Source organism: Sorex araneus, chromosome 4, assembly GCF_027595985.1.
Source record: "Sorex araneus isolate mSorAra2 chromosome 4, mSorAra2.pri, whole genome shotgun sequence".
Classification (NCBI taxonomy): Eukaryota; Metazoa; Chordata; class Mammalia; order Eulipotyphla; family Soricidae; genus Sorex; species Sorex araneus.
In genome coordinates, this window is record NC_073305.1 from 185,349,078 (window position 1) to 185,492,858 (window position 143,781).

General features: G+C 49.0%; 1 protein-coding gene across 1 annotated transcript; it reads left to right on the top strand.

Moving 5' to 3' along the window:
* The first annotated feature begins 20,278 nt into the window (after positions 1-20,278).
* On the top strand, positions 20,279-83,842 carry FNDC1 (fibronectin type III domain containing 1). Its single transcript, XM_055136752.1, has 23 exons — positions 20,279-20,361; positions 30,572-30,790; positions 32,761-32,847; positions 33,260-33,328; positions 42,109-42,315; positions 44,023-44,121; positions 45,616-45,733; positions 48,216-48,403; positions 49,433-49,540; positions 52,733-52,921; positions 54,883-56,967; positions 58,538-58,638; positions 61,193-61,304; positions 62,004-62,549; positions 63,870-63,932; positions 66,680-66,826; positions 71,196-71,426; positions 73,868-73,976; positions 77,644-77,723; positions 80,062-80,091; positions 80,854-81,015; positions 82,279-82,401; positions 83,106-83,842. Exons 2-23 carry the CDS (start codon positions 30,643-30,645, stop codon positions 83,219-83,221), a joined length of 5,118 nt encoding a protein of 1,705 aa, XP_054992727.1. The 5' UTR covers positions 20,279-20,361; positions 30,572-30,642; the 3' UTR covers positions 83,222-83,842.
* The last annotated feature ends 59,939 nt before the right edge of the window (positions 83,843-143,781 follow it).

A 143,781-nucleotide genomic window follows, 5' to 3' on the forward strand; every position in this document is an offset into this window, starting at 1 on the left:
GGTTTGTATTAACTCGCCAGAGGCGAGGTTGATGACATGGCTCCATGTCAGATTAATTTTATTTATAAGTGGAGTGATTCATGGGAATATGAGCTACAGAGTTGGACTCTAAGGGTCACCAAACAGAGTATTCTAACACCATCACCTTAGCAACAATAAATAATGATTTAACTGCCAAATACCAGCCCAGAGAATGGTCAAGTAATTCACAGGAAGGTCCTTTAACGAGCCTCAAGTTTGCTATTTACTTCATTCTCTGTGTCAGGACAATCAACTATAGAGAGAGACAATTCAAGGGCAGACTTGAAGCCATGGTGAAAAGAAGTCCAATTCTCTGGGCAAATGGCAAACCTCCATTTATGGACAGATGGTAGGAGTCCTGCTAAAGATGAGGGCAATCTTACTAAGTCATGTGCGCTGGAAACATACGGATCTCACCCACCACCTATCTCTGGAAACAGTCCCTCAGGCATCGGGAAAAGCAATGTGGACGTTTGAAGTCGATCTCTTCTTGCTCTTTCCACTTTGGTTGAGACTTAGAGAAAAAATGAAAGTGAAGGGGTTGGAGTGATAGCAAAGCAGGTAGGGTGCTTGCCTTGCACGCGGCCGACCCAAGTTCGATTCCTAACACCCCATATGGTCCCCTGAGCACCACCAGGAGTAATTCCTGAGTGCATGAGCTAGGAGTTATCCCTGAGCAAAGCTGGGTGTGACCCCCCCAAAAAAAAAGCAAAACAAAAAATGAAAGTGAAGAGGGGAGAGAATCATAATGCTGGAACGGGGCTTTGCGTTGGAAAGGAACGTCTTTCCAGACACTTGACCCCCAGTGTGGTGCTGTGGATTCACAGACTGGGAACAATGGAATCAGTGACCGCCCTGTGCTGAGTGGGACCTTAGAAAGGAGGGTTACTGGCATCAACAAAGCTGTGTTGTCCTGTTACTAAGAGACATGGAGAAGATTGTCTCTGATGTGCCAGGCAGTGCACACGAGGGGAGGAGAAGTTGCCAAGTGCCTGAAGTAAAGGCTGTGTGCCAAGCCCTCCTGTCCAGGGAGCTGACCAGAGTGGACAACCCATTCTTCTCGAATTCCACAGTAAGATAGATGCAATCTGGGGATATTCCTTTGAGACACGGTTCTGCAGAATGACATAGGCTCTTCCTTGTGCCTTGAGTTTCTCAAGAATGTCTGTTTTTTAACAAAAAGGGTTTTGAACAGTTCTTTATTATTATTATTATTATTATTATTATTTATTATTATTATTATTATTATTATTATTATTATTGCTTTTGGGTCACACCCGGAGATGCACAAGGGTTCCTCCTGGCTCTGCACTCAGGAATTACTCCTGGTGGTGCTCAGGGGACCATATAGGATGCTGGGAATCAACCAGGGCCAGCTGTGTGCAAGGCAAACGCCCTACCCGCTATGCTATTACTCCAGCCCATGAACAATTCTTTCTTAAGCTTAGGCACTGTGATTGGCAATAGTGTTAATAGAAATGTTTCAGGAATGCACTGTATCTATACCACACCACCAGGCAGAGTATCTAGTTCTGATCTTATCCACCCCACTCCCGCTCCCCCCTCCCCTAACTTAGAGATTTCAGCTCTCCTTTCTCTCTCTCTCTCTGTCTCTCTCTCTCATGACCAATTCCTCTGATTTGTTTTGCTTCATTTGGGCCCCACCCAGTGGTGCTCGGGGGTTACTCCTGGCAGTGCTTGGGGGACATGCAGTGTTGGCAATGGGACCCAGTCTCAAGCCCGTCACGCCTTCTCCCTGGCCCAGAGGTACTGATTTTCTCTATGCTCTCCTCTGAGCCACAGGAGAAGTGCACCTGTTTGTGTTTCCCCCTCTAATCTATTAAGATGGCAGTCACCGTTATCCTAATGTAAAAGCTCCCTGAATCCCTGGCACAGAGAGAGTTTGGATGAGCGATGGTTTCATCTTGGGCTGCCTGACCAGCAGGGCTGAGAGGGGCTGTGAGTGTTTCCTGCTTGCTCATCAAGTTCCTGGAAAACCGGGGATGCTTCTTGGGGCATCAGTCCTCATTTTTCATCCCCCAGAATGTTCTTTGAAAGTTTAGTAGGATTTGCCTGTGTGACTGCTGGAACTCCATTTCCTTTATAGGAAGAGTTTGTTTTCTTTGGGGGCTACCCACACCTGCTGGACCAGGATCAATCCTAGTGGGGCTCAGAGACCACATTGGGTTCCAGGGACTGAATGAAGCCAGACCAGCCACACGCAAGGCAAACGCTCTATCCCTGTACAACCTCTCCAGTCCCGAACCTTTATGGGAAGATTTCTTAATTTGAATTGTTTACATTTCTTTATGATTGTATGACCATTCAGAATTCTCTACCTCAGTCATTAGTTCGTTGTAATTTTTTTTTTTTTTTTTTGCTTTTTGGGTCACACCCGGCGATGCACAGGGGTTGCTCCTGGCTCTGCACTCCGGAATTACCCCTGGCGGTGCTCAGGGGACCATGTGGGATGCTGGGAATCGAACCCGGGTCGGCCGCGTGCAAGGCAAACGCCCTACCCGCTGTGCTATTGCTCCAGCCCCAGTTCGTTGTAATTTTTTAGGAATTTATATAATATTAATTTTCAAATTAATTACCTTTATTTGTGAACAAGTGAAAAATTACAATGAGTGGGTAAGATCAAATGATATTAATTTATAAAATTCTTTTTGCTTTAATATCTGTCGTTTCTGGGGCTGGAGTGAAAGCACAGTGGGTAGGGTGTTTTCCTTGCATGCAGCCGACCCAGTTAGATTCCCAGCATCCTATGTGGTCCCCCGAGCATCACCAGGAGTAATTCCTAAGTGCATGAGCCAGGAGTAACCCCTGTGCAAAGCCGGGTGTGACTCAAAAAGAAAAAAAAATCTGTTGTTTCTGTAGTTGTGTCTCTTTTTCTCCCTATTACTCTTTATTTATACCTTCTTTTCCTTTTCCCAAATCTCACTAAGGCTTTGGTTATTGTACTAGTCGTTTCTAAGGAAAAATTTTTTTCTTTATTTTTTTTAAAGACACCACAATTTACAAAGCTATTCATAGTTGAATTGTTCCAGGTATCCAATGTTGCAACACCAATCCCACCACCAGTGTTGTCCCCAGGGTCCTTGCCATCCTCCAACCCCCAGGGTAAAAACAATACACCAAAAACATAACACCAGGAAATCCTCAGTGTCATTAGTGACACTATGATGAGGATGTTTGGTGAGTTCAAAGAAGCAATAGCAAGGGTAATCAGACAAGCACAAGAAAGTCTGAGAGCCAAAATGAAAAAGCTATTACAGTCAGAAATGACAGAGATGAAGAACATGGTAGGTGATAGGAAAAAAGTCAGTAGAAGCTCTGAACAGCAGAATAACAGAAACTGAGCAAAATATTGAGGAGTTCCAAGATGAGAAGGAGAAAACTGAGAGAAAACAGCAGAAGGTGGAAAACAGTCTAAAAAGAAATGAAGAGCATCCCAGAGAACTATTGGATGAGTCAAGAGGAGCAATATAAGGATCAGTGGAGTCCCTGAAGAACAGAAAGGCAAATGTGGGGGAAAAACCATCGGTTAGTTAAAGAAACCAATGGTAAGAACTTTCCAGGGTTGAGAATTACAGGCATCAAGATCCAAGAGGTCCGAAGGGTCCCAGTGAAAATAGACCCAATTAGGAAAACTGCAAGACACATTATTCTCAAAATGACAACATCCAAAGATACAGAATATTGAAAGTAGCAAAATTTATATATAAAAAAAGAACTTACATACAAAGGAAAACCCATAAGATGTACAGCTGATCTATCAAATGAGACTCTACAAGCCAGGAGAATATGGAAGGACATAATATAAAAACTCAATGAAATAAACACCTCACCAAGAACACTCTATTCTGCTAGAGTGTCGCTCAGATTTAAAGCAACTATAAAAAACTCGGGGCAGGTGAGAGCCTTCCCCACCCCGAGGGATCCGCCCCGGCAGCCGACCTCCACTACCCCATCGCCACGCTCTTGGCTGCTTTCCACACACTCGGGCTGAGCCTCACACATGAGTGAACATATTCCTGTACTGCACAGCTGCGAATCATCATAAAGGGAAATATATATATATGTGTATACACACACACACACACACACACACACACACACACACACACACACCCCTCCCGGAGAGCCCGGCAAGCTACCGAGAGTATCTTGCCCACACGGAAGAGCCTGGCAAGCTCCCCATGGCATATTCAATATGCCAACTACAGTAACATAAACAGGTCTCATTCCCCTGACCCTGAAAGAGCCTCCAACTGTTGGGAAAGACGAGTAAGGAGAGGCTGCTAAAATCTCAGGGCTGGGATGAATGGAGATGTTACTGGCACCCGCTCGAGTAAATTGATGAACAACGGGATGACAGTGATACAGTGATATAGTGATAGAGAACTCCATGGACAGGCAATAGCTCAGGGAATTCATAGTCTTTAAACCAGATTTGCAAGAAGAACTAAAAAAGCTTCTTTAAAGGACAAGACAAATTTCCCATTACGTGGTATTGAATATGGCACGCACTCATGTTGTATCTGGTTGTTCTCTAGGGAACATTTTTTTAAAAAAACATTATACTTTGTCATTCTCTTCAATAATGTTGCTGATTTCTATATTTCTTTTTCCTTTTTCATTAAAGAGCTTTTGTAGAATAAATTCTTCAAATTTATTGGACAGTTAGCTTGTTTTCAGTGTTAGATTTTCTTATTTGATTTCTTTTGTGCCACACCCAGCTGTAGAGAGGGCTTACTCCTAACTGTGTTCTCTTTATGTAAGATATAACCGATGACTTTCCACATTTGCCTTCCTATTCTTCGAGACTCCACTGATTCTTACATTGCTCCTCTTGAACTCATAGTTCTCAGGGCCCACGTGCAGTGCTGGGGATCAAATAGAGGTTGACATTTACAAGGCAAACATCTTAACCCCTATATTCTCTCTCTGGCCCCCCGTGTTTGAATTTTAAAAACAAGTGCCTAAAGCTGTATATTTTCTTTACATATGTAAAGAGTTAAGACTATAAATTTTCTAATTTTTTAACTTTACAACATGTTATGATATTATAAGATTTATTATAAACATTTCTTATAATTTAAAATTTTTGCTATGATTTGATCTGTATATATATATTTTTTCAAAAATATAGTGAAGACTTATTTGGAAACTTATTTGTGATAGAGCACATGCTTTATAAAATGAGGCACTCAATTTGATTCCTGGTAACCCCATAGGTTATTTATTTATTTTTACTTTATTGCAATGTGAAAAGAGAACACAATTTGTAGATACCTATCTTTTGAAATTTGATATGGATTCCTTATGGCTCAATTTGTGGCCAATAAATATAAATGACAGTCTCTTGCCTCCATGCCTGGCTGTCTTCCCCGGGGCCCCTCAGAGGGGTTGGGCTCCAGCTTCCCTCCCCACCCCGAGCAGAGCTCCTGGCGGCCGAAGACCACCGGAACCTAGCTACAGCCATGCTGGAGGCCCCTCTCCACACGTTAGAACAGGCCTCATGCATGAAGGTACCGGCAGAGGAATCCAGGTGTGTGTAATCCCATCAATGGCCAACATCCAGAGAAAGACTTAAAAGCAAGCTCCCAGAAGCGATATCTTTAGTTTACTTCTCCCTCTCCCTCTGGGAGAAACTAGCAATCTTCTGAGAGTTTCCTGCCCACATGGGACAGCCTTGCAAGCTTCCCATGGTGTATTCATATGCAAAATCCAGTAACAAGCTGGATCTCATTCCCCTGACCCTGAAGAGCCCCCAGTGCAACATCCTTAGGAGGGCCGAGTCGAGATAGACTTCTAAGATCTCAGGGAAAGGACGAAATGAGATGTTACTGAGCCCGCCCGAAGAAATCGGTGAGTAATGGGATTTCGTGATTCATGATTCGTGTGAAATATAAATGCTACCTACATGTTTGAGGATTATATGCATTCTGGAGGTGATTATTTAATTCAGTTTGGTCATTCTGTGCCTCACTTTTCCCCCATTAACTTCCTGTTTTATCTGATTTTCAAACTCATTGCAAAGAAAACAACGTTGAAATCATTTTTCCTTTTTCTAATTTATGAAACCTATTATTAGCAGTATTGTAAATCACGATGCTTTCAATAAAAAACTATTTTTTAAAAAATTATACGCTTTACAGTTTTTAGTTATTACTCTTAACATTCATACTAAAAAAAAAACAAAATAAATTTTCCTACCCTCTTTCTAACAATGCAAGTTCATTTAATCACTCTCCGTAATGATGATCCTAACCTCATTTCATCCTTCATGAAGTTAGAAGTGATCTGTAGATAGCAAATGTCCTCAATTTAATTTACCTGAAAAGGACTGGAGCGATAGCACAGTGGGTAGGGTGTTTGCCTTGCACGAGGCTGACCCTTCCCTCAGAGAGCCCAGCAAGTTACCAAGAGTAACCTGTCCGCACGGCAGACCCTGGCAAGCTACCTGTGGCGTATTCGATATGCCAAAAACAGTAACACAATGGAGACGTTAGTGGTGCCCACTTGAGCACCAGGAACGGGAAAACAGTGCTACAGTGCTACAGTGTCTTTCCTTTACCTAATCCTTTGAAGACAGTTTCACTAGGTATAAAATTCTGGATTTGCAGCTGATATCTCTCAGTCTGAAGAGATTGTGCCACCCATCGTTAAGAAGACTGTCCTGAGGTTTTGCCCTCTTGTGGCTCTTCTCTCTCACTTGTGAAGCCTCTAGTGATTCTGTGTTTGCAGCATCATTGAAGTGTATTGAGATATGGGTTTCTTTGTATTTATCCAGCGTGGTATTGCTGTGCTTTTAATATCTATAGATATTTTCCCTTTATCAATCTCAGTCATAATTTCTTTATTGCTTCTTAATACAGTATTTTAGGATTGCTGCTTCAAGCTATATTAGATCATCCTATAAATCATGGTCACATTTTCTTCTGTTTCTAACGAGTCAAATATTCCCTGTTTTATTCATTACTCTGCATGTTTCCCTAAACATAATGTCAACTTCCATTAAAAATTTGGAAAGAAAGGTAGAGATATAACTATTTACATGAAACTTTCATGTGGGCGTATAATCTAAATGTAATCTCAGGGGCCTCTATTTTTACTTATTTATTTGTTTATTATTTATTATTTGTTTATTTTCCCTTTTATTTTTTTTTTCTTTTTGGACTTTGACCAGGTGCATGTTATACCTTTAAATTTTTTTTTTAAACAAGTAAATGTTTTATTTTGTATTTTTTTTTAAATTTAAATTTTATTGAATCACCATGTGGAGGGTTACATAGTTCTCAGGATTATGTCAGTTATACAATACTCAAACACCCTTCCCTTCACCCGTGCCCATATTCCATCACCAACCACCCCATTATACCTCCCGCCCCCTCCCGCCCCCCCAGTCCCCGCCCTTGTAAGTGATAAGTTTCACTTCGTTTATGCTTTATCTTGGTTACAGTCCATGTTTCAACACATAACTCACTATTGTTGCTAGGGTTTCCCCCCAAAAAAGAAAAGACAGTCCCATTGTCAAGGAAGCATTTGATGGCTCTCCATTGCTGAGAATGTAGAGATATTAAGTCCCGCTGTTTGTTACATAACTTTTCTATTTTTTTCCCCCCTTGTCCCGCGCCACCGAGATCACGCCTGTTTAGTAATCACCACGCTGCCTGACAAAGGGAAAACAAACCAAAAAAGATGGTTATTTCCCGTCATCAGCCGGCGTGGGGCTCTGGCTTAGTTGATAGTCTAGTAGAATGTCTGCAAGCAGTTTCTGGAACCAAAAGTAATACACTGGTATCGGCCCCGGCTCGAGATTCCACCAGCGTCCCGCTGTTCCAAGTACATAATAATTTATTCCCTTGTATCCCATTCCCACGCCACCAGGTCCGTGTCAGCTTAATGGACATCATACTATGGTTAACGCCACGCCGCGTTTCTTCCCAAGAAAGAAGGATATTTCTTCTCAGTCGGCATGGGGATATGGCTTAGTTCAGTCTATAGAGATGGCTACCACTTTGGTAGCCTTCAATATTTCAGCAAAAGATTTACTATTCTTGTTAGGATTTCCCCCCAAAGTCCAACCCATTACAAAGGAACCATTTCATATTGCTGATGATTAGATGACATTAGGCTGCTGCGGCCGCGCGTTTTTGGGTTTCTATATAAAGTCCAGGGAAAATTCTGCCTAAAATTCTATCGCTACAATCTTTTACCCTTCAACAAAAAACTCAGTACTATTGTTTGGTGTTTCCCCCCATGGTAAGCCCTGCCAAAAAGGAACATTTACACGTTGCTGATAATCGAGAGATATTAGGTCGTGCGGCTTTGGATTTCTATATGAAGTCGAGGGAAAATTCTTTTGGTAATTGCATCACTCGCTGGCAGCGCCTGGGCCAGAAGCTCCGAGCACACAGTTTGGAGGCATTTTGGGTGCACCGCTCGTGTCCAAAGTGGTTCAGTTGCCTCCGGGGTCGATCTCACGCAGGACCGGAAAGGAGCGTCCCCACATGGCTCTGCGCTTAAATGTCGGCCGGCTCAGGGCGGATCCGGAAGTCCCGCCCCATCGGCTTTCCCGGGCTTCCTGCATAGTCTAAAAACCGGCTATTGCCTCGCTGCGTTCAAAAAGAAAGAGTTGAGAGAGAAAAGACCATACCCCGCCGGCAGCGCCTGGGCCAGAAGCTCCGAGCACACAGTTTGGAGACATTTTGGGGGCGCCACTTGTGTCCAAAGTGGTTCAGTTGCCTCCGGGGTCGATCTCGCGCGGGGCCGAAAAAGCTATACCTTTAAATTTTTAAAAAAATTATTCATTTTAATACAGACCAGAAAAGCCACAACTGTTGATACAATCCTAGAGTTGAAACTGATTCGATAACAAAATCTCAAATCCCATTTGGAATTTTGGGACAACAGCGACATCAGTCAGGCAAAACCTTTGATTGAATATGATGTGGTCATGTGGTCAAATTCATTGTGGAACTGTCCACTGGAAGACGCCCATGTCCAACGTTTAGATTCGGCCTTCTGGAACTGTGAGTTACCATGGGTGGTCTTGGTCGACATGATGAACTCAGACAGACTCTCACCTTGTTTGTTCCATTCTAGGCCATGCTCCCAATGTGGAGTTCTTTGGGTGACCTTCTCTGTCCTATCTTGGCATTAGAATCACCGACAATGATCTTGTAGAAGGAGTGGTCTTCTTTATATAACTTCTCCAGTTCCATGTAGGACTTCTCAATTTCTTCTTCATCGTAGTTGGATGTTGGTGCGTAGGCGACGAAGACAGAAACTGCCAGCAGTAAGCCACATCTATTCAAGCATAATTGTTCAATTCGGGTTGTTAGGCATTCAAATGAATCAATGCTCATGGCCAAGTTCATGTTGACAAGGACACCGATGCCACTGACACCTCTGTTGTCGCATGTTCTGAGGAACAGTTCTTCTCCAGTGTCGAAAATGGCGTGATGTGATTGATACCTTCTTGTTTCGGTCAGGCCAATAATGTCATACTTGATCTTCTGTGCTTGCATCATCAGGTCTTCGATGGATCTTCTGATGCCAGCATATGTCCATTGAAAGTACAGACAGTCATTTAGTCCTTCTTCGTTGTGGCAGTCTAGTTCGTCCCTGAGATTTTATCAGCGTCTCCTTGCTCATCCTTCTTAATGCTGCCATATTGGGGGCTCTTTCGGTGTCAGGTGAATGAGGCCCATTGTTGTTACTGTTTATATATATATATATATATATATATATATATATATATATATATATAGAGAGAGAGAGAGAGAGAGAGAGAGAGAGAGATGGAGATTTAATGGGATGGAGAGCCCAGGAGGCCCTCGGGAACAGATGAGAGCTGAGGCCAGTGGTCATGAGCAGAGGTCACCCACTTTTCCTGCCCTGTGAGGTTTGTGCCGGAAGGCCTTGGAAAGCTGCTTCTGCTGGTCCACACGGAGCTCAGAGGACCTCTCTAATCTCACCTCTTAGGATGCCTGTGACAAGGTGTGGAGAGCTGAGTAACTCTCTGACTCTGATTACGAAAAATAAAGTTAGTCACAGAGATAGTGATGTGGACTACAGTGATTTGTGGAAAGCTGGACACAAGCCCGAGTGTCAAAGGCAGGTCGGCCACATGTCACACTTGTGAGTTTACAAAGTGTGGTGCTGCGACCTGTGTGTTCTGTGGTTGAGAGCCACCTCCCATCTTCTCCAGGCCTCCCCAGCAGAGAGACAAGACAGAGACAGGGACCACAGATTGATGGTGAAAATGGCCCATTTAATGCAGAGCTGCTAGCATACTTACAGCACATCCGAAGGGCTTCGAGGCACAGGCCTGCATGTAGGTGTGACTGATCATTTACAGAGGTGAAACATTTTCCACAGAGTCGATTCTCTTGGGGGGAATTAACTCAAGGAGACACTTTGTCTCCCAGGGACCCCTGTATTGCTTTTCTCTCTCCCTTCAGTTGTACATATTAAACAATTAAGTTTACTTCTTCTTAAAACTTGCAGTTATTTGGATAAACACAGTGAGAGATATAGATTCCAAAACTTAGTTCTCTGGGCTCTGAGAGCAAGCAAGTCTTTTACCGTAAATCCCAGATTATGTACTCAGGCCAGTTCAGCTTGTCCTTCCCCGTGGGAGTCCTGCTTCTTAAGTCATAACAACTTGCATGAAGACCGTGTATTTGTGTTTTCTAGACTGTCCCATTTCAATGCTGGGATAGCTTTGCCACTCTCCTTGGGTCCATCCCAGTACCACTGTGGGACCTCCCTTTTGGGGTGTTAGGAACTACAGCAACCGAAGCCTGACTCAGGTAATTATGAAAGACGCCCAGGAATAGATAAATTTAAGTCAATCAACTCCCAAGTATTAGGAGCATAGCATTAATGGTCGTGTTTAAGCAAAGAACATTGCTCGATAGTAAAATAGGAAACACTATAGGGGAAATAGAAAAGCAAGTAATTCACTACAAGTACAAAATCCATAATTACCAGAAAGTTTTGGCTTATAAGTAACCAAGACTTGGGGCTGGAGCAATAGCACAGCAGGTAAGGATTTTGTCTTGCACGCGGCCAATCCGGTTCGATTCCCAGTATTCCATATGGTCCCCTGAGCACTGCCAGGAGTGATTCCTGAGTGCAGAGCCAGGAGTAACCCCTGAGCATCACCAGGTGTGACCTAAAAAAGAAAAAAAAGTAACCAAGACTGACTTGGAGAACTGTGACAATGAGAGGTAAAACACAAAGGAGAGGTTAAAGAAAAATTCAGGGAGTTAGGGTGCTCATAAGAGCACAGTAACTTCTCTCAGAGGAGAAAAAGGGGCAATTCACCGACGAAGCCTCAAACACTCAGGGTTAATATCCAACAACACTGAAAGGACTGGCAGTCACATAGCCGAGGGGCAGCCACTGGGTATTATTCTGAGGATAAAAGAGACGCAGGAACCTCAGGAATATGTTCACAGACACCGAAACCCAAAGGACGGTTACAGCCTCAAGAGGAAGATGGATTAAAGGCTTCAATCACGAGACAAGCACATCTGGGTCTTTATCCTTTAGGTAAAGAACTTGGATCTTTGAAGTTTCTCTGAGGATTTGTGAAATTAAACACACTCAGCACTGTGACCAGGTTTGAGTCAAGGCTGGTATCTGTGAGCAATCTTATTTACTACCCAGCCACCCATGTCTGTTGTCAGAACAGGAGAGCTGGAAAGGACTAGATTTGGGGCCTCACTCTGACATGTGTGAGTACAAAAGTCCCTCAAATAAGCCACAGGCTGAGAACGGGAGAGAAGCCCCCCGCCCCCCACTCCTGGCACAGGAAGGAGAGGCTGGTGAGTTTTGCCTGTGGGTCTGCAGACTGTTGTGAGGTGGTTTTTATCCAACCGGAAGTGGAGAGGGAGGTCCTGGCGTTGCAGAAGTCCGAGGAGAGAGTCAGCCAGCGCTCAGGGTAAGAGAATGACTGTTCAAGACCAGTTCCCTTTCTCTTCCCCTCTGCATCCAACCAGCAGGACCTCACCCTACCCGTACTGTGGAGCCCCGCTGAGCCCTGTTAGACCCTAGCCCTGTCCTGCCGGTCTTCTGTGCCAAGCGCCACCTTCTCTCCCTGGAGGGGAGGCCGGTGAGCTGGCCAGCTTCATCGGGGCAGCGTGTGGGTGCCAGGAAGGGACGAGGTGAGGAGGAAGAAGAGCTGTTGGCCTCAACCCTACTCAGGAAGTCCTGACTCCCCAGGGGCCACTGCAGGTTTATGAGCTATGGGGGTGGGTGAAAGGGGGTTTGTGGGGGGGGGGTTGACCACACCAGGGTTGGGGAGAGGCCTGCTGTTATGGAAGAGGAGCAGGATGGGGAGCCCCAGGTCGGCCCCTTAAAGCAGGCGGAGAAGAGTCTCATCCTTGGATATGTCATCGGTGTACGGTGACATTAACCCGCTGGTCAGCCACACACCAGACTCAGAGCTCACGGAGCCGGCAGGTGAGTGACGGACATGGCCCCTTTCCCAGCGCCCAGAGGTGGTCTGCTGCCTCCGGGGGCACTAGGCGTGTGCCCGCGAGGGGCCCCGGGGTGCCCACAGCTCGGCGGACTGCCTGTCATGTGGCCGTTCTGTTTCAGGAGACAGACACGGGGTTCTCTTTCTCCCGGAGGGGCTGGGATTCATTTAATAATCTTTTTCTCTCTGCCAACGGTCCGGTGGAGTCTGGGATTGTCACGATGAAGATAGACCCCCGGCTGTGAGTCTGTCCCGAGATCGGCCTAGTCGAGGGCCTGGTGGTCTCGGAGCCCACGGCTGGGGGAGGCCACACAGGTGGGAGCCTGCAAGAGGGAGAAGACCCCCTGGCCGGGCTGACGTCAGGGCGACGGGTGGAAGCGAGGCAGGGCAAGAGGTCGGCGGGACGCAGGAGCCTGAGCGCGCGCGTGTCGCGTGTCCGGCCGGGCAGCGCCTCCGGGGCCGGAGGGGAAGCACCGGCCGCCGTGCCCTTGGAGGTGAAGGGGCCTTGGCTCCGTGCCCGGCGCGGAGTTGGGCGGGGTCTGCGGGAGAGGACAAAGGGCAGGCGTGAGCTTGGAGGCGGCCTTGCCCGCCGGGCGCTTTCCCGTGCCAGGAATCTGGAGGGGTGAAACCCCGGGAGGAACTTCCCGGGCCACCTCGCCCCGCACAGCCGTCAGCCCGCCGGCAGAGTCGTCAGAGCGAGCCCGGGGTTCCCGGACACCCAGACCAGACCCCACCCGAGCCCTCCACCCGAGCCCCACGCCTAGGGGACACCCCGAGCTCCCCAGGGTCCCCTGGGCCCCGCCCGCCCCGCCCCTCGCGGCCGGCAGGGGGCGCCCGCGCGCGGCTAAAAGGCGCGGCCGGCGGCGGGCGGGCTCAGTGCGGGGCGCGGGCCGGGAGCGATCGGCGCGGGGCCGGGAGGTCGCGGCACCCCACTCGCGCGCACCCCACCCCCACAGACGGCCGGCACCCGACGGCGGCGCCCCGCGAGCCGCGCACCCCGAGTCCTGATGGCGCCCGAGGCGCGGGGTCCGCTGCCCTGGGCCGCGCTGCTGCTCCTGGCCGCGCTCCTGCCCGTCGCCTCCTCGGCGGGGGCTCCAGGTACGCGCCGCCGGGGGCTCGGCCGCCCCTGCGCCGTGTGTCCGTCCCTCTCCTCCCCGCCCTGCTTGGGGACCCGCCGGGACCCGCTCTGTGCCGGCTGCGCGCGGGGTGCGGAGGGGCAGGCAGGGGCTCGGGGCTGGGCGTTCCGGCGCTCGGCACGCGGGCGCTGGCGCGGGGTCGCGGACGTGCGCCCGGGGACCTCCGCGCTCGGGGGCTCGGGCTGGCCATCCAGCACCGGGGACTCCCGCTCGAACCGTCTAACTTCTGGCCAGACTGGAGCTTTTTCAAAGTTTTAGGGTTTTTTTTAATTAATTAATTTTTTTTTAAAGCGGGGGGAAGCAAAACGGCTTCTTGGTTTTGCAGGAGTTGGGGTACCCTCTTATCCGGAGTTGTTGGGCGCGTCGGAGGGCACCCCGCATCCTTCTTCAGGCAGTTCTCCCGCACCGAAGCCGCCGGGGGTCCCCGCTGGAGGGCTACCCACGGGGTCCCGGGGAGGGATGCTGAGAGGCAGGACTGTTCCAGCGGGGGGACAGCAGGCGGAGGAGAAAGTTGGGAGCTGTGGTGGGGCGCGGGCCACCTGGCGTCCCCGGGAGGAGTGGGCGCGCGCATCCAGGCGCCAACTTGGGGGCCGCAGAAACTTTTGCCTCCCGAGGAGGGAGAAGCTAGGGGTGTGCGTGCGCGTGTGTGCGCTCGCGCGCGCGTGTGTTGGGGGCGAGAGGGCGTTGGTTCTGCTCCCTCCAGGACAGAAGCTGGCTTTGGAGGTAAACGTGGCATTGTCCGAAAAACAAGCCGTGCGCGCCGTTTGTGGGCAGATTTCGTCTCCTTCCCCCCAAGGGAGGATGCGCTTCTGGTGGGTTTTCATCCCTCAGCCTTTGGTCGAGGTGTTGGCATCCCAGACGCGATAGCATTTGTTGGTACTGGAAAACTCTCTCGGTTTGTGGGGAGACGGTTTACCCCAGCCTAGGGGTAGAGATCCAGATGTGATGCCAATGTTGGCTTTGGGGTTTGCTCCGAGTTTCCCTGGCGCTCTTCTTACCAGTGGCCGGTGAAAGTGAGAATCCGGGCCCGCGATTCTTTTGGGATGGGTGAAACATGCATAGGGCTTGCTTTAGGTACATGTCAGTGTCCAAATGGGGGTAAAAAGCTGCATCCAGGGGGTTGTCTTTGGGCCACACCCAGCAGTGCTCAGGGCTTGCTCCTCACTGCGCTTGGGGATCACTCCTTGACGGCTTGGGGGTCCATGTGGGGTGCCAAGACTTGAATCCCGGTCTGCTGCCTGTAAGGCAAAGGCCACACCATCTGTCTCTGCAGGCCCCGCAAGCAGCACTACGGTAGGATTTACCTTCCTCCCCCTGGGCGACCTCTAGGAAACCGCCAATGGGGTATTTTGTCCGGTCGTTGACAGGGATGAAGCTATTTCACTTTGCGCAAACCTTGCCGCTTCCCCCTGCTATCCACGGTCCCCCCTCCCCTTCCCTCTCTGAATGAAGAGTGAGTGTTGAAAGCGTTTCTGAAAACTGAACTGAACGTGGAACCGAGGCTAAGCCCGAGTCCGGGGGTGGGGGCGCGCTCCTCTGCGTTAGAGGGCGGGGAAGGGGGCTTGGGTGTGTCCGCGCTCAGAATCAGTTGCGCGGGGCTCCTGGCCACCGCACGCCCGCCAGGCGCTGTTCCTCCTGCTCTTGCCTTCTGCTCTGTAAATCACAGCGCTGTGGAATGTTGGAGCTGGAAGAGGTGCTGGCCCCTCTTCTGTGTTGACGTGGGATTTGCAGTAAAATGATTACCAGACTAGCGGCGGGCAGGGGAAGGAAGACAAGCACGCTTGGAACAGCGCGGCGGCTGCACTGAAATGAGACGGAGGCGCAGGGCAGGGCAGAGCCTGCAACCTGGGCTGCACCCCGCGCTCTGGAGTCGGCATGGGCCTTAGTTGATTTCATCTGCTGGTCTGGACCGACCGCCGTCTGTCTGTCTGTCTTGCCCCACACAGCCCAGCCCCGGCTCCAGAACTGGATCCTGGGTCTGAACTCAAGAGCAGGAGCGGATGAATGCCGCAGCCCTGCCAGGCGGAGTGAATGCATGAATCCCCAGCCCGCACATCTTTGGGGCCAGGGTCCCTAGAAGGAGATCATTGAGGGTCTTTATTAGAGAGAGGCCGCCGCGGCTCCCAGCAGCCAGGCTCACAACTGTTTGCCCGCTGAGAGAAGGATCTGAACACATTTCTGAGCTTGGTGGTCAGTTAAAATACAAACTAAAAGGGGTCAGAGAGATAGGACAGGGATTAAGGGGGTTGCCACGCCAGCCCCAGTCTGATTCCCAGCACTGCGTGTGGTCCCCAAGCACCGCCAGGAATAGAGATATCCCCGAGAACAGAGTAGAAGTAGCCCCTGAGCACTGTTGGGCTTCCACCCTCTCCTGCCCCCCCCCAAATAAAGTAAAACACAAACTCTAGGGCCAGTGAGACAGCTAGGGTTCAGGGAAATGTGTCTGGCAAGCAAGTCCTCGAGTTCTATCTCCAGGACCACAGGTCCCTCCCCCTTCTTGGTTCCAGTGGGCAGCCGGGTTCTGCTGACCACCCTCCGTGAGCGGTCACACAGCCCTGGCATCACGCCGTCTGGCTCAGCCAAGCATGTTGGCTTCCTGAGCACTGCTTGGGAGACCCCCAAATAAACAGAGTACAAAATAAAATAAGCAAGTGATTCCCCCTACACCACACACACACACACACACACACACACACACACACACACACACGCACACACACGTGCTGCCTGCAACCTACACCATATGGCTGTTAAAGCGGTGCTTGCCAGCCTGATAAAATAGGTTTCTGAGCACTCATGTAGGCACACAAACTCACACATGCACACACATGTGCACACACACATGCACACTCAAACATTGCTAGTTGTTATTTACAGATGGTTTTAATTATTTTTTCTGTAACACTTTAAGACCCTTTCCAGAAATTGCTGAGGTCAAAACCACTTTAAGCTCATGTTGAGATGCTGGTCAGTTGTCCCCTCTTTCTCTGGGTGAGGGTGCAAGTGCCTCCGAGTGAGTGAGGGTGCTGTAGCATGAATCACAGCCAGGGCAGCAGGATGAGCTACTGGTTATCGTTCAGGTCTTTGAGGTTAAGAAAAGATACATCACGTTCAATTAAGAATCTTCTTTGTGTAACAATAAAAATGATCAATTCTCCTCCCACCACCCATGTTATTTATTATTTATTTAGTTTTTTATTTTAAAGGGGAATGTGAAGGGCTGGGGAATGTGACTTAAAGGTAGGGAACTTACCTTGCACGTGTGATGCTCTAGGTTCTACCTACAGCAACAAATTGTCCCCCAAGCAGTGTGGGGAGAAACCCCCACCTAGCAAGCCCAGGAACCCTCCCTGAGCTCTGCTGGGTGGGTCTCTCTTGTTAGAGAGAGGGGCGGGGGACAAAAACAGGGAGGTTCAATGCCAGGTTCCACGCCAAGCTGAGGAAATACACTTGTGTGATTTGTTTGCATTGAGTTGGATGAGCTGCTTTTTCTAGTGAAGATTGTTTACTAGAAAAAACATCACAAACTTTAGCTGGTCTGGCCTGGGTATTTGGCAAATATTTTCTTGAAAATGAATGGAGGTAGCCAGCCAGTAGCAGTAAAATACTGGCCAGTGATACAATCAGAAATTCCAAGTGAAATACATATATATGCATATATTTTTATATATACATACATATATTTCTATATATACATATGTATTTCTACATATATGCCTCACCCAACTGTGCTCAGGGCTTCCCTCTGGCTCTGTGTTCAGGGGTCACTTCTGGCAGGGTTCACGGTCAGTATGTGGTGCCTGGGATTGAACCAAGGTCACCTGTGAACAAGCCTAGTACCTTACCTGCCATACTATTTCTCTGGCCCAAAGGTCATATTTTGCCTCTGATATCAAAATCTTGAAAGCTTTTCACATGTTCAAAGACTTTCCTCACCAGGTGTAGAGGGATATGAGTGAGTGTGACTTTCACCGTTTGGTTGGTGTCCATAACAAAGAACCACTCAAACCAAGAAACCAGTGCATGACAAGCTGTGCCATACTTTGCCTATATATTAAGACCTTTAGTTTAAAAGGTTAAAAAGTTAATTTAGGGGCTGGAGCGATAGCACAGCGGCTGACCCGGGTTCAAATCCCAGCATCCCATATGGTCCCCTGAGCACCGCCAGGGGTGATTCCTGAGTGCATGAGCCAGGAGTGACCCCTGTGCATTGCTGGGTGTAACCCAAAAAGCAAAAAAAAAATTAATTTAAATGAAATGTCAAGTTTCTGGGCCAGAGAGATAAGTTTCCACACACAGAGAGGCGGTGAGGCTCGTAAGGTGCTTGCCTTGAGTCTGGCTGACCCAGATTTGATCTCCTCCATGACAGAGGGTTCTCTGAGCACCGCTGGGAGTGATCCCTGAGTTAAGAGTCAAGAGTAACCCCTGAGCACTGCCAGAGTTTAAAGGAAATCTTACATTGATGTTGAAAACACAAGATTGTCCAATGGACTTTTCATGAAACAGAACATGAAAATATCTTTATATGGTTTCAGGGGAACTTTGCTTTAATAAGCTCTGGTGTAGTAGCAAAGGTTTTCCAAAATTACCCCCAAAGGCCATTAAAATACTTCTTTGATTACATACTTCCCAGATGCAGGACTCCCCGCCCCACCCCCACCCCTAACCAGGCACTTTCACCCAGACAGTGTACAGTGACTGACTGAAGGCACGGTGGACCGGAGACCGAGCTGTCCTTCCTTCCAGAGGCTTGTCCAAACGTCAGACATCAGCCGTCCATTTCCTTCTCAATAGCAACTTACCAACAACATGTCAACAAATAATGGTTACTCTGGCTATTTTGAGGTGAATGGTTAGACTCGCCTAAGCCCTTCTTAGCTTGGATTTCTGGGACCATGATTCCAGTCGGTCAGTCCTTTCCTTCGACCCTGTGGCTTGCAGCCTACCCAGAAGGACACGTTCCCTTCATCAGTGGCACTCGCGGCTTGCTACTGTGGAATCGAGGTTGTGCAGTGCAGAACGGCATTTCTATCCCTTCTCAGTGAGTCCCACCAAGACGAATCATCTCTCAGTGAAGTCCTTCCCGCAGGGGTGAGGCTGCAGCTGGGTGGCTTCCTGCTGCTATTAGAACCCCTTTACCCCCAGGCAATGGCTTAGAACAATGCGCTCGCATTGGAGTTCTGGGGGTCTAAGGTGGGCCACCCTGGGCTAGACTCAAGGGCTGTGCCCTCTCTCTAGGCTCTGGAGGGAGACCTGGCTCTCTCTAGTGTTATCCCCCTCTTTAGCATTAGCGGTGCTTAGCGTTAGATCCTTCCCGCCATCATCTCCCTGGGCTGTGGTCGGCCAAGACCGGGTCTTAACTCTGCCTCTCATGTGATTATATCGCCCCCTGCAGGAGATTTGGAGCACCCCACGTCCTTCTGGAACCTTAATCACAATCACCCTTAGTGCTGCAGGTCACTCTGTCAGGACCCCGCCGGTCAGAACAGGGCCATCAGGACATCTTTGGACCATTATGCTGTGAACATATCAGGCCTCTTTCCATTGTTCCCTGCACAGGATTTAGGGGGACTTGTGACCAAACCTCTTTACCAGGATCTCCACTGTGTGTGTATGTGCGTGTGCGTGTGCGTGTGCGTGTGCGTGTGCGTGTGTGTGTGTGTGTGTGTGTGTTTTCCCAAGGGGCCAGAGCTGCCATAGTAGACGGTAGGGCACTTGTCTTGCATGAAGCCCACCCAAGTGTGATTTCCCAACACCCCATATGGTTCCCCAGGCCCTGCCAGGTGTGATCCCTGAGCACAGAGCCAGGAGTAAGCCCTGAGCATTGTCGGATGTGACCTCCAAGCCAGAACGGAAAAGAAAGAAATATCCATTCAATAAGATGTATTTATGTATTTAAAGGTATAAAAAATAAGGGTATGTAGGTCAGTGATAGAGTGTATATAAGACCCTGTGAACACTGGCACCAAAAAAAAAAAAAAGATAAATGAAAATTAAGGAGGAAAAAATAATATATGAGAATATGTGTACTTGTGGTGCCACTGACTATGTCAGGATTTACCAGAAACGGACACCCTGTGTGTTGTTCAGGGGAACAGGCTACCTTGGTGGGGGGCAGGAAGGGGGAAGTGCAGTTTGGACCAAATTTGGACGAAATTTAATAGACATATATTCAGGAATAGAGAATCCAAAAAGTATTTTTATATACACATGAGCAAACAACCTCATTTTCTTCCTCTTAACAGTTATGGTAGTTACAAAGAATAAAATTTAATTCCATTTGGGGAATATTATTATTATTATTATTATTATTATTAATCATTAAGAGAAATTCTCCAATGTGGACCATATGACTGAACCTGGAAACCTTACTTTCAACCTTAGAAATCTTGAATAAGGGATTTTTGTGCCACCGGGTTGGAGGTGACGTCATGTGGAAGATTTTTTTTTTTTCCAGTTTCTTTCCCAGTGAGGCCCCTGCCCAGCTGGAGCCGCGCTTGCACCCGGTGGCCCTTAGGGGGCGCTCCTGGCCTTGCGGAGGCGTCTCTGCCGCCCGCTGCAGGGCGGTGCCTTCCCGCCCCGGGCGCTGGGACAGGAGATAAAGAAAGACCTGGGGTCACGCTCTGGGGTCCCCCAGTGCTTGTCTGTCTGCGAGCTCGCGACTGCTTGGCGCAGCCTTCGGAGGCCGAGTGGAAGTGCCGGCAAGTTCGTTCTCGCAGACGAGTGGGGGAAGGATGTGACGCCGAGGGTTCCGCTGGGCCCTGCTTCCCTGCAGCTGCAGAGGCTGCAGGACTGGGCTCGCGACCCCCACGGGGGGACACCTCCCAGGAACCCGCGATCCCCACATCTCTCTCTAGAGCTTCCCGCCACCGTCTCTGGGTCTCCCGGGCGCGGAGGGCGCGCAGTCCCGGCGGGGTTGGAGGAGTTGGAAAGCAACTCCCTGGCTCTGCCATTCCCAGGGTGGGTCCTCCGCGTGGAGACCCTCCTAACGCCCACGGAGCCAGGGACACGATTGCAGCTCCATCCTCACCAGGGCTCTCAGGCACCTGTCTGTCTCCTTCCAGCAGTGACAGGTTCCAGGGAGCCGACCATTTCTCCCCAAGGCCCTTCATTGTTCCCCCTCCCCGACCATCCCTCCCCAAGTCCCTTCACTGTTCCCCCCTACACCATCCCTCCCCAAGTCCCTTCACTGCTCCCCCCGACCATCCCTCCCCAAGTCCCCTCACTGTTCCCCCCTCACCATCCCTCCCCAAGTCCCTTCACTGTTCCCCCCCACCATCCCTCCCCAAGTCCCTTCACTGCTCCCCCCCCACCATCCCTCCCCAAGTCCCTTCACTGCTCCCCCCGGACCATCCTTCCCCAATTCCCCTCACTGTTCCCCCCCACCATCCCTCCCCAAGTCCCCTCACTGCTCCCCCTGACCATCCCTCCCCAAGTCCCTTCACTGTTCCCCCCCACACCATCCCTCCCTAAGTCCCTTCACTGCTCTCCCCCCGACCATCCCTCCCCAAGTCCCCTCACTGCTCCCCCCCCACCATCCCTCCCCAAGTCCCTTCACTGTTCCCCCCCACACCATCCCTCCCCAAGTCCCTTCACTGCTCTCCCCCCGACCATCCCTCCCCAAGTCCCTTCACTGCTCCCCCCTGACCATCCCTCCCCAAGTCCCTTCACTGCTCCCCCCTGACCATCCCTCCCCAAGTCCCTTCACTGTTCCCCCCTGACCATCCCTCCCCAAGTCCCTTCACTGTTCCCCCCCACCATCCCTCCCCAAGTCCCCTCACTGCTCCCCCCCACCATCCCTCCCCAAGTCCCTTCACTGCTCCCCCCTGACCATCCCTCCCCAAGTCCCTTCACTGTTCCCCCCCCACCATCCCTCCCCAAGTCCCCTCACTGCTCCCCCCCCACCATCCCTCCCCAAGTCCCTTCACTGCTCCCCCCTTACCATCCCTCCCCATGTCCCCTCACTGTTCCCCCATGACTGTTCCCTAGAAAGCCCTTTCCCTGGTCCCCTGCCACTCAGGAGTTGGTAACACCAGGAGGGACCTGGTTTCCCAGGCAGCGCTGTCCTACACGGGCCCCGGGTCTTCCAGATCCCTGCTTCCCTGATTTGGGTGTTGTGTGGGGTGTCCAGCTTGTGGAGGCAGTGACCTCATTTCTGATGAGCTTAAGAAGGTGCATCCATGAAACTCTGGGGGTGTCTGAGGGACCACATCGCAGCCTCACTAATCTCTCCCCAGCCAGTGCTCCTGTGTGCTCGTGAGCTGGGGTAGGTGGCCACTCCTCACACCTGTTTCCTCATCTGTTCAGTGACCTCTGGACATGACCTCATGGCCTCTCCACATTCCCCCCTCCCTCTTTCCCCCTCCCTCCCTCCCTGCCTTCCTCCCTCCCTCCTTTTTTCCTTCCTTCCTTCCTTCCTTCCTTCCTTCCTTCCTTCCTTCCTTCCTTCCTTCCTTCCTTCCTTCCTTCCTTCCTTCCTTCCTTCCTTCCTCCGTTCCTCCCTCCCTTCCTCCCTCCCTCCCTTCTTCCCTTCCTCCCTTCCTCCTTCCCTTCCTCCCTCCCTCCCTCCCTCCCTCCCTCCCTCCCTTCCTCCCTTCCTTCCTTCCTTCCTTCCTTCCTTCCTCCCTCCCTCCCTTCCTCCCTTCCTTCCTTCCTTCCTTCCTTCCTCCCTCCCTCCCTCCCTCCCTCCTTCCTTCCTTCCTTCCTTCCTCCCTCCCTTCTTCCTTTCCTCCCTTCCTTCCTCCCTCCCTTCCTTCCTCCCTCCCTTCCTTCCTTCCTTCCTTCCTTCCTTCCTTCCTTCCTTCCTTCCTTCCTTCCTTCCTTCCTTCTTTCCTTCCTTCTTCCCTCCCTCCCTCCCTCCCTCCCTCCCTCCCTCCCTCCTTCCTTCCTCCCTCCCTCCCTCCCTCCCTCCCTCCCTCCCTTCCTTCCTTCCTTCCTTCCTTCCTTCCTTCCTTCCTTCCTTCCTTCTTTCCTTCCTTCCTTCTTTCCTTCCTTCCTTCCTTCCTTCCTTCCTCCCTTCCTTCCTTCCTCCCTTCCTTCCTTCTTTCCTTCCTTCCTTCCTCCCTTCCTCCCTTCCTTCCTTCCTCCCTTCCTTCCTTCCTTCCTTCCTTCCTTCCTTCCTTCCTTCCTTCCTTCCTTCCTTCCTTCCTTCCTTCCTCCCTCCCTTCCTCCCTCCCTCTCTTCCTCCTTCCCTTTCTTCCTCCATCCCTTCTTCCTTCCTTCCACCTGACCTGTCTCGCTCTCTTCCTCCTCCCTTCCCTCCTTCCTTCCCCGCCCTCCTTGCCTGTCTCTCTCCCTCCTTCTTAGCGGTGCCTGGGGACTGTATGCATGCCAGGAATCTATCTGGGACTGGTCACGTACAAGGCAAGAGTCTGACTCTTATATTATGTTTTAAGTGACACCAAGCCCTGTGACTCTTTCTAGCTCGGACTTACACTGGTCTCGGGCTTTGTTCTTGCCTTTGAGTCTCAAAACAGCCCTTTGTGGAGTGCTGTAGAAAGGAGCGATGTTCTGGGAAGGGGAGGGGCTGGCAGAGAGCAGAGGGGTGGGTGAGACCCCAGGGAGCATGGGACCGGGACCAGGAGCTCTGTGGACCAGAAGACTGGAGGAGAGGTGCTCCTGGAGAATCGGCAGTGCGGTGGGAAGGAGGGGGTAGCGGCGAGACAAGGGTTCAGTGGGGGAGGCTTCAGGGACTCCTTCCGGGACCTCTACCAAGCTCCGAACACGGTGGGGCTGGGAATTTGGCTGCCAGTAATGGGTTTTGTGTGTTCCGTCTTTTATTCCGAAGTCTCTCCAGACCACACCCACCACTTTCCTTTCTCTTACTGAGCAGCCGCAGAATATGGCAGAAAGAACAAGGGTGACAATTTGGGATGGGTCTGGGTGGGCCTCGGGACTGTCCTGGCCAACCACTTCCCCCTTTACGACCAAGTTTCTGCATCCGTCTAACTGGAGCTGCCCAAGTGCCGTTCACCAAACCCCTAGGAGAGCTGAGAGATGCGGGATAATGAGCGACTCCGTGGAGCACCGCGGACTCGCTCTGTCGCTCACAGACACATGGGAGCTCGTCAGAAAGTGCTTGCTGGGGAAGTGGCAGTTGTGTGAAGTAGATTTTCCACCAACGTTCATTTCCTTCCTTCTTTTTTTCTTTTTGGGTCACACCCAGCGATGCTCAGGGGTTACTCCTGGTTTTGCACTCAGGAATTACTCCTGGCAGTGCTTGGGGGACCATATGGGATGCCGGGGATCGAACCTGGGTCGGCCGAGTGCAAGGCAAACGCCCTACCCGCTGTGCTATCGCTCCGGCCCCCATTTCCTTCCTTCTTGGCTTCCCTCTTCTCACGCTCTATCACAAACAGACCCCCTGGACCACTGACCCAGGTGGACGGTTTGCTTTTCGCACGATGTGTGCTGCATTCTTTTCTCCTTGTTGGTAGGTGATTTGCCTGTACCCATTCATAGCCCATACACAATCATCTGAAATCTTTTGAAATGTTTTTGATATTCAAATATTTTATAACATGATCGTCAGTTAGCAAACAATTTCTATTATTGAGAACATTTGATGACTTGGTTGTCAGCAGCAATCAGGTCTGATCGGGGCCCGGTGGCAGTTGGCTTCTGGCTACTTCCGGCCAGTGACTGTTTCCTACCCACTTCTGTAATGTGCGTTTGGCCCATCTTCTGAGGGTGTTTTCGGGACCTTTCTGAGTTGGGTGAGTGGTGACTTCGCGGCCAGTCATGCCTGAGTGCTTCACATAGTCAGACAATGACTTTCCCGTTGGGGGAAAGAATGGGTTTTCAGGGAGTTTTCTTTGGCTGGCATCTCCAGCAGCTGATGTAGGTTGAGTTTAAGCTGGCCCGGCAGACAATGGTAATGCTTCAAGAGACTGTTTCTCAGTTACCAAGTGAATTTGAAGAATGTGCAAAAGACCCACAAGCCCTTGGAAAGAACCGGCTTCTAGTAGACTCTCTGAGGCCGGTCATGGCAGGGCTGAGTCCCGGGTTCCTTTTCTCTGCGGGGCTCCTGGTTTCCTTTTATTGTATTTTGGGTGATACCCAGCTGTGCTCAGGGACTGCTTCTGGCTCTGTGCTCAGGGAACACTTGTGTGTGTGGGGGAAGGGATTTGAATTCAGTGGGCCGGGTGGTGGAACCCGGGTTGGTTGCCTGCAGGGTAAGTGCCTTAACCACTATGCTATTTCTCTGGCCCCGGTGCCCCTGTTCTTCTTACCATCACTCGGAATAAATTTCTCCGTGGAATCCCTCCAAGTCCATTTCTCCATTTCCTTAAAATATGCTGGAAAAAGGTGGTTTTGATGGGAGAGCCTTAATGATCCAGTTTTGCAAGCTCTGCTTCTTCCGTCCACTCTGTCTGCCTGGTTTCTGCACAGACAGACTTACCCAGGTTCATAACATACAGACCAAACCAAACCCAAAACCCAAAACCAAAAACCAAAAACCAACACTGACTTGGTCAAAACTTAATCGCCAGAGTAGATCCCTTGAAAACAGTACACATAAAGAAATGAAAGTTAAAGCAGATCAGCCCAAACAAAAACACTGTATGACTGAAACCCAACAGGAACAACTTTGTAATTGTGTATCTCAGGGTAATGAAATTTAAAAACTAATAATAATCAGCTCTCATTTGGCAATCGGGAGGAAACGTGAGTTGATTGCTTGGATCCAGCCTGAGTGATAACATACAACCGTGAGCATCACTCTCTGATGAACGGGACTATTAAATTTACCTCATTCAGCAGAGGGACAGGGAGCTCGGTCTTACCCGTTTTCCTGTGCTACTATCCCTGCCTGTGTCATCATACTCAGGATGGTCGCCGTATACTCCCAGATCTCCGTCTCTTGGGATCGTGTGGACATCCCAGGAAGGTGCAGGGTCAGAGGGAAGAGATGAAAAGCCAGACCTCCCCCCCCTGCCCCCCAGAAGTGACAACAATAACCAGGTGACCACTGAGCTGCAAGGGAGTCTGCTTAGCACCCCCATGTCGTCTGCAAGAGAGCTAGAGGGTGGGCAGGAGCCTGGCTCTTGGGGGTCTCCCACTGCAGCTTCTGAACCAGCTCAGCAGCTGGATCGCGCAGTCAGCTGGGAGGCAGGACAGGACTATGGCAATGATTTCATTTAGGAAACCGGAGGGAGAGGGAAGATCCACTAGGCGCCTTCCCCAGCCCCAACAGTTTGCTTTTCGACCTGCCTCTTGCTGCTGGCTTAGAAGCAGAGTGTCTGCTGCTCCTCCGATTGCTTTTTCTGTGTGTTCAGCAAGAATTTTTTTGGTTTCCCTCAGCCCTCCACCCCCAGTACAGAAATAAGCAACCTGGAGCCTAGAACATTCTAGGTGTTGGCCCGTGTTCGCCAGCAAGAGGGCGGGCAGGCCTGCTTTGGGGTGCAGGTGACCTTGGTGAGGGAGCCACAGAGAGGAGGTGCCATATCCTCAGATGACTTTGACCAGCCCCGCCCTCGGGGAGCCCCAGAGCAGCCCTGGCAGCCAGGGGTGTCCGTCACCTCCTTGCCCGTCACGGTCACCTGGCACAGATGGGCGGGCGGTGCCTTCTCCTTACCAGCACCCGCGGCCGTGTCTGGCAGTCGGGAGCTTCTTCGACGGAGGAAAACTGTGGTTCACAATTGTATTCGGTGACTGCCCAGCGCCCTTACGGGCACGTTGGCATGAATGCTGCAGAGTTGGCCTTTTCTGCTGGGTACAGTGACGCTTTGTTCTCAAAAAACTAGATCAAGAATGTGGGAGGCAGCTGGGTGCAGTCTGTGGAAGCTCATGTGTCGCTGAGGCCACAGGCAAGGTAGCCAGCTGCCCCCGATCAGGAAACACCACAGGCTGTGAGTGCTAGGGCACTGCACTCCCCTAGACACACACACACACACACACACACACACACATGCACACACACAGACATGCACACACGCACAAAAACACTATACAGGTACACTCACCTCCACACTCATTACATACACACTCACACACTCACACTCAAGCCCACACACCCACCCATGCTCACACACACACACTCACATCTACTCCCTGCACCACACACGTATACATACTCTCACAACACATATATACTCACACACACTCTCTTACTCTCACACCCACCCCCCACAAATACAAATACTCACACTCACATTCCAGGCCACACACTCACACCCACTCCCGGTGCACACACACACTCACAGCACCTCACACCCACACTCAGACAATGACACATACACTCACCCCACCTACATACTCACCCTACCCCACACAGTCACACTCACACATTCTCACACCTTCACACGTACACTCACACTCGCCCCCACCTCCACACTGTCCCCCCCACACTCACACACTCACGCCTCACTCAGGGCTTCTCCCTCTCTCTGTGTCTGGAGTGCGACAGACCCCACTGTGGGAGCAGAGCAGTGTCCGAGAGCAGCCGTGGGTGGGCTCTGAGGAGAGCCGGGGAGGAGGCCCGGGATGCTCGGCCGCCAGTGCTCCTCTCTGCTGCGTGGAGCCGCGTCCTGCGCTACAGGACACGAGGTCAGCTGGCAAAGCCCTTTCAGCTCCTTGGGATGTGTTTGAAGTTTGAGGGTCCCGGAGATTTCAGCTGGGATCCACAGAGATTTCAGCTGGGATCCATTTTTACAGCGTCTCCCTGAGCGGCCAGACCAGTGTGGCGGCCACTTCCCTGGGGCCCGTGTGGCGCGGGAAGGGGCCGGGTGGCGTCTGCAGGTGAACCCCCCCAGCTTGTGCTCGGCCGGCCTGGGGCCTCTCCCCGCAAGGCCTGGCAACGGGCTGGTGGCTGACTGTGAGGGCTCAAGGATGTCTTGCTGCGTGGACCCGGCAAGGTCGGGGACCCCCAGAGCAGCCCAGCAGTGCTGGGGGTGGGCCGTGTGCGAGGCCAGAGATTGAACTGGGGTCACCCCCAATCTCTGCCCTACATCTCAGGCCCAGGGCCTGCCCGGCTCAGTCTGCAGTGCCCCTGTGTCCCTCTCTCTTTTTCTGGAGGGACGGGGGCCTGATTATTTGTCAGACGTAATTCCTGCATCATGTGGACATTCCTTTAAGCTGTGGCCCCTCAGGCGTCTGTGCATCGTGGCGGCCATCCGGTGACTCGGCGTTTTCCAGTATTCCCGTGGCATGTGCTGGCTGCTGCCAGGCCTCATTTTCCACCTTCCCGTGGGGCGGAGGCCTGAGCCATGCCCAGCCGCCTTCCGCCTCCGCCCGGGGCCTTGCGGGTATCAGTCTGGGGAGGGCTGGGTGGTTTCCAGCGGAAAACGCAGCTTGAATTCAAACAGAGCCGGAGGGAGGCACAGGACGGGGCAGGTTTTGTTTTATTAGAGAGCCGCATTGGATCTGGGGCAAGGGTTGCCTGGGACTCGCCAGGGCGGTCCTCCCCTCCCCCTGCTCCCAGCCTCTGCCCTCTGACTGTCTCTGCCCCGAAGCCTTGGGGCCCCGGGGGGGCCGGGGGCTGGGGCGCTGTGCAAAGCATTTTTGACACTTGGGCATTTTGATGGAGGGTCTCAGTAGCCTCCAGACTCTGCCTGCAAGTGCAAGAGCCCGGGTGGGAGGGATTTCTACCTGAATCCTTCCTTGGATACTTACGGGAAGGGGGATGTGGCCTTATGGACGAGTCTAGGCTCCAGAGTCTAGGCCAGGGAGCTGATGTTCATTAGGATCTGGGGACCCATATTGGCATCCCTTTTGGTACAGCCATCATTGGAGTGGCGTTTGTCTCCTTGGCGGTAGGGCATTAAGCATGTGTGTTGTTGAAAACTTTATTGAGAGGTTGGACCGGGATGGGAGGAGCATGGGGGAAAAAAAAACCCCTTTATTGACTCTTGGTTGGATTCATCATACTAAATGTGGACTCTCCTAGAGTTGGAAATGACTGGGTCCCACGGGAGAGTGAGGGGAAAGATGGCAGGGCAGGACAGAGGGACGGTGGACACATAGCTCTTCCTTCCAGGTCGCAGGAATGAGTGTGATCACCTCCGGGCTCGTGAGTCAGCGGCCTGGTCACAGTCAGGAGTGTCCAGCCACAGGGGGTGCTTGGCCTTCACGCTCCAGGTGGTGTCTGTCTGCCGGGGTCCAACACCTCTTGGGGGAGCTTAGAATTGAGCGGTAGAGAAAGTGTCCCTCAAATATTCACCCATTCATTCATGGACTCATCCACTCATTCTCTCCCTGAAATAATCACCCGTTTGCCAGGGGCTTGGGGGGTCTCCCTAAACTTCGGCATGCTCTTGGGATACAGGGCACTGTGGGGCGGGAACCTCAGTCCTCTGCAAAGAAAACCCTGACCAGGGTCCTGCAGGTGAGGAAGAATAAAGGAGGATGATGGGAAAGGAGCCAAAATTGGGATTTTGACGCCCCCTAGAGTCATGTTCTGTCTTTCTGGTCTACCCAGCCCCTGGGAGCCTCCCGAGAAACGCCCGGCCCCTAGCCACAGCTCCGCGCAAGGCCCGTCTGCCCAACCTCAACCTCGCCTCTGACCCAGGGAGGGAATGCTCTGTGGGCTTGGTGCCTGCCCAGAATCTAACAGAGCTTTTGTCTCCGAAACAGACATCCTTTCTCAAATGCTGGAAAACTCGCTGCTTCATTCCTTCTGGCTCATTCCTGGAATTTCTCAGAGCAGTTGCTGGAGTCGTCTCCTCTGCTCTTCATTTCCTTCCAGAGGCGGCGGCAGCGTCTGGGGGCAGGGGGTGGGGTCAGCAGTGTTGAACTGTCCACCCTTACCCTGTCCTAAAACTTGGTTCAGTTGTGGGTCACGGACTGACCTCTTCATGTGTCACTGCCAAACACTCTTCTGTGAGAGTCTAATTTTTTTTTAAGTCAAAGATTCCCAGATTGAGTTTTTTAAACACTTTAAATATTTTTTTAAATTTGGGGCCACATCTGGTGATTCCCAGGGGTACCTCCTGGCTCTGCACTTGGGAAATACTCCTGGCAGTGCTCAAAGGACCATATGGGATGTCGGGGATCAATGACATGCATGCAAGGCAAACGCCCTGCCCACTATGCTATCTCTCCAGCCTCTCCCAGATTGTTTTAAATGATGTTTTCCCCAGAGACTGCCTTACATAATTGAATAATCAGTTTCAGGTCCAAATCTGCCCTTAATGTTGTCTGAATATTTAACATATTTATATATTATATAAATGTATACATCGTGTGTATGTGTATATATACATCTCATGTATGTATACACATACATCTTGTGTATATATACACATGTTGTAATATCAATTACATTTTTAGTTGAAGGGTTTTGTTGTGACAGAACGTTCTTTTTCCTTCTGGTTATATTGGAATCTTCCAGAATGCTTTTATGGAATGTCATAACTGAAAACTACAGTGTAACTGTGTTTTTCACCACTTCTCTTCTTCCGAGGAAAAACATGGAACCATTAAAATTAGCTCTATGCAGACTAACCCGCAGTTTACCTTCCCCTTTAGACCATTGAAACTGTTTTCTTTGTGGAGACGAAAGTTTGTTTTCTTGCTTTGGATCTCATGAGTATTCTTTCCAGTAGTGAGAATTTCATGTGATTCCCCTCTGAGATGTTTTAAAACCCACCTAACAGTACACAGAAAACACTGCACATTTACTTAAGATGGGCATCAAGAGGCTAATTAGTTTTTCTTGCTCCTCTGGGTCACGGTAATCACGTGGGATGAGGCTGGGGCTCTCGGCATTTGTCCCCCTCTGGATTTCAGTGAGCTGCCCACTGCTACCCAAACGACACGATGGCATGTGGGTTGGGGATGTTTGCTTCGCTGTCCTACTGTCCAGACTCACCCAGACAGTCCTTAGGGTCAGATGGAAGGTCCTTTGCTCTGTGCTAACACTATCAGAGAACATCGGGCAGAAAGATTCGCTTTCCCCCTCTGCCTTTGCCCTAAGTTGATAGCTGCGCTGTTTGCATAGCTGACCACCCACTGAAGCCAAGACACGTGAAACTACTGTCCACTAAAATGGGCCTGAAAGTCACGTGGGACCCACCCAAAGAGGCTACCAGTAGACCTGTGGACCATTACAACATAGCCTATGGGAAGTCCCTGAAAAGCCTCCAATACATCAAGGTGAATGCGGACACCCTCTCCTTCCTCATTGAGGATGTGGGTAAGTGACGTCCCGGACTCGTCCCCATTCGGAACTCTTCCCTTCTATTCTCACCTCTCCCCCCGATCCCCTTAGGATGACTGCTAGTGGCCTGAGTCACGCATGGGCTCTAGGGACCTAATGGCCCTTGGGGTGTAGGTGATCAGGGCCGTGGGGCTGTCCCCTTGTTCCCTAGCTTGCATGCGAACTCCACAACCTCCAACTCTCTCTAAACTCCAGTGTTAACTAAAACCATCTTAACGGAAACAGTTTTAACAAAAGTGTCCTTTCAGAAAAAAGCACTGTTCCCTTTCTGATCTCATATGAACAACTTAGTAGCTTCATCTTGAAGTTGCTCATTCATGAAAATGAGACCAGGCGAAGTTGAAGGTATGGTCTGGCCCTGTCAGCATCCCTGGGAGCCAGGCGCCTGCCAGATTTGTTAGCATCCCACTGCTCCCTTCCGTGGAGCCTAACCCACTCGTGACTTCCCAGACTCCTGGCCCACCTGCCACACCGCTCCTAATCTTCCTCCTGCACCCTGTTAGTAGGGTTCATGGGGGTCAGTGTGAAGAAAGCAGATACACAAGCGACTGTGGGGGCCCAGACTCCCTTCTCCTGGTTCCAGCCAGACCCCCATTTCTCTACCCCATCTCCCCATCCTATGCCTCCTCCTGAGTTATCTGTGGAGTGAATTGCAGATTCTGTCGACAGAAGGATTTTGCAGGGTCAGGTTTTCCTGTTCCAACCTTGGGGATGTAATGACTAGAAACAAATAAACAAACTGAAAACTCCCTGCAGAAGGAGAGCCACAGAACTCACCCCGATGCAAACAGAGTTTCCCAAGCAGGGTGCTGGTGGGTTTCCCCAAGGGGAACTGGAGACACGTGACCACATTGCTGTTGCGCAGGCGCTGCAGCCAGACGAGAGAACGTGCTCAGCTAAGCACGATTTGCATCGGCAAGAACCGAACACGCTTCCCCGTTAGTTGGCTGGTGGTGCCAAGCCCTGAACGCCACCAGACTCTGCCATCCTCAGATAGGCATTGTCCAGGCTGGAGCACCATGAGCATCCTGGGTACAGCTCAGATCTGAAGTGTTGTTAAAGGAAACCTTCTCCCTTTGAGGAGTTCAGTGGGAGTTATTACTGCCTCCTAACCCTTCCTCCGTTGGCATGTCCACAAACCCACCTCCTCAAGGCGCTGCCTGCTTCCCTTCCCTTTCACCAGGGAATAAATAAGCTCTTCCAAGATGGCTTAGCAGTGGAGGGGTGTGGCGTTGTGAAGCCACAGGTTCGAGAGATGCCCAGGTCCACACCCAGCTACCCAGGAGCCCCACCAAAGAGACAGCCCCTCTGATCTTGACCCCTCAGGCCAAGTCAAAAAGGGAAGCACCCTTATTTCAAGGTGTTTCCAACATTCCAAGAAAGACTTTTGTAGATTGTTCTAGATTTCCCTGGAACGTTCCTCCAGTCAAAGATAACGTGAGAGACTCGCCACGGAGAGCAGAGGAAATTTTGACAAGTACAGTGAAGAGTCCCAGGTGCTACACTGGATGAGTGGACTGACATTTCCTTGGTCTTTTTGGGGAAATGTTTCACTTGGAGCTTTTGTGGGGAAAGAGAATTTGTAGTTACTGACCCTCTGGATAGAATACCGGTTTACTTAGCGGACAGTCGTTTCTATTTCTTATATTGATTTTACATTTCAAAGCTTGAAAGCAGTTTGGCAGCTACTTAGAGGCCCAGGTTCCTCACACCCACCACGTACTTTGCACTAAACAAACATTCTGTTCTTTGGACCCACGTTCTTTCAGTGGCACAAGAGTCTGTTAGTGATTTTGATTAAAAGAGAGAGAAAGCTATGGTTAGACTGGTTGTTGAAGTCAGATGTTTCTATTTGGTGTTGAGTGGCATCAGGAAGACAGGGAGTGAGTCAGTCTGTCATTCCTGAAGATTTGACATGGTGGCGTGATATAAACCGTATGTTTCAGAGCCGGGGGTAGTGTACTTTGTGCTGGTTACTGCAGAAAACCACAGAGGAGTGAGCCGTCCTGTGTACAGAGCTGAAAGCCTGCCGGGTAAGTGTCACCGAGAATTGGAGGCCATGCCCTTGTCACTTAGGGGAGATAATTCCCTCCTCATGGTTAGCCAATCCAAACCTCAGATTATGAAAGAATTCCCAAAGAAGAATTTGGAGACCTATAGAGCATTGTTTCTTAAAGAAGAGAGTTTGCTTAAAAGAGTTGCAATGTAGGGCATTTATTTGCATTTTGTCTAAAACTTTTGGATCACTTGCTAGAGTTACCCTTGGGGGAAAAAGATGGAGCACCTGCATTGCACTCAATCTTAGGTCCCGAGTCGCTCCCCCGGTCAAGAGCAAGTTGCCCGGAGACGGTGGAAAAGTCCATTTTAGTCTGCATTAGGGGTGCTCTGAGATGTGGCAAAGCAAGTCCTCCTTTCTAATCATCAAGTTGCATTTTCCTAATTTAGGAGGTGATTGGATCAAGCCTGATGGTTTTCCCATTCAGGGTCCAGGACTGTTTAATGAAATCGTCACAGGTACTACTTGCTCACTCGGTGTGTGTCTCTGCTGAAGCAGAAGGGTCGTGCCTCTGCCACACACGTGCTCACAGCCCTGCATTTAGCTCCCATCGCTACACTAACACACCCGCCACAGGGATTGCGTCAATGTGTCTGGAGCAGACCGCAGCCATTGTTGCTCATTTCTCTGCGTTCTCTCATCTTTTGGTGTGGGGATGTGTCTGTGTCTGCATCTGGCAGTGCTCTTGTGCTACTGTTCATGGGCAAATATGGTGATGGAGATGGCAGTCCCGGCCCGGGGAGGGCCTTTGCACCTCTCTTACCTCTGTTTGGCTTCCTTCGATGGGATCCACCAAGCAGAGTTGGTTTTTGTTTTTTTCCAATTAGCTGATTGGTTGTCTTACAGTGACAGGGCACACTGTGAGACGCTGAGAGCCCCCTCCCATCTTCGCCCCATATTTGTAGATGTACCTGTTCTATCATTTGGATGTTGGTGTTGTCTGGTCATACTGTTTTACATAGTGAGAGAAATGTTGACATTTCTTGGGTTGTCAACAGAAATGTTGACATTCTTAAATACGTTCACTTAAATGGTGGAAACAAATATTGTAAAATGAGTGCGCTTATTTCAGTGTGGAGGGTATACCCTAATATCATTATGGCAAGGGGTTGTGTTTGATTTTCATGAAACATGTTTTTAACCTGACAACCTGGCATGATTATTGGGAGAAAGGTGAGTATGTTGTAATCCATGACTGATCTGCTCCTCCTCAACATTTGATATGTAGAAGTAGTTTTCAAAGACCTCTTTATATGAAAGGGGGTAGAAGAATTAAATAATCAAAAAGGAAATTGTGTTTTCTTTGGGGGGTGGGGTGGGGAATGAATAGTATACTTGCAGTAAAATATGTGGAACCTGACTGAGGGGACCATCAGGTATCATTATGGACATGCTTTATAGGTGATTGGAAAAAAGGAAATGGAATTGGAAGAGAGAAATAAGAATTATACAGGGATGTAGAGATGAGCACTGAAATAGAGAAAGAACATGAGTGGGCAAAAAGTAGGAGATACTAAAGCAGAAGCCAAGCATGGGGCCTGGGAAGGCAGTGCCAGTGAGACCGTGGAGAAGGCGCACAGCAGAGGGTGTGCCACGTGGGATAGACGGGGGTTGTGGGTGCTCACTTCTGTAGACACACACACACACAACACACACACACACGCAGAGGTGTGTGTGACCTCTTCCCCCTGTCTTGTATTGGATCCTCTGTTTTATATTGGAAATGAGGATGTCACTTTAGTAATCGTCCTGATAGTGTTTTTTGAATGACAGTCATTTTAGAATGAGTGATTTTCTTGCTTTTTCTTAAATGATTCATTTGTATGAATGAATGTGTGTGCATTCAATTTTTTCGCCAGTCTGGGAAGCACGGATTGTTAGAAATCCTAGGAACCTAGAAACACAGACCATCAGGCTCCAACTCAGTATTGATTTTATTTTCCATGAGATTTTTTTTTTAACCTTAGTGGCTTTGGTTGCTGATGTGTACTCTGCTGTAATAGGTGATACTTAATGTGTCATATAGTATGGTAAAGAAAATACTGGAATTTCTAGCTGAAACCATTTTCAGCATATAATATAAAACAAAACCTAAAACTCAGGGGCTAAACCAATAGTTTAGCAGGTAGGTATTCCAGTGAAAGCCTCTGGCCAAGGAGGAACCAAGAATGTGGTGCTGTAGGTTCGGGAGTGTTCTCAGCAAGCATGAGTGGTTGCTGGGTATTTTCTTTTTCTTTTTTCAAGCACAACATGTTCAGAGCAAACGTTGTGGCCCGGGGGTGAGCTCCTCCAAGGTGGATGCGCTGGGTTCCTTGTCTGTCAGTGCCCAGCAAATGTGTGAGATACGGCGGGGTGACTGTGTGTGTCCAGGGGAGAGCACGAGCGTTGGTGGGGCGGGCTGTGTGTCTGAGGTCTGGGGCACCTCTGTCAAGTGCAGCCTCCCATTCGGGGACAGTCCTGGGCAGACTCTCCTGGCCTGAGGGGTGCCGCTGTGCACACCCCAGACTCCAGTTGCCGTCATTGTCCCTCGAAGCACTTGGGTAGGCATGTGCATGCATCTGTGGACTGGAAATGCTCCGGTCCGAGGGCTGAGTCACTCATGACACGGTGCTAGTGTCTGACCTGTCTGTCAGGGGTGTTTGCCCTTTGTCAGAGCTCCACCTGGAACAGGCAGCCTAAAGGTAGAGGTGGGTGGGGCTCAGATTTTTGTGGGGTGACCTGTTTCGGCACCTCCTCTCCCATTGGACTGGAGAATGCAACTGAGATGGGGTGTCCCTGGCCTTGCTCAGCGTGCTCAGGGGCCGAGCTTGTGTCTTTGCTGGGATGAGGCAGAGGAGCACTGTAAAATGATCACGACCCATCGATCACTTCTGTGAAACCCACTAACAGGCAAAGGAAATCAAAACAGATGAGGCTCCGGGGGATGTGAGGTTTCGGGACAGTCCCGCTGGGTGCTGAGAGGCACACTGGGGGCTGGCTGTGGGGGTGGCCCTGTGGTTGCTGCCTCCCTCTGGTGACAGGTCATGCTTGTCTCTGTGTGACCAGGGGGAGCAGGCTGCAGAGTCCAGAGCTGGCCGGGGCAGCGGGTGGCAGGCCCGAGAACTGCGGGCTGAGCCGGGTCTCCTTGGATGCCAGCTGTCAGCGAGTATCGGGCACTTCCGCCCCCACCCCACGGCGTTGTCAGGAACTGGCATTGATCTGCTGTCACCACATTCTTTCTTTTTCTTTTCTTTCTGTTTTTGCTCCTCAGGATTTCCCTCCCCCTACTCTAAGCAACCGGAACATGCCAACCCCAGGCTCTGGCTTGGCTTCCAAGCGTGTGTCTGAAGGGTGATGAGAGGTGGGGGTGGGGGTCACACTCCCGCTCCACAGAGGGTCCGACCCTAGGCTGCCAGCCAGGACCAGGTCTTTCATGAGACGGTCTTTCCTCAGAGCCCCAGAAACATCTAGAATGTGAGGGCCTGAGTGGACCGGTGGCTCTGAAGAACACCTGGCTGATCTACACACAAAGAGGGCAGAACCTTCAACTTGGCACTCAGATCTGCCCATGTGTGGCAAGTGCCTGGGGGTGGTGTCTCCCCCAGACGAGGGGCCATGTGGATGCCCCAGGGAGACTGTTGGTGGCACCTTCTCAGCCACTCCTGGAGAGGAGAGTGCCAGGACTCAGCCCCAACAGACCGATGCCCTCTGGCCCTCTCTGCCCCCATTCTTGGCTGCCCACAGGACGTGTCATGAATGTTGCTGGTGCCTCCGTCCGAGGGTGCCGGTCAGTCAGAAGGACGAAGACACTTTACAGACACTATCCAAAGTCAAGAAGCGAGATTCCCATTCTTAGGGTACGTTGGGAGCCTGTCCAAAGATTCCCGCCTGGATCTCATGCAGGGAACAGAATTGCAGGGCCGAAGATGAGGCCAAGGAAAGGGGTCCCCAGCAGCGGTGGCCAGGTGCTCGGTCCCAGGAGCAGGAGGGACGCCCGCAGAGCCGATGTGGTGCTCAGTGCTAGGACAGGCATGAAGAGCGGCACGTGGAGAGGTCTCAGAGGAGGCTTCCGGGGCACGAGCCCCCCACGGTGAGCCCACCTCCATGGACCTCGGAAAGATGCTAGTCTAGTGCCCCTGGTGGTGGGGGGGGGCATGGCAGTTCTGCCCGTTCTGCTGGGGCCACCCACTGCCCCAGGGGACCTGAGCAGGGAGTGTCCTGTCATCATGATGACCTAAGCAAGCGTCAGGGTGATGGTACAGGCTGGGATTAGAGTGGGATTGAATACTCTAGGTGGGGGCGTTACTCCTCCTGAGATGCTCTTCAACGCTCACTGAGGACTCTCAGGCCCACTTAACAGTGGATGAAAGAGTGCTCAGACCCTAACTTCAGAGCCCATAAGCGCCCAGTTCAGAAGCTGCCGTGTTTCACTAGTGTTGAATCGATGAGCAAATTGTCGGCAGATCAATGAATAACTTGTAGAGGAACTGAATGGGCAAAGCATGCTATTGATTTGGAGACAGGTTTTCTTTGTGAAAAGAACAGATTTTGACTCCAAATCATCTTAATTTATTTACCAATTTGTGTAACTGGCACACAGCAGAGGAAGGGCCAGCACCCCGAGTTTGTGGAGGTGTGCACTTCTGGAGGGTCGTCGTTTAACCCAGAGGCGTGGGGCAATGTGGGGTGAATCACTCTGGCTGGCTCCCCACCTGTCCTATGCTTGGGGATTTCTTTTTTCTTTTTGGTGTTTGGGTCACACCCAGTGGTGCTCAGGGCCTTCTCCTGGCTCTGTGGTCAGAGATCACTCCCGGAGGGCTCAGGGGACCCTGTGGGATCTTGAGGGTAGTACCTGGATTGACCACATGCAACCCAACTGCCCTGGCCACTCTCTCCTCCCCCCCCACACTCTCGACCTTCTGAGCTGCATTCACCTGGGTGTGCTGCGTGGGTCCCTGGCGGGAACGGTCTGATCTTGAGACACTCTGATGGGTGTGAACCTGGTTACGCCCGGCCGTTCCCTGTTTTCAAGATAAAAGCCTTAAAGAGATTTATGAGAGAATTTCAGAAGGCTTCTGTGAAGCTACCCCATGAGGCTTAGAAAACGCTTTAGTAATTTATTTCAACCATATGGAGAGTTTTTCTGAACATGCCCGTCAGCTTAAAGAGGATTAGCACATGCTCTAGGAGAGGCCTATAAAAGATAGAGGAAGAAGATTTTCAAGATACTTAGAGTGGGGGGGAAGGGGCTTCCAAACCCAAAGCTCGGACCCTTGGGACTGTTGCTAGGAGGGGTGCTGTTCCCCACTTGTTCTCTGGTTTTCGGCGTTGGGGACCCTTAGCCAAGACATCTCTCTCTGCCTCTGTCTCTCTCTGTCTCCCCCACTGTCTCTCTCTGTATCTGTCTCTCTGTCTCTGTCTCTCTCTCACACACACACAGAGTGCAGGCGTTCTGCTCACTCCCCGATTGGCCCGTCCAGGCTGGGGTCACCCAGGCTTCCTTACATTGGTTAGCAGGAGAGGTTTGCGGAGGTGGGGGCGGGCATCAGGCGTGCACAGGGAGGAATGGGCTGGGCTCGGAACCACTGGATTCAGTCCCTGCTTGGCACTCACAGCTGTGGCCCTTGGGTCACTCCCGTGACCTCTCAGAGCCTCCATGCTCCTGCTCGCTGGGAAGGTCGTCAGAAGGAGGAAAATAACTGCCAGGGCCTGGCCGCTTCTGAGGACTCCGCTCTGGGGTCTACAGCTGCCTCGGCCTCCCCAGTCCCTGTGGGGGAGCCCTGGCGTGGCATCAGCTGCGGGAGTTGGCTGAGAGCCAGTCTTGGGGCTGCCCTTGCTCTGAGGCTGGACGGGGCTCAGGACCCGCCCTGCCGAGCACTAGGCAGTGAGCCTGCCCGCACCCACCCCACAAGCAGCCAGCCCCTTTTCCTGCCCAGACTCCCCTGGCTTTCCCACCACTTTGGGAGATCCCAATCGCCCTTTTCTCCGATTTTCCAGTGTTTCATTGCTGAGCATCAGGGCTGACTGTCCTGGGGCCCCCAGCGCTGCTGGGGCCAGTGGGAGAGAGCGCTGCCCAACGGCCCCTTTCCATGGGGCTTCAGGACCACAGGGATGTGACTGCAGCTGGGGGTAGCAGGTTCACAGAGGCCTGGCCAGGGGGGCATCACCACACAGGTAGAGGGCACCATCCTGGGGCCCCGGGGGCAGCCATAGAGCTGCAGGGCTCTGGCTGCAAGACCAAAGGCAGCTGATATTAAGATTGGGGGTCGGGCTTCAGACACAGGGACAAGAGCACACTTCTGGTGCCATCCCTGCTAGCTCACAGACATGTCTTCAGTAATTGGCTCAGTTTTGCTAGAAGCCACCCCAATGCTCTGCTATTGAAGCTTTGTTTTCTGCATTGGAAAGGGGTGTGTGTGTGTGTGTGTGTGTGTGTGTGTGTGTGTGTGTGTGTGTGTCTATATGTGTCTCTGTGAGTATGAGTGTCTGTGTGTGTCTATGTGTGTGTCTTTGTGTATATCTGTGTGTCTGTGTATGTGTCTGTATCTGTGTTTGTGTGTATGTCTGTGTGTCTGTGTGTGTCTGTGTGTATATCTGTGTATATGTCTGTGTGTCTGTGTGTCTGTGTATGTGTATGTGTACGTGTCTGTGTCTATGTCTGTGTGTGTGTCTGTGTGTCTATGTGCATGTCTCTGTGTGTCTATGTGTATCTGTGCCTATGTGTTTGTGTGTGTCTGTGTATGTGTATGTGTACGTGTCTGTGTCTATGTCTGTGTGTGTGTCTGTGTGTCTATGTGCATGTCTCTGTGTGTCTATGTGTATCTGTGTCTATGTGTTTGTGTGTGTCTGTGTATGTGTCTGTGTGTCTGTGTATATGTCTGTGTATGTGTGTGTCTGTGTGTGTCTGCGTGTATGTGTGTTTGCGTGTGTCTGTGTGTGTTCAGGTCCAGGGCGGGCATTAGAGTAGGAGCTGGGGAGGGCAGTACATCTGGCCCCTGGGCTGCCCCTCGGGTGATGTCCCCGTTCTTTCTGTCCCAGAATGCAGGCAGTGCTGATGCCTGTGGCAGCTTCAGCTGTCGCCGTTCTCCATTGCTTAGTGGTTTCCCCACTGCTCACGTCACAGACGTTCCCTTCGGGACTGGTGTTCAGAGCAGACTGGCCGTGGTGTGATGTTAGCAGAGGTCACTACCACCTTACAGACTCTCCTGCTCAAACCCGCCTGGCCCCTGCCCAAAGCCTTGGCACCCACGAAATCCAGCCCCAAACTCACCTACCCAGCCCCTGAGTGTCTACAGACCGCTCAGGTCTCCCTCGCAGAGGGCCTCAGTGGTCAGTGATCTGGGGGGTTCCGATGGATGATGCCAAGTTCTCTGCTTCCTGGGCAGTCTTCCCTCAAGGCTCTGTCCCCAGGCAGCTGGCCAATGAACCTCACCACTCCGTAAGACTCTGAAGATGACACGAAGTCTCTTCCTGAAAGATGAAAGTTGGCTGTGGATTTTGTTCTCTTTAGTGTCCTCCCCAAGTCTATTAACTTAAAAAAAATCAAAAGTTCACTGTTGTGAAATCTGTCTAAACACTGCCCAGATCTTGCTTTTTAGCAAGTTTGTACAAGCATTTAGAAAACGTGTCCCTGCCCTGGGCCCCCAACAGTGCCTTCTCTGAGGTAACGTGGAAGGGACCAATGAAGTAAATTTACATCCACAATGATAGTCATCCGCGGCTAATTCAAACACATCACTGGATCTGATAGCTTGGATTTTTCTAGAAATACTGGCTCTGACTCTGTTATGACTATGATGCAAGAGTTCCCAATTGGGAGCTCTTAAGAATAACAACTCACAGGATTATTAAAGAGGATTAATAGTGTTGGCCTAGTCAGTGCTGTGCCATTAGTCAGCTGGATTATAGTACCGAACTGTTGGGGCAATTAGGCCTATATGTTATTTCTGTTACCTGTGGTGGTCTATTTTATTTATGACGGTTAGAACTTGACATTGAAAACTCACCTCTCAACTAGAAAAAAGCTGAGATAAGTTTAGTGTCACCTCAGCATATAATTTTAGTAGACCATTGACTATACTTTGGATTAAAATAAAAAAGTTAATCATTACTATTAGTTTTTTGTATTAGGGGAATTTTTGTGGAACCATAACATGGCATTTTCTTTCAGGAAGTTCCTAGAGTTCCCAATGGGAACTCTTAAGAATAACAATGCACAGGATTATTAAAGAAGATCATTGGCTTAGGTAATTCCAGCAAATACACATGCTGCTATTTTCTTTGGTGAGACTCAAAACACTGGAATCAGGTATTGTGGACTTCTCAGAACATCCATCTCCAGCAGCTTCTTAGTTATTGTGTTAATGGAACCGACTCTAACTCATGATGGTTTTTGTTCTTATGCTAATTTGCTGTTTTTCCCAGTTTAATAAAACTATAAATGATGATGAGATTAGCGTAGGAAGGATGCATGGAAATAAAGGCTTATCTGCCTAGAAAGAGGCTCATTGGCTTAGCTGGATCTCTAAGCTATTGTTAGAATATGATCCACTGCCAAACGTGGGCAATATTGTCATCTGGGGGTTGTGGCCTTTGTTCTAAATGCATCAACCCTAAGTAGAAATATTTCCTCATTTCTGACTTTCCACTAAGTATTGGCCACTACAATGCATTGCTTTGAGAACTCTAACAAGGAGAACATTTGATGGGACCGATCGGTTTAGAAAGCGGAATTCCAAAGCTAAATTAGCTAGAAGGGCTTGTCTGAAAGAATGAACTTAGACAGGGGAGAAAAGTGGATTCAAAGATAAATCAGCTAAAGTCTATTCCATGCTCTTTGAAGAGATTTCCTTGGCTGGGTGGAGCGTGTGTGTTGGTATGCAATTATAAATAAGGAGAATATGCACTGGCTCTATTTTTATTTTGACCTTTAACTATATAGTTTTGATCTGAGGGGGGGTAAAGGAAATTAATGTTTAAAAATAAACATAGCCGAGAGTTCTGATGGGCATTCTCACTGTGTCTGCTTCCATTTGACCTTCTTTAGATGCCTGGGTTAGAACCTGGAGGGGGGGGGCCCACATGCCCCGAGGGCTGAGAGCCTGGGGGCACAGCTGCTCTTACTGGATCAGTTTCCAGACGTGGACGTTTGGGGATCAGTGGCTGATGCTACAGCTTCGTGCTCGCACCCTCTCCCCAGAGTGGCTGGTAAAAGCTAAGGCTGTTCTGTTTAATAGTTTCTGTTGGTGTCCCCTTTAAGAAAAGGAAGTGCCCAACAAGCCCTTGCGGGTCCGAGTCCGATCCTCAGATGACCGGCTGTCTGTTGCGTGGAAGGCGCCACGCCTCTCTGGAGCCAAGAGTCCACGCAGATCACGTGGCTTTCTGCTGGGCTACGGGGAAAGTGGCCGGAAGATGAAGTATGTTCCGTTGTCGAGAGACGAACGAACCCATGAAATTCAAAAGCTCGGTGAGTGTCAAGCTCGGGGGGCATCCTGAGGGGTCTCTGCAGTGGTTTCCATGTCTAGGAGCTCATTCCCAGCTGCCGCTGCTCCTGGCCCCTCTCCGAGTCTCTCTCTTGCACCGTCCAGCTCTGATGACCACTCACCACTACACCCATGGCTCTGTCGGCCGTGCTCCCTTGAACCCGCAGGAGCTGCAGGGCAGGGCCACCTCCACGGGCCAGGGCTGCTCCCTGCTGCCCCCTGAGTGCACCATTTCTCTTCCCCATCTTTCTGCTGCGTTTATCCCACCCGTTATGTCTCCTTCGCGCCTTCTGCCCAAGGACCAGGCACCCCGGGCCTCAGGGGAAAGTATGGACACTGAGGTCAGCCTGCAAGTCAGCAGGCCATTCTCCCCTGCTTTCTGAGTCTCCAGGCCTCCCTGGGGCAGGGCAGCATGACCATGGACCCCAAAAGGGAGTATCTCCATGCTAAAGGGGGTCAGGTCAGGGTGCCTCATCCTAGCCAGGAAGGGGGCCGCCCTGCTGGCATTTCCTTGGCAGATAGGACAGTGGACAAGACCTCTGGGACTTGTCCTCATGTCTGGGACTTCAGCCCCTGCACCCCCCTTACGCCCCCCAGCCTTTCCTCAGACCCTGTCTCCTGGTGCCTTCGTCCTTTTGTGTCTGCTCGCTCCTTGGGGAACCCAGGTGGCAGAGGGCCTGGGATGCCCAGGGGTGCCCTGCATCCGGGCATCTCCCTTGGGGACTCGTCTTTCTGAAGCATCTCCACACTCCCCAGCTGAGTCTGGGCCAGCAGGAGATAGTCGACCCCGTGGTTCACTCCTGTGGCCTTGTGGTTTGCATCGGTGTTGGCGGAGGAAGTGGGGGCATGGATCAGATTCGCCCTAAGATTCTAAGGGGATTCAGTGATGTCTTCACTAGCACGGGTGATAGGGCCAATCAGCTTCCTGCAGCAGGAGGACCAGTGAGGAAGGTGGGGAATGGGATCGGCAGGAGGATGGGCAGAGCCATGTGGGCACTGAGATGGGCATTGCAGGCAGAGGAAGGGCCTCACTATCCAGGGAGAGCAGGGGCCCCTCCCTGAAGCCCAGGGATCACAGCCATGGGGCATTTGGGAGTAGGACCAGCAGTTCTGGGGTCCTAGGACAGCCCTGGGGACCTTCTAGGAGGGGCCAGGTCTGATCCTCGGAACCACTCCCTGGAAAGCCGGGAAGCCGGGCAGTCTGGCTGCTGTCACACCCTCAGAAGACTGAGAAACACTGGTAGGAAACAGGGCCAAGTCTTAGTAAGATCAGTGCCCCCAGGGACTGTGGCATCCCCCCAATGATGGACAGCTGGTGAGCACCCCTGGGGGGTGGGCCTGGGATGGAATCAGGAAATGCTGTCATCTTGGCCAGTGTCCAGCACTACTCGCCTCCCACTGGGGAGAGCAAAGGACCCGAGGGCCATGATGTGGGCCCCCATTTCCCCCCCGTCCTTTCATTCAGACACACGCTCACTGTCTCACGTGCCAGTGACGGAGCAGCCCGTGTTTGGGGATCCCATCCACATCTCCCAACACCAGTGCTCTTCTTGAGTTCATTGATGGGGGCCCCACTGTCCTCCTGAATGCCTCTAAGGAGCCCAGGAAGCAGAGCTGTGAAGGAGCGGAACGGAGGGGCCTGGTCTCGGGGCAGCCTGGCCAAGCCTCATGCCTCTGCTTGCCGCCCACAGCCTCCGAGTCGGTGTACGTGGTTTCCCTGCAGTCCCTGAACGCGCAGGGAGGCAGCCAGCCGGTGTACCGCGCCGCGCTCACCAAGCGGAAGATCTCAGGTAGGTGGCCTGGCCTCACGAGTGCGGGTGCGGGGAGCGCAGGGGCTGCAGGCCGAGAGCGGGGCACTGGCTTTGTTAGCTAGAAAAGTGTCCTCAGCTGGGGGGATGTGTTCACGTGCTGGATTCGGGCGTGTGGCACTGCCCTTGGGAGCACCCACATCACTGCCAGCACATGCGTCCCTGAGCCTGTCGATCGGGACACACATTTCTCTCCCCCGGTGTAGACTGAACCACGTGAGAGAAGTGAGAGGGGTGAGGAGAAGGCCTGGTGTGAGATAAGCACCCGCCTGCCCTCCATTTACCCCCAAATGGCACAGTAGCCAAGGGGAGAGTGAGGAGAGGGGGGAGCAGGGATAGGCTGGCCAGTGGCCGGTCCCTCCTGGTTACCTGCAGCCACTCACAGAGGGTGGACACAGCTATGAGCCAATTGCAGTACCTTTTCTGGGTCACATGTCTTGGCTTTAGCGTCTATTCAAAGTTGGGGGCCTCTCAGTGAGCCCAGCGGCCACTTCTCTCCATACTTAGCTAGCCAGGCCAGACGGTTCGGGCCTGAGGATGTGGTACTGCTTGGACCCTGATGAGGAATTCCCCCTCCCGGCCACTCTGGCAGTGCTTGAAGCCCTCCAGGATGTGACCAGGCTGTATTGGGCTGGCGCGGGCACAGTGTTAGGGACCAAACTAAGGTTCTACACAGGCAAAGCAGGAGCTCCCGACCTCTGTACTATCTCCTTGGCCCCCGCTGTCTTAATTTAAAGGGGCCACCGACCACATAATTGCTTTTGTGAATTCACAATTACTCTTATATAATACATTGCTACATCTACTATGTCCCTATAGTCTTGTACTCAAGAGCATTACAAGCCTTGCATTGTTTAGCAGACACGCATGATTTTTCACTTTATTATTCCTAAGTGGTTGCTTATGGGAGTATCTGTGTCACTGTCTAACAGGTTAAGAAGCTCCCCTTAACCCTCCCCGTAGTAAAAGTCACACATTCTTATGTGATGTGATCCCTAAGGGGTGAAAAGAGAACGCAACACAAAAAACACAACCCCCCAAGGGAACTGAAGCCCTCTTGGGCATCTCCGCTGGCATTTGAGACTGAGAAGAGTCTTGTGGAAATTGGCACACTGAGTTCTGTTGTCTAAGGGATTGATTCTGCCAGTCTGTCCTTGGAATCAGTCTTGGCCGGGAGCTCAGGGAGCCTCCTGCACTGGGTCGTCCTGAAGCTTTCTTGAATGAAGGGCATTGCTTCTTCTTCATCAACATACAGAAAAGAGGGAATAGCCTGGAAGCGCTGTGACCAGGTCTATATCTCATTTTTCTACATTGGCCAAAGAGTTGCTGGAGTGTCTGCTCCTATCATTTAACCAACAATACATAAGTAACTTAGAACCCACCCAGGGTGAATCCTACAAGGTGGAAGTCAGAGGAACTCAAGAGCACAGCCAGTTCTTTGCCACCGTCTTTCCTAGTCTCCCTTTGTCCTTTCAGAAGAGGACGAGCTGGATGTCCCCGAAGACATCACTGTCCGGGTGATGTCCTCTCAGTCCGTGCTGGTCGCCTGGGTAGACCCTATTCTGGAAAAGCAGAAGAAACCTGTTGTCTCGAGGTACTTTTCCTTCTTTGTCTTGACTATGTTTTCAAGATTTTTTTTTCAGGTCCTGAAGAGGCAGAACTATATTTCCTAGAATGATTATACTTTCTGATATCCTTGAATTCTGGCCGTCTCTGTAGCTGACTAGTGTTTAGCAACCTAACCCTGAAAGTGGTCGACATAGGGAAGTAATGTTGGCACAGCAGGACTTCCCAGGGTGCTTGCTCCAAGTCTTGTATCTGGGAGCTTCTAGACTCCATTTCTTCTCTGCCTCCCTTTCTATCTTGCTTTGTTCATCAGTGTTCAGAGGCAGAACCTGGGCATCCCCATTAAGAGAGGCCTTTCCAGGAAGGATCTGGCAGTAGGAAAGCTTTCTTGTGAGCAGTGACGTTTCATGTTGAGAGCGGGCATAGTCTAGCACGTCGCCATGCTTTCTAAGCATTCCTCGAACACAGAATGGCTTCACGTTTTGCTCACTTGTGCAGACCAAAAAAGCGCCAGGTTCTCACTAACACATTACGACATGCTGTTCTGGTATTTATATTGATTTAGAAAGTAGAACCATGTAAGTGTGCAATACTTTTGGTGGTAAAAAGTGTCTCTGATAAGTCCCATTTCTGGTATGTGAAGGATGAGTAGTATAGTCATCAAATTTTTTGGTATTTAGATTTTTAGCTTAAAATTTTACATAATGTGTATGGCCAAAAGAAAGCCCAAATTTGGGGGACCTGATTTGCATTTGCATTTTTACTTTTTGAAAACCATCTGAAAGCAGGAAAAGCGATCATAGACTTCAAAAAATAGAGACTAGAATGACGAACTTGTCTGCCTATGTCTTCTCTGTCATCGATTTGCTTCCTTTTCTATCTTCATCTAAGTCTTTGTCATTAGCCTCAAGTGAAAAAGCACTTGCTTTTGCTAGTGAAAAAACAAAATCTGTTTCTTTTGAAAAACCTCAGATGATCCTTTCCCTACCTGTCTCCCCGCCCCCTTGCCCAACTCACAGCACTCTTGATCACCCGGAGCTTGGTTCCCAACATCTGGAGATAAACAGAAGAAAGCTGGGTCTTCTAGGCAGGACTGTTGCGTCCGTTGCTGTGCCGGCGGCAGCTGGGGCTATGTCCCGTCCTGGTAACTCACTGCCTCACCGGCAGCTCGGGGTTACTGGATAGAAATTTAGAAGACCACACAGCCAGTTTCCTGGAAAAGGGATCAGTGGCATTGTGCTGCCTGGGTGTCGAAGATATGCTCTATCGGGGTCTGTTGGCAAAGCCCATGTTGAAAAACTCGGGTCCCTCTTCCTTCTGAGCGTGCACTGTTATTCCTGTTGCAGCCCTTCAGCCCGCTCCACTTCTTACATGTTTTAGCTTTTCCTCCTGGTGTTACACCTTCTCAGAACCTCATGTTGTCTTTTCCCTTGAGCCTGATTTGGCATCAAATGAGTTTTGTTGCCATATTTTCTGGAAAGCCAAGGAATGTTGAACTAGTTAATATTGTCCTTCACACACAGACAAACACACACACACACACACACACACATCCTTGATCAGGCACTGGCCTCATAAAAGCTGTCCTCCTTCTTAATCTCTCCTCAGCTGAAACAAGCCTTGGGGATCTGGGTTCCGTCCTTCCTATCTCCTTTAGACCACTTTGCTTAGAAATTAGTGTCTCAATGGAATATTATGCAGCTGTTAGAAAAGATGAAGTCTTAAAATTTGTTTATAAGTGGGTGATCATGTAGAGTATCTATGCAGCTGTTAGGAAAGATGATGTCTTGAAATTTGCTTATAAGTGGGTGATCATGTAGAGTATTATGTTAAGTGAAATGAGTCAAAGAGAGGGACAGACGTAGGATGACTGCACTCATTTGTGGAATATAAAATAACATAATATGAGACTGACACCCAAGGACAGTAGAGACAAGGGCCGGGAAGATTGCTCCATTGTTGGTAGCCTGCCTTATGAGCTGGGGGAGAAGGCAGCTGGGATAGAGAAGGGGTCACTAAGTCAATGATGGCTGGAGGGCATCACTCAGGATGGGAGATGTGCACTGAAAGTAGATAAAGGACCAAACGTGATGGCCTCTCATGATCTGTATTGCAAACCATAATGTCCATAAGTCTAGAGAGAGAGTAAGAGGAAAATTGTCTGCCATAGAGGCAGGGGGAGGGTTGGGATAGGGGTTGGGAGGGATACTGGGGACATTGGTGGTGGAAAATGTACACTTGTCAAAGGGATGGGTGTTCGATCATTATATGACTGAAACTCAAACATGAAAGCTTGGTAAGTGTAGCTCATGGTGATTCAATTAAATAAATAAATAAAATTTATGCTAAAAAATGAAGTCAGTGCCTTTAGATCAGTGAACCTAGTCAAACATCGGTATTTTTTCTCTTCTGATCTACCTCCTCCCTTCCCATCACATCCGTGAGGAAGAAATGCCAGCTGAGAGTGAGGGCTCAGGGTGGGGCTCACAGAGGCCTTCTCTTTCCTGTAGGCAGTACACCGTGCGCTACCGCGAGAAGGGCGAGCTGGCCCGATGGGACTACAGACAGGTGTCCAACAGACGCGTGCTGGTCGAGCACCTCATCCCCGACACCATGTATGAATTTGCAGTCCGCATTTCTCAGGGCGAGAGAGACGGCAAGTGGAGCACCTCCGTCTTCCAGCGGACACCGGAGTCTGGTCTGTATCTAGCCCACCTGGGAGGAACGTGTACCAAGAAAGATTTGGTGGCGGAGGCCAGCGGGGGCCTTTGGGCTGTTATTACATGGGCCTAAATCTTGGCCGTGTTTCTACAAAAAGGCATTTTCAATGTGAGGTTTAGGAGCCGTTTCCTTGGCAAGCTTCTGTCCAGGACTGATGGGTTACATCAGCCTGTGTGGTGCATACGTGGGCCCTCCACATATGGTCACCTTTGTGGAGGGGACATCTAGGAGAACTCATGGCTGGGGCAAGGGGAGGTACCGTCCTTATCTGTTTTGATTATTTGTTTTGGGCACCATGCCTAGCAGTGCTCAGGCCTTCTTTCTGGCTCTGATCATTCTGGCTCAGGGATCATTCCTGGTAGAGCTCAGGGGACTATCTGGGATGCTGAGGATCGAACCTGGGTTGGCCACGTGCAAGGCAAGCACCCTACCCACCATACTATCGCTCCAGCCCTCTTTTCCTTTTTATTTGTTTTGGGGTCACACCCAGCCATGTTCAGGAATTACTCCTGGTTCTGAGCTCAGGTCTCAACTCCTGGCAGGTTCAGGGGACCTAAAGGGGCGCTGGGGATCCAGCCAGGTTAACTGTGTGCATGGCAAGCACCCTACCCACTGTACTATCATTCTGGCCCCAATACTCTTCTTTTCTAGGGCTGCAATTGTGTTTGTCTCAAGGGCAGAATTTCGTTCCAGATCTTTCCTTTCAAAGCCTTATTGGAAACACAATGCAGCCAAGCTGGAATCTTGTCTACTTCAATATCCAGCCATGAGGCACTTTCTGAATCCCAGAAATCTTTGCCTTAGACGGATTCAGCTCATCTGATGGTCCATGTGACATAAGTTACTGTCTTACCCAGTGGCCCAGTGTATCATTTTCCTTGTGTGGAAACAAACACAACGCACTTGTTTCTCAATTGAAATAAAAAGTCCCTGGACCCGCAGGGAGCACCTGCAGGAGATCCTCGGTGGCTGTCTGTGTTTGACGTGGGCCCCTGTGTGCTTGCAGCTCCCACCACGGCTCCTGGAAACCTCAACGTCTGGCCAGTCAACGGCAGGTCCACTGCTGTCACTGTGGCGTGGGACGCATTGCCAGAGACGGAAGGGAGAGTGAAAGGTAGGAGCGCCGTTTGCGGGAGGGCAAGCCACAGGGCTGCGGCGTCTCCCGGGAGTGGCCAGCGCAGAGACACGTGCGCACTGACGCCGGGCCTGGGCAGGAGCTGCTGTGGCAATAGGAAGGCAGCAACCTGGCGTGGGCGTTGGCTCCTGAGCCGGGAAGCTACGTGTGAGGTCACGTGACCGTTTGTCTAGCGCAGACACACGCAGCAAGCTACATCAGCGGGGTGCTGGCCGACAGACGGGGAAATGACTGGTGGAGATGAGGGGCTAGTGGGCGGACAGGAGAGGGGCATGCATGGTGCCAGCTAGTGGCCGTGTCCTGCCGTTTTCATTGTTCACTTGAAGACGACTTTTCCTCTGTCCTGTCTGCAGGATCTGCTATGGGGCTGGGTGTGCAGCGGTGTGTGTGTGTGTGTGTGTGTGTGTGTGTGTGTGTGTGTGTGTGTGTGTGTGTGTGTGTGTGATATCATACCTTGCTTTTTTACGGGCTATGGGGGTGCAGCGGTGTGTGTGTGTGTGTGTGTGTGTGTGTGTGTGTGTGTGTGTGTGTGTGACATCATACCTTGCTTTTTTTATGGACTATGGTGCCAGTAGGAGTGTGAAAAAGTAGGAGTGGGCAGGAACCCCACAGGATTATAGATCATTTTAATGAGTTTGAAAATTCAAGTAATAAAATACAATGGCAGTGGACTTTTCAGTCAGCCTTTTTAATTAAAAAAAATTTACTTTGGTTGGGCAAGCTATGACCTTAAAATAAAATTTAAAATGCAGTCTATTTTGAAACAATTGAATAAAATATTCAAAATTAGTTCAATTTAGAAAACAGTCTGTTGAGACTATTCACTAGAGCACAGATCTTTTCTATTCAATGAAAACACATTCCAGAACCTTCTAGTAGTCTGTTTTGAAATAGTTGAAAGAGTTGTTTTTTCTTGGGCATCGCCTACATGAATATACCTTACAGCATGTATAAATGTTTCTTAACTTTGAAAGACAACTTTTAAGTCTAACAAGTCCGAAAGCTATTACAAGTTTGTGTAAACTTGAAGAGATCTAGAAATCCAGCATTTTTCTCCTTTGAGAACTTCTTTGTTTTGTTTTGTTTGGGGGCCACATCTGACAATGCTCACGGGTAACTCCAGACTTTCCACTCAGTAATTATTCCTGGTGGTGCTAAGGGCATCTCTCCTGTGAGAATTTCCTAACTGACGAGATTTCTTTTGCTTACAATGTTCAGTTCTCTTTGCTGCCAGGAGAGGAAGGTCTTCTCACGGAACAATCAATTTAAGAAATGTGCATGTAGGAGGATGCTCTAAAACGTCCTCATTTTCTAATTTTTTAAAGTCTAGATTGTACAATTCTTGCTCATTTTCCCCCAGTGGAATAAAGCTGAAACAAATAAAGAAAAGAAGTATTTTGTTGGCCTGTCTTTTTATGAGAATTTCAACATTGGCGTCTTCTGTATTTTTCTGATGCTACAAAGGCTTCTGAAAATGGAATACAGACTTTTTTTGGCTAACTACCTTTTTGTTAGAAAAGGTCAGTTGTTGCTTTATTATAATGCTCTGTAGCTGTTTTCTTTAGCTCTGCCACATCTTCATTATATTTGTTGGGGTGTGTATGTGTGTGTGTGTGTGTGTGTGTGTGTAAAAGAAGGGCATACTCACCACTTCATATCGCCAGAGAGAATCCTGCCACAGCTCCTAGTTTCTGAAGCCACCATGCAAGGGCTCACCCCTCACGAGGTTGTTTTCATGAAGGGACAGTGATAAGATTGAACATTTAGGATTACACACAGGCTTTTCGCTGTTTTGTTCTGGGGCCAGACCCGGTGGTAATCAAGGCTTACTCCTGGCACTGAGCTCAGGGTCACTCCTGGTGAGCTCAGGGGACCATGTCTGGTGCCAGGGACTGAACTTGGGTTGACCATGTGCAAAGCAAATGCCCTATCCTGCTGTGCTGTGCTGTGCTGGCCCTACATGCGGGCATTTTTTTTAAATGTCTAAGGAGTGTGAACCATCTTAGTAGAATATATTTGGACATGGTTAAATTTTTTCCAGATGAATTGAATCCATTAAGAAAAACAGGATTACAAAATTTGCTAGAATATGGGTTCTTCTAATTTTTACCTTTGACCACCACAAATGACTGGTTTGTTCACTTTCAATGAGAAAAGAATGCTGCGACAGGGATCCTTTCAGACAAATGCTACAAAAGCACTTTCCACTGGGAGCTTTTTAATTGATGTATTTTTTAAAGATTTCATCTCAGGGAAAGAAAAGATCTTTCCAAGCTCTGCTAGGACCCATGCCAACCTGTGCCTTGGTCTTTCTGTAAATTAAATGACTCTTCTTGGTTAGCTCCTGCTATTAATTTGCTACATTTTGTAAATTTGGAGTTTCATTGACAGGAAAACAGGCATGGATTCTAGCTGAGGCTGGAATTAACTTTAAAACATGACTTCTTTATGTTACAGAATTTCCATAAAAATATAGAAAAGTGATAGTTCCTTGGTATGAATTTGCTATGATTTTCAAAGTCTTGTTTATAGACAGAGAAAATTCAAGGGGCAAAGCATTAAATATTGCATGAATCTATCTGCAATGTTTCCTCATTGTTTTAAATAATACTATGAAAATCCAGAATTGCATGTCTCAAGTCAGAACTTTTATAAAACCAATAAAAATAAGATAATATTCCAAATATCAAATCCACCTGGCTTAAATGTGCAGAGAAAAAAAACTACTTAAAGGTTAATCAACCTAGACCTTTGAAGGTAGCTTTCCAGAATCACCTTCTAGGAATTGTCATTTCTCTTTACGTGGACATAGAGATGCTGGATGGATTCAGGATCTAGTCCTCCTGTCATTGTTTACAGAAGCAAATGCAATGAAGCAAATATAGTATAAAACTTTTTGGTGAAATGGTATAAAAACCGGCTTCCTGGGTTCCGTATATCCAGTCTGCTGAAAATCGAGTGGCCAGCTCACTCCCACTGCTTCTGGTTGTCTGAGTCAATGCAAGTCCGCCTTTGACTGTGTCTCGTGCGCTAGCTGCCACCGTGGCGCGCATCCCTAGAGGGTCCTACTCAGAGATGCGCGTTCTCATTCATCCTGCCCATATGGCCTGTCTGCCGGACACAGAACTGTTCTCACTTTCCTCCTTCCACCCATCTGCCGAATCATTTCAGAATACATTCTTTCATACGCCCCGGCTCTCAAACCATTCGGAGCAAAGTCCCTCACCTATCCCGGAGAGACGACTTCTGCCCTAGTGGATGGCCTGCAGCCTGGGGAACGCTATCTGTTCAAAATCCGGGCCGCAAACAGGAGAGGAGTGGGGCCTCACTCCAAAGCCTTCATTGTCGCTATGCCAACAAGTAAGCACTGTGTGTTCGTGGCTTTCTCTCTCTCTCTCTCTCTCTCCTGCTCATTGCCCTGTGTTAGTTTAAATCATGCGTTGGGTTTAGGACTGCTCTGTGGAGAGCTGGCTGGGCGGGGGTGGGGTGCTAAGTGTGCATGTGGATTTCTAAGACATTTTCATCATCTCGTTACATATTAATCTCCGCAGGTCCAGAGAGAATGCTGAATGGGCAGAGAGCATGGGATGCATGCTCTGTATGCAGGAGGCTTGGGTTCGATCCCCAGCACCACATGATTCCCCGAGTACCACAGGAACAACCCCCGAGTACTGAGCCTGGAGTGTCCCCTGAATCCAGCTGGGTCTGACCCAAAAAAGCAAACAAAAAATTAGTGTGACACAGACTGAAATGTTATTGGTCACTAATCATATGAATTGCTATTCTATGACACTCAAGTATGAATTATGTGATTAGTCTCACAGTGTCACGGTGCATCTGAGGGCTAAGGTAGCATGGGAAAGAACGTATCCTTGAGTGCAGTGGGACTATGGTTGATGCTCTGTAATTTCTAAACAGCAGCCGCAAAGTCCAGCTTATATCCCATTCTTTCAGAGTTCAGCGTGATTCAGAAGAATTTAAGTGTCCTTGATTATCTGGTCAGACAGCTTTGTAAAAGCAAAACTGGAGAAGAACATTTGTATTTCTTGTCTCCTTCCTACACTTACAGCAGATATCTGCATCTCTCTCTCTCTGTCTCTCTGTCTCTGTCTCTCTCTGATATGCCCAGAGACCCCACAGTGGACCTGGTTTCCAACAGCTCTGGGCTGGTAAAGCAGAAATCAGAGTCTTATGAACAACATTCCCTCTGGGGCCCCCTCCCTGGCTCTAGGAGGTTCTCCCCCTAACCTTTCCTGTCTTTCATTCCATTTTGCTCCAGAAAAAGGTAAATAAATTGTAGGAGACACTGAACTTAGGGGATTTGGCTCACCCCTGCTCTCCTTTAATGATAGACATTATTTGGCGAATACAAATGTACCTATTTCTAAAAGAACGATTCAAAAAAAAGAAGGAAAAGTCATCCTTCAGAACGTGTTAGGGGGAAGAGGAAATTCTTTATAAAGTCTCAAAAATTATGATTTGGGGTATCTGGAGGACACTACAAGGGCTAAGCCTTGCATACGGCTGATCTCATTTCAAACCCCGTGTGATGCCTGGCAGAGCACTGTGTTCTGAGCCTCTCTAGAAATATTCCCCAAGCACAGAGCCAGAAGCCCTGAACACTGCTTGGGGTGGCCTCCACACCAAACAAACAAAAACCATAGTGTCGTTGTTCATCCCAGTTACTGCAAGTCATAGGCAGCCTGTTCTCCGAGGGTCGTGAGCATGAATCATGCAAGTTTATGGCTGTTTCCGTGTACATCCTGGCTCCATTGTCAAGAACAGCTGTAACGCATCTGTGATATCCCAACAAGCTGGATTAAAACCCTACATAAGACTTTTGCAGTTGCATAATCAATGGCTTACTTTGCTGATCTCACCCCAGAACCCCCCCAGATAATGAGCGGTGGGCTAACTCCATTGGCTTTACAGATGGTGGTACAAACCCTCCCATGTGAGTTCTGTAATGCGAGAGAGAATTTTATTGTATTTTATTTTTACTTTTTGGGTCACACCGGTGATGCTCAGGGGTCGCTCCTGGCTCTGCACTCAGAAATTACTCTTGGCGGTGCTCAGGGGACCATATGGGATGGCAGGGATCGGACCCAGGTTGGCCACATGCAAGGTAAACACTGTGCTATTGCTCCAGCCCCGAGATAGAACTTTAGAGATTGCGGTCACTGGAGTGTCTCAAAGGTGGGGAAAGAGAAGCTGTTGGTCAGCGTAGCAGCCTGCTGGGCCTCCGCGAGGTCACACCAGCCAGAGAGTGACATCGCTTTGGCTCTCTCTGCTGACGGGGCATTCTTCCTTGTCCGTTACAGCCACAGCTGGGCCCAGTGAGCCCCGCGCTCCACAGAAAGCCGACGCAGACGACGACGCCTGGAAGCCTGAAAAATCTGCTTCTCCCCAGAGCAGGACCAGCAAGAATCCACTTCTTGATTTAAAGAACAAAATCCTGGCAGGTGGTGGGGTGTCGAGGAAACCCCTCCTGCGCCCCAAGTTGGACCTTCAGTCGACAGAAGTCTCTGAGGACGAGGAGCTGGAGTCCCCGACTCACCCAGCCACAGTGCTCTCGGGGACCCGAGACCAGAGGCCACCACCTGCTCCGCCCCTTCGGTCAGCTGCCGGCCGGACGCCAACGAGAGGCCGAACTGCGGGGGTGCCGAGGCGGCCTCCCAGTCCAGGGGCCTCAGCCCCCTCTGAGGACAGTGCTCGCCGCCCTTCGGGGGGACCCGCTACCCGCCTTCCCGCCCGCTCTGCTGACAATGACTCTCTGGACCCCGAGGAGGAGGCTCCGGCTGCCCACTCAGTCCACCCCAAAACTGCCGGCTCCCCACAGCTGCCCCCGTCGCGGCCGGCCCTGTCCCCCAGCCGCCCCTGGGAGCCCAGAGGCTCCTCGAACCACGGCCCCAAGCCAGCCTTGCCTGCCCGGAGACCACCCCACGCGGGGAACGGGGTGCCCGAGGGGTCCCGGCCTCTCGCACCTGCCCCTGCAGGCTCTGCGCGTCTGTCCCCAAGAACACAGGCGTCCCAAGTTGGTGCTGAGGCAGATGAGGAGCAGGATGCTGAAGGCAGAGGGGGCCAGGGCGAAGCGGGGGCCCCTGTGTCCGGCCATCTCAGTTTGCTCCGAAACAGACCCCTTGTGTCCCCGGGCAGACACCCCAGCAGGTTCAGCAACAGCCGGGGGCTTCGGCTCCAGCCCTCCAATGCCCTGACACCCCCAGAGTCACCCCGGGCCACCTCCAGGGGGGCCTCTCACCCCGCTCCCGACCCCCGGCGGGGCTCAGGGACCCACGGAGAAGGCAAAGAAGAAGAAGAAGAAAAGCCCCTGGCAAGCACAGTGCTCAGGGACCACATGCCCTCCTCCTCCAGGCAGCCGACCCACCGGGGCCTGGACCCTCTCAGGAGGACGCCCCTACGAGGGGTGAGCCCGCAGAGGCAGAACCCCAAGGCGGCCAGTTCCTGGGCAGACGCCAAGACCAGCGACGCTGAGCAGAGCACGGCAGAGCGTGTGGAGGGGGCCGCCCCCAAAACGCACCTGTACCCTGGCCAGGGGTCCTCCCCGCATTCCCGCCACCAGCCGGGATCCAGTTTGCCCAAAAGGGCACCAGACCAGAGCCCCCCTGAAAAGCAGCCCCCTGGTGCCCCAAGCCAGGCAGGGAGGCGCCCCTCCTTCTCCGACCCTTATGCCTCGCGGGGCAGCCTCACCGCCAGCTCCCGCGGGGTGCTCCCCACCGCCCCCCAGAATCAGCACAGGGATGCTCAGAGCAGAGCGAGTGGAACCCAGGAGGACAGCATGGAAGCGGAGGCTCAGGGGACCCGGGCCAAGGACGCCACCCCGATGCTGCCCAAACAGCGCCAGGTGGAGGCAGGCGGCAGTCATCTCCGCAGGCCCGTGGGCTCGTCCCTGAGGCCCAGCAGGCCAGGGTCCCCGCACCCCTCCACGCTCGCCAGGGGCTCGGGGAGAGGGGGCGCCCCGACGGCGGGGCAGAGCAGCGCGTCCAAAAGGGAGCCGCAGAGGTCCAAGTCACTGCAGTCAGTCGAGGAGGAGGAGGAGGAGGAGAAGGAGGAAGGGGAGGAGGAGGAGGACGCGCGCTTCTTCCCTCGCCGGAAGGGCGAGGACCCCGTGTCCTCCTCGGCGCCCAGGTGGCCCCCGTCCAGCCCCAGGGCCAGCGGCGTCGCAGAGGGACACGCGGCCCAGGGGGAGCGCGACGAGCGGGATCCTGGACTGGAACGAGCGTCTCCCCGGGCCGGCCCCTCCGCCACAGCCCGCCCGTGGTCCACCACCCGCGCGCCCCCGGTCCACTCGTCCACCACCCCCATGCTGTCCCTGCGCCAGCGCATGATGCACGCCCGGTTCCGGAACCCGCTCTCCCGCGCCCCCGTGAAACCCCCTCTCAGACAAGGTAAGCCACTCCCAACTTAGGGGTTTCCGTGCTCAGGAGCATTTGTAGCCGCCCCCTCCGCCCCCAAAGCTCTCACTCTGGGTGCTTGAGCGCCTGGTGTGTCCATGCGCGCAGCCGAGCGTTAGCCCGCGGGTTCTCCTAACCCGGGTCGGCTTCCTCCTAGTTTTCAGGCCAGGAAGCTGGACTCAGGGACCCCAGGTCAGACCACCTGGAAGTGGAAGTTCTGGGAGGCAGTTCCCGTCCCAAGTCCCAAGTCCTCCCTATGCCCAGCTTTGAGGTTCCACTCTTCCACCCCGCCTCCTGGAATCCTTAAGCTGTGTGCTTAAACGTGGCTGCGCCAGGGTGCCACCCACCAGCCTCCGGTGTTGCAGGGCTTGGCCAGGCATACCAGGGTGGAGGTCAGGGATCCCGGAGAGGAAGCCCACATCTGTGCCAGCTCCTTGATGGTGCGCCCCAAACTCTCAACTGGACATGGCGCAGGAGAAACCCCTGTCTGGGGGTTGAATTTCTTAGACTCTGCAGTCAGTGACTGTCTTTGGACGCCTGAGACTGCATGCTAGAGGCAACTCTTGCCTGGAGAGGAGGCGGCCGTGTGTGTGACTCACAGCGAGGCCAGAGCATGGGCCATTCTGAAACCCACACGAGCCCAGGCAGGACCTAAGGTGGAGCCCCAAGTCTGCGGTCAGTAGCAACTTGCACTCCCCAGGTATGGAAATGGTGCTTATTAGAACATTCTGGAATGCATTCGTGTCTGTTCCTCTGTGGTCTCTATGTTGTGAGTTTTGCCCAACGCCCACATGGAGCTCAGTTCCCTCTTGGGTATTTTAAAGCTGACCTAAGACCCTGACAAAAGAGGCTAGCCCACGTTCCCTGGTAGTTAGTGGAAAGTCAACAATATTTCATTTTTATGAACTGTTTGATCGAAAGAACTTAGGTCTGTGACCTGCAGATAGTTGTAAGGAAGCCCGAGCACTTTATCTGATGGGCAAGGCCAAACCATGCTCGGAGAGCTGCTCAGAGCTGACGTGGACGGGGAGGAAGGAAGAGACAGAAACCAGAGCCCAGAAGCGTAAGCTGGCGGCCATCCCAGCAGACACTTGTCAACGAGCTCGGGCTCTCCTCTGTGCATCTGTTTTCTACTCTCCCAATGATAGTGGAGGCCCAAGTCATCTCGACATAGCGTCATGTGTACTAACATTGCCAGCCGAACAGCACCTCACTCATTTTAACTGTGACTCGCTCCCTCCCTCAGTCTTCAAGTTGATGAAAATAGAGCTATAGCTAATAAGCCTTATCTGGAAAAATTACTTATGCTGAATGATAGTCTCCCAATGTTGTGAAAAAAGAAAAACTAACTTTAATATATTCTAAGAGACATTTGGATTTGTCATGAGGAAGACAAGTTTATATGCTCATTATATACAATTGCCATACACACTGTATATGGTTGGGCATTCTCACTAATGCTTCAATATGTTTCAATTTGAAAATGATGCTTTGCAATGGAAGCAGTTTTGCAGGCATGTCGAATTGACTAGGTTTTTTTTTTTTTTTTTTTGGCGCTGTGTAGGTTATAATGGCAGACCCAATGTAGAAGGGCACGCTGTCTCTAGTAGTAATGGAAAACCAAGTGGACAAAGAATTATCAACGGCTCTCATGGAACAAAGTGGGTAGGGTGAAACTTCTTTACATCTTCTAGTTGTTTTCATGCTGTTGGTAGGAGAAGCTGGGCAGACATTGTGTATCCAAAAATCAAATAGTATTATGATGTTTTCCCTTTATCGCTTGTCTTAAACATTTATAGTATATTATTCGTAGGTCATTTCTTCTGGGAAAAATCTTTGCTTCTCCCTAGAACTTGTTTGATTTCTTCTTGTAGCTAGTAAGAAAGCCAGGGTTTTGCTTCTCAGAAAGTCACACCTAGGTTAGGAAGTCACAGAGGTGGCCCATGGAGCCACTCTGTCAAAGTAGATGACGTCTTGGCTATGAAAATCTCTTGGCAGGTACAGAGCCAGCCTATTGCCTGGCCTCTTGACGGAACTTTATTTTATTTTAGTTTAGTTTAGTTTTTTTGGTTTTATTTTATTTTAGTCTTGTTTTTTATTTATTATTTGATTTAAAAGTACATATTTTCATAAACAGGAAGCAGGATAAAAACAGACAAAACTCTTCTAAATCAAAGAGGAATTTGAAAAAAAAAAAAACTAGATCACTTTTAGATTCTTCCAACAATTGTTGTTCCAGTAAAATGACAAATAAATATTAGGATATTACGAATGCTTTCATTCACAACTTTATTTGCCTGAGGTTAAGATACATGTTTAGGGATTTGGGTGTATGGAGGTTAATAGACAAAGGACTCTGTAATGTTCAGAGTTGTAAAACCTTTTCCTAGAGAATGAAACAATTCTTCATGGTGGAATCAACAATTTTAAATAGGTAGGTCGAGGGAGGCATATTGAAGGACTTGGTGAAAATTTCAGTCAAGATCTAAACATGTACTTTGTTCTCAAATGAGCAGAAACTTATAACTGAAAGAATGAATATCAAGTAAAAGGTCACCATAATCCATTTCAAATGGAAAGAGTATAGATTTCAAACGTAGGGTTTGTATAAATCAGTTTTATTTTAATTAATAGAAACCAACACCCACGAAGCCTTCCTGTGGGGGTCCTTTTGTGGCTTGATCTTGCTTAGCTGGGGTTCTCCAGTACTGGTGGCCCTGAGGACCAGTGGAAGTGTCCTCTATGATGGTCTGGGGCCCGGCCAGGTTGTTCACATGCCTGAAACAGAAAACAGATTTCCACCTGACCCCAAGTCTACTCCTCTAGTGCTGCACCGTGAGGGGTGCTGGGGAGCACTGATCCTGTTCATTATTAGAGATGATAATAGTTCCTTTCCCTACAAGTTTGGCACTCCTCCGAATATAAGCTTTTTGGCATGCCTACTTTATTCAGTCATTTAATTGCATACTAAAATATTTTTGCTATGGTAGCTTAGATTTTTAAAACAGTAATAGCAACAGGAAAACATTTCATGCTTTTTGGGTTTTTTGGTGGTTGGTTTTTCTTTGGGGGTGTCACACCAGTGATGTTCAGGCCCTGAACTTAGGAATTACTCCTGGTGCTGCTCAGGGGACCATACGGGATGCAGGATGGAACCCAGTCAGCTGTATGCAGGGCAAACGCCCCTCCTCCTGACTATCGCTCCAGCCCCAAACATATCATGCTTTAATACACCAGCAACACATGTGCATTGTAAGAAGTAAAGGCATTTTGGATATTTGTGAAAATGATAAAAGATGATAAGCATCGCCAACCAGTTCTCAAAGATAATTGCTGTCATGGTTTTTCTCTGTAGTTTCAAGTTGACAGACACAAACAAATGAATACATATTTTAATTTTGCAGGTAACAAGTCCTGCTTTCATATTTTGTGTCACTGTTAATATATGTGGAATTTCTCCATCCTTTGCCCTCGTTGAACTCCACTACATGGAAGGGCCATCCTGTTAAAGATCTTTACTCTACATTCATGAACACTTAGATCATTTCCCATTTTGAGCATTAGGTACAAGTTTCTAAATCCTGAAAGTATCTTGGATATCTTTTGTATTTGGAGGGAATTAGGACAGCTTGCATTTAATTTATTCATTCATTGATTTTTAGTTTTGGGGGCACACACAGAAGTGATTAGAGCTTACTCCTGGATCTGTGCTCAGGGATCACTTTTGTGACTCAAGAGACCATATGGGATCTAAGGGCTCAAACTCAGGCTGGCCGCATGCAAGACAAGCACCTTACTGTCTGTATTATCTCTCCAGCCCCCAATTTAAATTTGGTGGGCCAGAGAGATAGTACTGAGGGTAGGTCATTTGCCTTGCACGCAGCCAACCTGGGTTCGATCCCCAGCATCCCATATGGTCCCCCAAGCAGTGCCAGGAGTAATTTCTGAGTGCAGAGCCAGGAGTAACCCCTGAGCATTACTGCGTGTGACCCAAAAAAGCAAAAAATAAAAAATAAAAATAAATAAATCTTATATTTGTAAATAATTTAAATATGAAATCTGGCTTTACTACTTTATTCTTATTAAACCTGATAAATGGTTCTGCCAGTGTTTCGCACCCACTGTTTCTTATTAAAGGAGCTTCATGTGGGGATTCATGTAGTCGGGTTAATGGGAAGGTTCTGTGAAGTCTGATGAGGTCTTCATGTCGCGGGTTTAGGTGGTGGATCTTGATCGTGGGTTGGTATTGAATGCAGAAGGAAGGCATCTCCAAGATTCACATGGAAACCCTCTTCGGGTTAAGCTAGGAGGAGATGGCCGAACCATCGTGGGTAAGTGAGAACTGATTTAAAACCCAGAAATGTGCTGGATTCGCTAAGAATTCATACCAGATTCTCTCCTCCTCCCTTTCATTCCGGAGAGGTGCACTTGGTCCAGTTCCTCCCGGCCGTTAGTTACAGGAGTATGGGGAAAGGGACTCAGCTTTTCCTGAAACAACCGTAGTTGTGCTTTCTGCAACTTCACCCTCTTGATAAAGTGACCACTCAGTTCCTGAAAATGGGTGGCCTGGAGCTCAGGTCATCGTCCCACTGCCCATCCCTTGCCTGCTGCTGCCTTTGTGAGCTCTGACTAGTGGTGACATTTTTAAGTCACTGCAGAGAAAGCTTCAAAGGAATATTTTGTGATGTGTGTAATTTGCATGAAATTCACATGGGAGTGTCCATACAAAAAATAGAATCCATTGGCCCCTCATTTATTTCAGTACTATCTCCAGATTCCTTCCCTCACCAGGGCAGAGCTGAGGGGTTGCAACTGAAAGCTTACAAAGATCTACTCTGGCCTATTCCAGAGAAAAGTTTGCCACCCTGGGTTCAAAGCAATCCATTTCTCCTGAGTTGAACTTCTTGACCGTTCTCCCTTTGCCTGCTACTGATGGAACGTGAGCTCTGAGGGGAACTAGAGGTGTTGCTTTCACTGTCTCCTGGGAATGCCTTCTTCTGTGGCAACGTCTCTGTTTGCTTTTGTTTCAGATCTGGAAGGGACGCCCGTGGTGAGTCCCGAGGGCCTCCCCCTGTTTGGGCAGGGGCGGCACGGCCAACCCCTGGCCAGTGCCCAGGACAGACCCATTTTGAGTCTTGGAGGAAAACCATTGGTGGGCTTAGAGGTCACCAAAACCACCACACGTGCCCCCACCACCACCACCACCGTACCCACCACCACCACCACCACCACCGTACCCACCACCACCACCACCACGCCCCCCACCACGACTGTGCCTTCCACCACAATGACCACCCGGAGGCCCAAGACTACCACCACACGCCGCACAACCACGACCACCACCCGGCGGCCCCCAACCACCACCCGGCGCCCTCCGACGACCACCACGCGTCGTACAACCACCACCACGCGCCGCACGACCACCACGCGCCGCACAACCACTGCACAGACCACCACCACCCCTGAGCCCACCACCCCCAGCCCCACCTGTCCCCCCGGGACCCTGGAACGGTATGACGAAGAAGGCAACCTGATCCTAGGCTCCAGAGGGGTCCCTGAGTGTGTCCCTGAAGAAGGTACCAGCCCTTCCCGGCAGGGTGGGGGGCACTGGGCTTGTTTAAACTAGAGGCGTGTCTCTCCCCCGCCCCACCCCCTTGCTTTGTCCTGCCACTTGGGGGACAGATTCAGCAAACCACAATATGCCCCAGGACAGTCCACAGAGACCGGTTACCGACTTTTTCTCTAAACTTTCTTTCTTTTTTTTTTTTTTTTTTTGCATTTTGGGTCACACCTGGTGATGCACAGGGGTTACTCCTGGCTTTGCACTCAGGAATTACTCCTGGTGGTGCTCAGGGGACCATATGGGATGCTGGGATTCGAACCCGGGTTGGCCGCGTGCAAGGCAAACGTCCTACCCGCTATGCTATCGCTCCAGCCCATTCTCTAAACTTTCAACAGCAAGTTAGAGCCGTGTGTTGTAGCTGTCCGCCAGCGACACCACCCAAGGCAAACTTGCACCGAAGCAGGGGACGATGAGAGTTTGCACCAGGGCTAGCCAAGGATGTCCCCCATGTACCATGTCCTGGAGAAAAGCACATGTTAGCAGGAAGCTGGTTCCTGCCCCAGCTCTCTCCCAAGATGAAAAACACCAGGAAAACATTGAGAAGTCACCACACAACAGGACCACTGGTAGTTCTGCCTGGTTCCATATGGCCGCTGTTACCTTCTCCTTGAAATGCTGCAAATACTTCCACAGGGTGTTTTTGGTTTTTTTTTTAAGTATCTCTAGAGCTAAGTTTCTGGTGACATTTCGCACTCATTTTCCCTGACCGTCTAGACAGACCAGAGCGAATCAACCACGCCCCTGTGGCTCATGGTTGGCGGCTACTTTTACAGGCGGAGGTAAAAGCTTTTCACGCAGATGCTGGCCTGACTTAGAGAGCATCCAGTTTCGCCCAGATCCAAGTGCTGCTAAACAGCGCTCAAGTGGACCAGATGCTGATGACCAGTCTTCTTTCCAAATTGTAAATAAACTTCATGACATATGAAAAGAGACTTTTTCTAACATGGTGCCATTTTAGAAAAATTAGGCTTGGCTTTGGTCTTTAACACACTAACTCACACAGTAGGATGTTTTCTCTTGCCAGAAGTTACTTGTCCTAAGAAGGGGCCCCGATTTATAAAGGAAACCCTCCCTTCTGTGGTCTGTACCAGTGCCCGAGAGTTTCAGCACCTCAGAGAACTGTGCTCGGGGCCAGGGACACACCCAGGCAGGGAATGCCCGCCTCCCCCTCTCCCTTGGTCACTCTGGGACGCCAGAATTGCACTTTTTGTGTTTATTTTTGACTGGATCGGAATGAATACTTAAAAAAAAAATCCTTTTGACATCTCACTAGATGATTCCTCGGGGTTGGACTCAGCAGCACCCACCGAAGAACCTTACCTTGTCTACGACGAAGGTAGGAACTGATTTTCAACACAGGATTCAGGCATGGGGCTTCTGCAAGTGAGGGTTTAGTTGTCATAACTTAGTGGGTGACGTCAGCTGCCACCGCCTTCAGAACGGGGTCGCCTTACTCGAAAACGGCGACGGTGACCCAAGATGTTACCAACAGACAGTGATGGAAATCAGTGTTTGCTTTGTGGGCAGGGGGTCGAGCAAGCCCCTAGCCCCCTCCCAGGCCCTCCTGCTCTGTACACATGCACCTTGGCTGAGTCCCCGCGGGCCCCGCTTTCCCTCACGGTCCACCGCCCCCTCCCCCGCCCAGCCAGCTGTTCTTTGTGAAACCACTGGTTTGTGAAGTCAGCTTCCTCTTTGCCCCTGTGGAATGCCACCCAACACACGCTGCAGCAGAGGGGCTGCTTCCCCGCACAGGATGGTCTCTGAGGGGCGTCTTGGAGAGAGTCTGCATAAGGCAGAGCAGGTGGGACGGGAGATGGGAGGCTCACCGCGCCGTCACTGCGCTCTCGCACTGCGATTGGTCCGTCTCCCGGAAGGGGCGGCGCTTAGGCGACTTGTCCCCACCCCCTGCCTTTCACCCTCTTCCTGCTGCGGGCGGGACCCTTGAGGTCTGTCAGCTCTAGGGCTGGAAATTCACCACACACAGCCCTGGCGAGCTTGGGGTCGTGGCTGTGTCCCGCGGCTTCCCCACAGACTGGCTTGAAAGACAAGCAGAGGCGGTCAGGGAGGGTGGATGGCTTCCAAGCGGTTCCAGGCAACTCTCCTGTCTCCGGGTGTCACAGACCCGCCAACTTCCATTGTCTTTTTCAAGGGTGAAAGGATTTGTTCTCTGAAGAGGAATAATCCTAACCCCTCCATGGGGGAAAAACATGTCCTTCTATACACGACAGATTGAAAAAAAAATCAGATTTATTTTCTGATATGAGTCTTTCATGGTTGTGAGGCAGGAAAGTCTGTGGGCTGAGACTGGCCGGGGACCAGTTGCGGGTTTGCTGAGCCGGGTAAATTCTACAATTCTGTCCAATTTGACTCAGAAAAATATCTATTTTTCTGGTCTGTTTCCTTTTTCCCTTTGTCTCTATAATCTGCCGTGGCTTTTCTGAGAGGGTGGAGGGAGGGGAGGGGAAGTGCATTATGAACCCTGTCGAGGTCCCGGGGTGACCTAGGTGAAGTGGGGAGGGGAAGGACGGCAGCCTCGGGAAGATCTCCCGCTCTCTCTCTCCACCTCTGCCACACTGGGAAGGGCTGGGGAAATCTAGGATTGATAAGAGTCGGCTGTGAGCTTTGCTCTTTTCAGGAAAGGAAAGTCAGTCCTAGGCCTCACCCAGGCCTTTCGGAAATTCTTTTTCCCTCAAAGAAAAGAATTTCAGGAGGAGATGAACAATGAAGTATAACAGGTTTTATTTGGAAGTTCTGAGGAAAGAGGGAGGGAGGGAGAGAGAGAGAGATGGAGGGAGGGAGGGAGAGGGAAGGAGGGAGGGAGGGAGAGTTAAAGAGGGAGAGAGGGAGAGAGAAGGAGAGAGAGATAGAGAGGGAGAGGAAGAGAAAGACACAAGGAGGGAGGGGGAGAGAGAGTATGCAGGCTGCTTCTCCAGAGTGGAGAGAGAGCCCCAGTACACACTCCAGCATTAAAGTATGAAGTACGTATACAACTCAAGAGGGGAGATGTGCATGACACACGTCCTCGAGCCCCACATGCTCTCAGCAGCAGTGCATGTGCTTGGGCAGCACATATGCATGCCTCCTTTGTTCAAGTTGGCTTTTATAGGGTTTTTGCCAGCTTGCCCAATGTGGGGCTTTCTATCGAGGGAAAAGCCCATTGCTAGGGTGGTTGCCAGGGGTAGGGTGGGAATGATTGAGAGTTTTCTTTGATATTTCCTTCCTGGCCTTTGTTCTGGCTGGAGCTTCTCTCAATGGGGCTCTGTAGTTGTTTCGTAACTACAGAGAACGAGGGAACAAGGAGACAATCCATCAGTCGAGGGCAGCAGGTGCTCAGAGACTTACACACACAGTGTGACCATGACAAAGTCACCCGCAAGGGCCATAGACTCGCAGTCATATGACGAAGTTTATTAGGAAAGACAATGGTTACATAGAGTAGAAGCAGAATGCCTACTGCACTAATAAGCGGGTGGCAGAGGGAGGCAGGGTGTTGTTACCATCAGGGAGAAGCTGCTGGAGCACTGTCCTTGATGCTCCAAGGCAGAGGCAAGGTGGGCGTACTGGTGACACCCAGAGATGTCTGTTTCCCAGCCATCAGCCACAGGCAAATCAAGGCCAACTAATCTATGTTATTCTTAGAAATATCAGGTTTCCCTGGCAACCATACAGAACCCGGAGAAGTCGGGACCCTGGGCACTCTCTACAGGCCCAGTGACTTCTAGTGGTCAAGGGGTCAAGCCAGGGAGAAATCTAACAGGGGCGTCCAGCCTTCTCTGGGTCTGCAGTGGCACCAGATAAAGGTCTTATATCAGGCCTTAATTCCTGTGTCCACAAAGTGGGTTCTAGCAGAATTTTGGCTTGTTGGTTTTATTACTTCCCAAGAACTCATTACCACAGGGAGAGGGGTCTTTTCCCTATCTGCCTCAATTAAAGACAAACCATGTTCTATGATATTATTACTTTTAGTGTGTGTGCACATACATGCACGTGTTAGTCTGAAGTTGAGTCTTAAGAGGCTCACTAACAGCAATAGAACCCCCCTTTCTGGATGGTGCCCACTTACAAAACCTTCTATCGCTTCAGATTATGACATTGGGACTTCGAGGAGGCCACCAGCCACTCCCAGGGCCCCCACCACTGCTGATCTTCCCAGGATCATCTCTCCAGAAGGTTCCATTAGTTCCTTTCCTGAAGAAGAGTTGGATCTTGCTGGAAAGAAGAGATTTGTTGGTGAGCAGAATTTCCTTAATCATTGAAACACGTGTGGTTGACACTTATTCTTTGAAGACAGCACAGCCTACCCTTGGACCTGACTGCTGAAATAAGCAGATTTACCAAAGCCAAGTTTCCATTTCTACGGGGGTAACTGCATGACTCATGTCTTAGGCAAGAAGTCAGGGGGTAGTGGAGCCTGTGTGGTGGGTGGTGTAGGAATCTAGTCTAGTCTCCACGGTCTAGTAGGAGAGTCTGGGACATTGCCCAAGAGAGAGGATGTGGGAAATTGTCCCTCTAAGAAAAAAAACACCCAAGTTTTTCATAGTCCTCTGGACAAAACAGTTTAGGTGATAGAATGTAAATGGGCTGCAAACATGCACCCAGGAAAGAATAGAATAGTTTCAACAAGAAAAGAACTGAATATTGAATATAAGAGCAAAAAAAAAATCTAGAATAGATGACAAATACATGATAGCTGCAAACTGTGGCCAGAAAAGCGTAGAGACAAATGGGTCTTTTAGATATGGAGGAAACATGGCCAAAAGTAGAATTGGAAACTGTCAAGGTTTCATACTCCCAGGACGCCTGCTGATTGGCTGTGTGAAATATCCCGGCCTCTGAGCCTCATGCACGCATTCACTGTTGATGTGCTTCTAACTGTCCTTAACAGTTAACTCCGCTAACTTAACTCAGTTGGAGCCCTGCTGAGGGTGTGTGGGGCCATATGGTATTGAGCAAATGGCCTGCCTCTGAGACACTGGTGGCTGTCCAGGACACCCTAAAGCTTGGGCAGTCTCTGTGTGTTGGTCTCATTCTCTGCTATCAGCCCAGTTTGGCAGGATTCTTCACAAGGGGACCCTGTTTTAGATTCATCAGTACCGGAACGTGATGGCTTTCTGTGGCCAGCGCTCCTAAGTCTTCCCTTCACTGTTTCACTGTTAAATTCATCCTTAAAGAGGAGCCGCTACCAGACATCGGGGGGCCTCTGGGGTCTCCAGGAGCTGAAGTTCTTCTTCCGTTATTTATTTCTTCCTAACCTATTCTAGGACTCTGGATCCAGACAATTGTTCTATTTGTTTTTTGAAACAATTGCAAGAGGAAGTTCTCTTTAACTGAATTATGTGTCTTCATTTCCTTCGGGAATCCTTCCCTTGTCATTAATGCCCTGCACAAATGGGCAGATTAACATTATTAAGTGGAAACAAGTAACATATTCCTCAACAGAGACAAGCAATAGCTTACATAAGCAGCTCCTGTGTCTCTTTCCAAAACAAATGTGCTGCCATAAGCAGAGAGGACTCTTGCTGCCAAGAATAGTATGAGGCCTCTAAACTACTCCTACTTGAAGTGCGAGAATTTTGACTGGTGGTCACGTGCCTGACGCCATGCTGGCCCAAGGTAGACAGCAGCAGCCTGGCTCAGGTCACAGAATGTCAGGACTCTTCTCTCTGCATTTCTAAGGCAGAAACTGAAATGATTTCATGCTCTCCTTAGCTAGTCTGAAGAATCTTTGTCAAGGCAGAAAGGCTTAGGTGACAGAATGTAAATGGGCTGCAAACATGCACCCGGGAAAGGATAGGATAGGTGCAACAAGAAAAAAACTGAATATCAGAACAAAAAAATAGAATAGATGATAAGTATATGACAGCTGCAAAGCATAGAGTCAAACAGCTTAGGGTCTTTTAGATGCGGAGAGAACATACATGGTCAAAGGTTATTGTTTAGCTATTTTCATTTGTCTAGATCTCCAAAAAAAAGAGAAGACCCCCCACAAAAATTTCCCATCATGAGCCATGAATAAACTCAAAGATCTAATTTTATATAAGTGAATAGAAAAATAGAGAAGTTAGATTCTTTTTCTTCCAGTTCTAACAACTGCTGAGATTAGAAATGGACACCAAAAAGATACAGTGGAACTCTTAAAGCACTGTAACACTGTCATCCCATTGTTCATCGATTTGCTCAAGCGGGCACTGGTAATGCCTCCATTGTGAGACTTGTTACTGTTTTTGGCATATCAAATATGCCAAGGGTAGCTTGCCAGGCTCTGCCATGCAGGTGGGATACTCTTGGTAGCTTGCTGGGCTCTCCGAGAGGGACGGAGGAATTGAACCCGGGTTGACCGCAAGCAAGGCAAACACCCTGCCCGCTGTGCTACTTGTACAAGGCTCCAGTCCTTGTTCTGAAGTGATCACTCCAGTCCTTGTTCTGAAGAGGACTCATCATCATCATCATCATCATCATCCCTTTGATTGTTGAATTTCTTGAGCAGTCTCAGTAACGTCTCCATTTGTCCTAGCCCTGAGATTTTAAAAGCCTCTTTCTACTCATCCTTCCCAACGATGCCACATTGGAGGCTCTTTCAGGGTCAGGGAAATGAGACCCAGCTTGTTACTGGTTTTAGCATATTAATACACCATGGGGACCTTGTGAGGCTCTCCCATGTGGTCAGGAAACTCTCGGTAGTTTGCCAGGTTCTCCCCCAAAGGGAGAAGTAGGCTATAAGATATCGTGCAGCCGCTTTGTGGCCGCGTGCTTTCAGGAGCTTGCTTTTAAGTCCGTAGTCCTGAATAGGACTACAGAATGTAATTAGAACAACCAACTTAAGCATTTATTTCATCAGAGCAGAATAAAATACAAAGCATTCCATTGACATATATGCCACTAATAGTGCAGTCTTGACAATGTAACAGATCATGAAAAGAATAAATTTCAATTAAGATCTAGACAGTTGGGGTCCGAAGCCCTAGTACAGCAAGTCTGGTGCTTGCTTTGGGTGTGACTGACACAGGTTCAAACCCCAGCATCCAACATGGTTTCCTACCAGGAGTGATTCCTGAGGGCAGAGCCAGGATTAAGCCCTGAGCACTGCCAGGTGTGGTCCAAAAACCAAAATAACATTTCAAATTAAAAAAAAACACAGAATTTTGGTAATTTTAAGAATTATACCTTTTCATTAGAACAAAAGGCAGAAAGGCCAAAGAAATAATATAGTGGGCAGGGGGCATGCCTTGCATACAGTCAACCCAGGTTTAATCCCCAGCATCCCATATGGTTCCCCAATCCCCACCAGTAGTGATCCCTGAGTGCAGAGTCAGAAGTAAACCCTGCACACCACCATGTGTGGCCCAAAATCAACCCCCACCCCCAAAATAAAAAGAAAGAGGAAGAAAGGTAGGCAGAACCAAAACTTTGTTCAGCATTAAAAGCACAAAATTCACAAGGGAAGCCCTGAATTCAATTTCATTTCCCCTAACCTCATTAAAAAGAAAAGCAGAATAGAGAAATAATATAGGACACTTGCCTTGTGCATGGATGGGCCTTTCTTAATCACCAGGTACCTGCATGGGCAGGTCTCCTAAAGTACCATCTGACCCAAGCAAACAGATCAGAGTAAGAATTTGCCCAGAGAATTTAGCACCTTCAAATTCCACAATACTAGCAGCCCAGAAGGCCACAGCAAATCAGATGGGAAAATAGCATAGAAGCCCACAAAGCTCAGTAAACACACACAATAACACAGAAGTCTCAACTAGCAAAAACTCTTAAAGAGAACTAGAAATTGTTTCTTGAGGGTGTTTGAGAGCTTTGATGTGTCAAGCCCAATTCCTTGTTCTTTAACTTCTAGAGTGTATCTGATCAAAGAACTGTGGGCTGGAGGTTGAGACTCCTGTCTTGCCCCTGACATCGGGCCGGTGCCGGGCATCACTCGGTCCAGCAGGAAGGTGGGATATCATTCTAGAGCCTGTGGATCCACCGAGATATATGTGTAGAGAAAGCTTGAATTTGTTCATAAATGTGTAAAGGTGTTACTCTAGTCAGTGGGATATTTAAAGGCCTGTGCAAGACTGGTCTTGAATAACTACTCCAGGTGGTGGTGGGAGTCCCTGGAACCCCAAGGAAGACCACTCAGGACAGAAGAATCAAGAATGTATGACTTCATCCATGTTTGTTTTCTGGTCCCAAGAAATACTTTCTATTTCACTATTAGTTGAGAGACCCCCGCCCCCAGTAGTCTGTGCTTTTTCAGATGTTTGAGCATAGAATTGAAAGGATGCTACAGAATTATATTGAATTGAATTAGAGTTTGGGGATATTTCATAGTAACTCTGAGGGCACAGTCATTGATGTTGAGAGGTCAATAGGATATTTTGAAAACACAAATTTGGAATATATAATGACGTGCCTATCAAAGACTGTGCTTCTGAGTTAAAATCAGGTGGAATCATGGTTCAGAGTCTTTGTCTTGCAGTAAGAGTCTGAACAGCAAATACAATACCTTAGAGTAGACCTTATGTTTCTATGATGCCTTGGGGTAGACATCCTGTTCTATCTCCAGAGAGTCTTCCACAATCTGATTGAAGACCTCTGTTCTTTTCCGTAGCTCCGTATGTGACCTATCTGAGTAAAGACCCATCAACTCCATGTTCTCTGACTGACGCTCTGGATCACTTCCAAGTGGAAAGCCTGGATGAAATCATTCCAAATGACCTGACAAAGACTGACCAGCCTCCTCAGCATGCCCCCCGAAATATCACTGTGGTTGCTATGGAAGGTTGCCACTCATTCGTCATTGTAGATTGGGACAAGGCCATCCCAGGAGATGTAGTAACAGGTGGGTTGAAGGTGAACTCTTAAGAGTTTTCATAAGTGAACATGGGATAACAAGGAAATAACATAGGCAGGGATGCTGAATAAATGAATGAATGAATGAATGAATGGGTAGATGATGGGTAAATGGGGGTGGGTGAGAGGGATAGATTAGCAAAGTGTTCATGTGAGGATGGATAGATGAAGGATGGATGGTGAACAGTACATTGATTGGTGTCTAGATGGATGACAGATGAATGGATAGATGAAGGATGACTTGGTGAAGGGCTAATGGATTGATGATAAATGGATGAAGTATGGGTGGATGCATGAATAATGTGTGTTTTCTTTTAATATAGTCAACAAGAGAAGTACTATAAGGGTGGTATAAAAAACACTAAATAGAAGTAATAAATCCTGAGTCCTGTCCTTGCTTAATTTGTATGATTTGGAGTAAGCTATTTCATCTTCCTGGACCCTTAGTTTCTTATATGCCAAACATCAGCCTCTGTGGGGTTCACTTTTGATCTATTGCATGCTATTTAGGTAGGCGTTACTTGAGACAGACCACTGTGCTCTCATTCAAGGGGCTTATAAGTAACCCTCCTTCTTCCCTCCTTCCTTCCTTCCTTCCTTCCTTCCCTCCTTCCTTCCTTCCTTCCTTCCTTCCTTCCTTCCTTCCTTCCTTCCTTCCTTCCCTCCCTCCCTCTCTCCCTCCCTCCCTCCTTCCCTCCCTCCTTCTTTCCTTCCTTCCTTCCTTCCTCGGATTTGAAGCTTTGGAGTCATCTTCAAATCTCTCCTTTTTTAAATTCTCCATATTTAATTCCCCCTAAGTCCTGTCCGTTTTACTTTCCCTGTCTCACTTGAAGCCATTGTTACCCCTCGCCACCTTATCAGCTGAGTTAATGCTGCCCCTTGGCTACTGCAGTGCTGGCCCACCCAGGACCCCTGTCCCTAAAACCAGCTCCCTCCCTGGCTCCAGAGAAGTGGCGCAGGCTACCTGGCTGTGTCTGCCCTAGAGCCTTCCCATCCCTTTAGCGTGGAAGTAGATGCCTGTCTGCCCATAGAGCTGCTGTGTTTCTTCAGGAGCTTCAGTAGTGCAATGGTTAGGGTTAGTGTGGTACTCTCGTAGAACTCTGGTCTGCTTTATTTTCACCTCCTGAACTGCACCAGAGCTTATAGAGGCTCTTCCTCCTTCTGCTCCTGGCCCTCCCTCTCCTTGGTCCTCTCTGCCTCCTTGACACACCTTGACAGCTTCCAACCCATCAAATGCCACCCCGTTTTCTCCCCTCTCCAGCCCCTCCAAGTGCCTGGGTTGCTGCCTGGCTCTACTAGCAGTTGTCAAGTTTTGTCTGTCTCCTGGCCTGCCTGCTTCTGTCCTCGGCACTGGGTTCAGAATGTGGCAAATAACAGGCACACCATAAATATTTGTGGTGCGAGTTAATGAATATGAACAAGGACAAGATCTCTGACCTCTCTCAAAGGCTCATCTCTCTCCCATGTCAAGATGGTGACAGGAAGGTTCCCACGTGAGCACCGAGAGGCTCAATCAGAAAGACTTCATTTTGGGGTTGGGAGGGAGAGTCGGGTCACACCCAGCAATGTTCAGGGGTTACTCCTGGCTCTGCACTCAGGAATTACTCCGGGCAGTGCTCCAGGGACCGTATGGGATAATGGAGATTGAATGTGAATCAGCCACGTACAAGGCAAATCCCCTACCCGCTGTGCTATCACTCCAGCTCCAAAACAGACTCCACTGAGTGTGGTTTGCACTAGGGCATGTTTAACAGATATGTACTGCCTGTGTCTAACAGAACAGACCTAGGGACAGGCCAGGCTGAGCTCTGACATGGACGTGGCTTCTGGACGGCAGTTGGGTGTGGGCTGAGGGCCACATCCAGTCCATTCACAGCAGATACCGCGGGAGGAAATGCTGCCTGGCCACTGCCTTAACTCAGTGAGTTTGAGGGCAGACAGACAGACAGTCAACATCTAAGAACTGAAGGAGACTAACCAACTGAGTGGAAAGAGCACGGTGGACCTAGGGTCTCATGGACACATGCACGCACGCATGTGCACATGCACCACTCAGCAGCTTTGTTAGCTTATTTGTTTCCTGGGGAGGGAAGCTATAGGTCTCTACCAGGTTCTGGAATGTTATGTGGAGGACATAGCTCTGCTGCTGTGGCTTCCGCTCTGTGTCAAAACTAGCCTTGATTCCTTGGGAGGAGACATCACGGGTCAGGAAATGCGGGAGGGAGATGCAAGGAAGATGGGCAACCAGCAAGCCATCAGGGAGCAGTTTGAATCTTGTCTGGAGTTACCAGAGGGTTCCAAGGGCCCAGGAGGTACCAAGGTCATGCCCTGTGGAACAAGATCCTATGGCAGTTAGGTCCCAAGGACAAGCAGTTTGGGTCTGCTTTGCACGTGCCTGACTCGCAGGCATCTTCCTGCCTCCGTTTGCAGGCTACTTGGTGTACAGCGCATCCTATGAAGACTTCATCAGGAACAAGTGGTCCACGCAGGCCTCCTCGGTCACTCACCTGCCCATCGAGAACCTGAAGCCCAACACGAGGTATGACGCACAGGTCACTTAAATATGAGCTCGAGGCCTCTGTCACTTGCTATGTAGGGCGCTAAGGGGGCTCGACCTCCAGTGCTCTGCAGTGAGAACATGGCGAAGACTGGACCGAAATGTCCTCCTGAAACAGAAACAGGCTGTGGGGAGCAGGGACGGACCGTGGGAGGCTTCTGGGGCAATCAGTTTGGGGGCTCCCTCTGACCCAGCCTTTAGAGACTCATGCATTTCAGTTCTAACAGAGCAGGGGACAGAGCAAACATGTTCCTTGGTATTTCCTTCATGGTACATCAAGACAAATTGATTCAAGGCAACAAAGGCAACACAAGTGAAGGTCCCTCTCCCGTTCTCTAGGGGTCACAGAGCGCCTGTGTTTCTGTGGCCCCGGGGTCTGGGGAGATGCTCTGTGAGTGTCCACCCCTGAGTCCAGTTCTCTGCACAGTCTCCACTGCGGGCAGCTGCTGAGTGCCGCGGGCTGTTGGGCGGTGGTGACCTGGAGTGACAAGTGCCCTGCTGGTTTCAGCGAGGACCCATGTGTCAACTGCTAAGTCCTTCCTGAGCATCTGTGCGTGGGGCACCGTGGTCAGCACCAAGCGTGGAATGGCGCATGGCCCTGCTCTCGGAGAAGCACGGCCTTGAGCGTGGCGGCTGGGGGGTCACTGATCTGCTCTCTGGGGGAAAGTGGTTCATGTAGACCCCAGTTAGCCTGGTCAAGGCCCTGAGGCCAGATGGTCCCAGCCAGGCTGTCGGCAAATGCAGTGGAGGATTGGACGAGGCGTGTGCTGATGTGGAGGAGAGGAGGCTGGCCAACTGGGCCCAGAGACCCCCAAGAGCCCCTCTTCACTCCAGCCCTGCCCTCCACCTCCCTTGAGCTCCCTGAGAGCTGGGGGTACACCACGAGCGGGGTCTCACCCAGGGTTTCCACTCGCTGACTCAGCAGCTGCTTTTTGGGGTGGAAAGTGCTGGTAGGTGCTGAGTCCGCGTACTTGCTCCCCCTCGACCACCCCAAAGGCCCCGTATCAGCTGCTGTGTTGCAGGGGAGCGGGAACACACCCATGTCCGGGGCGCCTGATCCCCAGCACCACCTGAGCTCAGAGCGACGCTGGCAGCGGCTTCCATGGGCTTCAATCCCCCCCTCCCAGGAAGTCTCAGGACCCACTTCTGAGCTGGAAACACCAGAAGGCGATGGGCCCTTGTGGGTACCAAAAAGTTCGGGAACTTGAACCGGGCACTGCCCACTTTATCTACCCGGTTTGTCTCTTTGTTGCCTTCAGAGTTTCAGTCGGCCTCACAGCACGGCACTTTGCCTGGGGAGGCCGTTGCCGCCGTGCGTGCCAGACACTTACATAAGCGGGCAAGGTCGGCATTCCTGGGCGAGGCGGAGGCAGGCCCAAGTAGGAATTAGCTGTTTCGCTCCGCCGAGGTTCCTTGTGGTTTTTGAACGAGGGATTTCACCCGCCCCAGGCCCCTCTGTTGTTTTTCAGCCCCGTGGACTGGAAATGTATCTTGACACATGAAACAATGGCACTGAGTCTTTGGAACTGGGACACGGGGGTTTTGTGGGGTCCCAGAGTCCTCCAGGGGTCGAGGGCAGTAGATCCGAAGGATGCACAGAGTGGCGCGTTCCACAAAACTGGTCCACCGAGAAATTGGAATCTTTCCTGTCTGCCAAAGGCTCCCAGCTTCGCGCCTCCGCCTCAGCGGGGGCAAGAGGCGTGTCAGGAGGCTCGTACGCTGCTTGGAGACACAGTCAGCAGAACTGTCCCGGGAGCCGAGAACAGGCCTCCGCACTTCGCTTTCCAGCAACTTCCTTAAAGGGAGGATGAGGCAGTTCTCAGCTTGTGCGTGTGCTGCAGTGCCCTCCTGAACAGCCTCCGCATTCTGCACAGCCAGGGAACGAAGGCAGCGGAGCCCCCTGGGGTCCTGAGCCCTGCTGGATCTCCTTCCTTTCCGACAGGGACAGCAGGAGGCTTCTCCCCCGAGAGGAGCAGCCCTCCAGAAGCCTTGAGAGGCTCATGGTACCAAATGGTCCTTCTGAGCTCTTTCTATCAAGATCTGACACGTCAGGCCCCTGGGGTCCCTCAGTGACCTCACCTGCTGGAAAGCTCACCTTTGCTCTTCCAGTGTAAATGATCCACCTTTTCAGAATGCAGGGCAGGGATCAGAGAGACAGCATGGCAGGGACGGCACTCGACCCTGGTTCGATCCCCGGCATCCCATATGGTCCCTCTGACCCCTGAGCACAGAGTCAGGAGTAAGCCCTGAGCATAACCAGATGTTCCCCCGCCCCCTGACCCCAGGGAAAAATAGCACTGTACACTTTAGCACTATCGTCCCGTTGCTCATCGATTTGCTCGAGTGAGCACCAGTAATGTCTCTATTGTGAAACTTGCTGTTACTGATTTTGGCATATCGAATACACCACGGGTAGCTTGCCAGGCTCTGCTGTGCAGGAGGGATACTCTTGGTAGCTTGCCGGGCTCTCCGGGAGGGATGAAGGAATCAAACCTGGGTCGGCCGCGTGCAAGGCAAACACCCTACCCGCTGTGCTATCTCTCCAGTCCGGGAAAATATAAATAAATTAAAAAATGTAGAGCATCCAAGTCAGTGAACATTCCCAGCATGCCGGCTGGAGTCCAGTGATGACCCCGTGACGTTGGCATGTATTTCCTGGGGGCCGGAAGCCACAGGACATGGCTCTGGTGGACTTGCATGAGGGGGTACCACTGGGGCGGGGGTTATTCTTGTTGCTGCCTCGAAGAATCGAGGGCATTATCTTGTCTGGGACCCCAGGGGCAAGGAGCCCACTTGACACGGGTCCTTGCGGTCCCATTCCTCCCACCCACCACTCCCACCTCTGGCCAGAAGGCCAGGTGAGATGCACTAGAACGTGAGTCACCTTGTTGTGTCCTTTCCAATGCGCTTTCTAGAACATTCTGCTGTGAGATAAAGATTCATCCTGTAGCAAGGCCTCACCTAGTCTTTTCCGCTTGCCCTTCCTGAATTTTCTTCTCTAGTCTTGAGGTACAGAAACTCAGTGCTTTTCTGACTCCAGAGCCTGCCGTGTGGGTGTCTGTGGAGGCCCGAGAGCAGCACTGAGTGAGTCACTTCATCACTGGGCTCAAACGCCTTCTTGCCCACACGAAACACAGGGAAAAGAACCAGCTGATCACATGGCTTTTCACAGGGAGCTTTGTGGCTGGCCCTCCCTGACAGGGCAGGTCCAGAGAGGAGGGTCTCTGGGACTACCCAGGGGATGGACCCTTCTCAGACTGACTCATCCAGGGCCTGGAGTGATAGCACAGTGGGTAGGGCATTTGCCTTGCATGCGGCCGACCCAGATTCGATCCCCAGCATCCCCTAGGGTCCCCTGAGCACTGCCAGGAGTAATTCCTGAGTGCAGAGCCAGGAGTAATCCATGAGCAACCCCCCCCCCCCAAAAAAAAGAATGATTCGTCTGATAGACCACCTTTCGAGGTGATGAATGGTTGGTTCTGACAAGTTATTCAGAGATGAGAAAGTTCAGGGAAGTCTGGAGACATAACAGTTGATGTGTTTGCGAAACATAAGATGCAAAGGCTGCCACAGAGCGTGTGCTTGGGAGTTTGGGATGGCGCCTCTCCATGGCAACCCAGTTTCAACACATGTTTTCTTCCACTTCCAGGTATTATTTTAAAGTTCAAGCCAAAAACCCTCATGGCTATGGCCCCATCAGCCCCTCTGTCTCCTTTGTTACTGAATCAGGTACGAGCGACTCTCCTTCTCCATGCTGTCTTTGCTCTAACACCGATCATGTGTGATCAGAACTTCGGCAGAGAGAGAGGAGGGGAAGTCCGAGCTGCTCCATTTAATGAGTTCACGGGATATTCCTTATAAAATAAACTGTCTTTTCTCTCTGCCAGGTAAAATCTTGGCTCATAACACAGAGGGAATCTTCCTTGGAACTGGCTGGGAAGTGCAGAGGTCAAATTCCAACAGAGGGAGAAAATCTAGTTTCAGCCATGTAGGAATGCTTTGCCTGTGAGAAATTTCATTGCAGAGATTTTTTTTAATTATTATTATTACAAACAGCTGTAAAGCATATAAATGGCTTGGGAGGGAGTGACTTTTTGAGTCCAAACCCTTAGATGTTTTTTCATTAGGAGAGAAAGTGACTTTCCTTCCTGTGGGGAGTCTGACTAAAACACTGTATAGTCCGACACCCGGCCTGGTTCAAGTCTGGGCCTTTGGGGATACAGGTGAGAGAGCTCTTGGGCCCGTCTGTGAAAGGTCTGCATGGCTGCAGGCTGAGGCAGTCACATCCCCAGAACAGGCCCCTGGGGGACGGTACCTGCCTCGTTTCGTGCAGGAGCAACCCCAGGGGCCTCCTCCCCTGGCCCGTGTGTCCTTAGGCTGCTTCCTGCTTGGGGTCAAGTTCCAGAATCTTGGACGTGGAAGATATTTTCAACTGCAATGATACGAAATTGACAGAATCAAAACATGTAGAAAAATCAATTGTGAGAATATGAGGAATGTGCTTTTGTTTGGAAATGGAGGCAGAAAAGCTCTGGAACGTTTATATCTACTTTGTAAGAAAAACAAAATGTTTTGGGTTCAGGAGACAGCTCAAGGGCTGGAGCACACGCCCGACGTGCCTGAGGCCCCAGGTCTGAGCCTGGCACCTCACAGAGCCCCCGGGACATGGAGCTTGCCTCGGTGGCTTCCAGCACTGCCAGGCTCAGCATGGAATTGTCCTCAGTACCATGGGGAGTGGCCCTCAGGTCCCCTGAGCACTTCTTGGGGAGTGCTCCCCATATGAATGCACAAATAAATATGTTTTTCATTAGCAATTAAAGAGTAACAGAATTAAAGAGTATCAGTGGTTAAGAGACTTAAGTAAGGAATGATTCTACATTCTACATTTATTAACAGTAAAATGAACCTTTGGCAGTTACCAAATTCTTTCGATAAGGCTCTTTAGAAAATTAAATACAGTCCAAAAAACTATCAGAAAATCCAGGTCCAAAATGTGGGGGATAATGGAAAGTGATAGATCCCTAATTCCTGCAGCAGCAATGAAACTTTCTGAGAAATCAGCTCTCTGCTACCATCTTCCCAAGAGAGGGTCCACTCTGCGCTTTTTGACATCTTAAGAAATCGGACCCACCCAGATTTCTGAACGAGATTCTTGGGCGAAGAAAACTGAGAGAGGAATCTGACATCCTCCAAGTTCCTGGAGATGGTCACACACACAGGAATCTCTCCAGGATCTGCTCTGGCCACTCCCAGGGCGTTCAGTTCCCTTATTCAGACATTCTTTCATTTCACAGTGCCCCTCTGAGAGCAGTGAGGACAGAAACTGGAACATGATCAAGTAATTAATCAAGTGATTAACTTATGATCTGTAGCACTGTTGTCCCATTGTTCATAGATTTGCTCGAGCGGGCACCAGTAACGTCTCCAGTGAGACTTGTTGTTACTCTTTTTGGCATGTTGAATACGCCATGGGTAGCTTGCCAGGCTCTGCTATGCAGGCGGGATACTCTGGTAGCTTGCCAGACTCTCCAAAAGGGATGGAGGAATCGAACCCGGGTTAGCTGAAGCGATCTCACAATGATTCATTAGAAATTTTAAAATAAATAATAAAAATAAAATAGCTATTCACCTAGACATAAGGAGCTGAGAAATACGGAGCTGTTTTCACTTTCTGATCACTGCAAATAAGACACCCACTAGTGTAGATATCCGTCACTGTGTCTCAGAGATAAATACTTCCAAGTGAACAGGATGCTTCAAAAAGTGGGTTCTATTGTGTGTATATATTTAAATATGAAGCTGGTTTCAAGATAGATACTATATTGATCATTGAATTACTTTGATAATAAAAATTATCAAATTTTTATTATTTTCAGGGACCCATGCAAGAGAGTATAATTAGAATATTCCCTAAAAGAAAATGCTCAGGAAATTAAAGTTAAAGAAAAATTGGCATCTATCAAATAAACTTTTACAGTTTTCTTTGGTTAACCCATTATTTAAACGTTTCTGTGAGCACATAGTAGTGAAATGATAGAGAACTCAGTGATTTCTTTTTCTTTCACAGACAATCCTTTGCTTGTTGTGAGACCACCAGGTAAGTCCCTCTTCTGGTGAACTCGACATTCTAATGAGAAAGTCAAATCTCAAATATGAAAATACAGGGTTAGCCACAAGTAAAGCTGTTGGGTCATTTTTTAAATTTTCCTAATCTCTGACAATATTCAGGGTTCCATGTACCCTTCATAAAATCTAGGGCAAGAATGACATGGGAAGTTTTTCACTAGAGTCTCAGCCACATCTATCTATGTGCAACACTAACAAGATGTCCAGCACCTATGAAATATATATATTTCATCACTTTATCACCCCTTTGACTACTTTAACTTGATGAAAATAATAGCAGGATGCACTAAAAGTCAACAACACATTTTTACTTGTTTTTCCAAGAAAACTGAAAGGACACTACTGCTGAAATTCCAGTCAGGTATTACAGGAGATGAGACCAGTATAAGTTTATGCCAAGGGAGTTGAGGGCTGCGGGGTAGGGTGTCATGCTTCAAAAGTCCTCATTTCACTTGATAACTGATTTTCCCTGAGGCTTAGAGAATTTTTAATTACCCCTATAATACCTTATCAAAACACAAATCTCTTGTATGTGTTCAGCTAAAAGGAGAACCCAATGGTACTTCAGTACTGAAAAGGGGAGAGAGAAAGAAGAGTAGTACCTCCCTCTTAGGGATGTGGGGAAGTTTTGCTGGGGGGAGCCCTGGGTGAGAGGAGAAAGTGCCACTGCTGACTCTTGGTGCCCGCAGCAATACCCTGCAAGACCTTCAGACGCTGTGTTTGTGTTGCCCAGGTGGTGAGCCCATCTGGATCCCATTTGCTTTCAAGCACGACCCTGGTGCCACCGAGTGCCACGGGCGCCAGTACGTGAAGAGGACCTGGTACAGGAAGTTTGTGGGCGTTGTTCTTTGCAATTCTCTGCGGTATAAAATCTACCTCAGTGACAACCTCAAAGGTAGGTCTTGCCCGTGGGTGGCGCAAAAGGCATGGCCTCAAGCAGGTCCTAACCTGACAGAGCAGGCAGCTCCATTCTGTAGCACACAGGCAGAGACACCAACCATTTGGCAAGCAATTTGACATACTCACTTTGACAGGAATGAAGCATGAAATTCTGATAGAAATATAAAAACCAGCCTTCTTTGCCATAACTTCAGCAATAACAGGTGTGAACGGTACCTGAAAACAGTGAGGGGAGGTCTTCGCCTCTTCCCCCCCAACACCATCCACCACCACCATCCCCGTCCCAGCCTCTCAATTCATGCCATTAGTCATCATAGATTCTTAGAGAAAATGTATGAATGACAGTCTGCACATTGAGAATATCGCTTGTTACATGTTTAAATAAAAGTGCCACAGTTTTCACTGTGCAGGAAGACGGTGAATAATAGGGGAACCATGAACACTGATCATTGAAAAATTTTGTCTGACTTAGCTACCTACAAGATATGAATTTTGATCCAAACCTTGCACAAATGTCAATTTTTTTAGGATACATGTTTAAATGTTTCCCCTGACTCTAATTTGTCACAAGTCAAATAGGGGGATGAGGGTTTGCTGGTCTTGATCGCTTTGAGATAATGACCCAGCAATGCCTCCCGCACCATCCCCACTGTGAGTTTTTGGGAGCAGGATACCTCATTCAATCATCACAACTCGTTTCTCACAGCTCTTGCTTCTCCTACCTCTGCCTATTTCCGCCTCTGCTTTAGCATCCTTGGCAGTGGACATAGGCCCTGTCAGATGCCCCAAGGTTGGGAGACACCTTGTCCTACTGTGCAGATGTGGTTCAGGACCACGGACAGCGTCACAAGCCTTCCCCAACCCTATTGCATTAGGTCCGAGTCTAGGACCTTCTCTTCTGAAAGCTCTTCCACCTTTTATTATTTTTTCATAATTAGTCTGTGGCTCTCATGTACTCCCATGTTTCTTTTTAAGTGAATTATTAAAATGTCAATCATTATTTGGCTGTTGGTAAACTGATTATAATCCCGACAGTCTTCTCCATTCATGAACCCGGGTGAAGTATTTAGCAAGCCTAATCTCACTGAATCTTTACACCATGTATGAGGGCAGTGTCCCAGTTTGGGCATCATCACCCCATTTGCTTGATCCCATCTTCAAACATGAAAAGGGCAGAAACAAGGTTTAAGGGATCTACTGGTCCAGCTGGTATCCTGAAACAGAGATAGCATTGTTGACCATTTTATCCTTGATACAGATACATTCTACAGCATCGGAGACAGCTGGGGAAGAGGAGAAGACCACTGCCAGTTTGTGGATTCACACCTCGATGGAAGAACAGGGCCTCAGTCCTACATAGAAGCCCTCCCTACCGTCCAAGGTAGAGTGAAGAGGGTCTGATAGAGGAGCAGGGCTGGGAGAGGAGGGGAGGAACAGAGGGTTTTCTCTCTGAAGTAGAGATGGGCAGCCTGAGTGGTTCTCTAGTGCCCAGCCCCCATCTTTGGGTGCTTCCAGGAGTCACCTTGTTAACACAAACTCAGGTCAGGTGAAAGGCGTTTGTGACAAACAACAAGATGCCTTTGTGGCCACCAAGTCCTAGTGCCATTGCCTTGCTCAGATGGAGAGTTGGGGAGGTTTACTCACATGCAAAGGTAGGAATTGTTACTCCTAAAGTTTATATAGCAGGGTTAGAGAGATGGTTCAGCGGGCAGGGTGCTTTTCTTGCATGCAGCTGGCCTGAGTTCAATCCCCAGAATCACATGCGGTTCCTTGAACATTGTCAGAAGTGATCCCTGGGCACAGAGCCTAATGTAACCCATGAGAACCAGGGGTATGGCCCCCAAACAAAAAGCAACAATACATAGCATTGCAATCCAACTATGATGTAATCATATTATAACATATTTTAACAGATAAAAGGGCAGTAGTCAAACAAAATAAGACTCACATCACTGGTACCACTTCAGATATTCCAAGGGTTATTCCTTGTGCAGGAACAGGAAGGAAGGAAACTTTGTCTTTCTTTCCACTGATCACAGTGTCATGGGGTTTGTCTTCCCCTCGCTTTCCTTTGGACTCTCACAGGCTACTACCGCCAGTATCGCCAGGAGCCCGTCAGCTTTGGCAACATTGGATTCGGCACTCCTTACTACTATGCAGGCTGGTATGAGTGTGGGGTCTCCATCCCTGGCAAGTGGTAACCCCACCTGGTCACACCGGAAGCCCACCCTGCTTGGATCCCTGTTCTCACTTGCCCTCAGGGCTGTGAACACTGTCCACCACAAGGACAGTGTCCCAACCTCCATGGGCCCAAGGGTCAGCCTCAAGCTGGACACTGGACATGTCAGACACCTTCTGCCTAGAACTCAGTCTTCCTGCCTGGACTTCACATGGGACCCGCTGTTCTCTTCGCTTATCCTTTGTTTGGTTTGTTGATCTCATCCTGGAGACCATCACAGGGATTCCCTCTGACTCAGAGCAATTGTCACAAGTTTTGGGCACGGAACCCAGACCCTTCCATCTCTTCTGGTAGCAGCATCGTGTACAGTGCCTGTTTCATGGAACCCTCCCAATTTCTTCTTCCTCATTGGGATCCTCTTAAAATAACCAAATTTAAGCTTTGGGATTCTCTATGCAATTGAACTAAACAACAGAACACACAACCAAAGAAAATGTATCTTACCTAAGATTTCTCCCATGGATTACCCACCACTAGACCAAATGTATCAGATCTTATTTGTAAATTCTCGATTTTTGAGATATATATGTGTATATATGCATATACAATCCACACTCGTCTGCAGGAACATTGATTAAAAATGGCTCCATTTGTACTTGTCGCCAGATAAATGTTTGTGGGAGAGGCTGGAGCACAGTGGCTGTTTAGGAGCATCTCGTGCATGCTTCTAGGGAACACGTGTGCTGCCTAACCTGGCAGTGAGGGAAGGTTGGTGCATTGATGCTGCTGAGTCAGGAGAGAACTCATGGGAAGCTCAGGAGTCAACCCACCACTGCCTGTGAGAGGATGTTCTTATGTGTTTCCAGGTTACTTCCAGCTTTAGGTGCAATATGACATGGATTTCCAGTTTAAAGGAATACTCTTATTTTCCCTGATCATCTCAGAAGCTACTCCAGCTTCTCGGACAACAGCTAAGGGCTCATGCAAGGCACGCACTTGGCTCTGTTTCCGAAATACACATCCTTCCACATACTTTTCTCTTGGTGTTGCAGGGAAACAATGGGTGTGAAGAGTCTGCATTCTTCCATGAAAGTTTTAGCACGTGTGAAGAGTTAGAAGTGAGCTCTTTGGGGCCCCAGACTGGTTCTGTGAATGATGCCATGTAGGGGACAGCCTGGCTCCTCTGATTCTGTGAATGATGCCAAAGGAGGGGCATCCTGGCTCCTGGCGGCCACAGCCTGCAGTGCTCATGTTGTGTGTGTGAGCCTGAGGGGTCTGCTGGGTTTGGAAGGAAACCTTCCCCAGAAGCAAGCAATTTTGCTGTGTTCACATATTCCTTTGACTCCACCATCCCCCTTCTTTTTTTTAATTGTCTTTTAAAAACTTTTTTATTAGTGAATCACCATGAATCACCATGAGGTACAGTTACAGACTTACAACCTCTCATGCTTGTGCTTCAGTCATACAATGATCGAGTACCCATCCCTCCACCAGTGCCCATTCTCTACCACCAATGGTCCCAGCATCCCTCCCACCACCCCACCCTGTCCCCTCCACCCCACCCCGCCTCTCTGGCAAGGCATTCCCTTTTGCTCTCTCTCTCCTTTTGGATCCCCCTTCTTCGGTAAACAACAATCAAGAAATTGCTGGCATGCTGGGGCAAGACCAGACTTCCTCAGGGAAACAGATTAGACACCCAGCTCCCAAGGAACTCACATTTCACTGGCAAAATAGGATCAGAATCCTGAAGCAGCTTCCTAGGCCCTTATAGATGAAAGGGGGACTTGGGGGGAAAGGGTCAAAGAAACTCCTTGTCCACACTGGGTAACACCCACATATGCATCACCACAGTAAGCCATATACAGACTCTTTGAACATCGGCAAGTGCTCCTATAAGAACAGCACTTGCTTCCCTCCTTCTCACCCCCTCCCAGTTCTCTTCAGGGCTTGGCATGCACTGGCCTGCCCAGGGAGAACAGAGAGTTTCCCAAAGGAGACACTGAGGGGAAAGCACCAGCAGATTGCACAGTTTCTGCAAATGGTTTCTGCTGGTACAAATAATGCACGTGTGTGTATGTGCAGTAGATGAGCCCTTTGATCCAAGCCAACAGCCTCTCTTGGCTCTGGGGCCTCATAGGGCAGATCTGGGGCCTGAGCCCCAAGGCAGTAGGCAGCATCATTTCCTTTATGGTGCCCACATTCACTCCTCAGAGGGGTGTGTCCTCGTCAGCTCCTCACCAAGGCTGAATGCTCATTTCCTAGGCCAATGTATATGCTTCCCTCTGAAGGATTTGGTGTTCACTTTTCAGAAATATAAAGAATTCACTAGCCCTGCCAGGAACCTGAGGCTATATTTGATTATAGATAGTTAAAATTGCATATATTTTTAAATGTTTGCAAGTTTGGATGGCAATTACCACCAACCTCAGGTGATAGAGCAGCCAAAAGGAAAATACTGCAGGGAAGCGTAGGTGTATTTGGCGAGACTCTGCCCAATTCAGTTATGCTGGCATGAAGCCCTGGTGGTTTTCTCAAAGGTCTAGCTAAATCTCAGAAGCCATATTTTAGGGACACAACTGGCAGGCAATTTGCAAAAAAAAAAAAAAAGGTCCTCAATAACAACAACAAAGGGTCTGGAACCACATCAGGTCAAGTTAGGATGAAGTTAAATGCACCGATATCCCTCCAACAGAAAACCCATTGGTTTTGAAGGTTCAGAGGCATAAGAGAGTTTCAATGTCTTGAGGTTCGAAATTAATACCAATAGGAATTAAAAGATGCGAGATACCGGCTCATAAAAGGAAGAGTTCTAGGAGAGTCAAGGAACTATCCAGTGAGTCCCACTGGGTAAGATGTCTGGCCTTGAAAATCTCTGCGGATGACTGGAAATGTCTACATTTGTGATCTGAGGCAGCCTCTTCAATTTTCCTGACAAATGAACCCTGAAAAACTGCCAAGGGAACTAAGCATAAACATGAGGGATTTTGATAAAAGTCACATAATTTAGAGGTGGAAGAGGGTAAATTGGTCATTCTTGGGCAGAACTGAAAGAATATTGCTCCCTCGGGCAAAGACTGCTCAGTGGACCCTGAGTACTCCGCATGGTTAAAGGGTTTGCCTGTCGGAACACACAACCTCAGCAAGTCACTGCAGGCTGGGTGATGAGCAATGACAGGGTAGCAAGATGCTGGGTTTAATTCTGTATCTTCTCCCTCTCCTTTCCCTTCTGTGTGACTTCATTCTCCTTCCTCCAGACTGGCGTTCTCTGGGCCCATATGGACACCTATGGTCACCAGCCTCTAGACCATGCGGGGGTGCCTTGAGATCTCCTATACCTGCAGTCTCTCTCTCTCAAAAAAAAAATCTGCACCTCTGTCCCCACCCCATACACACCATCCATGCTCTCTTCTCTCCATCTAAGAAACTCTGAGAAGGACACAGTGCTTGGGATTCATCCCAGGGCCTTGAGTTTGTGAGGCATCCACTCCGCCACTGAGGTATGTTCCCAGCCCCCTTAAAAGTCTTCCCACCAATTAAAAAAATTCCATCACTCATGGTTCCCTTCAGCTACTCCCATCATGGTTTTCTTGAGTCTGAGTTTCAGAATTTGTCCATGCCCTGGCCTCTCCTTGACGCCCACCCCAGGCCAAGTATCAACCCATGGATGAACCCATGGACAAATTCTATCATGACCCAAAGAGAAGTGACTGGACAAGGACCCTGCTAGGGTTAGGAAGGACTAATCTGGCCTGAGGACTGTAGCCTGGGATCTATAGCGAGATGTTCCCAGGATGCCCACCCTTAAAGCTTAATATATCTCTTACTGTGTCCATACAAAATGACTAGAAAATTATTAAGGAGTAAATTTAAGGTGACCGTTTAAATGGTTATGGAGTAAGGAAAGAAGAAATACACCCTTAAATGAAATTACGCCCTTGAGCAGATCTCCTAGCAGGATGAGATCTTGTTTTAGAAGAGCTTCCCGGAGGGAAGGGGTTTATGTATGTTGATTGTGCTATCTCACCTCTGAGGAATTGCTACCTCCAACCCTTGGGGATTGTTTTCTGTAACTAGGCTGTGAACATGGGCTGGGGGAGAAGGAAGATGGGCAGTGAGTGAGACTGGAAGGAGGTGGAGGAAGACAAGATTGGAATAAACGGCGACTGATCATCAGTCAGCTTGGCAGCCCTGTTCCTCCTTCATGGCATCTGTTGATGGCGGCCTTAGGCTAGGGTGGGGAAGTAGCTCGTGGCCACCAAACACACGTGGTGAGAGCACACACACATTTTGTGAACACACAATTGCTTTCAAAGGACACAAATCAACCCTTTTCTGTGCTGTCCTTGAAACAGTTCTGAAGAGTGTTTGTAGCTTGTCCTTCTCGAACCCTCACTTCTTCCAGCTCCAAAATGGTCACCAGGTCTTCTCTTTCCTGGCTTAGCAGATGCGGGAGTTTTCAGGTGAGAGCAGTCAGGCCAGAATGCACAGCTCTGATCTGTCTTTCCTTCTCAAAGGCCTAAAACATTATTGACTTTCAAAAGCTTTTACTACAGTTTAGCTCAGAGGATTACAATAATGTCCAAGTTTACAGTATTGATGTACAAAGTTACCGCAGTCATCATCACTTCACTGCCCTGACCTCTCCTGTGTCACCTTCTTAGCCCCTCTCAGCCCCCATTCTTTGTTGATTGACAGTCTCGGGTTTGATGCTTCTCTTGTCTTCCTCAGCACCCCTCTCCCCCGTGTGCTCCAGAGGCCCCATCTGTGCTCCTGTGTTGCTTACGGTCAAGCTAATCACCTCCCACACCAACCTGACACGCACAAGTCTATGCGTAGCCCAGTGTCTAAGGTTTATTAGTGGTCGATATTGTTCATGCCCTTGATTTGTTTCTCTATCACAGATGAGTGACTGTCCTACATTTGTCCTTCTGTTTCCAGCTTCACTGTCTCTGTCACTGTCATCCCGTTGCTCATTGATTTGTTCGAGCAGGCACCAGTAATGTCTCTCACTGTGAGACTTAATATTACTGTCTTTGGCATATCCAATATGCCACAGGTAGCTTTCCAGGCTCTGCCATGTGGGCTAGATACTCTCAGTAACTTGCTTGGCTTTCCATGAGGGGCGGAGGAATTGAACACGGGTCAGCTGCGTGAAAGGCGAACGCCCTACCGCTGTGCTATCGCTCCAGCTTATTTCACTCAATGATCCCTCCAGTTCCATGCAATACCATAAACTGCATGCAAGATTTTGGTTTTTCTTGTGGCTGCAGAGCATTCATATATGCCACAGCTTCTTCATCCTTTCTTCTGTTGTATGATGTTCGGGTTGCTTTCATATCCGGACTATTGTACTAAGAGCTGCAGTGAACACAGATGTGCATATATGTTTTTAACTTAATTGTTTGTATTTGGGATTAGGTGCCTGGAAGTGGGATAACTGAATCAAATGGAACACTATTCTTAGGTTTTTGATAAATCTCAAAATTGTTTCCCAAAAAGGCTGGATCAGATGACATTCCCACTGGCACCAAACGAGTGCTTCTTCTTTGCCATGCCCTCACCCACACTTGTTAGTCCAGTTGTTATTTTTTAAGCCATTCTCACTGGTGTGAGATGCCTTATTGCTTTTAATTTGCATTTCCTTGATACTGTGATAGCGCTTTTTTGTACACTTATTGGGAAATGACTAAAACTTGAAAGAGGGGCCAGAGCAACAGCACAGCAGGTAGAGCACTTTGCTTGTGCATGGCTGACCTAGGTTTGATCCCTGGCACCCCATTTGGTGCCCTAAGCCTGCCAGGAGTAATTGCTGAGCACGGAACCAGGAGTAAGCCTTGAGCACAACAGAATGTGGCCCTTAAACCAAATAAGTAAGTAAAAAATAAGTAAAACTTTAAAGACATTTTTTTGTGGGAGGGGAGTGCCTCTTGATCTTCGGGGCATTGAGAGAAGGTGGCCAGAGAGCAGTAGAGTTTGAGAAGATTCTGCAAAAAGACTCCAGCACACACACACAGAATAACTGTGGTGACCACTGAGATGACCTGGACAGGTGGAGGTGTTGACACCTGACTCCAGACTCTGTGGAGAAGCAAGAGGGTGTCTGTCCTCAGAGCTGGGAAGCCTAGGCAGTGAGAAGAGTCTGCCCAAATGACTTCCTCCTCTAGCTTACTTGGCAGATGGACACAGTCCAGAGGCTGCAGCTGCATGATGAGCACACACAGAGCATCCCGGCCTGTCAGGATTGTGTGCAATAGACCAAACGGGTAGACCAGAGGTCCAGTGGAAGGGAATGACCGGAAGTAAGCCAGAGAACTGTGTCATAGGCCAGGAGGAGCTGGAGATGGAGTAAGGCTCTGGCTTCCGGGGAGGACGTCTACCTTTGAAGGGACAAAAAGGCTGTGATCTATGCAGAGCGCTCCACCAGTGCCTGAGAATAAAGGGTCCCTCCCTTGGCTAGTAGGATCTCAGTTATGACATTTAAGAACAATAATAAAGTATTACCTTCTGGGCTCAGTAGCACTCTCCAAATTGACTCATTATGTTGCTAGAACTTGGACACCATGAGGAGAAGGCCTTGAGTCTGTCCTTCTGAGGAGTGGCAGACCCCAACCCAAGTCACACACACTCCAGCCAAGACATCCACAGGCAAAAGGGAAAGAATGACAGGCTTTCTTGTCAGAGAGTGTCTGGCCAGGACACTGGGAGGACTCATTCCTCCCCCTAGAGACGGGGCCCTGTGTGCTGGGGGTAAACAAAGCGTACCTACCCAAGGATGAGTTGAAGTATCCCTGCTAAACGGCATGGGAACTGATGGACATTGTCTTTGGAAATTGCCAAGTGGGTTCCTGCTGTACACTGCACTGTGATGGCTGGGAGGAATGAACTCCATCTGTTATTTTACTTGCAGGTGTCTAACCCAGCCCCGTTCATAGCAGGTATTCAGAAAATGGCCTTGAGTGCAGGAAGGAGCAAGCACATGGATAGTGGCAGGGAGAAGATAGCAGTCCTGCCTTTGTTTCAGAGGACAAAGCACCTGACAGCCCAAACATGAGGCATCTGTGCCACGTGCCCCATGTGTCCTTTGGGGAGGGTGGACAAGACCAGACACCAAGACCAGGCCTGAGGATGGTGCCATCAGAGTGTGTGGAGAAGGGGAGGGTTGAGGATGAGCTTCCCAACAGGCATTGAAAGAAGACAACTTTGAGAAAAATAACAGCATCTTCTCCACAGTGGAGCCATATATGTTTTGCAGAGCAGTTGGGCAGAGAACGAGCGTGCCTGGGCGATTATGTGGGGATGAACGTCAATTTACTTGCACCTGAAATTAAAAGCTTCACAGTAAGAAAAAATAGTCATGATAGTCTTCCCATGAATCCAGAGCTCCTGCACTGGAATTGGAAACATATTTGAGAATGGAGGAGTTAATCAGCGATTTCTGTTAATATGAAGCTCAAGAAGTAAATCAGTATTTCGGGATGAGAGATTCTGAAGTTTCAGAATCTCTGAAATTGACTTTGTGCCAAAGTCTCTCCTATGTAAAAACAGATGGTGCCACTCAGACTCTGAGCAACCAAACAGGCATCACGAACACTATTCTCTATGGGATAGTTCCATCCACTTTCCCTTTATATGGGAGAGGAGCTTGCCACTATCTTGCATAACAATAGCAAGTGGCCAGGGACTGTTGGAGTCACTAGGTAAGAATTTATTCCTTCTTCTGAAGATTAAAAAAGGAGCACATTTTATGTCTCTTCCACCTCTTCCCTGTTTCTCTCTTACCTTCACTTGTTCCCAATAAAGTATAGGGTCATCAGAAAGAAATTAAAACACCACCACCACCACCAAAAGACAAAGGATTTGAACCCTGAATGAAGGAGGTGTTTCTGTGTGTAGAGACGCCTCCAGGGTCTTGTAGTGGCCCTCAGGTAGCTCTTCGAGTTCTAGAACAAGGTTCTTTGAGTCTGTACCGGTGTTGAAGACTGATGCTCAAAGGAGGTCATTCACCGTTTTACTCCAGAACCCCGAATACTGAGCGTGGGGACTCACAGCACTCCTGCTTCTTCCTTCTGTTGGGATGCAGGAATGTTTGCAGTGAGGGTAAGATGAGCAGGTGAGGGAAACCCACCAAATTGGTCTGGGGGACCCATTCCCTCTCCTCATATTCTGCAAGGGCAGTGACATGATGTTAGGAGGGGCTGGTGGGAACTCTGACTCAGAAGTTCTATCCCAGAGATGGCATCTGGACATCACTTGCCTTCTCACCCATCCTCTGGCCCATGATCTTGTCTTTGCAGCATGCCTGTATGGACAGGCCAAGGGTTCTCCAAGTGCCCACAATTCTACTGTCCCTGTCTGATAAAGCATCCTAGAGAAGGAGCAAAAGTGACGGCCCCACCAAAGTCTCATGGACAAAATGAAGCTGGAACTAGAGGATGTTATCAGGATGTGGCAAATGGGTTCATCAGACTATTCCTCTGAGAGGTTGGCTGAGAGATGGCAGGTGGCACTGGGATAGAAAAAGCATCAACAGACAGAGGATGAGAGATAGGGATGAATACATTGTGGATAGATGATGGAGGCAGGTAGATGACCAACAGACAGAAAGTGGCTAGATACAAAGTTATGGAAAGATAGGAGATTCATAGTGGATGAAAAGATAGTAGTTGCATAAATGATGAGTTGAGATAACTGATGAATGATAGTGCATGCATGGGTAGATAGATACTGGATAGGTAATAGCTGATTGGATTTGTGTGGTTGTGAAGGGAGAGAGAAAATAAGGTTCACTGAGCTGTAATAGTGATCCAAGAGAGGCTCAGAGAGCAAGAGATGCTGAATGAGCAAGACAGTTCCCAGGAACCATGTCTCCCTTAAGGTCCCGGGTTTACACTCATTCGCATGCTGGCTTTCCACCTGTGCGATGCTTGACTTTCCTTGCTCTCCCAAACCTCAGACATTTGCAAAGATAACACAGCATCTAAGCAAGTCCATCTATTGGGACTGGTGCCAATTTCATGAATCCAGCAAACACTTAGTGCTTGCTAACTTGAGCATGGCACTGTGACGGCGAGTCAGCTTCCCCATTAAGCAGATGTCACATGCAAATCACAGTAATTCTAGGAGGTGTGGTAGGGGGGTTGTTGTACTGGTTCAGGAGGTAACCACAAGGCGCACTGCCTCCACAGGCTGGCAGGAAGGAGAGGTTAGTAGAGCTCAGCAGAGCAACCTCAGAGGGTTAACGAGCTCAGTGAGAGCATGCTGGGGGAGGCGGTCTACCCCCCCTTCCCCTTCTCCCCACTTTCCCTTCTGCTTCCTGCCAGGGTCGCCCCAAAACCCATCTGGAATGCAGGTGGTAAGGAGGCTGCACATGAAGTTGAGGCAGATTCGTTCCTGCAACATAAAGCGGGGTGCAAAGATGTGGGGAGCCCATCTGGAGAGACCAGATTAGAGCATCTCCCACATCTGGTTATTGATGGTGTCCTTTCCATGACTTCAAGCTTCTTTCAGCGCATTATGATGGGTTCAGCAAAAATTAGTTAAAGACAATTTTGAAGCAGCTCATTTTAATGGTGATGAAAAAGCACCTTCAAACCCCCTTCTCAACCAGGAGTTGGTAAAGACATAAAGGATGATTAATTTTCATTATATGAGAGTTAGAGAATGAGAGAGCTGGGAGCTGCTTCCAGCTGTCTATGCCACAGACCCGATTCAGGCCTGCTCTTCCCACCAGCAGGAATGGTATCATGAGTGTACATTCCACCATGTGACATACTTGTGACACACCTGACTAATCAACGGGCATTTCTCCCCACTTGGAATCTGCTGTTGGCTGGAGTGTCTTGTGGAGAGGGACCGCCTGCTGCCCTCTGGGTTCAAGAGTCAGATTCAATTGTCAGTTTGTCCCTGTGTGCCACTCTGCTCTCATAAATGACAGTTCACTTTGATTTCCAACTAGAACCAACCTTATGCTCCCGTAAGACAGTGACACTCATGTGATTAAATCAGTGTTTTCCATCCAAAGGGGTACAGTTTGGAGACAAAAATCTGGCATCCTTCACCACTTTGTTTTCATTCTATGTCCATATGCAGATGAGTGGGCAAAGAAGAAGGGGTATAAATACACAATGGAATCCTACTTAGCTATTTTTCAAAAAGAGATAAAATCATGTCATTTGCAACCCAGGGACTTAGCAGTTACTGTACTGAGTGACGGAAATAGTATGAGAGAGACAAACACCATATGATTTCATTCGTATCTGATATATAAACTAAACAAATATGTAATAAAACACATTCTTAATATTTGGATTGAAATAACAAAATAGCACTTACCAGAAGGAAGGGGAAAGGCAGTGGGTATATTGAATAAAAGACATCAATTGTATGATGATGGGTAGAAACTATATTTTTGTGACAACAATAATGTAATAGATTGAGATGTTGATACAGAAGGATGAACCCCTAAATAAGTAATGGTATAAACTCAGATTTATACTTTACTTCAATTTAAGAAAAGTCTGCAATTCATTTGGGAGTGGAGTGTTGGGTGGAGAGTTCTCTGGTGTTAATTGTTCATCCGATTTTGTGGGTTCCTAGCTCAGAGCAAGGGTGGTGTTGAGAGAAGACACTCCACCCAGCTAGTGCTCTGAGCACATGGAGCTCTTTTGCAATTGCAGGCTGGTTACTCAGCCCATGTCTAAAGTTTCTTGAGTTCTGTAGACTTCCAGTGGCAGTGTGTGCCAGGGAGTGTGAATAAATGAGAAATACTTTGAGTTCATGCCCATCTCAAGGTTCACAGTCGATCTGAACTTGGAGATCTGAGCTGTTCTCAAAGGTGGGGGTGTGTTTCACTAGGTGATGGAGAGTTGGTATGTCCGGCCTGCTGTCATCTTGCTGCTCTCTTTTTTTGGGAAGCACAGCTGCTTGGAGACTCTAAATTCAGCTTCCAACATCTCTGGGTTGCCTTGTTATATAGGAAATATTTATTTGGTGACCAGGGCTTCCTTTTGTTTTCGATACTCAGCTGGAAAATGCTGATTCTCCACTGGGAATGGTCCAGCTAATGAGAAACAAATGGTGGTCTAAGAGGTATGAAACTTGTTGACCAGCCAGAGATTTTCTTGGTGTAAAGTCAGGGATCTATCTGTAATCAGGATGTTCTGAGTTAATTTGTAATTATTGACTTGGAAAATGACTTGTATCCTGGTTCAGAGTTCATACAAGGGAAATAGGATGAATAAATCCATCATAGCCCATTTTAATATGTCCTCAACACGTACTAAGGATCTGTTTGTCTTTATTTTATTTTTTAAACTATTTGAGTTAGGATAGATATAAAAGAGCCACATAGGATGAATGCTATGCAACCTGATGAGTTTGGTGATAAAAAGCATTCGTAAGACCTCCTTGCATCTTCTTTACTTATTCTTCTGTGGTTGTACACAGATTATTTACATATTTTGCTTATTGTAAAGAAGGTTGCCTGGAACAACAGGGTGCAGATAGCTTTTTAAGGGAATGATTTCATTTTCTTCAGAGTTGCTGAATCATAAGGAAGTTGCTGAATCATAAGGAAGTTTTTAATGGGTTAAAAACTCAATATCATTTTCCACAGTAGCCACTCCTGCCAAAGATACTTGAGTGTTTTCTTAGCTGCATCCTCATCAATACTTGTTGCATTTTTCTCCTTATTCAATTTATCAGTCTTAACAAAGTGATAGGATAGTTCACTGAAGTTTTGATTTGCATTTCCCCAATAAGTAATGATAATTTCCCCAATAATTAATGATCCAGAGCCAAGCTTCTTATACTGTGATTATGATCCAATTATGGTGTTTGCTTTAAAATTTTTAAAAATTTTAACGGGACCAAAGAGATAGTGCAGAAGTTACAGTGTCTGCCTTGCATCCAGCCAGCCCTCGTTTGATTCCTGCTCCACATGTTTCCCTGAGTAGTGGCCCCAGCCAATTGAACTACAGGCCTGGTTGGCTGAGAACCCTGAGAAGAAGCCCCCATCTCTAGAACACCCTTTGGAAGGCTGCTTCAATTTCTGATTTTAAAGAATTTGAATTGCAGGGGCAGGGCTGAGAGATAGTATAGCAGACAGAGTGAGTGTCTGTACATGGCCAACCTAGGTGCATCCCCCTGCACTCTATATGGTCTTTTGAGCACTGGTAGAAGTGATCCTTGAGCACAGAACCAGGAGTAAGTCCAGAGCACCCACAAGGATGTGATCTCTCCCAAAACAGCTTTTTAATAATCTATTATCAGTAAACACTTTATTCACATACATATTTATATATCTATATAACTAGGGTCATGAAAAATTTCTCAGGAGCCACAGGTGGAAAAGTTTAAAAAGTCCTGATCTAGGGAATAGCTCATGTGCCTGCTGACCTTTGTAAAAATTTGAAAAATGTCTATTCGTCTCTTTATCCTAATTTTTAATCAGTTATTTTTCCTATTGAGCATTTGATATATATATACATACACGCATATATATGTATCCTGTTTGCCTTTTCATCTTGTTGATGGCCCCTTTGTTGGTCAATACATTTTTATTCACTTTAAATTTTTTATACAAAGTAGAACTCATTCTTTCCAACTTGCATTTCCATGAATTTTGACAACACAATTCCATGAGTTTTGACAAATTCCTGCAAGCTGTCACCACAAGAATTCAAACTGAAAACAATTTTTTCCTTCACAGCCCAGAATCTGCCCTTTCTCATGCACAAGCCGTCTCTTTAATTTTGCTGGGTGCAGAATGTCAGGTGAAAGCAAGCACAGGGGTTTGCCTTCATTCGGACAAAATTTCCTGCACCAAGATTCATATGTGCTGTTGTGTACATTGGGGCTTCTTCCTTTTAGTTCATGTGCACTGGTATATCACGTGAAGATGACACCACACAGCAGGGAAAAGACATTTGAAGAATTTATAGTCTGGCATGATTATGAGTAAGGTTGCTACCACTTTCACATAAAGGATGTTTTATTTTATTTTATTTATTTATTTATTTATTTATTTTATTTTGCTTATTGGGTCACACCCGGCAATGCACAGGGGTCACTCCTGGCTCTGCACTCAGGAATCACCCCTGGCAGTGCTCAGGGAACCATATGGGATGCTGGGAATCAAACCCGGGTCGGCCACATGCAAGGCAAACGCCCTACCCGCTGAGCAATCTCTCCAGCCCCAATAAAGGATGTTTTATGTACATGAGCATTTATTTCCCTCATGGGGGACTTCCTAGCCATAAACTAAGAGCATACATTTTTGTTTTATTTTTAAATCATTTAAGGGTTCTCCAAGGGTATCAGGGGGACCACTAGGATCAAGTCTGGCAGTGTTCAGGGGGCAATGCAGGGCTGGGCATTGAACTCAGATCTGGAGCAAGCAAGGCATGCACTCAGCCCTGTGAGCCCTGTCCCAGAGCTTTCGAATTTCTACATGTACTTTTTCCTTTGTAAGAAGCTCTCAAACTCCTCCAAAGGAACAGCTCCCTCTGCCTTGTTAATACCTCTGTGCTTTCTCAGACCCTTGATGAACTAGGTGCCCCCCCAAACCCCATGCTGTCTTTAATCGTTCCACCCTTGCAAAGGCCAACCCCGACCTGACCACCCTCTCAGACACACCAGACACCCCTATAAATCTTGAGGAACTCTTGAGCCTCCCTTAGCCCGGTCCAGTCAATACTCAAAATTTGCACCAGGAAAGCAAAGCCCGTGGGCAGGGATCTGAGTGACTGGCGCGGCTTCCCGCACACAGCACCGCTAAGGGCTCCGGGGCTGCTCTAGGCCCTTTGCACCTACTGGATCCACAGCAGGAAGCAGAGAAGGGGTCACGCTGGGCAGATAACCTGAAGATCACTAAGAGTGTGTGAGCCTGTCTGTGTGTGTCTCTGCGTGTGTCTCTCTGTGTGTGTGCGTGCGTACGTGCGTGCGTGGGTGGAGGGTGGAGCCAGGTGACGTCAGAAGTGGAGGCATGCTGGTATGCATCTAGCATGCACAGATGACAGTCTGTCAGGCTCTAAATGATTCTGCTCCGAATCTGCAACCACTCTCCATGGGTCACCATTGCGGGCTCCTAAATTACCCAGAACCTAGCTCGAATGTCCTGAGTGTGTTTAAGGCACCAAACGCATGTCCTACCCACTTTCTAATAGACACACACACACACACGCATATATGTATATATATGCATATATATATTGCCATTTCAATACTGATAGAAATGTCAGGCTCACAAATAAATATTGGAAGAGAGCAACACACTACAGAGATGCCTCCAGACCCCAAAGTCATCCAGTTAAAAATTTAACTCCAGTTCTATCACCCTACTTAAAATTTTAGAATTCCTAGAACATGCAACTTCAAAAGTGGCCATGCGACATCTCATACTTGATATACCAAGAGTAGCACACCACATTTGGTGGGGTATAAAGTAGAAGGCAACCGATCTTGATCAACATATGTATTAGCAGAAAAGTAACAATGTGTTAGTGATCTCTTATACAGGGACTTAATGGTTCCAAGGCGAGATACAATTTTCACACACTTTTCTCAAAGGAAAGCTTTTTGGATCATTTTTAGTGGATTATTCATCACAAGCAATACAAAATAAATTATTTAGTATCTGCCCTTGGGCCAGGCTTGGGTGGTGGGAAAATTCGAAATAATGGTGGTGGAAAAATTTGAAATAATGGTGGTGGGAAGGTGTAATGGTAGTGGGATTGGTGTTAAAATATTGAATGTAATGAATAATTGTGAACAACTTAAAAAAAAAAAGAACCCAACCACTGCTCTGTATCAAAGTCATCATATTTCAAATGGAAACCTGTCGCCAAGTGTGAAGCAAAACTGACCTGAAATCTCTCACTTCTCCTCGAAGATGCTTAACAAAAGTGACCTGTCACTCAGAGGTAAGACTCCATCGCTATTTGTCTCCCCTGCTGACCAGATGCCTCACGCTTCAAAAGGAAGGTTTCACCAGAAGTCTTTTTTTTGTTTTTTTGTTTTTTTTTTTTTTTTTTTTTTTGCTTTTTGGGTCACACCTGGCGATGCACAGGGGTTACTCCTGGCTCTGCACTCAGGAATCACCCCTGGCGGTGCTCAGGGGACCATATGGGATGCTGGGATTCGAACCCGGGTCGGCCGCGTGCAAGGCAAACGCCCTACCCACTGTGCTATCGCTCCAGCCCCTCACCAGAAGTCTTAAGCCTCGTGGCTTCTTTCCTCCCTTGGAGGGAGTGGAAAATTCAGATATTAAAAAAAAAGGAAAAAAATTTAAATAATATAAGATGGCAAGAATTTTGGCAGAGCTGCTGCTAGAAACAAAGCTAGCAAAGAGGGCAGGTGAGAGGCTGACTGCGGAGACGGTCTCACCCCCCCAGCTGGCTCCGTGGCTGGCAGAGTCTGCCTGGAGGTGTAGACAGGATGGAAGGCCATGGGAGGAAGGTGTCCCGCATGTTCAGAGTCCAAGTTGCCAGCATTGCTGTATGTTGACATTAGTGTCATTATTGATGAGTGGATCTGGGTAACAACGGGGTTTCTTGCTGAATATTCTGGGTCTCTTCTTTTCAAGTTCTAAGTGGGGCTAAGATTCCCTTTTCTTCCAGCAGAAGTGATACATGTCACCTCTAGTCACAAACATTGGCTGCCTATGTGTGGATTCCAGGTGACCCCTCCCTGCTTAAGGAACCATGAAAGCGGCTCTTAGAGGGTCTCTGGAGCATCTGGTTCTCAGGCAGTACAATAAGCAAAGCTCTCAGAAACTCAAATGGTATAGGCAGTGAGCAGGCAAGAGGTAGCATGACCTGGTGGGTGCCTTGTGCTTAAGCATCCAGGATCAGAGGAACCAGGCTTATTGGGGTGCCATTGGCTATTTTGGTTTCTCCATCAGCCATTTTCTGTCATGGAAACAAACACTCCTCTCTTCCTCCACCCCAAAGAGACCACCAGGATCTGACTCACTGCCCATCTGATTCAGATGGAGAATCTCTGGCCTCCAACATGAGGAAGAGACAAATGAGTAGAGCCAGGCACGTGAGAGGGAGCATTCTTTAGAATTTGGGTTTCACCGGTTTAAGGAGCTAGTGAGCAGCAGGCTCTTTGTGCAATGTTTGTTTGTTTTTTCATCATCATCATCATCGTCATCATCATCATCCCGTTGATCGTTGATTTTCTTGAGCAGTCTCAGTAACGTCTCCATTTGTCCTAGCCCTGAGATTTTAGAAGCCTTTCTTTACTCGACCTTCCCAATGGTGCCGCATTGGAGGCTCTTTCAGGGTCAGGGGAATGAGACCCATCATTGTTCCTGGTTTTGGCATATGAATATGCGACGGGGAACTTGCCAGTCTCTCCCATGCGGGCAGGAAACTCTTGGTAGCTTGCCAGGTTCTCTGAGAGGGAGAATTAGGCTATAAGATGTTGCTTCCGGGAGCTTGGTTTTATAGTCTCTGGATGTTGGCCATTGATGGGATTACACGGCACTGGGGGCAGTTTGTGGGTGTGGCCTCCAAGCTACTGGAAATGGGGGGTCTGAGTGGAGGAGAAGGAGGCCCGTCCCAATCCCAGCAGGCTTGGAGATCTCAGCCCCGGGTCCCGCCCACCTGGGTTCCTCTTCTGGTTCCTTCATGTGTGAGGCTTGTGGAGAGGGGCCTTGAGCATGGCTGTGGCTGGGTTCCGGAGGTCTTCCACTGCCGGGGCTCTGCTCAGGACAGGGAGGGAAACTCAACCCACCCCTCTTCGAGGGGTCCCAGTGAAAACAGCTGGGCATGGGGGCAAGAGACTCCTTTTTCCCTAGTTTAATTTTTTTTAATTGAATCATCGTGAGATGCAGTTACAAAGCTTTCATGTTTGAGTTTTGGTCATACAATGATCAAGCACCCATCCTTCCACCAACACTCATTTTCCACCACCAAAATCCCCAATATCCCTCCCCCACCCATCCCAACCCTTTCCCTGCCTGTGTGGCAGACAATTTCTGCAATACTCTCTCTCTATTTTGATTACATTCAATATTTCAACACCAGTCCCATCATTATTATTTGGAATTTTCCTGCCACCACTCAAATGTGCTAAAAAAGGCAATGCTAGACAATTTGTATTTCTTGTTATGAATAGCATAAGATGTCGCAAGGTTATGAGAGTGGCCATGCACTCCTAGAATTCTAAAAGTTTAGATAATTAGGGTCTGGAGAGATCTCTTCAGCGAGCTGCTCAGTTCCAAGATTCTTTTGTATGTCTCTGGATCATGGCCATTAAGGAGCTTAAACAGCAGCTGGAGCTTAAATAGCAGCCAAAGGCAGTTCATGGGCGTCATCTCAGGGTGCCATCAGGGCGGAGGGATGAAGGGACTGGCCCATCCCCTATCCCAGTTACTGCTCCCGCGTACCTGGGCTTCTCATTGGGTTCTGGAAGATGGCAGCCGCCAGGATTTCGAGGGGGCAGGCAGAGGGACAGCACCTGCTCCTATCTGCAGTAGCCCAGTGAAATTGGCCTGGTGCAAAGTCCAGAGGCATCTCTGCAGCGAGCTGCTCGGTTCCAGGGTTCTTTTGTGTGTCTTGTGCAATGCTTTTCAGAAGAGGTGCTGTCTCTGCACCTGGGTTGTCAGACTTCTAGGGCAGGAATCTAATGAATGGAATGCACCAGTGGCTGTCTCACCATCAGATGGAAAGGACCTGACATGTCCCAAAGCACAAAAGCAAACACAGCCTAGAGGCAAAAAGAAAGCAACACCAGGAGAGAGGATTTGAGCCCCTCGATCCCACTCTACCTGATAGCACACACTTGGCACAAGTCAATGTAGCCCCACTTTTTAACTTACTTGACCTGATGTGGAGGTTTTTTTAAATATTTTATTGAATCACCATGTGGAAAATTACAATGCTTTCAGGCGTAAGTCTTAGTCATACAATGCTGAAACAACCATCCCTTCACCAGTGCCCATATCCCACCACCAAAAAAAAAAAAAACCCACAGTACATCTTCCATCCCGCCCACCCCCACACCCCCCCACCCCACCTTATAACTGATAAATTTCACTTTACTTTCTATTTACTTTGGTTACATTCAATATTTCAACACAAACCTCACCATTATTGTTAGGAGTACCCCACTAGAGTCAGACCTGTTGTGAAGAGAAATGAGGTTTTGGATTTCTGTACTTTAACAACTAAGTCCAGGGAGATTTCTTCCGGATATTGGATCATTGCAAGCTTGTAAACCCCATCTGTGGTCGTCATAATATGGCGGTCCCCACGCCCTTCATCCCCGGAAAGGGAGAGGCGAGAGAGAGAGAAATACCTTTCCCCTCCTGGGCATGCATAGGGTCACGGCTTAGTTCTCAGGCTGGAGACATTCTGCAAGTAGCTGCCCATGTCGAAAGTGGTTTAGCTGGGTCTGGATTCATGCTCGTGCAGCTGCGGAGAGGCCGCACACGCGTGAGGTCCCCAGGATCACATCTCGGCAGCGGCTGTGATGTAGAGTTTTGAGACTTGAGACTTGAGAAAAATATCCTGATACACTAGTGGGGCGAATGTGAAAGTGGGGAGAATTCAGCCTTCTCTGTCTCTTAGACTCCCTCAAGATGATTCTGTGAGAAGGAGGGTAAATAGATTCGCTTGGCAGGTGCTGAGTGACATGGGAACAGATAAATCTGAAGGTGAAGGGAGTGGGTGCTCGAGTCCAGGACAGCAGACGAGTAGAGGAATAAAGGATTCTAGAACCTGTGAATGGTTAGAAGATTCTAGAACCTGTGACTGGTTCTAGCATCTCAGAGCAAGGATTAGATTTTCTTTACTGTTCTTCAAGAGATCACTGTATCACTGTCACTGTCATCCCATTGTTCGTCGATTTACTCGAGTGGGCACCAGCAACATCTCCATTCCTCCCAGTTCTGAGATTTTAGCAGCCTGTCCTTACTCGTCTTTCCCAATGATTGGAGGCTCTTTCAGGGTCAGGGGAATGAGACCTATCCTTACTATTTTTGGCATATCAAATATGCCTCGGGTAGCTTGCCTTTCCAGGCTCTGCCCATGCGGGCAGGATACTCTCGGTAGCTTGCCAGGCTCTCCGAGAGACAAATATTATATATTGGCAGTCAGGCCAATTATTCAGAGGTAGGCCATTTACAATGAAGTCGGGTGACCCAAGTTCAATACCCAGGCACCCCATATGGTCCCCTAACCCCTGCCAAGAGTGATCCCTGAGTCAGAGCCAGGAGTAAACCTTGAGCACTGTAGGGTATGACCCAAAACTACAGCAACAACAAAAAGGCGACTAATAAGTGGGGGGGGGGGAATCCGCAACTCTAACAAGTGAGGGGGGAAATGTGAAACAAATTCTAGTGTGAAACATTTAAAGAGTCTAACACTGAGTCATTAAGACCCCTTTTTCCGTAATGAAAAGAGGGCTTGCTATGCTACAAGAGCCCATATTTTCTCTTGAATCCTAATTCTTTATAATTTCTGCTCTCACATCTTTGTGTTCAAACAGGCCAACAGAAAGGGAAGATACGTTGGGGGCATTGTGGCAATCCCCAGACTAGCTTTCTGGGTTTTGTATTTGACCAGACCTGGTGATATTCAGAGGATCATATGGGATGCTGGGAATCAAACCTGGGTCAGTCACATGCAAGGCAAGTGCCCTCCCTGCTATATGTTGCTTCCACCCAAACTAGCTTTGTTGTGGACTCACTCATTCACTATTTAAACATAAAGATGAAAGAATATTTCTTAGTGGGTCAGAGGAGAAGAGCAGATAGGGCATCTGCCTTGCATAAGGCTGACAGGGGCTGGTCCCTGAGGACTACCAAAAGTAACTCCTGAGAACCATCAGCAATAATTGCTAAGCATCAGACCCAAAAATCAAATAATAATTAATTAGTACACTCAAAAGTCATGCTCATGAGAGGCCAGGAGGGGGATAGTTCAGCTTCTCCAGAAAAGGGCACCCTGACATTGCAGGCTGTGCAGCCAGACTGGAGATGCCAGGCTGAAATGGTAGCTCTTTAGAATTCCCTCTATGTCATGAGCCATATTTGGTAGTTCTTGGAGAGTCACCCAAGGGCTTCCCCCAGTGGTGTGTAGGGTGCTGGGGATTGAATGCAGAGCCTTGCAGATATACAGCAGGTCTGTACTTTGCCATTTGGGCTACCTCCCAAGCCTAATTACATTATAGAGTGAGTGTTTCTGACCTCAGTTTTGTGTTTACAGGCATATAGCACTCCAGGTTTATACAACCTGTTTGTCTAAGTGAAATGCTTTCTCCTCAGTTTTAATTCCTCTGTTTATAACACTTGCTTTGACTTGAGAAAATCTCTACAGACTATTTTTGGCCAGTATTAATATTCTTGGGAAAATGATAAAGTAGTACTAGGAGAGGACTCACAGGAGACAAAATTTTATCCAAGTTTTGAATACAATTTTAATAAAAAGAAAACAAACTAAGCGAAAGATTATTTTCTCCAGAGACTTCTTTTAAACTGTGGAAGAGCTCCACTCCATCATAAAAACTGGCAAACAAAGGTCACTTGTTTTCGTTGTCTTGATGGAGTTGGATAGAATTCTGGAGACTAAATTTCAGAAGTTTCCTCTAAGTAAGTGGATGAGAATCTGACAACTATGAATGTTATTTGAGATGTAGTAGGAACAGGAGATGCTGTTGAGAAAGAAAAAGGCCCTTGAGTGACTCCTCTTTCTATCTGGGTGAGCACCTTTCCAAAGGATTGTGTCTACATTTATTCTACATTTCTACATTTATTCTTGTCCCTTAGACAGGACTTGAAACGAATTCAGGGGGCATGCAGTGCATCTGAAGGAACAGGTCAGGAAACTGTGAATCGTACAGGAAATAGTAGTCTGCAGAAGAGAAAGCCGAGGGGTCTGAGGAGATGAGCAGAGCTGGGGCTGGTCACAGCTCACTACAGTCTCTCCCTCAGGTGGGACAAGCAATAGCACCTGGGTTAGGAGGTGATGAGAAAGATTTCGAGTAGAGCAAAGGAAGTTCCTCTAAGAAACACTGTACTCTCTACCAAGAAAACACTTTAGGGGCTGGAGCGATAGCACAGCGGGTAGGGCGTTTGCCTTGCACGCGGCCGATCCGGGTTCGAATCCCAGCATCCCATATGGTCCCCTGAGCACCGCTAGGGGTAATTCCTGAGTGAAGAGCCAGGAGTAACCTCTGTGCATCGCCGGGTGTGACCCAAAAAAAACCAAAAAAAAAAAAAAAAAAAAAAAAAAAAGAAAACACTTTAACTACAATGTGGTCGGAAGTCATGCGGGGGAAGGGTGATGTGCGCCGAATGTAGACTAGAGACTGAACACAATGGCCACTCAACACCTTTATTGCAAACCACAACACCTAATCAGAGAGAGAGAACAAAAGGGAATACCCTGCCATAGTGGCAGTGTGGGGTGGCGGGGGAGATGGGACTGGGGAGGGTGGGAGAGATGCTGGGTTTACTGGTGATAGAGGATGGGCACTGGTGAAGGGATGGGTTCTCGAACTTTGTATGGGGGAAACATGAGCACAATAATGTATAATTCATTTCAATTCTTAATGTAATTTTATTAGATCAATAAAGTCCAGATTAAAAAAAAAAAAAGAAAACACTTTAACTACAACTGATCTCATCTTCCTTGAAAGCTCTGAGACAACAGAAGGAAGAGGTGATTTCATAATGGATAGGGCAGGAGGGCTTTGAGACGGCTCCCTAAAAGAGCTCCCTGTGTTTAAAGGGAGAACCCAGAGTAGTAGACCCTAGAAACCTCAAGGCTTGGCTTCCTGGTCAGCCCCGGCACTTCCTGGTACAGGCAGATTGTGTATTTGGGTGTTGGTTTGACCTCTAACCTCTCCAGATTCAGAACAGTGGCCTGTCCCCAATCAGGCCAGGCACCTTGGTGATGAGGCATCAATCATTAAACCGACACTGGATGAGTTCAGGTTCCCCAGGGGAGGAATCAGCGGCCAGTGGAACTCACACAAGTGGCAGGAGAACGGTCAGTTCCCCCGAGTCCCTTGCTACAGTCTCAGAGAGCACAGAAGACTGGAGGCAAAGGGAGGGGAAGAGAAGGAAGAAACAGTGGGGATGGGAGTAGTAGAGAGCAGAAGTGAATTTCTCCAACATATTTTTCTATGCTGTGAATGTGGAAGGGATTTAAAGACCGATCCTTGTGATGACACCAGGGGCATCACTTCTGCCAACCTAGCTGGGTCAGCAGCAAAGAGGAACCTTTTGCTAGAGAAGTCTCATTTTTTTTTTTTCAAAGCAGATGGGGCTGGAGTGATACTACAGTGGGTAGGCAGTTTGCATGGTAGGCAGCCAACCCAGATTTAATCCCTGACATCCCACATGGTCCCCGGGTACTGCCAGGGGTAATTCCTGAGTGCAGAGCCACGAGTATCCCTTAAGCATAGGTCGGTGTGGCCCAAAAGCAAAAAAAAAAAAAAAAGTATAGGTCTTCAATCACAGTCTTTGAACCTCTTATAAATTCATGGATTAAAAAAATGTTGGAGAAAAATATGCTGGAGGTGATAAGACAGATTTAGAGTAGAGCAAAGGAAGTTCATCTAAGAAATGCTCTATTCTCTACCAAGAAAACACTTTAAATACAACCGATTTCATCTTCCTTGAGAGCTCTGAGACAATGAAAGGAAGAGGTGATTTCATACGGATGGGGAGGGGGCCGTGAGACGGCTCCCTAAAAGAGCTCCCTGTGCAAATGGGAGCTTTGGTCTCTACTACTCCCTTCCCCAAGGTTTCTTCGTTCCCCGTCCCTGTGCAGCCCGCTCTGTCCTCGCTGCTTTGCAGAGGCTGTGAGGTACAGACGGCTGTGTGCAGACTTGGGTGCCATTCCTCTCGTCTGTACTTGCTGACATCGTGTATTGATTAAGCAGTGGAGAAACATCCGTACTCTCTCCTGGGTGGGTTTCTAGCATGTCTATGAGGAATCAGAGTTCAAGCAGCGACAAATCGAATGCTTGGTCGGCCCCTACTTCCATCCCCCTTAAGAGTGATCCTGCACCCCATTTCCCAGCCAGGCAGCAAAGCCAGGGCAGGTGAGGCAAGTCAAAAGGGGGATGTTGATGGGGCGGCCCCATTGGTTCCCTGCCCACAGGGCTAGACCTCGGGAAGAGACCAACAAACGCCTCCAGACAAAACAGGCCCTTGCAGGATTCCCAGGCCGGGAGTAGAATTATCCCGAGTCAAGAATAGAAGTGACAGAAGAGCTTCCAGGTCTGCAAAAGGTCAGGTCACCAGGACAATCACTGTTGATAAATACAGACCCAACAGGAAAAGGGCCCTGTTAGCAGCCAACGCCTGTCTGTACAAACAGCAGCAAACCTGACAGGACCACTGTCCCCTTGGTTCCATGCACACCTCCCCACCCAGGGCTTAGCCCTGTGAAGGAAAGGGCTCCAGGGCCTGAGATTCCGTTTTGCGGTGCAGGGGAGTCAGGATGGCCAGGTCACAGCTGAAGTGGGAATTTTGCTCCTCAACTGGCCCGAGCACTGCAGCTAGTCGGCACAGAGATTTCCAGCCAGAGACAGTTAGTGTGTGGCTGGCGCAGAAGACGGCAGAAAGGGAAGGAAACAGAACACAACAGAATCCTCAGGACTCCCAGGCCAGAAACGGCATAAGAAGATCTGTTGGCATCAGCCGCCTGCGAGACAGGGGTGCACACAGAGCAGACACCTCCCTGTGATGCCCGGCTTGCCACCCCTCCCCCCGGTGCACCTCAGCAGATGCCTTTGCTTCTAACTCGTGGTGGAAGGACTCACCCTCCCTCAGCGTCAGCCCTGACTCTCTTCCTCTCACCCAGATGGCAGCCAGAACACCATCACCAGAACCCCAACCTGCCAGCACCCCAATTCCACCCCTCTGAAATCTCGATTGCAGACTTCGAACCTCGAGAGATGGATATTTGTGGGCTCAGCTCCCTCGCTCATGAGATGGCATCAGTGAATGCGCCCAGATGGAGTAGATACACTCTGGTCTACGCGTCTGCAGAGATCTTGGGCAAAGAGAAAGCTGTTGGGGCAGAGAAGAGCAAAGCAGCATGGGAAGTGAAACTTGGTCAAAAGCTGGCAGGGCCTCCAGTCCCCGTGATTCTTGCTAGTCTCTGCGGCCAGAGTTGACTCCTTTCCATGATCTAATTCATTCCTATTTCTAAGCATTCTTTTACAAATGCTCCAGAATCAATTTTCCACTTTCTACATTTTCATTTTTCATGACTACTGATAACTCAGCCATCGAGGACAGTACAAAAACAAAAAAAAATACATTTTATTTTGTTTAGATTTAATTTTGTTCCAAGATCCTATGCTTTGATACTCAACAGACAAATTTTATGTTTTTGGAAACATTGTGCTGATTTCAATTGGTGGTTGGGAGATAATCTCAAATGGCATTTAGAATGTTTTTATTTTAAAGCGTTGCTGAAAATAATTTTGGCTTCTGAGAGGATGTGCATTTTCTCTCACTGAGATTTTCCTTTGATGTACTTTTGGAAATAAATCACTTAATTTTATTTCCTTCAACTCAATTTGATTCAGTTCAACTCAGCTTAACTTCATCATGTCTCTAAGTGCTTAGTAGCAGCTCGATTCATCCAGAGCAATTTGCTCGACATTTCAGTCATAGCCCCCAAATTTGAAAACATATCTAATTGGGAAAGAGTACAATTTTAAGAAGATTTGTAAGCCTAACCATAGTCTGAGGCAACAAAGTGAGGCAAAAGAACCGCACCCAAACCCAGGGCACATCCATAACAGACATTGCTAATCGTTGCTGCATTATCTCTGTGCCCCAGGATCTTTCTCAGTCACAACCAATCGATCAGTATTGGACTGTTAACCAAGCCTCTGATCCAAAGCCTGGAATAAATTATATAAATACTCAGATGTATTTCAAATTGGAGAATTTCATTTGGGTCTGTGCCTCGGGCTTTGTGCTTAAGAAAATAAAGTAACTTGGTAATTACAAGGATTTGTTGGTTGAGAATGAATTAAAACAATATGAATCCTTACTGAATTATTTCCAGTCAGCTCACAGCATGAATTTATGCACTGCTTCAAAGAAGCATTTGATAGATTCATCAGAGCATTTTTGAAATCTGAAATTGAGCTTGGGCTTTCAAAATCTGCCAACTCTACTGAGATTCAGAAAAGCAAGATTCCGTCGTCTTTTACTGCCAATTAACTCTATGATCTTGAGTAATGATCAAACCTCTGTACATTTGAGCTTCACGATGGGGTTGGGGAGGTACTGGTGGTGGTGGTTTAGTTTTAGGATAACATCCAGTGCACTGTTTAGGGGTTACTCGCAACTCAGTGCTCGGCCGTGGCTTCCAGTGATGCTCAGAAGACCTTGCAGTGGTGGAGTTTGAACCAGAGGCTTCTGCATACAAAGCATGCACTGAGCTAACTTCCTGGCCTGAAGCACTGTGTTTTTAAAGTTTTATTTCCCCATTCCAGAATGATCTGAATTTAGCACTCCCATATTAATATCAACAATGACATAACATTTCCAGTTGAAACTGAGCCTTGGGGGTTGGTGCTGACTCCGAATATCTTCCTTCAACCTCCACCTCAATCTTCTGGAATCCCCTAGATCATCTGCAAGGAAGATTAGAAATGTAAGGAACATATTTGGAAAACTCTTGCAAGAAATTTGGGAACCAAGAAATAATCAGGCTTAAATAGAAACGAAGAAAACATTGGCTGGAGTGCAGGGGTCCTGGCCCGGGCTGTCAGCACAGGGGTAGGGTGGGGGTACTAAGCTTCCACAGGGGTCAGGTGAAGGGAAGTGTTTAAGGGTCTGACGGGGGAGTCATCAGAGCTGAGGTCTCAGGGTATGTATTCCGGAGCAATTCTTGAGTCTTTTGTCTTTCTGTGACAGGTTGGCACATGTCTTCAGATAGAAGGCTGGGATCTGTGGGGACAGTCGCCAGATGGTCCCCAGACTGCCACAATAATTCACACAGAAGTCTCAGCGACATCTGCCCGTTTCATTCACGGTCGGTTACAGCGGCTTCTTTCTCGGCCTCTGCACATTGATGAGCACCTTGGTTTGATGCCTACCACGGAGCCAGGCATTGAGCAACCCTAAAAATCATTGAGTGGGGAAAACATTTGAGCAGACAAAGGATTAAGTTTGGGCTTCACTTAGGGCTTCTTACTTACATACTTACTTAATCACAGGGCCTGGGGCGGGATCTGTGGGACCTGTCTGAAAGTTTTTGTTCCAGTTTGCCCCCCTGGGCGTGGGGCAGTGTGAGAGCACCTGGGCATATATCGAAGGAGAGAAACGAGTAAGCCAGATACACTTGACAGCCACATTTCTAACTTCAGCCTGCTTTCTGTGGTCTGACATTTTCTTCTTGTCATCACTTCCATGACATTAAAAAGCAACCCAAGGACTGTCTCTAGCATGACACCACAAAAATGATTCAGGCGGCTACACGTAAAAGTCCTAGGGCTGTGAGACTTACTGTTTGGCTGAACTTCTCCAAATGTTCTGTCTTCAAGAATAAAAATAGCAGCACTTGAGAGGTAATAAAATGTTTGCCTTGCGCACGGTTGACCTTGGTTCAATCTCCAGTACCACCTACGGAGTCCCCCAAGTCCTACCAGGAGTCTTCCCTTTGCACACAGCCAGGAATAAGCTCTGAATAAGCGAGGAATAAGTCATGTTCAGCCCAAAGACAAAGAGCTGAAAAGTAAATATATAGACAAAAGTATAGATGTTGATTATATACAAATGTACATAAAAAAAAAATACATGGAAACATCTTTGTGGCCTGATGGTAGCAGAACAGAAGCTTAAGCTTTGTGTTTTGTTTCTCAGCTGCCTGGGCCCTTGACCTGGGCATGGTGCTGGAGAAACTTGGCGTGTCAGCAACACCATGGCATTATGGCTTCCGTCCTGTGGGATTTGAAGTTGGATTCACACAAGAACTGGCATACTAAACCACTTAGCAAAACCCGACCATTGATTGCTTGCTCATTACTGAAGAGAACTCTGGAACATGATTCCTGGGATAAACTTTCACAATGAATTTTTCCAAGCTTTAGCGTTCCGAAGCAACTGGATCTCCTTGCAGGGAACCCACAGCCTCACAAAGATACTGCTCAGTAGCAAAGAGAGTACAGGGAAGCGGCCGAAGCAATAATCATCTGGCACTTGTCTCACATGAGGCCAATCAGGTTTGATCTCCAGGACCCCATTTGGCTCTCCAAGCCTAGGTGTGTATTTGGATGGTTAGGGGAAGGGGGAAGGAGAGTGAGGAATGGAATTGGGCAGGTGAAGGAGACATCCAGTACAGAAACCCCACCCGAGCCGGCCCCTCAGCAGGGATGACTTGTTCACCTGGGCAACTCCTGGGCATAGAGGATGCCAGGAAGGGATAACAGTGCCCACATGTGGTCCAGGCCCTGGTCTCGCATGATTCCAGGTCTCAGAGGAGTCGAAAGTCGGAATTATGCTTTTTTTTAATTGTCTTGACCCTTGGAACCAGAGCAGTCTGATAGTAAGACTATCACGAGGAGGGTATTCTCCTGGCACAGAGACCCAGCCTGACCCTAACTGACCAACAGAAGTGGAAAGACTTTGACTGGCTGTCACAGCAGGACACACACCAAACACAGAGGCGTCATGCTGTTCTGGGCCATTCCAGAACCCAGTAAATGGCCAAACTCAGGACATGAACGCACTGAGCATGTGTGATTGAGGCAAAAAGGAAGAGATGGTTATCTTGGTTCAAGACAGGAAAGGGACCTGTCCTTCCCAGCGTCAGGCTATGTGGAGATCCCAGCCAGGATGGAAATCAGACTGCCAAGGCAGCTCTACTTACCATTGCTTAGACTGAATCCAGAGGCATCCACCACCCGACTCAGATCTAGAGGCAACCAGAAGGTGGAATCAGTGACCTTGACCGTCTTCAAAAGTCAACCATGTTCTGAGTCCACCAATGCTGCATGCCAAGGCTCCAACCCCACCAGCCACTGCCCACTGCCTGTGCAGCTGAGAGGGCTCAGAGCCCTGGCTAGCATCCACTCAGTATCACTCAACCTCGCTACGCAAAATTCAACAAGTACCACACATGATAGAGAGAAGGGATCATACTAAGGCCAGGAATGTGAAGATCAATAAAATCAGGACATGACGCTTGCCCTGAGGCATTAGGAGAACCTCTAGAAGAGGGTTTCTCCACAGAGCTTACTGTCCCCAAAACTGGACTTGTGGTGGTCAGCAGTGGCACCTGTCAGGAAGAGCCAGGGCCAATCTGAGTATCTCCCAAGACACAACACACAGCCATGCCCCAGTCTGGTACGTCTGTCACTGCTCAGTGCTGGGACACCCTCTTGAGAGAGTGGGTGTCCCGTGGGAAGCCGCATCACAATCCATGGAATTCCAACCTGACATCAGGCATGGTCAGACTGTGTGAGGATCTTAAGGGAGGTGGGAGGTCCACTTAGGAGGGAAGAGGCAGGGATGGAAGGGGCTCAGGGAAAACTTCCTACAGGTGCAGGTGCGCTGGGAGACTTCAGGCTCCAAGGGGAAGTGCTGGTACCTCAGGATCTGAGAGACAGTCAAGTCTGAGGTCATAGATTTCTTTCAACACAAAAGTTTTGAGGGGTCCTGTTACGAAGACTATTGACTCCAAAGAGCTCATCTTGTAGAGACCAAGTCATAACTTTCTAGCAAACTGATTCCTTTCGCCAAGCTGATATCTCAGCCCTTCCCTGAGAAAGCACCCTCGTCAAGCACGGAGAGGGGCCTCAGGCCCTGTTAGTATCGATCAAGTGAGCCATGGTTGGATTTACTCTGACGTGTCAGTCAAGCCAAGCGAAATGGATTCCCCATCTGTGGACCCGCTGCTTCCATGTCAGGTTCCACACACTTGAGCAACTGCAAGGCAGCTTCCTTTGCCAAAGAGAGCATGATGGGATCAAGAGCCTAGGAAACACTTTTGGAATTTGCTAGAACTTCCTGCACTCTGGTCTCAGGCTGCCACTCTGTGAATTAACACTTTCTCTCCTTGGTACGAGTGTGTTGGCCTGAAGTCAGGCCACGCCAGCCAGACCCTTGACTAGACATTTGGTGGGAACAGAGTCTCATGGAAATGCCACCTCACGTGACCGGCACTGAAATGCCCTCCAGTTTACAAGAAACTAGTTGTCAGGATGAAATACAGAGACCAGTACCCAAGAATGCAGGAGAGAATGTTCTACACTCGCCCCTGAATGGGAGGTGGGTTACATAAGACCCTGGAGGAGGGCCCACTTCACTCCAGCCCCGGTTGGACACCCTGCGCCTCTCCTTCCAGAGTCTTCTCTGAGTCTGCTTGTGGAGGGGCCAACCACGAAAATAACAGCCTTGAAGCTCAGAGCTCGGCAGGCTTGATTGCGCACAGAAGAAAGCTGACTGGCAAAAGTGCTGATGGGCCTCTTTTGCAAAGTTCTATAAAACTGCGGTAAGGAAAGGGAAATTTACCTTGGAAACGATCCACTCGTCAGCTGAGTTTCCATCACCCGCTCACTGCACCGCCTGGCTGGCGGCTAGCTGCCTGCACCCAGGGAGGGGCCCGAGGTCACGTCCAAAGGCAGGAGGGGTCCTCTCACCAGGGCCCAGGCAGGCAGAAGGCCAGGTGGGGACTCAAGGAAAGGAGGCTGTGAGTCCCAGCCTGCGTATAAGTCTGCAGTGCCGAGTTCTAGAGGGTCTGGAGAAAAAAGCGCCCCCTCCCCAAGGCAAACATGGGGGAAGGGCCGGGGGTGTGATGGCATTCCCGAGTGACACGGTGGCATGGTGGCTTTCCTGAGTGACAGAGTGGTGCATGCCCCGAGCCTCCAGGGACCCTCTTGGAAGAGAGAACTCCCATCAGGCCACTTTCTCACCATGGGTGGCTTGTGCTGATTCCAAGGCATGTAGAAGGTCCCCCAGGCTGAGGGGTACATCTGCAGGAGAGGTGGAACCTGCACCCCGTGACTTGGAAACCAGCCTTTCCAGTCACTGCTCAGCAGCCTCTTGCCGTCCTGGGTTCCTGCACCCCCAGCCCACTGCGTGGCTTCCTTCTGAACCCCATTCTGGCAAGAGAGGCGTGGGGGAGGGGTCGTCTCAGGGAAGGGGTTCTGTGTTCAGAGGCCCCTAAGCAGGGGGCACCTGGGCACAGACACACCAGCCATGGCACAGAGCTCTACCAGCTGTCCCCCCTGGTCCCCAGGTCTAACCACCCCTCAGCTGGAAGTCTCCCCTTCTTCTCCCGGTGTGTGCCCTCTGCTCACCAACTTCCTCTCACACCTGCCAGCCTCCACTGAGGCCTCAGCAGGGCTGCAGAAGACAGTGCACAGGGACGGGGGTGGCTGGCCTGCCACGTGGCACTGGGCTCCCCAAGAGCTGTAGGGTGGGCGGTGTGTCCGTGTGTATGTCTGTACATATATGTGTCTGTGCATGTGTGTTGTGTATGCATGCCCGTGTGTGTATGGGTGGCTGTGTATTTGTGTGTGTTCATGCACATGTGCCCATGCATATGTGCAAGCTGTGTGTGCCCTGAGTGTGTGTGCCTGTGTCTGACCCTGAGTGTGTTTGCCCTGAGTTATGTGCCCTGAGTGTGTGTACCCTGAGTATGTGCCCTGAGTGTATGTGCCCTGAGTGTATGTGCCCTGAGTGTGTGCCCCTGAGTGTGTGTCCCTGAGTGTGTGTCCCTGAGTGTGTGCCCCTGAATGTGTGCCCCTGAGTGTGTGCCCCTGAGTATGTGCCCTGAGTGTATGTGCCCCTGAGTGTGTGCCCCTGAGTGTGGTCCCTGAGTGTGTTCCCCTGAGTGTGTGCCCTGAGTGTGTGTGCCAAGGTCTGCCCCTGAGTGTGTGTCCCTGAATGTGTGCCCCTGAGTGTGTGTGCCAATGTCTGCTCCTCAGTGTGTGTGCCCCTGTGTCATGTGCATCTGTGTGCCCGTGCATGTGTACACACCCCTGACCATGTGTGCCCCACATGTGCCGAGTGTGCCTATGTGTGTGCCCATGTATGTGTGCTACTGTGTGTGCCTCATGCGTGTGTGCATGTGCGTGCACCAGTGTGTGTGCCCCTGCATGTGTATCCCTGTGCATGTGTGTACCCCCTAATGTGTGCCCATGTCTGTGCCCCATGTGTATGTACCTACCCATGTGTGTGCCCATGTGTGTGGGGGTGCTGTGCCACCTTGTGGGTCCTGTGCCAGGCTGCCAGGGCACTGCATGGCAAGCGTGACCAGGTGGGGACTGGCTGCTGTAGTCTGGAGGGGAAGGCCCAGAGCAGAGCCCGGGCACCCAGAAGTCAAATTCTGCAGGGGGACTCAGTACATCGGGGTGTAGGGAGCAGAAGGAACAGGACTGAGCTCTGCCCCGTAGGCTTCTCACTGGCTGAAACACCATGGTCTGGAAGAAAGGATGGGGGCTGGCACAGCTGCCCGCTGGCACCTGGGCACCCCGCTCAGCAGGGCTGGCTTCCGGCCTGACTTGCTCTTGCTGAGCCCGGGAATCTCAGGCCTGCAGGGAACAGCTCGCGCTGACCCTGCTGCTGGAAGTGGCTGTGTCAGGCACGCTCAGAGCAGGGTGGCCGGCAGAGGGGGTCCCTGGGAAGACTGGGCCAGACTTGGCCACAGGTGCAAGTCAGTAGGAAGAGGAGGAGGAGGAAGGAGCCAGAGCCTCTTCGGCCCAGCGCTTTCTCCCAAGGTCCCTGGAGGGAAGGAACAGACGAGGAGCCATGCGGGAGGCACGGTGGGCACAGCCCCTGAGCTCCCGGCCTGGCCCTCTTCCTCCCTCCGGCCTGTGGGCACTGCAGAGTGGGTGGCGGGGCCCAGCAGTGCTGCCTGTCCCCGTGTGCCTTTCCGGACACGACAGCTCTCATGGCCGCCCCAGGAATCCCCGCCAGGGCTGTGTGGCAGTCAAGGCCGGTGTGCACAGTGAGGGTCACTTTATTATTGCACCCTGAGACCCACGGACATGGCAGCCTCTTGGGTCAGCTCTGGCTCCCTGCTGGGGGGAGCCTCCAGGTGCCGCCCCTCATCCTGGGCCCCTTCTCACTGTCCAGACAGCCCGCAGGCTGCACTTCCTGTTTCCTGCCTCCAGGCATTTCCCCAGACAGGCCTGTGTCCCTCGGGGAGGGGCGACGCTGGGCCCCCGTGGCCCGTCTGTCTTCCTGGGGTTCCATCTCAACCGCTGTCCCCCATCTTCCTGCTGCCCCCGCAAGAGGGAGGACACAGCTGCATGTGTGCGTCTCGCCAGCGGCCTTCTTCCTGGAGCTTCCCAGAGATTGTGTCCACAAGGGACTATTTAGTATCCGCTGAGCGTCTCCTCTCCCGGGAGGAGACACCGGAGACACCGCCCTCACCCAGGGCCAGCAGGAGGCCGCGCCCTGTGGGATGAGCCGCTGGCCTATGAGGAAGGAGCCACATGTGGCCTGGCGGTGTGGACGCGTGAGTGGCCGATACAGGCCTGGCTCCTGTCCTGGGCTCTGCAGGGCGGTTTCCTGAGGCCCCTGGTAGCCACAGGGCCCGGGACGATTTACTGCCGCCACTAGTGGCTGTCACTTCTACTCACCAGTCATTTCTGTTCAGGCTAGTCAGACCAGGAGCCCCGGCCAAATCAAAGGTCTGCTGTGACTTTTTCATAAAAATGTGTATATAGATTCAGGCCACTGAATAACGGAGCCTTCTGTGAGTATGCTTTCCTGCTGAAACACAAGAGGCTGAGATTTACGGAACAGAACAAAAGCCTCAGCTTGTAATAAACATTGGCAATGCCAGTTCCATTAAGGCAAGTCATATGCAAAAATGCAAAAATATTGATGGTTCTTGTTAAAGGGCCTCAGAGTCTCTGGACAAATAACAAACTTGGCTCTGCTCAGGCAAGGAATGTGCCGATTCCTTTGTGAAAATGCACTCTCCATTCAGATTTCTCCCCAAAAACCAAGCTGTTGCCATCGACCGTCGTAGGAAGTAGGATTCCCTGTTATCTCTGCTCTAAGAAGACAGTTTCAGACTTTGGGGACAGTCTCAACAGAGACAAGCCGACAGGGACAGCAAAGTACACATGGAGAAAGCATCGTCTCTGAGATGTAACTCCAATAAGTGGGTCAATTGTGGCAAGAACTGTGGCTAAGGAAACCCCAATTATTTTGCCTCCCCTGGCACAGACCGTGTGATTTCACCCCAACTGCACCAAACAGACCTGTGGTCGTTCAACTCGGCTCGCTGAGGGGGAGAGAAAGTGGGGTCCAGGATGCCACATAGGCCAGAAGTGCTGCATGAGATATGGTCCTCAGGTATCCAGATGCCGTTAGATGAAATCAAAGACAAGTTAGCTCTGAAATACCATTTCTGATGTGTAACTTGGAAACACCATTTCCTTTTTTTTTTTTAAGACAAATTTAATTACGAGCATTTTTTAAAAATTATGTATCAAGACCTATCAGTAGAGTCAACAGGCAACTAACTGGTAGAAAATATTTGCAATTTTTCTCTGCGTTGTAAAATACCATTTTTGAAGCAATGAATTTCGAACTACTTGGTAAGGCGGTCAGAATGGGGAGAAGTTCAGTGACCTCCTAAAGTGGTTCCAGGCCATGACCTTGGTGGCCAAGTCAGAAAAGCTTCTCCTCCCAGTCTCCCCACCAGGCTGGCCAGCTCCAGGGCTGTGCTGCAACCATCAGAGTGTCCAGCCTCTGTCCTTGACCGTGAGTCACTCTAGAGGGAACATGAGCCCACTGTGTCTTCTGTGTCATCAAAGGACTCTTTAAACCCTTCCCCCAACCCCAACATGTCTGTTTCACCCCGAGGATGCTCTTTAGGGAGTTTTCCGCTGGCGGCTGATGGATACTTTCCCCTGTTGACCTGGCCATCCTCCCTGGAGCAATCTGGGGTAGGACCCCTGGGCTGGCAGCAATGAGGGGTGAAGAGGGGAAGAGGTGAGTTAGGAGCAGTCTCGGGGCAGAGTTCCTCCTGCAGTATCCAGAAAGCTTTGTTCCACCAAGTGCGCTAAATCACTTAAACCAACGGCAGCGTCCTTGCGCAAAGTTTGGCCAGGAGGCCAAGAGCCTCCCGTCTGCTGCGGGCCTGTGGTCGCCTGGCAATGCAGTTGTTTCTACAAATGCGAACTGCTCCGGCACCAGTGCAGGCTGGTAAAGACAAGGGAGGCTCTGGGCTGTGACGGGGCAGAGCTGGAATCCTTTGAGAAGGGCCGGTGGGGCCGGCCACGGAAACACATGCAGCGCATGAGCAGGCTCACACAGCATAGGGACTCTGGGAGAGCAGGGGCTTTTCTAGAAAGTGAACAGAACTACGTTGCACTTTCTGCAGATTCTTGATTATTTCTGTGATGAATGTGCCTTCCATGCCAGCGCCTCTCATTGACTAGTTTAACATTCTAGTCACTTTCCTTTCAGCTCCCAAGACAAGCTCCGTGAGGATCTGGAGCTGTTCTGCACACGGCCAGTCCACAGTCTACTTGATAGGGCAGGCCGGGAAGGAAGATCATCTTGAAGAGCATCAATCAGCAGGCTACCAGGCAGTATTTTCCCGCTGGGACAATGCCCCTAGCCGCTCCAAGGAAGCCCTAATAGGCCGTGTTGAGCTCGTCCTTTTCTGCCTGGGGTGGACCTGAAGGGATCAAGACTGGTGCACGAAACCCAAGCTCTGCAGAAGCGAAGTTGGAAGATGGCTGGTTCCCCGTGCCTTGTTAAATCAAATAAATATTCTGAGTAGTTAGAACATCCTTAGAGACACTGTGTTTACATGTCAAACTTCTAGCAACAAAGGAAATGAGAGGCAGTTAGGTTGGAGACCTGGACCCCATTGCCAGAAACACGCGTGGGCGTTTCTCCGACGGTTCCGAGTCACTGCTCTGGTGTTTCCTGCCTCTCTCCCAACCAGACCCTCCTCCCTTCCAGCTTCCAGCATCCTCACGGCAGAGGGCTCGCTCCCGGGGGAAACGTCCTGCTAGCCTCTCCGGTGGCACTTTCTGGGTGTCAGTACGCTGTCACCTCTCTTCATCATGAATGGGACCTCTTGCTGGGGTCCTGCCAAGGCCACCAAACAGCACATTCCTCTTTAATAGGCACAATTAGAGAGAATGTCTGACTCTTACCACCGCTGAAGGGGTTCAGTTCAACCTTCTATTTTTGCTCCTTGGAGACAATCCTTACATATAAAGAAAATTTCCAATAGAGTTGGGCCTCTCACTTCAGAATTTTCATGATGCAATTTGTTCTATTTTGAGGTGTGGCGACTAGCAATGGAGAGAAAGTGAATGCTTTCTCCTGGAGGTCAGGAATGCTTTCTCCCTGAGTAGCACATCAATGGGCAGGGACGTCCACTCCACTTCCACTTGACATTAAACAGGAGGTCCTAGTGGGGGTAATAAGAGAAGAAAAAGAAATGAAAGCATCTAAAGCAAATGGTCACTATATAGAAAATGAGATGAAACCCATGAAAGAAGCTATCAGGGATGATAAGTGGGCTCAAAGGAGCTTCAAAGATACAAGTGATATAAATTCAAGTGTATTTAAAACATCCTTAGAGACACTGTGGTATTAGGTATTAGGTACAAGCCATTGAAAACTCACTGCTAAAAATACCACTTATAATTGTATCCCTTATTAAATATTTTGAGTCTCACAAAAGTCATATAAACTTATATACTAAATGCTATAAAGCATTGCTGAGAGAAAATTTAAAAGATCTAAACAAGAGAAATAATATGCTCTGTTTGTGGATTGGAAGAATTAATATTATATTAATTCTCCCCAATTTAACCAATACAATTTCAACAAAGTCTCACAAGTGTTTTTTGGTAAAATTTCACAAACTTATTCTAAGATTTATATGAAAATTTAAAGGTCCTGAAATAGCTAAAATACATTGCATAAGAAGATTAAAATTAAGGGTTTATGACTTACATAATTTAACTAAAATATTTATGATAAAGGCACAATATGAAGACTGTGCTTATTTTCATTGAAAAGTAAAATATGTGCAACAACAAACAGAACAGAGACAAGAAATCTAGGTGTATAGTCACACTTCCATGGACAACTGATTTTGACAAAGATGTAGTGGAGAAAGAAGAAAAATTCAAGACAAATAACCCAAGAATCTAAGAACAAATGACTGGATAAAGAAACTATGGCACATATACAAAATGGAATACTACTCAGCTATAAGAAAAGATAAAATTATGTAATTTTCTGCTATGTGGATGTATTTGGAGAGTGTCATGCTGAATGAAGTTCATCAGAAGGAGAGGGGCAGGCACAAAATGATTTCTCTCAAATGCAGGATATAAAGAAACACAGTAAGGAAATAATATATGCCCAAATACGATGGTGCCTGAGAAATGGCCTTCAGTAGAAAGCTTACCAAGGGGGTGGGGGATGGGGTGAAGGGAGAATAGTATGGAGGATGCACTGGGATAATGCGGAATGCTGGAGGGTGTGGTGGTGGAATGATTTATGCAAGAAACCCTCCAGTTAACAGTACTATAAACGATGGTGCCTAAAATAAAACTAAAAAGATTTTAAATTCAGTGTAAAAAGCCTAGTATTTTCTACATAGGAAAAAAAAAAGACTTTAATGTATGCTTACCATGACAAAAATCAACTGGTTTTATTATAGACTTAAATAAAAAATTAACTGATTTAATTAGAGACTAAAAACTCTGAAACTCATAGAAAAAACAAAACCAGAGAACAAGCGTAAAAGAATAAGCTGATAGGTTCATCCCTATTGCTGCAAGTGTCATGACTTAATTTGTCTTTGTTTTTGTTTTGGGGGCCACACCTGGCAATGTTCAGGGGTTACTCCTGGCTCTGCGCTCAGCAAACACTCCTGGCCATGCTTGAGGGCCCCATGGGTGCTGGGGATCATTCCCAGGTCTGCCCAGTGCAAGGCAAATGACTGACCTGCTGTATTAGCTCTGGCCCCTCGCTGTTTAGCTATTTTTAAAATATTTTTAAAATATTTCTTAAATAGCTAAACAGGAATCTATTGAGTGAATGAGTATAGCCCATCATCCTTATTTCTGCATTAGGTGATGAACCTAAGTTATTTCCAGTTCTGGGCTCTCTTAAATAACGCTGCTATATACAGGAGGGCACAGCTCTCCACAGGCAAACGCTTTCGTATTGAGAAGGTAAACATTGGGTTTCCTTTTCTAAAATGGGGGTTTCAAATGGGACTACATTAAACTAAAAAGCTTCTGCACTATGAAAGATACAGTGACCAGAATACAAAGACAATCTACAGAATGGGAAAGGATATTTACCCAATACCCATCAGATAAGGGGTTGATATCAAGGGTATATAAAGCACTGATTGAATTCTACAAGAAGAAAACATCCAACCCCATCAGAACACTTTCCCAAGGAAGAGATACGAATGGCCAAAAGGCACATCAAAAAATGCTCTGCGTCACTAATCATCAGGGAGATGCAGATCAAAACAACCATGAGATACCACCTCACACCACAGAGACTGGCACACATCCAAAAGAACAAAAGCAACCGCTGTTGGAGAGGATGTGGGGAGAAAGGGACCCTTCTACACTGCTGGTGGGAATGCCGACTGGTTCAGCCCTTTTGGAAAACAATATGGATGATTCTCAAAAAATTAGAAATTGAGCTCCCATTTGACCCAGCAATACCACTGCTGGGAATATATCCCAGAGAAGCAAAAAAGTGTAGTCGAAATGACATATGCACTTATATGTTCATTGCAGCACTATTTACAATAGCCAGAATCTCTGGAAAAAACCCGAGTGCCCTAGAACAGATGATTCGTTGAAGAAACTTTGGTACATCTATACAATGGAATACTATGCAGCTGTTAGAAAAGATGAGGTCATGAACTTCTCATATAAGTGGATCAGCATGAAAAGTATCATGCTAAGTGAAATGAGTCAGAAAGAGAGAGACAGACATAGAAAGATTGCACTCATCTGTGGAACATAGAATAACAGAGTAGGAGACTAACACCCAAGAATAGTAGAAATAAGTACCAGGAGGTTGACTCCATGGCTTGGAAGCTGGCCTCACATTCTGGGGAAAAGGCAGCTCAGGCAGAGAAGGGAACACCAAGTAAAATGTGGTTGGAGGCCATGCGGGGAACAGTGATAGGTGCTGAATGTAGACTAGAGACTGAACACAATGGCCACTCAACACCCCTATTGCAAACCACAACACCCAGTTGGAGAGAGAGAACAAAAGGGAATACCCTGCCACAGAGGCAGGGTGGGGTGGGGGGAGATGGGATTGGGGAGTGGGAGGGATGCTGGGTTTATTGGTGATGGAGAATGGGCACTGGTGAAGGGATGGGTTCTCGAACTTTGTATGAGGGAAACACGAGCATGAAAATGTAAAAATTTGTAACTGTACCCTCACGGTGATTCACTAATTAAAAAATAAATACGTTTTTTAAAAATAAATTTAAAAAAATAAAATAAAATGGGGGTTTCAGTACATGCCTGCCCTGTGGGCTGAACAAGCATTGAGTCTGTATTTGAAAGAGTTTAGACCAGGCACCCAGTAGGCCAACTTTCATGTTCGTGAAGCACAACACAATTCTCTCAGCTGTCTGCAAGCAAACACGCACACCAGAATTCCTGTTGGACCTATTTGCCTTGCTGCTTCTCTGCCCTGAATTACCTTGCAAAGCTTCACAGAGCAGGTATGTCTTATGGGAACTGCCCCATAAAACTTCTGCCAACGTTCCCCTGAAACTGCCCCTACCAGCTACAAAGTCACCCGCCCACCAGCTTTTCATCAATAACTGTGGTCCCTGGTTTGCATTCAGCATCCCAAGATCATTCTATCACCCAAACATTTCATAACGGTGTGGAGCTGCCAGTGCCAATGTTTATGGGAGTTCCAGACTGGAAAGTATGTTAGAAAACGGGCAAAGGCACAGAAGCTGGTGTGTGTGGGGGGGGAGGGTCGCCTTTCTCTGTAGGGTTTGCTGCCCCTCACCACACTCTGTCTCCCTTTCCTGCCACTTGTGGACCTTCCTCCTGCCCCTGAGGCTTCCTCTGAGCCACAGTGGACACGAAGGTGTGAGGATGTCAGGGGCATGCGGCCACACAGGAAGCAGAGCAAAGTGTCACACTGACCTGATTCAGGTGGGCTTTTATTTGGTTTGGTTTGGTTTGGGGGCCACACCCAGTGAAGGACACTCTGAGCCTATCCTGGCTTTGGGATCAGATGTGAGCCCTGGCTGTGCTTGGGGGCGCTGTATGTGATGTCCAGAGTTTGGAGGGGGAGGCTTAGGCAAGTGCAAGAAATGCTTTACCTCCTGTACTCTCTTTGTCTCTCTGTCTCTGTCTCTCTCTGTCTTTATCTCTCTCTGTCTCTATCTCTCTCTGTCTCTCTGTCTCTATCTCTCTGTCTCTATCTCTATCTCTGTCTCTGCCTCTGCCTCTCTGTCTCTATCTCTCTGTCTCTGTCTCTCTCTGTCTCTATCTCTGTCTCTGTCTCTCTGTCTCTGTCTCTGTCTCTCTGTCTCTCTGTCTCTGTCTCTCTCTGTCTCTCTCTGTCTCTCTGCCTCTCTCTCTCTCTCCCCCCCCCCATGAGCTAGACATGCCTTTTAAAATGGTCAAAACACACCAGAAAGCAAAGGCTCCATGAGACTCACGTCCTGGGGAGCATCTGGACTGAAATCAGGAAACTGCTAATGAATCAGTGAACAAAGGAAGCCCGCGGGCCCTGCAGAAGAAAAGCTGGAGCTTTCTAGACGGACAAGAGCTGGCACTGCTCTGCAGGCGGAAAGAACTAGAAGAAATTTCTACCACTGAGGGCAGACACGGAGATTTATCTCTCCTCTGGGGATGCCCCTCCCACTACCTGACACCCTGAAATTTGCTCCAAGCCCAGGAGATGAGGTTGGTCGTCATCTGTCACCAGCCCCTCAACTCAGCTAAGGGGAGCAGGAGGCAACGTTCCTGGCAACGCCGGGACTCACCGTTTCTGCTTATACCACGGCGAGCACATCTGAGGGGAAGTGGCCCCTCACAGCGGCCGCCTTTTGCTTCAGCTCTGGCTGCTCCTGTGACGCTGTGGTTTGTGGACCTGCCCTTTTTGGGGTGCGGCTCTCGGCCAAGACACACGTGTCCTGGCTCCAGCTTCCAACACAAACTTCCTGAACTTCGTCTTCCCCACAGATGCAGCCTGAGGGTCCGGGTCTCCCCTCTCAGTGGAACCAGCAAGAACACAGCATGCCTGGTGCTTTCCGACCTGCCTGGGAAACCAGGGATGAGAGTCCGCTGGGGTCCCTCGTGCCACAAGCCCCCAACTGCATCTATGGCCAGTCACACCCTGAAGCGCTGGGCTGGGCTCAGCTTCTTCTAGGTCCATTCTGGTGCTTTGCCACCTCCCCACCCAAGGGGCCCCTGACCAGCCCAGTCACTCCTGAGATCCTCCAGGAGCCGCTTGCTGCCGAAAGAAAGGCGATTCAACACACCTTTGCCCTGGGACAGTGCTGACTTCCACGGCTTCCCTCTGCAGCCACGCCCTCCCAAAGGGGCGGTCCCCACCCCCCAGACAGTCGTCCATGGTACGCGCTGGCCCACAGGTCTCCACACTGTGATTTCACTCACCGGCCGCCTCCTCCACGGGTCCATGCTCCCTGCTTTGTGCCAGCAGAGGCAGCAACAGCAGCAGCTGCTGACAACCTGTCCCTCCACTCGTCTGTCCACCCACACATCCCTGGCAGAGCCCTCTATAAGTTGCTTAATTTCTCAGGCCAGGAAACGTGGGCATCTGGCTCAGCCTGCCCCTTGCCACACAGAACGAAATATTACTTGGCAAGGAACATTACTTCAGACTCAGAGGGAGCCCAGCTGCTCGGTCCTAGCCAAGAACCTGAACACATGGACGGCTCTGCCTGCTCGTGTGGCTTCAGCCTCGGGGTCCCACAACAGGGAGAGAGCACTTCGGGAAGGATTCCCTAGGAAAACACTCACTTCACACAAACTGCATGCCAAGGCCATAGGAGCCCCCTTCTCCCTGGAAAGCCGGAGGGAGCCGGGGTGTGGGGGCCTGAGCGGAGCCCGAGGCGCCCAGGCGGGCTTGCTCTAGCTCGCATCTGCCCATGGCACGTACAAAGAGCCGGTGTCTCCAAATGGACAGGACTTTTCAAGCAGAGCCAAACAGAGCCATGAAAGCAAACCCGATGACATCTCCCAGGGATCCTGCACATTAGCCTTCAGGCACATTCTTGCCTCAACTCTCAGTAAACAGATTTTTTTCTTTCACTGAAAGCCATAAAACAGACCCCCGCAGGCGCACCCAAGCTGTGTTTTGATCTTCGCATCCAAGCTAAACAACACACAGTCCTTGAACAAACGGAGCCCCGTGGGACAGAGAGGGCGGGGATCGGAGCCGGCTCCAGTCAGCCAGCACGTGCCACGTGTCCCCTCACGTGTCCCCTCACGCAGGCCAGACACCCTGATTTGCTCGGTGACACGGCACAGGGGTGGAAAAGCCAGGAAGGGGGCAGCGGGAGAGGGGGACATCCATAGTTCCTTCACAGTGTGTTTGGAACAAGACAAATGCCTGGCTGGTCACGGCCACCTCGGCCCTACTAAGAGGTATTTCTCAGGTGGGCTGATGCCCCCAGGGGAATCTGACCAGGGCCCACTTACCCCGGCCGGTGGCAGAACAGCCCCCCTCCATTGAGGATTGTGTAGATGGTTTTCCCTTCGACTTCTTCTCCCCGCTCTCCCTGGAGGTGGTTTGCTATGGCTGGGCACTGTACCAAGGAGCTTTGGGTTCAGCCAAGACCACATCAGGCAAGACGATTGCTATTCTGATGGCACCGAAGGGAGGGTTGTGTCTGGCTCACAGGAAGGGAGCGGAGAGTGACGGCTGAGAGCCAGGAGGAGAAGAGGGAGGCACGAGACTGGGAGTGGCACCCGGGAGCAGTCAGGCCCGGGGGCTGCCCCTTACCAGTCTTCGCACCTTTGTGGGTTTGCTAAGCTGCTCTGAACCTCTGTTTGTTCATTTGCAGAGGTGCCACACCTCCCCAAAGGCTGGTGGGAATGTTCTTCAGCCCTTGCCAGGGTCTCATGGAATATTGCTCCTGTGAGTTTCATAAGAGCACATGAGCCACGGGGCTGGGTGAAGGACTCAGCCGTGGAGCCTTCAAGCCCTGGCACTGTCACAAAGAACATGTGAAACAAAGCCAAAGCTAAACCTTCTATTCATGGAATTTTTTCCACCAAAGTGCATCAGTATAGCTGGAAATTAATTAGCTTGGCAGCAGAGCACGTGCCTTACATGTGTAAGGACCTGGGTTTGACACCACCCCCCAGCACCAAAAAATATGCAAATTAAAAAATACCAAAATTCATGGACACTAATCTCCGCTTTGCAATGATGGTGATCAAAGAGACTGGGGCAGAGAAGAATGTCAGTGAGTTCCTGGCTTTCAACCTCATGTGAATCAGAACAACATGATCAAACATCTAATTTCTTACAAGGAACATGTTGTCTCTATGAGTGGCTGGATTGGTGTAGAAGCAACAATCTCAGGTCAATGTGACCTGACGTAATATTCATATCCATCACACAAGAATTTTCTTGGTAATGAACTCTCAGAGTTTTAGCAGATTCTGAAAGTACCCAGAGAAATTAATACAGAGGAACTAATTGAAGACCTTAAAACTCAGCGTATCTTTATGTAGCAATTTTCTGGAGCATGAACGATCTACAACCATAAGCCGCATAAGGACACTATGGTCAGCAGTGGGCCACATATGTGATGATTCCATTGCTCAGTGATGTCATAGTCATGCTGCACTGTTTTACCCAGCCTCATTCATCTCATGCTTATTGAATCTCCTACTTCAAGCTTGATTCAATTTCCTGTCGTTTTGTTTGTTGTATCTCCAACATGTATCTCCACAAAATCCATTGTGAATCTTGAGTTGTCACAATGACCAAACACTAATGGCCTGATGATGCATTTCTCAGTATATATTTTCACTGTTAAATGATGTGAGATGGTATGACTGCTTTATAGATCAATAAACAACAATTAATTTGAATTAATAAAAAATATGCTTTAAGTGACTAATAGAAAAAACAGAGTTTACTCTCTTGAGAGTGATCTTTCAGATCACTGAAAAAGGAGGATGTAGTTCCTCCTTTTGTAGTTCTTTGCTTGAGTTGCTTCTATGATATTTTTCCAGTTGAAGGAGGACTTAGACCTATCTGAAAACTGCTTGGTGGAAAGTATCTGTGAATGTTTCTCAGACCAGGGACATGGCTGGTTGGGCAAGTCCTCAAAGCAGCAAACTCCAGAGAGCTGCACTGGCCACAGGTGGAAATGCTAGGCTGACCAGTCCACCAGGGCAGAATCAAGGAGGACAGTCAGTCGTCCCAAAGTCTTCCCAGGAAGAAGAGCTGCCCTGACAAATCATTAATTGGGCTCAGCTTTAGTCTGGAGCCTTTCATCAATATTCAAGTTAGAGCTGTTCGGGCATCCCTATAGAGATGGTTCTAGTGAGGGGCTAACGTCAAACCAGAATATTCTGAATCTCCTAAGAGAAGGGGGCATTCTTTATCAGACTTTCATTCCTGTGCTTGAAGGGAACAAAAAAAAAACCCGAAATCAACAGACAACTGAAGACCCTCCTGGATAGCCGAACTTCCTTTTTTCTGGAAAGTTTCGAATTCTTGGGTGCAGATAACCAAGTGCACTGCAAGTTGTTCATCATTTTTGCACGCATTAATTCTCATCCATGACTCAGTCTGCCTGGAGGCAAAAATAAGATGCCAGTATCTCCCACATCCACACCACTAGGGAAGCAAGGCCTGGTTTGAGGCTTCTAGTAGCATAATTAGGTGGTAGAAACAAATACTTGGACGCCTCTGGCCCCTTCTAAAGGCTCCCTCATCTTCAACTGCGGAATGAAGTTGACCTCACATTCTTTATTTTGGCTTAGCTCATGTGACAGTGAATGCAAGAGGGTAGATACAAATTAGGGGCACCTTCTTTTAAAGAGTTGGAGGAGAAAATAAGGTTAAAGAGTGAATTCATGGAGAACAGACTAAACCACTGAAAGGCCACTTAAATCCCAGGGTATTCTATCATTGTTGAAAAATAGGGTCAGACCAGGTCATTGAGTCTTGTGGTAGTTTCTGGGGGATCCGCTGGGAATTCTGTTACAAGGGAGAGGAGACTCAGCCACACCAAGGAACCTGGCAGGCAGGAAGCCTTGTGCTTCCAAGACCTGGCTCCCAGCAAATGTTTACAGGGAGCAGTTGTTCAGTGAAGAAAGTGGACCTGGATCCCTTATTCTGACCGAAGTGAGTCACACACTCTATGAACAGGCTTGGCTGCAGGTGTTCAGGTTCTCTCAAAAGAAATGTCCTCTCTCCAAAGTTAGTGTCTCTGGGAGAACCAAATTCTTTTTTGAAGTAGAGGGTCTCCATGAAGAACTTGGTTCTGAGACAAAGAAAATGGGAAAGCCAAAGGAAATCCCTTTTTTAAATGATTTAGAGCTGCAAAAAAAAAATCTTCATTTCCCATAACTCACTCACTAGCCAGGTGTAAAAAGGCTGTGCCTTACTTCCTGTCCTATCTCCCTGACCCCTTGCATTTAAAATTTAAATAGGAAGGCTGCCAAGACAAGCTGTACCATTGCTGACCTAACTTTGAGTCATGGTTCCGTGGGGAAATCATGCTTTCCAGTGTTTATCACCTGTAAAGTGGTGAAAGCCATTCTTATGTATATTTTATAGCAAAAAAAATATGTTGAGAACATATGTGGGGATGAGGGAGTGGTGTCACACAGATGTCTGAGACAAAGACGTGGGCTGGTTCCTTCAGAGGGTGCTGAGAAATGTGTGTTCCAGCTTTGGAGAGACAGTACAGTGGCTAAAGCACTTGCCTTGCATACAGCTGACCCAGGTTCAATCCCTGGCACCGCATAGGGTCCTTCAGTCCCACCAGGAATGACCCTTGAGTGCAGAGCCAGGAGTAAGCCCCGAGTGCTGCAAGATGCTATATTCCTCCCAAAACGGAAGTGTGCTTTTCTTCTCCTAACACTGGGTGCTGGGGATTTTAACCTCTGGGCTCCTGGGGTGTGTACCTGGAGCAGTTCAGCAAGATAGTGGGACTCCAGTTCTGAGTCTGGGCTGGGGTCTGAAGCGCTGCATCTCTGCAGATGCCCCATCTGCCTATAAGCACCCCAGTCCTGTTAGACTAAGAGCCCCTCCTCTTCAACTACACCCTCCGTGACCCCATTTAACACTAGCACATATTCGAATATACCAGGGCTTATGGGTCCAATATAGGACTTTGGGGTGAGTGACACAACTCAACCCCTACCAGGATCTTCCTTCAGCTGCTCCAATTGGCCTCCCAGCATTGAAAGACTTGAATCCCAGGCTTGCCTTTCTCTTCTCCCCTCCCTGGAAAGCTGTGTGTCTCCAGTCCAGCATCCCATTTCCGGGGAGCACTGCTTCTCACCCAGCGGCACCTCAAAGGGAGATCCTCACTGGAGCACCACATGTAGTTCATGACCAAAACTGTGAAGTGAGCATGTTCTACAAGAGGGGCCCAGACAAAAACACACCGCAGGGGCTGGAGAGATAGCACAGCAGGTAGGGCATTTGCCTTGCATGTGGCCGACCTGGGTTCGATCCCCAGCATCCCATATGGTCCCCTGAGCACCACCAGGAGTGATTTCTGCATGCAGATCCAGGAGTAACCCCTGTGCATTGCCAGGTGTGACCCCCCCTCCCACACCAAAAGAAGCAAAAACACACCACAGAAATGCATCCACACTCCTATGCTCTTTGTAGCACTATTCACAGTAGCCAGATCTGGAAATAGGCCAAGCACCTGAGAATAGACGACTGGTGAAAAATTATGGTATATCTACACGATGCACAACAGAGCCTGGCAAGCTCCCCATGACATGTTCAATGTGCCAAAAACAGTAACAAGACCAGGTCTCATTCCCCTGACCCTGAAAGAGCCCCCAGTTGTTGGGAAAGACAAGTAAGGAGAAGTTGTTAAAATCTCAGGGCTAGGACAAATGGAGACATTACTGGTGCCTGCTCGAGTAAATCGATGAACAACGGGATGACAGTGATACAGTGATCTACACAATGGAATACTATGCAGCCAGAAGGAAAAATAAAGTCGAGAAACTTGCTTGTAAATGGATGGACATGGACTGTGTCACACTGAGTGAAATGAGTCAGAGGAAGAGGGGCAGAATTAGAATGATTGCACCCGTTTCTGGGACATAAAAAAACATAGTACGAGAGGAATACCCAAGGTCAGTAGGAATGCGGGTTCACAGGACTGGTACATGGTTGGAAGCTTGCCACAAGTGGGGGACAAGTGGGGCACGTTGGAGGAAGGTAGCTAGGAAAGAGAAGGGGCCATTATGGAAATGAATTTTGGAAATGATCACTCTGGACAAGAACTGAGTACTGAAAGGAAGTAAAGGGATATGCAGGACAATCTTTCAGTACCTGTGTTGCAAACCATAATTCCCAAAGAGAGAGAGAAAGAGAGAGAGATAAAGTGCCTACTGTAGAGGCAGGCTGGGGTGGGGGTGAGTGGCGGGTGGGAAACTGGGAACACTGGTGGTGGAAATGTACACTGGTGAAGGGATGGGTGCTGGGACATTGTATGACTGAGACCCAGTCATGAACAACTCTGTAACTGTGTATTTTGTGGTGAGTCAATTTTAAAAAGAGGGGCCCAGAGATGACTCAGGGTCCATGGGTGGCTCTGGTGGACCCCAACTCTGCAGCGGCATCATACGGGCCCAAGCAGCACCAGCCCCTTGGACTGAGGCACGGAGACTTCCATCCGGTTGGTCAAGACTTCCCAGGATTAGGCCCCTGAGCACTGCTGGGGAGGCACCCCCAAGGGGGAAAATAAGAAGCTGCCAGGGAGAATATCGGGTGTGTGGGTGCCTGGCTGATGCTTGCTTTTATTTCACACACAGAGGCATTCACACCTGGCTTGCTTCTTACCCGTGATACCAATGCATGCCGGTAACCTCCAGTTGACAGTTCCATTCAGCTGAGTCTGTGGTCTAGCTCACACGCCATCCACGAGTGAGCAAGCCCTGGAGGAGCCGGGGAGTCCCATCAAGCACAGACACATGATATGTGTTGTGAGGACTGAGTCTGAGACCTCAGGCTAACAACCAAGGGACCTTTCTAGAAATATGCGTGCTCTCTAATTCTCTCACCTTCTGGAGGTGTGAGGACAGATGAGGAGGTTCAGTGGGGCTGGCTCCATCCTGAGAGGAAGGAGCCTGTAACTTTGCCCTTCCCCTGGTGGGAATCCAGGAAGCAGGTGTGGGCGTCTGCTGGGAAGAGGCAGGAGTGTGTGTAACGAGTCGGGCTTGACCCAGAACAGCAAATATTAGGCAAAGAGACAGTGTTGTTGTCTTAAATGCCCTCCCTGCGGGTGAGCAGGTCTCTCTGCCCTGAGAGTGACCCTTGGCAGCCACAGTGGTCAGGCCATTGTCTGCACACCTGGGGACTGAGGGGACACAGAACCCCAGTTCCAGGGCTCCATCAGAGCATCCCCAGCGCCTGTCACCTCCCCTTCCTTCCTCCTGCCGATCAGGTTCCCTATTGATCAGAGTACAGCCAGAGCTCCTCACCCCAGGTCACTCTCGCTACCAGCTGAGGGGGTAGCAGTCATGCAGAGCTTCTCCACCAGGTTTGAGAGTTCACGCCTACGTGAAAGGTGTAGACAGAGTGGCAGTCAGCAGGCGCTTCAGCCAGCGAGATAGGGGCTGAGTTTAGTCAGTCAGACAACAGGGTCTCCTGTGTGTGGCTCACCCTGAAACCCTAAGAGACAGGGCCAGGGAGACAGGACAGCGGGGATACCTTTACCTTGTACACAGTCACCCTGGGTTCCCTCCCCAGAACTGCCAGGTGTGATCCCTGAGTACACACCCCTGGGTGTGCCCAACCCTGCTCCTGGCACATTGGCGGGAAGGGGTGTGTGTGCATATGCAGTCTGGGGGGCCAGATCCAGGCCTCCAGTCCCAGGCCCCGGGACAAAAAGCCTTGCTGAAAGGAATTTAAAAACTGAAAACCAACACTAAGAAACCACATGGAGTGGAGCTGGCTGCCGGCGCTCTAGACCACATGAGTTGGAGTACATAACGGGGCCGTGGGACATCCTAGACCACATGAGTTGGCGTACATAATAGGGCCGTGGGACATCCTGAGCCCTGAATTAGAGCAGCTGCAGTGGAAAGTACAGGAGAGAGCTGGGGGATGCGTCAAAGTGCTGGTCAAGTCAGTAGCCAAGGAAATATCAGGGGGGAAATATAATCTCAGGAGCCAGTGTGGGAATCTGAGCTAAGCTGAACTCTGGATGGATCAAAAAAAAAAAAAAAAAGCACAGGACATCTGTGCAGTGGGCCCATCCCCACCCCCTCTGAGGCACATTGCTGGTCCTCCTCTTCCAGTGCTGACTTTTAGGCTCAGCTGCTCTGTGTCCAGGCAGCAGAACCATAATATTTGCCCTTTTCGCAGGCGTTATTTGTTGTTCTAGTTTCTTTCAAACTATGCGAAAGGTTATCAACAAAGAGAACTTAATCTTATTTTGGCTTATCATCTTCCTGGATGAGATTTTAGAAAATCTAAATAATCTTCTTTTTCTAAGTGAAATGCCTTATTTTTCCACATTTACAGTATTCATCGTGGGAAGAGATGGATAGATAATCTTTGAGTAACCTATTGACGCCAATATGAGCTTGGTGGTGTTGCTTCCAGCATGGGAGAGGAAATTTGGCTGGTAAATTGTGGTAATGACCTTATGCTCTTCTCTCAGACTCCCAGAAAGAAGTCTGTTGTTTCCACCCAACTCCCAGGAGTCGTCCAGGCTCTACCACTGCTGCCACTTACTCCCTAGCTGAGCCCTTCAGATGCTGCAAGAACTATAAAAACATATCAACTGTGGCCATCTTTGATTATTAGCTTCCTTCAAAGCAATGGGATAGGAACACATAGATGGCCCTCCTCCTCCACAAAGATTATTCAGAGAACTGAGAAGTAGATGAGGGTGGAGAAATTCAGGTTAAGATCACTAGGAAATGTCACCTTACACCTGTGATCATGATTTACATCAATAGCAGCAATGACAAGTATAGAGAAAAAGGAATGCTCATGCCTTGTTGGTGGGAATAAAATTGGTGCCGCCATTTTGGAAAATTCTATGGAGTTTCCTCAAGAAACTTAAGACAAATATACCAGGGAATCTCCTGTTTTTCTCTCTAAATAGTATGAAAATATTGACATGAAAAACTGTCTTTACCCTTGTGTTTGTCACAGCATTATCCATAATAGCCAAAATACAGAAGCAACCAAAGTTCCCATTGTCAATTGATTGGCTAAAGAGGACGCCATACGTTCACAATGGGAGATTATCCTGATTTTTTTTAAATGCAATAAAATAAAAGGTTCTCAATGGGATTATGGGAAGCAAAATAAGTCAGAAAATGACAAGCACTGGACGATTTTATCTATTTGTGAAATACAAGGACATGACAATAACAGATAAAAGAAAATAAAAAGTTCATCATCATCATTATAATCATCATCATCCCATTGATCGTCGAAGTTCTCGAGCAGTCTCGGTAACGTCTCCTTTCGTCCTAGCCCTGAGATTTTAGAAGGCTCTCTATGCTCATCCTTTCCAATGGTGCCACATTGGAGGCTCTTTCAGGGTCAGGGGAATGAGACCCATCATTGTTACTGGTTTTGGTTTTGTAATGGCATATGAATTGTTACTGGGTTTGGTTTTGTAATGGCATATGAATTACACCATGGAGAATTTACAAGGCTCTCCCATGTGGACAGGAAATTCTCCGTAGCTTGCCAGGTTCTCCCAGAGGGAAAACTCTGCTATAAGATGTCACGTGGCCGCTTCCAGGAGCTTGGTTTTATAGTCTCTGAATGTTGGCCATTGGTGGGATTACATGGTGCCAGGGGCAGTCCTTGGGTGTAGCCACCTAGCTACTGGAAAATGGGAAATCTGGGCGGAAGAGGCCCAGTCCCGATCCGAGCAGGCTTTGAGGTCTCAGCCCGGGTCTCACACAACTGGGTTCCTCTGTCGGTTTCTTCATGCATGAGGCTCATCCGAAAGTGTGGAGAGGGGCCTTGAGCATGGCTGTGGCTAGGCTCTGGAGGTCTTTGGCCTTGGGAGCTCTGCTCGGGATGGGGATGGAAACCGAAGGGCCCCGGGGAAGACAGCCAGGCACAGGGGCAAGAGACTCTCTGCCTACTTGGATAAAAAGTTCAGTGGACATTAATAGCAGAAGTAATGTTACCAGAAGATAAGAGAGTGGTATGCAATATTAAAAAGAAGTGAGTGAGGATAAACAAAAATTAAAACTAAACTTTAGAACAAATGGCCCCTGAAATGGTCTAAGCCATACAAGGAAAGGAATGGATCCTTCCCTGGGTTTGTTCTTGTGGATTTCTAGGTAAAAGATGGAGAGACTGAACATCTCTAGGAGACACTTCATAATTCTGGGCTGGTGTGAACCATTATTGCCAAGCCAAATCAAGCGAGAGCACTGGAGTATGTGTCAGGTCACTTCTTCCTTCAAGAGACGTTGGTAGAAAACTGATCCCACTCTCAGCACTGTTCTGGGAACTAGAGACTCAGTGGCAGTGAGAATGTTGCTACCCAGCCCCAACCAACTCCCACTGATACGTTAGTAAATGGGGGCAGGAAGGGGTAACTGAATGCAGATAATGAACAAGTAAAGAAACAGGTAGACCGGTGAGCGTGTTATAAATACAGTAAGGGCACATATGATGAAGGCAACCACCTCGGCGCCATGTAATCCCATCAATGGCCAAGATCCATAGATTATAAAACAAAGATCCCAGAAGAGAGCAACGATGCAGAATCTCCCACCCCTGAGCCAGGCTGTCTTCACCAGGGCCCCTCAGAGGAGGGAGGGTTGAGTTTCCCTCCTCACCTCAAGCAGAACCCCAGCAGCTAAAAACCTCTGAAACCCAGCCACAGCCATGCTCAAGGCCACTCTCCATATGCTCAAACAAGCCCACATATGAAGGAACTGGAAGAGGAACCCAGGTATGCGGGACCCAGGCTGAGATCTCCAAGCCTGCTCCAATCGGGACTGGGCCTCCTCCACCCAGATCCCCCATTTTCCAGTAGCTTGGCAACCACACCCACAAACCACCCCCCAACACCATGTAATCCCATCAATGGCCAAGATCCAGAGACTATAAAACAAAGCTCCTGGAAGTGTGCAGCCGCAAATAAAACCTCTTATAGCCTAGCCCACTGATGTACCTAAAGCAGCAAACATGTGTTTGGTTTTAACATACTTGCTTGTATTCTCTTATACACATTCTCTGTTCCTCTAGGAGAGCCTGGAAAGCTCTTATACACATTCTCTGTTCCTCTAGGAGAGCCTGGAAAGCTCTCCTAGAGGAGAGTATCCTGCCTACACAGCAGAGCCTGGCAAGCTCCCCATGGCGTATTCGATATGTCAAAAACAGTAACAATAACGGGTCTCATTCTCCTGACCCTGAAAGAGCCTCCAACATGGCACCGTTGGGAAGGACAAGTAAGGAGAGGCTGCTAAAATCTCAGGGCTGGGACGAATGGAGACGTTACTGGTGCCTGCTTAAGCAAATCAATGAACAACAGGATGACAGTGATACAGTGATAGAGTGATACAGTGACAATGAAGGCAATGTTGGGGTGTTCTAGCAGCAGGGGTGGGATTGAGTTGCTGCCAGAGTGAGTAACTCATTCATGGTTCTTTTAGAGACTGAGAACCCAGATTCTGCCCTGCCACCACGCTAAGATTTCTTGTCGCCCACATGGCTGGACTTCAGACAACCCAGGTCTCTGGGGCCAGAAAATAATTGAAACTTGCTCACCATTAACTTCCAAGGAGATGGAATTGTGCATGTCATGCCCCCTGCCCTCTCTGCTGGCGCCCTAACTTGAGTATAAGTCCCAGGCAGGCAGGGCGGGGAGGTCTGAGGGGGCGGCAGGACAGAGAGGCGGCTCTCAGATCAAAACCCACCAACCCTCCAAGACCGCATGGGACCCCAAGGTTCCCCCAGCCGTGATCAAAATGTTGTGCCCTGTGGTCAGGATGGTGGAGGTATGTCTATCCTGGGAGCTGGAGCAGGCTCTGGCTCCAGGCTCTCCCCCACTCATTACCCCCTAGCAATGCCTGTAACAACTCTTTACACCGCGTTTATGGATTTTGGATATTAGAACTTACCTAAAGACGACTGGAACTTGCCGCCAGCTGGGCGTGCCTAGTTTATGTGCAAATACTGCACCATTTCACCCAGCACCATAAACACCCATGCGTTTTATCCCAGTTAGTCCTGGAACCGATGCCCTGAGGCTATCAAGGGACAGCTGTACCCTGGGAGAGGGAACACCTGATGAAAGGCTCCCTTAAAATTGGGAATCCGTGTTCTGAGGAAACAGGGAGCAGTGCACTGCTCTCCAGGGCAGCCTGGCCCATCAGCTGGCCGCCACTCCATCCCAGACACCAGCTGCACAGGAGTCTGGGGCCACAGGGATGTGGGAAGGAAGACACTAGAACTTTCTATGGCTCCAAGAAGGGTATAAGAGTGTGGGGACTTGGGAAGGGAGGGAGGGAGAGTCAGAGAGACACAGAGAGACAGAGAAGAAGAGAGACCGAGAGACAGAGAAAGACAGCAACCAAGAGAGAAACAGAGACAGAGTGAAAGGAGAGGGAGACAGAGTGAGAGGGAGGGACCCTGAATGAAGAGATTTATTTTAGGAGCCTGAGAACTTTCCTCAGATTGATGTGGATTCAGCAAACAGGCCATCCAGGAGGAAGGGAGGGACGCCCACACCTGTCCCATCCATCTTGTGACACGGACAGCCCTGGACCTTGCATCCGGAAGCAGATGGAGACTGGGTTGTCCATGTCCCCTCCCCCTCTGACCGAGGGTCCGTGACCTGAGTCCTAGCTTGAAGCTCCAAACTGCAGAGAAGTCAAAGAAATTCCATCCCGTGAGTTTCCCAGGCCAGGCTGAGAAAGAAAAGTCCCTTTTGGAGGTGATTAGTTTGGACTGCATAGGGCCAGAAATCAGAAATATATCACATAATTTTGCCACTGTCACTGTCACTGTCATCCCGTTGCTCATCAATTTGCTTGAGTGGGCACCAGTAATGTCTCCATTGTGAGACTTGTTGTTACTGTTTGTGGCATATCGAATATGCTACGGGTAGCTTGCCAGGCTCTGCCATGTGGGCGAGATACTCTCGGTAGCTCTCCGGGCTCTCCGAGAGGGACGGAGGAATCGAACCCAGGTTGGATGCATGCAAGGCAAATGCCCTACCCACTGTGCTATCACTCCAGCCCATCAACTAATTCTAATGATCAAAAATGAAGTCAGTTCTGCCCGCTCTAACTCAGCACTGTGAAAAGCAGCCTCTGAACAGCAAATCTCATCCGTCCAGGGCAAAGGACTTCCCACACCAGGTCACCCAGGATGACAGGCACATGCAGGTGCTGGCAATCTGGGCTAGTGCTAGAAGGTGTGGGCTTGGGCCTGAGCCTGCTCCAGCTCCCAGACACCCCCCCCCACACACAAGAGTCCTTCTTCATCTTTGAAACCACAAGAATAATTTGGGTGTGTACCGTGGCCGTGAGAATAAAGTATTGAAAAGCCGTAAAGGACCGGGATAGGTCTGCTGTCTGGGGCGCGGCCAGGCCCCGGGGACCCCCTCCATGCAGGGCTCTTTCTCCGGGCAAGCCTGGTCACATGCTGCCCAGGGTGCAGGTGCTCCTTCAGTCTCACAAGCTGAGCACAATCTGATCCATGGGGCTGGGGGGTTGCGGGAAGCTGGGGGATGAGCTGAGCCCCTCAGACCAATTCCCCAAGGAGTTCTGGGGCCAGGGAGCCCCAGTGACTGTGAGGAAGCACCTAGAGCTCTAGTGGCAACCTGCCCCAGGGCTGCCTCCTCATGAGCCACCTTTAGTGCCGTCTGCCAGGCCTGGTGCAGACCTCTGGGGACAGGGTGAGGACAGTATCCAGAGGGGCAGCACCTCTGCTGGGGACCCAAGCAGACCCCCAGGGGCAGTCCTCAGTCAGGGGACACTTTTTAAAAATTTTTTTTTCATTTTTAATTTGTTTATTGAATCACCGTGAGAACAGTTACAAAGCTTTTGTGTTTGAGTCTCGGTCATACAATGATCAAACACCCATCCCCTCCCCAGTGCACATTTCCCACCACCAACAACCCCAGTATAGCCCCCCTGCCACCCCTACCCCTACCTGTGTGGTAAATAATTTCCACATTACTCTCTCTCTCTACTTAGATTACATTCAATATTTCGACATCAGGCTCAACATTATGATTTGAAATTTTCCTCCAACACTCAGACCGGCCAAAGATTAGACAATTTGTTTTCTATTGCTGGTTGTGAATAGCATGTGATGTCATGTGGCCACTTGTGGCCGCTTGTAGCCATGCAATCTTGAAATTTTAAAATTTTAATAATTAGGTCTGGAGAGATTTCTACCAAGAGCCGCTCGGTTCCAAGATTCGTTTGTGTGTCTCTGGGATCATGGCCATTAAGGAGCTTAATAAGTAGCCAGAGGGGCTGTTCATGGGTGGCATCTCAGGGTCCTGTCAGGGTCAGGGAGGAGAGGAGCGGCTCCTCCCTATCCCGTGAGGCCCGGCGTGTGTCGTCATTTCCAGCCCGTACCTGGCATTTCTAATGAGTTCTGGAAGCTACCAAGCTTCCTGGAGAGCAGGCGGAGGGACAGCACCCATTCCCAACTGGGGTGGCCCAGCGAAGGTGGCCTAATGCCAAGTCCGGAGGCATGTCAGCTGAGAGCCACTAGGTTCCGAGATTTGTTTGTGTGTCTCAGTGAGGGGACACTTGGCAGCCAAAGAGAACAGGAGAGAACTTCAGAGCATGGCCCAGTGTGTCCTACCAGTGACCACAGTCAGGCCACTCCTTGCTGCATCCAGAGACCCCGGCCCCCATCCTGCACACACCCACTCCGGCTGTCACTCTCCATGGGACAGCTCCTCAGTCACAGGTTCCTGCTCTTGAACAAACATGTATGGTTCTAGGACAGCATGGCCCTGTCAGGTCAGCCAAGCCCACCTACAATCTCCAAGCAAGAAAAGACAAAGCTCTTCCAGAACGTTCGCCATCCAAGCAATGGCTTGGGAAAGGTGACGGTTGGGGCCTCCAGAGCAACTCGGGTTCCACGCCTGTTAGATGCTCTCTTTTGCAGGGTGCCTGGTGTGACTGTCCGTCCCAGGCGCCCCTCCCAGGAATCGCTCCTCAGAAGCGGAAGGGATGCCCTGGTGGGGAAACCTGGCCGGCAGGCGCCCGGAAGCCGGAGCCTGTTTCCCTCCCTGAGTAGGCAGGGCCTGTGCCTTCCTCTCAACACAGCCAGGGCTGCCCTCGAAGTCAGGTCACTGGCCCTGAACACCTCAGCGCAGAGCTGCTTGGAGGCTCGGGTGAGGGACAGAAGGAGGCAGCCCCCCCCCCCCCCCTGGCAGCTGTGTCTCCTCACAGGCCCGGAGCCTCAGCAGGAGACCAGGGCTCCGCTCCCTGTAACTGCTCCAGCTGCAGAGAGAGCAAGAGGCCACACAAGTATCCCAAGGAGGCTTGGCCACCTGCATTTCCTTGTGAATTGTTCTGAGGGAGGATGGAGGGGTGCAGACGTCTTGGGGGCCTGTTCTACTCCAGACAAGGAAAGCATCACAGGCGCTTCCCAGAGGGGAAGAGATCAGGGGGCGCAGGAGACAAAGCCAGCCTGAATTGGGAGATAGATGGGCGGTAGACCAGGAAGCTCAGCTCACCGCCTGCTGCCTCAGTATGTCCCCCAGAAACTCGATTTGGGATGCTGAATTAAGGCGTGGGTCTCTCTTTCCTTGAACGGGTCTCATGAACCTCCCGTGCAGGTGACGAGAGCATCCCCTATGTGATTTGAGTTTATTATTCCCAAAGATCCTTTTGTGAGTTTTCTTTGCCAATGAGAAAATGTTTATTGCAGTAAGGGTTCCGTGGCTTAGCGATCCCACAGATCCAATATCCCAAAAGCTATATTGGGGTATTTTCTTAAATGTGCATCGTCATGAACACAGATACTTTTAAGTTTGATGGGAGAAGGGGGGAGAAGAAGAGATCGTGAAAGGAGGAAAGTGACTTAGGAAAGCATCTTTTGGGGCTCTTTGCCTCTCTGAAAAGGGGGCTCCATGGGAAGAGCATTCGAGAGGCTGCTTCAGGGGCTCCACGCTCTCAGCAAAGAGCTGCTCACCCCCTCCTGCTGTAGGACACACGTGGTGATGGTCGGGAGTGCAAGACAGACATGTGTCATATGCCCGCAGGAAAGAGACTGATTTTCCTCCCACTGAGTCCCTCAGAGCCCAGGGAGCCGGGACCTCACAGGATGCAGTAACTGGACTTTCTGAAGGAAAGTAGACCTGAGCTGGCAGAGGAAGTGTGAGTTCCAGGCACGGGAACAGCCTGGGCTAAGAGGTCGGCTCTGCCAGCAGCAGAAGAAAGGAGATTGAGGAAGGGAGGGATGAACTAGGGCCGCAGGGAATGGAAGAAACTAGACCTTCCTAGGTTCCAGAGGCCACAGTCAGAGTCTAGCTTTTATTCCAGAAAAGTAGAAAGCTCAAAATGGTTAAAATTGGGGACAGCATAATAGGATGCTTGCCTTGCACATGGCTGACTCGGGTTCGATCCTGGGCACCCCATATGGTCCCCCGAGTCTGTGGATGCCCCTTCTACATGCAGTTTGTCTTCCCGTGATGAATGCAACCCTTCCAGGAAGAACCACCAGGAGATTCATGAAGTTAAAGCATTGTGGCAAACTTAAACTTGTTGGAATACTGGTCAATTTGTGTGCACTGAACCAAAAACAACGATCCTGGAAAAAAGGCCCAATCTATTTTCCTAAATCCTAAGAAAATTTGAATTGATGATTGTAATTTTTCTAGTCTTCTAAACATGCCTGTTTCTTATGTTTATATTCCAGAATATGCTCTTCAAGTTCAGGCATAAAATCATATGCCTTTGTTACTCGGCCTGCCCCATGTCCTGTAGCCTAAATTGCTGTCTGTTAGTTCACAGACAGCAATTAATGACTCTCTACTTGCCCTCACCCAAAGTGTATAGATTATGGTCCAGGCTTCAGAGACACTGAGCACTTGCTGGTTGTAACAAGAAGTTCCTCCACGCCCCATGAAGGTTCTTTCCTCCCCGCTTCCAGAGTTCTTGTTCTTCAATCCTACCTCTAGGCTTTGTGAAGTCTCCAGATCTTGAATATTGCCTCTATTTCGGCACCAAGTATCTTAATCCCAAAGTCTTTACATATCATCATCCCTGGTGACTCACCCTACAGGCCAGTTCCACACCCGCTTGTTCTCTTTCCTCTTTACTGAGATGCAACTGACATGTAACATTATGCAAATTTAAGGTGTGCAATGTGATGATTTGATTTGCCTACATGTTATTAAATGATAACCTTTGTAAGATTAGTGATCTATCCCTTACTTCACATAATTACTGCTGCTGCTGCTGGTGGGGGGGGGTGGTGGTGGGGGTGGTGTGATGGGAACACTTCAGATCTACACGCTTAGCAAACTTTCAAGTATAGAATACGGTATTGTTAACCAGAGTCACCACGTTATACATTGCATCCACATGTTATACGTTGCATCCCCAGGACTTACTCATCTAACAGCTGGATTCTCTGTGACCAACTCTCCCATATCCTCCAGCCCTCAGCCTCTGGCCGTGGCCATCCCTTCTTCTCAGTTTGATTTCTCAACATTCCACATGTCAGATTACACAGCACTTATTCTTGTCTGACTGACCTCACTGAGCACATTTTCCTAAAGATTTATCTACATTCAGGCCAGAGAAATAGACAAGAATTAAGGCACCTGCCGTGCACAGGGCTGACCACTGTTTGGTTTCCGGCACTGCATGGTCCCATGGGCACAACCAAGAGTGATCCCTGAGTGCAAATCCAAGGGTAAGTCCTAGGCACAGGTGGGTAAACATTAAACAAAAACTAATATCCATTCAAGTGGATGTCAGCATTTTCTTCTTTCTCAATGAATAGCTTTCTTTTGCATAGCTGCTTACCACATTTTCTTATTTCACTGGGCACTTGAGTTCTCTGCACATCTTGACTTTGTGAATAATGCTGCAGTGAATATATGGTTGAATATCTTTTTCAAGACAGTGGTTTAATTTTCCTTGGATAAACAGAATGCATTTTTGAACCATTACTTTAATTGTTTTAAAAAGAACTGTCTTACTTACTATCTGTGCCAATTTAAATTCCTGTTGAATAGGATAAATGTTAATTTTTCCCATTATCCTTGCAATGCTTGTTATCTATTATCTTTTTATTATGCAGCGTGAGGTGATATGCTATTGGTTGTGGTTTTGTTTGCATTTCCACGAGTCATAGTGTTGAACATCTTTTCATGTGCTTCTTAACCATGTTCTTTGGGAAAATATCTATTTAGATCCTTTGCCTATTTTTAGCTCAGACTGTCCTTTGGTATTGAACTGTATGCATTCCTTATGTGTTTAGGATACTAACTCTTTGTGAGATATATTTTCTGAAAATAATTTCTCCAATTTTGCAGGTTGCCATTTCACTTAACTGATTTTTTTGGGATGCAGATGCTTTCATTTTGGTATAATTCCACTTGGTTTTGGTATAATTCCACCTTTTATTTTATTGACTGTGGTTTTATTTATGTCAGGTTAAAAAGACTATTACCAAAACCATGCCAGGGAGTATTTTTCCCTATAAATAACTTTGTGTGCTGATTTTGCATTCTGTTTGTTGCTCACTGAATTACCTATTAGTTCTGAGTCTTAAGGATTTTCTAATGAAATATTGTGTCAACTACAAATAATGACAATTTGACTTCTTCCATTTCAATTTTGATGCCTTTTAGTGCTGGCTTCAAGTACTCTGTTGAACACAAGTGTCACCACTTTGTGAGTTCCCTTTATCTTATTATTTGGACTTTGTCAGGCTAAGTACATTCCTTCAATCCTCACTTTGTTGAGAGTTCTTATGAAAAAGTGTGAAAGAATTTTATGAAATGCTTATCCTAAATCTATTGAGGTGATTATGACTTTAATCTTTCATTCTATTAATGTGATACATGTATGCATGTATTTTGGAACATCCTTAAAATACAGCTATCACCATTTTCTTATGGTGTATTTTCTTTTTAATATAATGCTAAATTCAGTTTGTTAGTATTTTGTTGAAGATATTTATATCTATATAAATTCATCAAAGATATTTATAGTTTTATGCGTTTATAGTTTCTGTTTTCTTTATCTGACTTTGACATCATGGTGATGTTGTCGGAAATGAGTTTGTAAGTTTTATGTATTCTTCAATTTTTTTGAAGAAGTTTGAAAATAAGACTGGCATTAACTTGGGCCAGAGTGATAGTACAGCTTGCATATGGCTGACTAGGGTTCAATCCCCTGCATCCCATTTGGTTCTCATGCACCACTAGGAGGAGTGCAAATCCAGAAGTAAACCCTGAGCATTGCCAGGTATAATCCCCAAATTTAAGAAATTTAAAAATTAAATTATTGCTATTAACTTTTCTTTGGCTGAACTAGGCTGCCAAAAGGAAGGACTAAAATGACTGCACTTTTAATGCACATATGCTGGCATCAGAAGCATCCATCGAGGACCTGATGGTGCAAGCGCAGAAGATCAAGTACGATGTCAATCAATTGACCGAAACAAGAAGGCATAGAAAGCATTATGTTTTCGACACTGGAAAAGAACTGTTCCTCGGAACATGTGACAGCAGAGGTATCGGTGGTGTCGGTGTCCTTGTCAACACAAACTTGGCCATGAGTATTGATTCGTTCAAATGCCTAACAACCCGAATTGGACGTTTATGTTTGAATGTGGCTCGTTGCAGGCAGTTTCTATCTTTGTCACCGCCTACGCACCAAAATCCAACTACGATGAAGAAGAAATTGAGAAGTTCTACATGGAGCTGAAGAAGTTCTATAAAGAAGACCACACCTCCTACAAGGTCATTGTCGGTGATTTTAATGCCAAGATAGGACCTAGAAGGTCACCCAAAGAACTCCACATCAGGACCCACAGCCTAGAATGAAACGAACAGGGTGAGAGACTGAGTTCAATATGATGAAGTTCAATATTGGTTCAATATCATATTGACCAAGACCATCCATGGTAACTCATAGTTCCAGAAGGCCAAATCTAAACACTGGGCATGGGAGTCTCCTGGTAGAAAGTTTCACACTAAATTGACCACATCGTATTCAATCAACAGTTTTGCATGACCAATGTTGGTATTGTCCCAAAATTCCAAACAGGATCAGATCAGACCACCATCTCCTTTGTGTGAAATTCTACTTCATGGAGCAGGGGATAGGGCTGCAAAGTTTAAGAAGGGAACTCCCAGAACCACCATCAACTGGGAGCTCTTTGGCACTATTGCAGCAATATAGGAAGATGCCGTCGTT

Bases quoted from the DNA above. Each gene is read 5' to 3' on its own strand.
- FNDC1 (XM_055136752.1), top strand. From the start codon at position 30,643: ATGGGCCTGAAAGTCACGTGGGACCCACCCAAAGAGGCTACCAGTAGA. The intron at 45,734-48,215 runs GTACTTTTCCTT...TCTTTCCTGTAG, and splicing joins AAGAAACCTGTTGTCTCGAG to GCAGTACACCGTGCGCTACC. The intron at 73,977-77,643 runs GTATGACGCACA...TTCCACTTCCAG, and splicing joins AACCTGAAGCCCAACACGAG to GTATTATTTTAAAGTTCAAG.